The sequence below is a fragment of the Gossypium hirsutum genome, chromosome A07 (genome assembly GCF_007990345.1).
Source record: "Gossypium hirsutum isolate 1008001.06 chromosome A07, Gossypium_hirsutum_v2.1, whole genome shotgun sequence".
Lineage (NCBI taxonomy): Eukaryota > Viridiplantae > Streptophyta > Magnoliopsida > Malvales > Malvaceae > Gossypium > Gossypium hirsutum.
In genome coordinates, this window is record NC_053430.1 from 17,713,242 (window position 1) to 17,827,017 (window position 113,776).

General features: G+C 31.0%; 9 protein-coding genes across 17 annotated transcripts; 3 read left to right on the plus strand and 6 right to left on the minus strand.

Moving 5' to 3' along the window:
* Positions 1 to 4,332: 4,332 nt before the first annotated feature.
* On the minus strand, positions 4,333 to 4,875 carry LOC107961494 (transcriptional regulator TAC1). The gene has a single exon (XM_016897610.1). The coding sequence runs from the start codon at positions 4,873 to 4,875 to the stop codon at positions 4,333 to 4,335; it is 543 nt and encodes a 180-aa protein (XP_016753099.1).
* A 3,669-nt stretch (positions 4,876 to 8,544) lies between these two features.
* Positions 8,545 to 12,266, minus strand: LOC107961495 (uncharacterized). 2 transcript variants are annotated; one of them, XM_016897612.2, is made up of 2 exons: positions 12,038 to 12,266; positions 8,545 to 8,882 (listed from the first exon to the last, which is right to left on the minus strand). In XM_016897612.2, exons 1-2 carry the CDS (start codon positions 12,198 to 12,200, stop codon positions 8,809 to 8,811), a joined length of 237 nt encoding a protein of 78 aa, XP_016753101.2. In that variant the 5' UTR covers positions 12,201 to 12,266; the 3' UTR covers positions 8,545 to 8,808. The 2 variants fall into 2 exon arrangements, with proteins under 2 accessions (XP_016753101.2, XP_016753100.1); XM_016897611.2 differs by having other exon boundaries at positions 12,012 to 12,251.
* A 14,925-nt stretch (positions 12,267 to 27,191) lies between these two features.
* Positions 27,192 to 34,363, minus strand: LOC107960017 (uncharacterized). 4 transcript variants are annotated; one of them, XM_016896217.2, is made up of 6 exons: positions 34,284 to 34,363; positions 34,035 to 34,189; positions 28,826 to 28,892; positions 28,649 to 28,707; positions 28,524 to 28,583; positions 27,192 to 27,429 (listed from the first exon to the last, which is right to left on the minus strand). In XM_016896217.2, exons 1-6 carry the CDS (start codon positions 34,320 to 34,322, stop codon positions 27,408 to 27,410), a joined length of 402 nt encoding a protein of 133 aa, XP_016751706.2. In that variant the 5' UTR covers positions 34,323 to 34,363; the 3' UTR covers positions 27,192 to 27,407. The 4 variants fall into 4 exon arrangements, with proteins under 4 accessions (XP_016751706.2, XP_016751704.2, XP_016751707.2 ...); XM_016896215.2 differs by having other exon boundaries at positions 28,524 to 28,707; positions 34,284 to 34,362; XM_016896218.2 differs by lacking the exon at positions 28,524 to 28,583 and having other exon boundaries at positions 34,284 to 34,361.
* A 14,817-nt stretch (positions 34,364 to 49,180) lies between these two features.
* Positions 49,181 to 53,326, minus strand: LOC107960018 (serine/threonine-protein phosphatase PP1). Its single transcript, XM_016896219.2, has 4 exons — positions 52,704 to 53,326; positions 50,617 to 51,176; positions 50,323 to 50,541; positions 49,181 to 49,431 (listed from the first exon to the last, which is right to left on the minus strand). Exons 1-3 carry the CDS (start codon positions 52,894 to 52,896, stop codon positions 50,368 to 50,370), a joined length of 927 nt encoding a protein of 308 aa, XP_016751708.1. The 5' UTR covers positions 52,897 to 53,326; the 3' UTR covers positions 49,181 to 49,431; positions 50,323 to 50,367.
* A 6,310-nt stretch (positions 53,327 to 59,636) lies between these two features.
* LOC107961020 (metal tolerance protein B) lies at positions 59,637 to 66,211 on the plus strand. Its single transcript, XM_041074092.1, has 3 exons — positions 59,637 to 59,794; positions 60,058 to 60,083; positions 65,418 to 66,211. Exons 1-3 carry the CDS (start codon positions 59,637 to 59,639, stop codon positions 66,044 to 66,046), a joined length of 813 nt encoding a protein of 270 aa, XP_040930026.1. The 3' UTR covers positions 66,047 to 66,211.
* Positions 66,212 to 66,350: 139 nt separating this feature from the next.
* On the minus strand, positions 66,351 to 69,181 carry LOC107960019 (ras-related protein Rab11C). Of its 2 annotated transcripts, none has more exons than XM_016896220.2 (3): positions 68,958 to 69,181; positions 68,661 to 68,877; positions 66,351 to 67,046 (listed from the first exon to the last, which is right to left on the minus strand). In XM_016896220.2, the coding sequence occupies exons 2-3, from the start codon at positions 68,823 to 68,825 to the stop codon at positions 66,561 to 66,563; spliced, it is 651 nt and encodes a 216-aa protein (XP_016751709.2). In that variant the 5' UTR covers positions 68,826 to 68,877; positions 68,958 to 69,181; the 3' UTR covers positions 66,351 to 66,560. The 2 variants fall into 2 exon arrangements, with proteins under 2 accessions (XP_016751709.2, XP_016751710.2); XM_016896221.2 differs by having other exon boundaries at positions 69,087 to 69,124.
* Positions 69,182 to 93,071: 23,890 nt separating this feature from the next.
* LOC107960020 (preprotein translocase subunit SCY2, chloroplastic) lies at positions 93,072 to 95,601 on the plus strand. 4 transcript variants are annotated; one of them, XM_016896226.2, is made up of 5 exons: positions 93,131 to 93,719; positions 93,807 to 93,916; positions 94,224 to 94,335; positions 95,125 to 95,222; positions 95,403 to 95,601. In XM_016896226.2, the coding sequence occupies exons 2-5, from the start codon at positions 93,910 to 93,912 to the stop codon at positions 95,414 to 95,416; spliced, it is 231 nt and encodes a 76-aa protein (XP_016751715.1). In that variant the 5' UTR covers positions 93,131 to 93,719; positions 93,807 to 93,909; the 3' UTR covers positions 95,417 to 95,601. The 4 variants fall into 4 exon arrangements, with proteins under 4 accessions (XP_016751711.1, XP_016751715.1, XP_040973622.1 ...); XM_041117688.1 differs by having other exon boundaries at positions 94,224 to 94,312; XM_016896225.2 differs by lacking the exon at positions 94,224 to 94,335 and having other exon boundaries at positions 93,143 to 93,517; positions 93,589 to 93,719.
* A 3,453-nt stretch (positions 95,602 to 99,054) lies between these two features.
* On the minus strand, positions 99,055 to 103,529 carry LOC107961496 (uncharacterized protein At2g29880-like). The gene is made up of 4 exons (XM_016897613.2): positions 103,359 to 103,529; positions 103,166 to 103,211; positions 99,757 to 100,124; positions 99,055 to 99,681 (listed from the first exon to the last, which is right to left on the minus strand). The coding sequence occupies exons 3-4, from the start codon at positions 100,120 to 100,122 to the stop codon at positions 99,238 to 99,240; spliced, it is 810 nt and encodes a 269-aa protein (XP_016753102.2). The 5' UTR covers positions 100,123 to 100,124; positions 103,166 to 103,211; positions 103,359 to 103,529; the 3' UTR covers positions 99,055 to 99,237.
* A 3,771-nt stretch (positions 103,530 to 107,300) lies between these two features.
* Positions 107,301 to 110,237, plus strand: LOC107960024 (UDP-glucose iridoid glucosyltransferase). The gene is made up of 2 exons (XM_016896227.2): positions 107,301 to 107,936; positions 109,110 to 110,237. The coding sequence occupies exons 1-2, from the start codon at positions 107,486 to 107,488 to the stop codon at positions 109,994 to 109,996; spliced, it is 1,338 nt and encodes a 445-aa protein (XP_016751716.2). The 5' UTR covers positions 107,301 to 107,485; the 3' UTR covers positions 109,997 to 110,237.
* Positions 110,238 to 113,776: the final 3,539 nt, after the last annotated feature.

Below are 113,776 nucleotides of genomic sequence, written 5' to 3' on the forward strand. Positions count from 1 at the left end.
CTGGCAAACAAACGTAATCTAATAGTTAGTAAAAAAAAATGGTCCTGAAAGTATAAAAAGCCAATACCACAATTAACAAATTAGATAATAAAAAATCCAATACTAAAATTTCAATTCGATACTATTAATTTGTTTGAAAAACAAATGAAAAACTATTAATTTATTAGAATTTCAAAAACATACTAAAAAAAAGGAGAGAGAGAGATTTACAAGAAAGCAAGAACCACCATTTCTTGTTTTTTTATTTATGTTTTATAATGTTTTACAAAATTTTAATACTTTGTATAATTTTATATATTCAAAATGAATTTAGATAAATGGAAGTCCAAATTGAAATTAACCTCAATGTCCATTCACCTGCATTGTATTAATTTTAGGCTTGAATTTTTATTTTTTATAATTTTTATAAATATTTACAAAGTTTTAATAATTTTTAAAAAATTTATAATTAACAATAATGTTTAGAATGAATCTAGATAAACTGTTGTCCAGATTTAAAGGAACTTGGACATCAATTTATCCAAATTCATTTTGGACATGAATTTTTAATTTTTTTTGAAATTCTTTTTACTAGTTTGTATCATCACAGTTGGCATCATGATGGCTGACTCAGCGACAGTTAATGACCACATCAGTAAAATAATGATCAATGGCGAAAGTTGTTGATCGAAAGACTTAATTGATGAATTTTTAATGTTTGAGGCTTAATTGAATGTGTTTTTCACAGAAGAACTTAATTGATTTTTCAAAAAAGTACATGAGTTTTTTTACTACTTAAACCTAGCTATAATAAGAAGTATAAGTTTTTTTATAAAAAAAATATAATTATAATTGCAATCAATATAGTTTGAATAGCTACAATCGTAATTTATGATGAAAAATCAAACTAAACATCAAAATATATCTAAAGAGAGCTCACACAATATAAGATTCAAATATAAAACTTTAAAATTCACATGTTTCTTTTACCACTAAACAAAGATTTTATTAACAATAAATAAAAATATAAGGTCCTATACTTAAAAAGAAAAAAAAAAGGTAAAATTCAAAATTTATAAGGTAAACTATACAATTGGTCGCTCAATTTTCATAAGTTTTCATTTTGGGCATTGAAAATAAAAGAAAGTGCAAATTGGGCACTGTCGTTAACAATCATTTTCATTTTAATCACTCAACTTTAATAAGTTTTCATTTTGTGCACTCATTTTATCTTTTCTTTTTTAAAATTAGAATTAATTTTGTTGTTTTTCTAGTAAAAGGGAAAAGGCTATAAGGAATTACTTGGGGTTTTATAAGAAAAAATTAGATTTTTACGAAGAAAAATTATTTTATCATTTTAATTTATCTTTTTTTTGAATTAATTTAATTTTTTCAGTAAAAAGGAAAACATGGTATTTACATTAAATTATTTGGTTTTTATAGAAAAAATAATTTATTTTTTTCCTTTTTAAGAATTAAATTTCGTTTTCTCCCAATAAAAGGGAAAAACCTGAAGTTTTACTTCGGTTTTTATAAGGACAACTCATTTTATCTTTTTAATTTAATTTAATTTTCTTTTTTTTTATAATTAATTTTTAGTTTTAATTCAATAAAAAGGGTTGTGTTTCTTTAGGGAAAAAACTGGATTTTAAGAAAGAAAAAAATGATTTTTTACTAAGAATTGAGTTACACAAAATAGCTTGGGTTTTATCTCCGTACTGATTAATTCAATTTTTTTTTAAATTCAAGTTTTTTTAAAAAGATAATTTTTATTTTTTAAAAATAAATAAGTTGTTAAAATTTGGTGACTAAAATAAAAACAATTTACTTTAAATAAATTATAAATATATATATATGAATATATCTTTCTACCCCTCTCTTTCCTTCCATCCGTTAGTGTGCTTTTGCCTCCTTAAGAAATGAGAATGTACGTTTGAATTTCTAGAAGCACACTTCAAGATAGTAAAAACTTGTCTAAAGAGAACAATTTCAAATTATGCTCTCCCAACATGGTACAAAGGACCGTGCATGACTAAAAAAAAAATGTATTTTATGTCATGACTTGACTTAGCTTATTGGATGACTCGTGTGAAGACATAAATTAAAATTTTCTTTAGACATCCATTGGTCTCACAAGATTTTGTCACCCTCAAGTATACATGCACATATTTGAATCTACATTCTCAAATACAAAAGAGCTCCATCTTTGGAGTGCGCTCTATAGAACAAATGGTATTTATTCTATATAACGCACTCATTTGTGTTTGAAGATATGAGTTCGAATAGGTGGAAGCACTCTTTAAAGGTGACAAAATCTTGAATGACCTAATGATGTTTAAAGAAAACAATTCCATACTATGCTCTTACAACATACTGGAATTAGATTGTGACATAAGATGAATTGCAGAATAAATTTCTATATATTTGAAGATTTAAATTTAAATATCTTGGACTACACTTGAATTCTTCAAATATGTTGAGCACTTGAATTTTACAAAACTTTCAACAATATATGTCCAAATTATGGCACTAAGAAACCATTATTTCTCAACTGTACTCAATGCAATATTTTAGATGTATATATACATATGGATTCTGAATCACTTCAGTTCAATAATATCTATACTAAGCATAGAATTTAAAAAAAAAAATCCAGATATTTCGGATTATGCTCTCCCAACATGGCACAAAGGCTTGTGCCTGGTTTAAATATATAAAGTTGCATTTTATATCATATCTTGACTCAACTTATTAGATGACTTGTGAAGGTATAATCTGAAAATTTTCTTTGGGCATTCATAGCTCCCTTAAGATTTTGTCACCCACAAGTACACTTGTACATATTCAAATTTACATCCTCAAATACAAAAGATCTCCATCTTTCCAAGTGCACTTTATAAATCAAATCTTATTTGTTTTATAGAGTGCATTCCTTTGTGTTTGAGAATGCAAGTTCGAATATTCGGAAACATTAATGATTTATGGGTGTTTAAAGAAAACAATTCCATATTATGCTCTTACAACATAGTCCAACATATTGGAATTAGATTGAAACATAAAATGAATTGAAGAGTACATTCATATATATTTAAAGATGTAGATTCAAATATCTTGAACAACACTTAGAAATCCTCAAATATCTTGGATGGCACTTGAATTTGACAAAACTTTCAAGAATATACGAGTATCCAAATTATGGCACTAAGAAACCGTTATTTCTAAACTATACTCAATGCAATATTTTAGATGTATATATACATATGGATTCTGAATCACTTCAGTTCAGTAATATATATTAGCTAAAATCTATACGTAGAGTAGAATTTTAAAAAAAAAATCCAAATATTCTCCAATAGAATTTCTTTTATATATTCAGTGATTATACTTTTATATCATATTGGAATATATGTTGTGCATGAATATATTTAAGGAAAATGTCAAATTGGAGAATTCAATATCATATATCAAGGCATGCAAGATTTATTAATTAGTTTCTTAATAAGGGTTCGTGCAAAAGAAGTGCATATATATATGTATGTATATATGTATATTTGCAGAAGATTCCAGTGCAAATGATTAGTACAGTATCTGAATAGCCCCTGTCTAGTACTTTCATACATAAGCTAGTAAAAAATGTCACGAACTTCATTTGAAGAAATCGAAATTCTTTTGATATGAAACATATGCATTGACATGCATGCATTGCATGCTGCACTTGGAGTACACGTTTGTTGATTAATATATCTAATGATATCAAACTAATTTAGGCTTTAAAAAACCCTGCCATTAAATCCATAATCAGTTGGTTCAAAGTTTCCGAGTCAAGTTTATGTTATGTAGTAAGGTCTCTGAAAAATCAACCAGAGACGAGTTTAATGAAAACCTGTCGTTAATCTCTGTCAGCTTTTGACAAGAATCACTTGTTTATAATCTTCTGTTTGGATTAATGTGTAAAACATTAGCTAAAAAAAATTCTCTTCTTTTAGTAATCATTAATGTTGCATATTTTCATTGTTTTCGATTTAAACCAAAGCCAAACCCTAGAAAATAACGAAAACAAGAAATATCTCTAATGTTAATTAGCATAAAATTTGAGAAATAGAAGATTATTTTATGTACCAAAACAAGAAAAAGAAGAATTGATATTTAAATCCGAACAAACTAAATGTTAATTAAATACATGAAAGAAATTGGAAAAATAAATAAATACAATCATAATTATTTTGAGGTTTGAGGCATAATAGCATTTATCATCCGACACTTTTTTTTTTTTAAATTACAATAATAAAAATAACAGGAAAGAAGAAAACGTACCATGGTATATAATATGGATTGTTGTTGTTCATGTGGAGGTTAAAAGAACTTTTTGGTGGTCTTTGGTGGCGATGAATCGTGAGGCTCAGGTCCCAATCTAAGTTCAAGATCCAGTTCAGACCCTAATGGAGGTTGGGTGGATGAAAACCCTTTCTCAAGGCCCTCTTGAACTTGGTTTCTGGGATTTTGATCTGATTTGGAAGGTTTTTCATCAAACAAAGGCAGTTGTCGGATTTGTGATCCGACAATATGGTCACTGGTTCTGTCTGTTCTGGCGTCAGCACCATCATCCTGAAGAACCCAACGCCACTTTCCATGGCTGGTTGGTGTGTGAGAATAGGAGGGGATGATCTTGGAGATGTCGAAATTAGATTGTTGGGTACTAGTAGTTTCATGAGTTGGAGAAGGTTGTTTGAGCTTGGCTTTGTCTCTACGGTGAATATTCATGTGGCCACCAAGGGCTTGTGCATTGGAGAAACCTCTCTTACAAAAAGTGCAGTCATAGGATCTTGCAGGGCTTGCACCCTGTTCATCCGAGGATGCCTTGTCTGGGTTTTCCGGTGCAGGCTGATCAGTCTCCATTCCACCACTTGGGAGAATCAAAAGAAAAGGAAAACGAGACGTGGTCAACTTGAGGATAGTGAAGGTGTTTTTGTTTATATTTATAGAGGCCTGCAAATATTATTCTAGAATACTGAAATAAAATGATCTGTAATTTCCTGGATTTGGACTCCACCAAGGAACCAACTAGTGTAAATTTTTTTATATATTTTAAGAGTTCTAAAGACTTGGTATCAAACTTAACTGTAACTTTAAATAAAAATAATAATAAAAAAAATTAACTAGGTTAAATTGTAAAGAAATTGATGTATGAAGGGGAAAAAGAGTTGTGTGAATTTAAATTAATCATGTAAAAGATCCCATATTTCTGATTCTTAAGAAGAGAATCTATGCTATGACTTAAAAACCAATGCAATGTGCGTACTTGTTTTGTTTTAATATAATCATATTCTTGTGCAATTCAAACATTTTTCTTCCCTACATTTGGCCGTCTTCGTTGCCAATGCAAAGCCTGTCTTACATTATCAGATCCAACAATGTATGAGATTGAATAACCAAAATTTTAATTTTTATTAATATATTAATCATATATGTAAAATTATTTTAGTTTCTGCATTGCGTAAGTAAATCCCTTTTCTTTAAGAATTTATTTGGTGTTAATATTTGCACAATTTATATATATACTTATTATAGAATCTCTAATTAAGTTAGTGTTACGGATTAACTGGATAGAAAAAAATTAATATATCATTTCTTTTATAATTAGACACTTTGCATTCAAGTCAATTAATCCATCAATTATAATTTTATTTATTAATTTACAAGAATTATATTTGTCATTTTAATATCAAAATTATGGATTTTACTTTCTATTCAAATTACATAAATAATTTATATTAATTACTTAAAAATATTTAAAATTAATATTTCATATATTATAAAATTACTAAATTGATTTTTTTTTTTACATTACAACCTATCTAAAATGAATGTTGTAACTTCTTATATGATTTTTTGACAGCAATATAAAACTTTAAATCTTAAGTCACACTTTTCAAAATAAATCTTTTTTTCCAAAAGTAAAGCTAAACGAAGGGAGAAAACTAAGAAATTAAGTAATTTGTATAAGAAGGCAGAAAACTAAATTTCTTTGTATCTAACTTTGTCAAGTGCTTAAAACATCATCTATTCACTGCTCCATTAGTGATTGAAAATCTTGAACCAATCTTTCCTTTAATTTCAAACCCTAAATTTTGGTATCTTTCGTAAAAACTTTATTATAATTTTTCTTTTGTTTGCAGAGAGATAAAAGTCTATAAATCTTCTTGGAACTATTGCTATATTTTGAGATTGTGAATGGAGGAACCAAATATTTTATCTCAAAACCCTAGATTAAGATGAAGTTTTAGTCGTTTACGTAAGGGATGATAGAAGAGTATTATTGGCATTTCAAATATATTATACTTTTTCAATAACTTAAACTTTATCAGGTTTAAAAAAAAAAATCTATTCACACTTTATTTCCATGTGATTGTCATATAACAGTTTATGGGGTGTATTTTATTTAAGTGTTGATAAATTATAAGCTAAATTTTTAATCCGATTTTTAACGAAAATAGAAAGAATGGGGTAATAAAATATATAACTTTTAAGTATCAATTTGATCTTAAAAAATTTAGGTATTAAATTGAAAAAATTTAACTCTATATCTAATTCTTAGAATGGCATTTTCTTAACAAATTAAATTATAATTTCATTTTTCTATTATTTTAAGGACTTGTGTCCTACGAGGTGACAAGCTAGCCTTCCGGCCAATCTCTTTAAAGGAATTAAGAGTTAAATATTTTATTACAATAACTTATTTTATATGTATATATTATGATCAAATCTTCCTTAGTTTTTAATTTTATGATTGGAGTTAAAATGAAATTAATTTAATTAATAAAAATATAAGAATATAAAAAATATTAAATTAAAAAATAATTATTTTATTTAAATTTTTTGTGATAAATTCTAGTACATGTATAAGTTGTTTATTATATACATTTATGTTACTTGAAATTAGTATGAGTGTCGAACGAAAGCATTCTTAGTAACTAGTAATTCGTGTCGCTCTAACTCAAAGTGCATGTTCGTATAGATATCAATATATCACTTGTGCCTTTGTTTGTTACAACAGGTCGATTCAAATCTAAAATCTAAATAGAAATAGTTTGAATGAAATCATAAGACTATCTATGTTTTACATTTTTCTTTATTTCCCTGGAATTGTAGTTCAATTGATTAAATTATCAGCCTGTCAAGATGGAAGTTGCGGGCTCAAGACTCATCAGTTCCGACGAATACAATTAAAAGAATACATCAATTGATCCCTCCATTTTTTGTCAAAGGGGGATACAATTTACAAAATTTCATTCCCAACTATATCTTCTTCTTTTTTTCCTTTCTCTTTTTTGTTGGAGTTTATTTGTAAAAGAATGAAAATGGAAAAGCAAAAGCAATCAAAGGGGTTAGCAGGGCCTGCCCCCTAAAATAGAAAATTTTCTATTTAGTCTCTTTAAAATTTTTAAAATTTTAAATTAATAAAGGTAAAATTACACTTTGCCCCCCTAAAATAATAAAAATTTGATTTAATCCTTTAAAAATTATAAAGATAAAGGTTATTAAAATGGTGAAATTGTATTTTTATTATCATAAAAATTACAATTTAATTTCGGCCCAAAAAAAAATTCTAACTTCGCCCCTGAATCAGATGATACATCATTAGATGATTGTATAAGGAAGATGGTAAATTATCGAAAAGAAAGAGTGGAAATGAATTATTTTGATTGGGTCAGGCATCACTTTATGTATTTGGCATGGATAAAAGATCTTCTTGTGTTTTACAAAAATATGTTTAATATTTTAGATTTTTTTTATATATTTGACGAATTGTTTTAATAGTTTACATTTAAAGAGGCATAACATATGATATGATATTTTTATAAAATAAAAACTCAAAAATATACAACTCAGAAACAATTCTTGTCTTCCATTTTATTGAAGTCATCATAAATATTATACAGATGTAAACAACCAATTAAACATTAATAAATATACCGAATATCAATATGGTAATTTAAAATCTTTCTTTTTCGCGAAAATTTCATGTCTTTACAATTGTAAGCATTAGAAAAGACATCAAGTAAAGTCCAAAATTGCTCCACCTCTTTTGAATGATCAAGAGGTTATTTTAAGGACAAGGTAGCTATCAAGTTGACTTACTGTAAATTTTGTCCAAAAAAAACTCCCAAAGACATAATTTTATAAGAAGAGACAAGTTCCTTTTTGCTGGTATCCCTGTTATATGCATATGTTTATATGATGAATGGGTTAGAAGAAAACAAGATTTTGTATATGCGATTTCCATGTAAAGAAAGTGAAGTTTATACATGACGGGAAATCTTCATTGGTTGTTTTTATGCAGATAGAGAGTATATATGTTGATGTTTAACAACTTCTCCAATGATAAGTTTTTAGTTGTTATAAATATTTCTTTGAGAAAGCTGAAATCCAACATCAGCTTGGAGTCGGAAAGAATGAAGTACTTGATGTGCAAGCTCCACTCTATTTTTGAAATCTCAAGCAAAGAGTTGAATGATAATAATATGGGGAAAAATATTAAACAATGAAAACTAGAAACATTCTGGATTTCGGAGAACAAAAAGGGTCTTTTCTTGAAACACATTGAAGGTGTAAGGACTCAAATTTGCCCGGGCATGAAGAAAAACCAAAATTAAAATAAATAATAAAGCTAAAAAAATCCAAATAATAAAACAGTCTAAGTCCATTTACACATCAAAAAAAGGGCCCAAATTAACCCAATTATAACCTAAGCATTAGCCCAGAAATACAAGGCCCAAAATCAAAACACCAACAGGAAACCCTAGGGTTTCCACCTTTGCGCCGCAACCTTCAGCCGCCATACATTCCCAAGGCCTCTGCGTACCTCCATATGTAGCACCGCACGCCAGCTGGCCTTCTCCGTACTTGCAAAAATGGACAGCAACAACAACAAAAAAGAACAAAAACAATTGTATTTTTCTTAGTTTTATTTTATTTATTTATTTTGGCTATATAGAAGCCTTAGGGGATCATTGTAAAAGGGGGGCTCGCACAATATGTAACAACCCGGTTTTGACCCTAATCGGAACAGTGGTTTCGGGACCACAAATCCGAGTCTGAAAAAAAAATATTTTTATATTATTTTCTGTGTTTATTATGTGTGAATTTAATAGTGTAAAAATTTCGTGCTTTAATTTCGCCGTTTGAGTGTCCGATTAAATAAAAAGGATTAAATCGCGTAAAATAAAAATTTATTGGTTATTTTTAAAAAGGGGCTGAGTAGTGGTTGTTCTTTTAATATGGAGGTTTAGTTTTGCAATTTAACCATTAAAAAGAATAGTGGGCCGCATTATGTGTATAATATATATAGTTTTTATATTAATTACAAATGTTATAATATATAGTATATTATAATATTATAATTTAAACAAATAAAGACCACCATCATCTTTTATTTCCTTACCATCTATTCGAAACTAAGAAAAGAAAATAAAAGAAGAACAACCAAGCTATTCGGCCAACTTTGATGCTTGATTTAAGGTATGTTTGGTTTCGGTTTTTGATGATTTTTACGTTTTTGAGATCGTTGCTTTGAATACTACCTGACCCATGCTTGAATTTCTGATTTTGATGAATATCTTGAGTTATGCCATTGATGAATGTTTGTGTTTTGTGATGTTTGATGATGAATAATGAAAGATATGTCTTAGATTAACATGTTTTGTCTTGGGATTTTTGATGAATTTGAGTATTTAGGGCTAGATTGTGAAAATAAATTTTTGAGGGACTAAAATGTGAAATAAATGAAATGTATGGACTTGTATGAATACAAGGAAGATTCGGCCTAACTATAGTGTTGTGAGATTTTGTGTATTTTGTGTTTTATGCAATAGGGACTAAATTGCAAAAAGTGTAAAATGTCTGGGGCAAAATGGTAATTTGCCCATTTAAGTGTTTTTGGATAAAATTGAATGATTTGATGAATAAAAGGGTTAAATTTGACTATGTTTAGATCAAGGAACGAAGAAAACGAATTTGGATCGGGGGAAATCGAAGGTAATCGAATAGTCGATCGTGTTTGCTGATATCCGAGGTAAGTCTATTAGCAACTAAAAGTTATTTAGTTAATATTTATACATGCATACTAATTTTATCTTATGATTGAGCTATAATTTAAAGTATAATAGTTGAATAAACTTTGGACTATAGATATTGTATATAACATGTTCGAATATACAAGTATGATCTTGTATAAATTATTGGATTAATCAAAGGTATGTATAAGATATAGGTATATATATACATATATGGTTTGAATGATTATATAAGTATGTATATATATATATATATAAAGTCGAATAAGCATGCAAATATACATGCATGTGTTGTGTATTGAATTTAATTATGTCATTATAAGTATGCGAGGATTGATTGTGCATTTATATATGTACAAGTTTTTGTTTTGAAATTGAGTATGAAATTATACATTCATATGGTAGATTCGAATATGTATAAATGCACATGTATAAATTCTTGAATCGAAATTTGGTATGGAATTATATATGTATGTGAAAGTTTCGATTTTGTATGTATATTCACGTAAAAGTTTTTGAATGGTAGTGAAGATATGAAATTGTTAGTTTGAATTATTATAAAGTGATTGAATGTAATACAGACGTTACGTCTAGCAGGCTTAATGCCGGTGAAGTAATTCAGACTTTAAGTCTAGCAGGCTTAATGCCGGTGATACATTTCAGACTTTAAGTCTAGCAGGCTTAATGCCGGTGATACATTTCAGACTATATGTCTAGCAGGCTTAATGCCGGTGATACATTTCAGACTATATGTCTAGCAGGCTAAGTGCCGGTGTACTGAATCAGGCTTTAAGCCTAGCAGGCAAAATGCAGGTGAATCTGTTTAAATTGTGTTAGAATATGCAATGGATATATCTATGATTTGTGATTATATGAAATCGATGAATACATATGTACATTAGATATATGTGATTGCTGAATTTATAAATGCATATGGTGATATGTGGTAGTTAAACATATATATGTTGAGCCTATGTGTTTGATAATTAATCATGTATGCATTTGAGATATATATATATGTGTATTTCGAATGTATGTGTTACCTAGGTATTCAGGTATAAATTCGTAATGAGTATATTTATATACAAACAAATATAAGATGTGATTGATGTATATATATTTGTGTTAGATTTGAATTGATTTAGACCTTACCATGAGTGTACATATACAATCGGTTTGATATGTATATAATATGTATATATATGCTCGGTGGTATACATTCAATTGTAATGTTGTTTTGTATAATATATATATTAAACTGAATTCATCCGACAGGTATACATATCTGACTATAAATGAAATGGTCTGAGTAGAATAATGTATGAATGTTAGTTGGTTGTGTTAGTTGAAATTTCAGTAGAATAGATTAAAAAGGTTATAATAATTATGTGTTTATAATTATACATTTAGTTATGCTGGAGACTTACTAAGCTATAAAAGCTTACTTCGTTTGCTTTCGTTCATTCGTTTTTATAGATTTGGAGACGCGTTACGAGCTCGGGGATCATCAGCACAGTCCATCACACTATCGACTTCTTTTGGTATTTTGTTAAATAATTGAACTCGATCTTATGGCATGTATAGGCTCGATAATGTTTTGGATAATTTTGAATCCTATTGTGTAAATAGCAATGCGAAAAGAGTTTAACTTCCATGCTTGAATTTGATTATATATGTTCATGAATTGGACTTGCATTTGGAATTAGACATTAAAGTTATGTTTATGTGAGCTTGGTTTCGTAATGCCTCGTAACCCTGATTCGGCGACGGAGACGGGTTAGGGGTGTTACACAATACACGCATAATATACAAAAAAAAAGAAGAGCAATCGAATACAAAAAAGAATTAAGGTGTTCCTTTCTATTCTGTTTTCTCATTTCCTTTGCAAGTCCAGTTTTGAATATAACACACACACACACACACATATATATATTCAAAAAGAGAGCGAAAAAAAGTTACCTTTTGAGATCGGGGAAGGAACCTACCTTCGGTTTCGGCCATCGGAGACCCTTTCTCCGTAGATTCGGACCGAGGGACGCATCTTGCTTCCTTTATTCCCGAGCCTTGAACCGTGACGGGGAGGAGGTGTGTTTGGCGCTGATGAATCCTTGGAGACGACCAGGCAGAGAAGAGTGGGAGAGCTCTCATTTTTTTTAGATCTAGGGTTCAAATGAGGGTAAAAAATTTTAGGCATTTATGGTAACCAGGAAACGACGTCGTTTCGTTCAGTTCCATAATGCCTCAAAACGGCACCGTTTGGTGTGTGACCCGATGACCCGACCCGGATTCTCCTAGGATTAGCGCGTTTCTGCAAAGGGGGGATTTTTGCGCGTTGGTCCTTCCCCTTTCGCGTTAGTGTTCAATTAGGCCCCACTCATATTTTCTTTATTTTTAAATTTTTCCTAGAATTCGCGTAGCATTTCAATTTAACCCAAGCCTAAACGCAGTGTTTTGGAATCTGGTATATTGCCAGTATTGGTCCCCGCGCGTCTGCGCGCATTGCGCTTTAGTCCTCCCTTTAATTTCAACAGTGCATTTTATTTATTAAATATCCTTTTAGTTTAATTTCATTTTAATTGAGTCCATTTGATTTGTATAGTTTGTTATTTTTTAAATCAACTTAATATTTATTTTATATATATATGTATATACATACCTTTTTTGAATTATCATGATAATATTACCCCCTTTTTTATATAAAGTCTTTATTTTAAAGTTTTTTTATCATATTGTTTTAAAAATTTTGTATATTACTTCATTTAAATATTCATATATAATATTATGCATATATAGTCCATGGCCAAATTAGTTTTTATTCTATATATTATTAATTCCATGGTTACTTTTACACACATAATTCCTTTTAAACCTATATATATATATTTGTGTATGTGTTTTTAGCCCATTATGTATATAATTCACATCTCAAGAATATATCCTGTTATATATATATATATATTTTAGGACCTTTCATATTTTACATATTATTTAAATTATATCTTTCACTATATGTACATATTTAAGTTCTAGCCACTTTTTCATATTAATTTAAAATTTGTCGTGCCCTTTACTTTTAAATTGTTTCATTATTGACCTAAGGCTTCCATACATTATTTTAAATATGTTATTTATTTTATACGGTTACACATATGTATATATGTTTTTTGTTAAATCTATTCAGGTATATAATGTACTCCTTTTGAGGTCCTATTTCAATGCATGTTTTTTATCCTTTAAACATTCATCTAGTATTATTTATATATAAATTTGTTTATTTCAAACACTTCCAAATATTTTTCTTATAGAGTAAATTATTTGTATCTTATGTATACTATCTATCTAGATTAACATATTGATATATATATAGTATTTTGTATATTACTTATTTCTTTGTTTGCGTAATGTTCATAAAAAAATTTTAATCTATATGTTACTATGTTATATACAATTTTATGTGGTTCTTATTTTGTGATTTATTTTAAGATCAAATTATTTTAAATATTTTGTTTTAAGTTCTACTTATTCATTCATAAGTGCTTTAACATTATTTTCACACTTATACATATATATATATATCCAAATATCTTCCATATCATTCGTTTTAAATTGTTGTATATCGATTGATTCTTAGAACTACTCTCTCACATTGATTGTTTTAAATTTATGCATAATTATTCAGATTCTATTTACTTTTTTTTTATATATTTTGCCTTACGTTTATTTTCTATTATAGATTATAAATATGTTGTTGATATCCCTTAAAATTTGTATAAATGTTAGAATAGTATACAATTATTTGTTTTGCTGGTCGCATTGTAAATTCATTACCTTTATATTGTTCATATCCACTACAAGAAAAAAAGACTTTTAGCGGCGCTTTTTTTACCTTTAGCGGCGCTTTTAAGTGCCGCTAAAACTATTTGCGGCGCTTTTACAAACGCCGCTATAGATGACGCCTCTAAAGTTTGCGGCGTTTATTTAAAAAAAACGCCGCTAAAGGTCATGACCTTTAGCGGCGCTTTTTCCACAAACACCATTAAATGTCATGACCTTTGTAGAAGCCCAAATTTGCCGGGCCCATACCAACAAAATAACCCAAACAACTACCCCAGCCCATTAACCTAAGCTCAGCAAACCTAATCCCACTAACCCTAGCCACCTACCCCCCACTTGCCCACTTGCCCACTTGCGCCGAACACCACCATGCCACTGTCGGCCATGGCCACCTGCAAGAAGCCAAGTAGAAATAAACAAATAGAAAATAAACATTTGTAATCGGTTATAAAAACCGAAAATCTCACCATTATAGAGGAGGGGGAATTTTTTTATTTTTTGCTATGAAAACAAAAGATTTTCTTTCAATATTAACAGATTCAATACTAGAACCATTCGAAAATATATATACAATCAGGGGCTCTAACACCAAATCGGAGAATCAAATCTAAAACCTGAGGTGACTCTTTCTTTTTTTTCTTTACTGTTTTGAGTTTATTTTTACATAAAAATACTAAAAAAATATTAAAACATAAAAACATATGCATTATTAAGCAAAAAGAAAAAAGAAAAAAAGAAAAAAAATATTTTTTACCTTTTCGCGGTGGCCGGCGCCGGCGCCGGCGAGCCTCCGGTGGCCGTCCGGTGACCGGCCCCCCTAGCCGGATTCCCCTTCCCCCCTCCCTTCTCTCTCCCTTCTCTCTTCCCTCTCTCTCTTCTTTTTTTTCTTTCCCTCTCCCCAAATGATTTTTTTTGGCTATTTTAGGCCTTTATATAGCCCTCCAAAACGACGTCGTTTTGGGGGCTACACTTAAGCCTCAAAACGACGTCGTTTTGACCATTGCCCGACCCATCCGACCCGACCCGCTAGAGGATCCACGTGTTTTCGTTTGAATGGGATATTTATGCGCGCAGTCCTTCCACTTTTTCAGGATTTTGCAATTAAGTCATTTTTCTTGTTTCCAATTTGGCCCCATAATTTCTCGCGCTTTTCGATTTAGTCCCCGCTAATGTGCTGCGTTTTAATGGAATGGAATAATTGTTGTTTCGGTCCCCCTATGTTTGGTGCGCGCTCAAATAAGCCCATTTCTCTTCATTTCCTTTCACATTTGCCCCAGAACTTTGTTTTTAATTCAATTTTAGTCCTTTTTTCGTTTATTTTTATATCTTTATTAAATATCCTTGTTATTTTTATATTATTTGTAACACCCCTAACCCGTCTCCGTCGCCGAATCAGGGTTACGAGGCATTACGAAACCAAGCTCACATAAACATAACTTTAATATCTAATACCAAATGCAAGTCCAATTCATGAACATATATAATCAAATTCAAGCATGGAAGTTAAACTCTTTTCGCATTGCTATTTACACAATAGGATTCAAAATTATCCAAAACATTATCAAGCCTATACAGGCCATAAGATCGAGTTCAAATATTTAACAAAATACCAAAAGAAGTCGATAGTGTGATGGGCGGTGCTGATGATCCCCGAGCTCGTAACGCGTCTCCAAAAAAAATCTATAAAAACGAATGAACAAAAGCAAACAAAGTAAGCTTTTATAGCTTAGTAAGTCTACAGCATATCTAAAATACATATAAAAGAATCATATAATTCTTTAAGTAAATTTATTGAAATTACAATCATCAAATATGATTACTAATCAAACACTACTTTATTGAGTCATTTTGTTTAAGTCTAAAAGGATGTATATTTATCTAATACACATAAACGGACAAATGTATATACATTATATGCATATAATCAAGTTACTAGCATAATCCTTAACAGCATATACTGATTTCTAGAGTACTTATTGTTCGCACTTCATCGAATCCATTTAATTACAACTATTCAACTACATATATCAAAAGCCAAATTTTTATGCTTATCATCCATAAATGCCGAATGCACATATGCACCTATACCCATCTATGCCGAATGCATAGATACATACACTTATTTTCACCTATGCGGAATGCATACACATAAATATATCCACCTATGCTGAATGCAACATATATATATATACATATCTATCAATTGCTTAGACCAAATATTTGTATATATATATGCCCATCAAGTTAATATGACTAAAATCATGTGATTGAACATTTATGTATACATCGATTTCATATAATCAAAATCATAGAGGTATCAATTGTATATTATCACATGCTTTAAACGGATTCACCGGCATTTAGCCTGCTAGGTTTTAAAACCTGATTCAATACACCGGCTCTTAGCCTGCTAGACTTATAGTCCGAAATGTGTCACCGGCATTAAGCCTGCTAGACTTATAGTCTGAAATGTGTCACCGGCATTAAGCCTGCTAGACTTATAGTCTGAAATGTGTCACCGGCATTAAGCCTGCTAGACTTATAGTCTGAATAATTTCACCGGCATTAAGCCTGCTAGACGTAAAGTCTGAATTATGTCACTAACGATAAACCGAATGATACTGAGCTTTAACAAAAGAATCTCAATTCATAGGAGTTGTATATCATAATGGTATATAGAATTCACATAAAAATTCAGCTCAATAATTTATAAACTATATCCTTAACCCACATCGGTATAAAAAGTTCAGTCATCAAATTCAACTCAATATCTAAATTATACATCCGAATATATATATATATAACTTAACACATTGAAGCATACTATTAATATCGTACTTTCGAACACATTAAGATAATCCAAACTAATAATTTCATCTCTTCAACCCCGTTCAAGAACCTTTACAAGAACATACATACCTAATCGAATCTCCCTCTTTCATATATAAGTTTCATACTTAAATTTATCACAAGAACATATACATGCATAGTTGCATAGTCGAACCCCTTATAAACTTGTATAAATGGCATACCTAAGTTCAATACGAGAACATATAGATGTAGATTTGCATAATATATATATAATTCACTCATACTTTTAATTATTTCAACTATCATATTTTTAATTATAATTCATCCAAAAACAGCTCATATACTTATTTATATACTGATTTTATGACATTAAATAGCTAATAGACTTACCTCGGATATCAGCAAACACGATCGACTATTCGATTACCTTCGACTTCCCCCGATCCAAATTCGTTTTCTTCGTTCCTTGATCTAAACATAGTCAAATTTAACCTTTTTATTCATCAAAACATTCATTTGAGTCCAACAATACATAAATGGGAAAATTACCATTTTGCCCCTAATATTTTACACTTTTTGCAATTTAGTCCTTTTTGCACAAAACACAAAATACACAAAATTTGTCCATACCACATAAGGGCCGAATATTCATGGTTCTCATACAAGTCTACACATTGCATTTATTTCACATTTTAGTCCCTCAAAAATTTATTTTCACAATTTAGCCCTAAATACTCAAATTCATCAAAAATCCCAAGACAAAACATGTTAATCTAAGACATATCTTCCATTATTCATCATCAAACATCACAAAACACAAATATTCATCAATGGCATAACTCAAAATATTCATTAAAATTAGAAATTCAAGCATGGGTCGGGTAGTATTCAAAGCAACGATCTCAAAAACGTAAAAATTATCAAAAACCGAAACCAAAGCATACCTTAATTTTGCTATGAAAGTGCCGAAACTTAAGAAACCATGGATGGTTTCTTCCTTTCCAATATTCGGCTAACAAAGATGAATATATTCATCTTTTTATGACTTATTTTAGTTATAATATTATAATTTACTTAATGACTAAATTAACCTTAATTAAATAAATTATAAATTACATAACTTAAGGGCAATGTTGGCATATACCACCCACTAACTAAATCTTGGTCTAATTACATCTTTAGACCTCCCACTTAAAAAGACAACTATAAATAGGTGCTTTTAAATTTTAACCTTTAACTTTTATTTTACGCGATTAAACCCTTTTATTAAATCGGACACTTAAACGACGAAATTAAAACACGAAAATTTCACACCATCGAATGCACACAAAATAAACACACAAAATAATATTAAAATATTTTTCTGATTCAGATTTGTGGTCCCGAAACCACTATTCTGATTAGGGTCAAAACCGGGTTGTTACAACTCTCCCCCCCTTAGGGATTTTCGTCCCCGAAAATCTTACCGGTGAATAGGTTTGGATAACGCTCCTTTATTGTATCCTCTGACTCCCAAGTTGCTTCTTCAACTCCGTGTTTGTGCCACAATACTTTAACTAACGGAATTTTCTTATTTCGTAATTCCTTGATCTCACGAGCCAAAATGCTAATCGGTTCTTCTTCATATGACATATCAGGGTTAATTTCAATCTCCGTCAGACAAATCACATGTGAAGGATCAGATCGGTATCTACGGAGCATCGAACCATGAAATACATTGTGAATCTTTTCTAACTCAGGTGGTAACATCAATCTATAAGCAACCGGTCCGACACGTTCTATAATCTCATACGGTCCAATGAATCTTGGACTCAATTTGCCTTTACGACCGAATCTGAGTACTTTCTTCCACGGTGAGACTTTCAAAAACACTTTATCGCCGATCTGAAATTCTATATCTTTTCTTCTCAAATCCGCATAAGATTTCTGACGATCTGATGCTGATTTCAGGCTGTCCCGAATCACTTTCACTTTCTGTTCGGTCTCTTTAATCAAATCAACCCCGTGTATCCTATTTTCACTGAGCTCGGTCCAATACAGTGGTGTACGACATTTACGACCGTACAAAGCCTCATAAGGTGCCATTTTAATACTAGATTGAAAGCTGTTATTATAAGCAAATTCAATCAAAGGTAAATATCGTTCCCACGTACCTTCAAACTCGAGAATGCAACATCTCAACATGTCCTCAAGTATCTGTATAATTCGCTCCGATTGACCATCTGTTTGCGGATGGAAAGCTGTGCTAAAATGTAGTTTCGTACCTAAAGCATCTTGTAATTTCTTCCAAAATCGCGATGTAAATCTCGGGTCTCTGTCCGAAATAATAGAAATAGGCATTCCGTGCAATTTTACAATCTGAGAAATGTACAATTCAGCAAGTTTATCAAGCGAATAATCCATACGAACCGGAATAAAGTGAGCCGATTTTGTCAATCTATCAACAACAACCCAAATTGCATCTTTCTTGCTGGGTGTTAACGGTAAACCGGATACAAAATCCATCGTAACTCTGTCCCATTTCCATTCAGGTATCATGATCGGTTGCAGCAATCCAGAAGGTACCTGATGCTCGGCTTTTACTTGCTGACATATTAAACATTTCGAAACAAAGTCAGAAATGTCTCGTTTCATTCCATGCCACCAATAGTGTTGTTTCAGATCATTATACATTTTCGTGCTACCCGGATGAACAGAAAATCGACAATTATGGGCTTCATTCAAAATCATCTGAATTAACTCTGGATTTTTCGGAACACATAATCGGTTTCTGAATCTCAAACAATCCTCAGTATCAACTAGAAACTCTGAATCAACATTTAAGTCACACTGAGTTCGTTTTGCAATTAAATCATCATCGGCTTTTTGAGCTTCACAAATCTGTTGAACAAATAACAGTTTTGCTTTCAACTCAGCTACTATCGCACCATCATCAGACATAACCATATGTGCATTCATTGCACGCAAAGCAAACAGTGATTTTCGACTTAGGGCATCAGCAACAACATTAGCCTTTCCCGGATGATAGTCAATCACGAGCTCGTAATCTTTCAACAATTCTAACCATCGACGCTGTCTCAAATTCAGATCTTTCTGAGTCATCAAATATTTCAAGCTTTTATGATCGGAATAAACATGACATCTTTCGCCAAACAGATAGTGACGCCATATTTTTAACGCAAATACAATAGCGGCCAATTCCAGATCATGCGTCGGATAGTTCTTTTCATGCGGCTTTAACTGTCTCGAGGCATAGGCTACAACTTTGCCTTCCTGCATCAATACACAGCCCAAACCATTTAAAGATGCATCACTATAGATAACAAACTCTTTACTCGATTCGGGTTGAACTAGGACTGGAGCTTTGGTTAAAAGAGCTTTCAACTGATCAAACAAATCATCAATCCGTGGTAACGGATCCTTATTCTTTATAGTCACTTTATTGAGTTGCCGGTAATCAATGCACATTCTCATCGTTCCGTCTTTCTTTCTCACAAATAGAACTGGTGCACCCCAAGGAGAGAAACTCGGTCGTGCAAAACCTTTATCAGTCAGCTCTTGCAACTGTACTTTCAATTCTTTTAATTCGGTCGGTGCCATACGGTACGGAGCTATCGATATGGGAGTCGTCCCTGGTACTAACTCAATACCAAACTCTACCTCTCGAATAGGTGGCAAACCCGGTAATTCTTCGGGAAACACGTCTGAATACTCACACACTACTGGTACAGATTCAATCTTCTTTTCGGTCACTTTACTATCAAGAACAAATGCAAGGTAAGCTTCACAACCCCTTCTCACATACTTCTGAGCCGACATCGAGGATATTATTGCTGATAAACCATTCAAATCATTAGATTCGATCCGAATAATCTCATCATTCTGACACCGTAGATCAATAGTTTTCCGTTTGCAGTTTACAATAGCATCATGCAGAGTTAACCAATCCATACCCAGAATTATATCGAACTCGTCAAATGGTAACAACATCAAATCAGCTGGAAAACATAAATCTCGAATCATCAACGGACAATTCTTGCACACTTTGTCAACCAAAACACACCGGCCCAGGGGGTTCGATACTTTAATTACAAACTCAGTAGACTCAACAGGCAAAGTCTTACTGAATACTAAAGTCTCACACACATAAGAATGAGTCGAACCAGGATCAATCAATGCAATAACATTAGTATCATAAAGAGTGAAAGCACCAGTAATAACATCTGGAGAAGAAGCCTCCTCTCGAGCACGGATGGCATAAGCTCTGGCAGGTGCACGGGCCTCAGATCGAATTGCTGTGTCCCTGGTTCCTCTCTGACTACCACTTACATTACTCAATTGTCTCGGCGGTCTACCTCGGACTGGCACATTACTCGGTCTGGTATCCTGCACAGTGTTTTGCTCAGCTACCATCGGACACTCTCGAATGAAATGATCTTTTGAACCACACTTGAAGCAAGACCGATCATGGAATCTGCAATCCCCAGGATGCCATTTCCCACAATGCTTGCACTCTGATCTATTTTGTCGAACACTACCAACGCTAGCAACTGAAGTAGCTCGTGAACTCACAGGGGGTCGATCTCGATCATACTTAGGAAACCCCGCAGTAGCTTTAGATTGGCTATGATCCGCTCTGAATTTCCTTGAGGTCGACTGAAATGATTTACTGAATGATCTTTTACGAGAATCTCGAGCTTCATAGTCAGCTTTCCTCTTCTCTTTCCCGAGCTCCTCAGCTTTACAAGCTCGTTCAACAAGTACTACGAAACCTTTTATCTCAAGTATATCAACTAACAGTTTAATATCTTTATTCAGCCCATCTTCAAATCTTCTACACATGATAGCTTCAGTTGAAACACACTCTCGAGCATATCTACTAAGTCTCACAAATTTCCGTTCATATTCTGTCACTGTCATACGACCCTGTTTCAGTTCAAGAAATTTCTTACGTTTCTGATCAATAAATCTCTGGCTGATGTATTTCTTACGAAACTCAGTCTGAAAGAATTCCCAGGTCACTCGCTCTTTCGAAACCACCGATACTAGTGTATTCCACCAGTGATATGCAGTGTCCCGTAGCAAGGATATGGCACATTTCAAGCACTCATCAGGGGTGCAAGACAACTCATCAAACACTCGAATAGTATTATCAAGCCAGAATTCAGCTCGCTCAGCATCATCATCATCAGTAGCTCTGAACTCTTTGGCCCCGTGTTTTTGAATTTTGTCAACCGGAGGCTTAAGTAATCTCATCGGATCACTTACTTGGGGTATAACAGGAATCGAAGATGGATTAGTCGGGGGTGGAGGTTGTTGTGTAACCGGATTAGTTCGGACATAATGAGTAAACCAGTCATTCATCATTTGGTAGAAGGCTTGTTTAGCCTCTCCCTCCTGGTTACTCGAGATTGGTCGAGAATCTACTGGCTCTGTCCCTTGCGCGGGAGCAGGCGCTATACTCTCAACATCATCAGCTACGGCTCGTTCGGGATCCATTACAATACGAAAACACATTTTTAGACGTCAGCAGTCATCACACTATCTCGATATAAAAATATGGCATGTATAGCTAGACTCATACACGCTACGCTAGTTCCGAGAATCGACTAAACCGTAGCTCTGATACCAATAAAATGTAACACCCCTAACCCGTCTCCGTCGCCGAATCAGGGTTACGAGGCATTACGAAACCAAGCTCACATAAACATAACTTTAATATCTAATTCCAAATGCAAGTCCAATTCATGAACATATATAATCAAATTCAAGCATGGAAGTTAAACTCTTTTCGCATTGCTATTTACACAATAGGATTCAAAATTATCCAAAACATTATCAAGCCTATACATGCCATAAGATCGAGTTCAAATATTTAACAAAATACCAAAAGAAGTCGATAGTGTGATGGGCGGTGCTGATGATCCCCGAGCTCGTAACGCGTCTCCAAAAAAAATCTATAAAAACGAATGAACAAAAGCAAACAAAGTAAGCTTTTATAGCTTAGTAAGTCTACAGCATATCTAAAATACATATAAAAGAATCATATAATTCTTTAAGTAAATTTATTGAAATTACAATCATCAAATATGATTACTAATCAAACACTACTTTATTGAGTCATTTTGTTTAAGTCTAAAAGGATGTATATTTATCTAATACACATAAACGGACAAATGTATATACATTATATGCATATAATCAAGTTACTAGCATAATCCTTAACAGCATATACTGATTTCTAGAGTACTTATTGTTCGCACTTCATCGAATCCATTTAATTACAACTATTCAACTACATATATCAAAAGCCAAATTTTATGCTTATCATCCATAAATGCCGAATGCACATATGCACCTATACCCATCTATGCCGAATGCATAGATACATACACTTATTTTCACCTATGCGGAATGCATACACATAAATATATCCACCTATGCCGAATGCAACATATATATATACATATCTATCAATTGCTTAGACCAAATATTTGTATATATATATGCTCATCAAGTTAATATGACTAAAATCATGTGATTGAACATTTATGTATACATCGATTTCATATAATCAAAATCATAGAGGTATCAATTGTATATTATCACATGCTTTAAACGGATTCACCGGCATTTAGCCTGCTAGGTTTTAAAACCTGATTCAATACACCGGCTCTTAGCCTGCTAGACTTATAGTCCGAAATGTGTCACCGGCATTAAGCCTGCTAGACTTATAGTCTGAAATGTGTCACCGGCATTAAGCCTGCTAGACTTATAGTCTGAAATGTGTCACCGGCATTAAGCCTGCTAGACTTATAGTCTGAATAATTTCACCGGCATTAAGCCTGCTAGACGTAAAGTCTGAATTATGTCACTAACGATAAACCGAATGATACTGAGCTTTAACAAAAGAATCTCAATTCATAGGAGTTGTATATCATAATGGTATATAGAATTCACATAAAAATTCAGCTCAATAATTTATAAACTATATCCTTAACCCACATCGGTATAAAAAGTTCAGTCATCAAATTCAACTCAATATCTAAATTATACATCCGAATATATATATATATAACTTAACACATTGAAGCATACTATTAATATCGTACTTTCGAACACATTAAGATAATCCAAACTAATAATTTCATCTCTTCAACCCCGTTCAAGAACCTTTACAAGAACATACATACCTAATCGAATCTCCCTCTTTCATATATAAGTTTCATACTTAAATTTATCACAAGAACATATACATGCATAGTTGCATAGTCGAACCCCTTATAAACTTGTATAAATGGCATACCTAAGTTCAATACGAGAACATATAGATGTAGATTTGCATAATATATATATAATTCACTCATACTTTTAATTATTTCAACTATCATATTTTTAATTATAATTCATCCAAAAACAGCTCATATACTTATTTATATACTGATTTTATGACATTAAATAGCTAATAGACTTACCTCGGATATCAGCAAACACGATCGACTATTCGATTACCTTCGACTTCCCCCGATCCAAATTCGTTTTCTTCGTTCCTTGATCTAAACATAGTCAAATTTAACCTTTTTATTCATCAAAACATTCATTTGAGTCCAACAATACATAAATGGGAAAATTACCATTTTGCCCCTAATATTTTACACTTTTTGCAATTTAGTCCTTTTTGCACAAAACACAAAATACACAAAATTTGTCCATACCACATAAGGGCCGAATATTCATGGTTCTCATACAAGTCTACACATTGCATTTATTTCACATTTTAGTCCCTCAAAAATTTATTTTCACAATTTAGCCCTAAATACTCAAATTCATCAAAAATCCCAAGACAAAACATGTTAATCTAAGACATATCTTCCATTATTCATCATCAAACATCACAAAACACAAATATTCATCAATGGCATAACTCAAAATATTCATTAAAATTAGAAATTCAAGCATGGGTCGGGTAGTATTCAAAGCAACGATCTCAAAAACGTAAAAATTATCAAAAACCGAAACCAAAGCATACCTTAATTTTGCTATGAAAGTGCCGAAACTTAAGAAACCATGGATGGTTTCTTCCTTTCCAATATTCGGCTAACAAAGATGAATATATTCATCTTTTTATGACTTATTTTAGTTATAATATTATAATTTACTTAATGACTAAATTAACCTTAATTAAATAAATTATAAATTACATAACTTAAGGGCAATGTTGGCATATACCACCCACTAACTAAATCTTGGTCTAATTACATCTTTAGACCTCCCACTTAAAAAGACAACTATAAATAGGTGCTTTTAAATTTTAACCTTTAACTTTTATTTTACGCGATTAAACCCTTTTATTAAATCGGACACTTAAACGACGAAATTAAAACACGAAAATTTCACACCATCGAATGCACACAAAATAAACACACAAAATAATATTAAAATATTTTTCTGATTCAGATTTGTGGTCCCGAAACCACTATTCTGATTAGGGTCAAAACCGGGTTGTTACATTATTAGTATTATTAGTATTACTATTATTATTATTATGTATTAGTATATGTTTTTATTATGTACGCGTATACATGTATATATATTTTCATATTTAATATTTTTATTTCATTTTTTCTAATATTTTATTATAATTTATATATATATACATATACATATTCTTTATTTATTTTAAGTATATATTTTTTATATTTCATATTTTCTACAGGCATATATATACTTATATATTTACATATTTTAATTCATATACTTATAAATGTATGTACATACTTACGTTATTTTATTTTTATAATATACATATTTATATTTTTTGTCTTTATGTAATATATATACATACATGCGCATGTTATTTATATATATGTAATTATGTTTTCATATTTTATAATTCTTGTACATACACATATATATATGTATAGACATACATATTTTCATTATATATATATACCTACATAGTTTTTTTTTTGTATTTTAAATCTTTTAAAATTCATACATGCATTTTTAAAACTTTTATAATTTTATTCATTTCTTTATTATTATTATTGTTTTACTTTATGTTTATCTATTTATTTATGTGTCCATTATTATTTTTTTTAAAAATGTTTTAGTTTTTTTTATTTTGTTTATTTACTTGTTATTGTATATAATTGATTTTTATATATTTATTTTTGTTATCTTCGCTCGTATTATTTTTACTCGCATTATCGTAATTGTTATTCCGTCACATCAATTTTTACCCGAATTCGTAAAAAAGGAAAATTTTGGAAACAAAAGCAATACTCGATACTTGGGATCTTCGAGAGAATTGGGCCCTAACGTGCTGGGTTCTAATTTTCTGTTGAATCTAAATGCTCGAGAATGCTCTTTAATAAAAAACATAAATAAAAACTCATTATCGGGATTTCAATATGTTGTGTCCTAACGCATTGGATATGACACGTGGTTTTCTCGATACGAGGATTTTTCGAAAGTAAAGGCAATATTCCGTATTTAGAAAATTCGAGAAAATCGTGCCCTAACTTACTGAGATTCGATTTTTCTCGTTGATTTTAAGTAATCGAATATCCTTTTAAAATTAAAATAAATGAGGTTTAAATAAAAAATAAAAGGAAAGCTTACTCTCAAAAAATACAATGTGTCGTGTCCTAACTTACTGGATGTGACATCTTGTTAATTCGAGATAAGAAGGCATTTTTCATTTTGACTTGTCCAAGTAATTTTTAAAAAAAAAAATAACGCAATATAAAGAAGGATCTTATTTTTAAATTCTTTTCGAGTTTTTAATTTTCGACATAAAGACATTAAATAATCAACTAAGGTACCAATTTTGGGCGTGTCGAGGGTGCTAATCCTTCCTCGTGCGTAACCGACTCCCGAACCTTTTTTTCTGAATTTCGTAGATCAAAATCGTTGTTTTCATAAAATTAAATCATTTATTAAAAACAACCACTTTTTGAGGTGACCCGATCACACCTCATCAAAAAAAGGATTGGTGGCGACTCCCGTTTTCATTCTTTTTTTTCAAAATCCAAGTCGACCCCGTTTTCATCAAAAAAATGGTGTCAACAACCTTTAGCGGCGCTTTTCCCACAAACGCCGTTAAATGTCATGACCTTTAGCGGCATTTTTCCCACAAACGCCGCTAATGGTCATGACCTTTAGCGGCGCTAATCCCACAAACGCCGCTAAAGGTCATAAAATTTTAAAAAAATTATTATAAAATATTATAAAGTTCATAAAAAATTAAAATTTATTATCAAAATATTGAGAAGAATAATATCCATGATATAAATATAAAAATTTTCTATTAAAATTCATTATCAAATTAAATTTTCTATGAAAAATTTAACTTTAAAACTAAATATAAAAATTGATTAATTCAAATTTAGAATTTAAAATAATAAATTAATAACACAATTAAAATCCAAAAGTTAGAACTTAAGTTATTAAATATTAAAATAAAAATAAAATATAGAATCTAAACTAAAATAAATAATAAAAATTAGATTAAATATAAAGATATAAGTAAAATACAACAAGTCTTTTACTAACAGCAAGTCCAAATACAACATCTTATTTGCAAATCTAAACAACACTAAAAATGCAAAGGTCTTTTATAAAAGACAAATTGCTAAGTTTTGAACTAGGAATTCTAATACCTCGGAGGACAATGCAAAGTTTAAAGCTTGATAAACTACACTCTCATCAGGAGAAGATGCCAATGAACCTACAAACAGATGCCAATTTACAACATTTAAGCACTTCAATTTACAGCATTTAAACACTTCAATTTGCAGCACTTTAACATCTCAATTAACAACATTTATACAACTCAATTACAGCAATAAAACATCTCAATTTTCAGCAACTAAACACTTCAATTTACAACATTTAAACACTTCAATTTACAGCATTTAAACACTTCAATTTGCAGCATTTAAACAACAGCATCCATCAATTAAATAAAATGAATTTTAAACATTTAATAGTCTCCATTATAATCGACAACAAATTATCCACCATTTAATTAGCTTAGTTTCAGCATTAATTCGGTAATGAGCAACAATATACAGCAGCATTCAATCCACCATACAAAGATATTTCCAACATCAATTTTCTCACAATAGCAGCAATTTAACAGATTTCTTTCATACAGTTCTTCGAACCCGAAACAGCAAGATTAAACAACCAAGGATTGATCTTACCTAAACCTGATAAACCATGTTATTAGGATGTTGAAATTTGAAAACTAAGATCATTGCTAGTGCTAATTAATAAAAACAACAAAACATCTAAACGTTGCAAGACAATAAGTCAGGAAAAATAGGGCATGGTTTCAATACATATAGGCTAGCTCAAAATGTTCCTAAGTTGCCAAACGGACTACTAGAGCACTGAAATTTAGTAGGGACTTGAGACAGCTAGAGTTCCTTTCTTTCTACCTTTTTCATTTCATTTTGTCCTCCATATAAATTAATTAGAGCTATAATTTCTATTGCAAAATAAAAATAAATACCAGCTGCGATCATAAACATTTAAATACTTGTGCACATAACGAGATGAATTATTTCAAGGAGCAATTAGTATAAAAAACTAAGGAGTTGTTTCAAGGAACAAAATAATAGATACAGAGCATGTTCTGGTAAAAAAATTAACTTTGGAACAAAACTAACAACAGTTTTAAGCTCAAACTTATACATTTATTCTATTATATAATTAAAACAACAATCTTATATAAAAATAATAATATAATATTTAATAAATATTCATAAAAAATGAATAAAATATGTAATTACATATTAAATTAAATGAAATAAGCACCTTGGTAAAAACAGTTTGAGTACATATGATGGTAAAAACAAATAAGCACATTGGTCATACCTGCCAAAGTATCACAAAGTTCATCAGGGAATAAACTGTACAAAGATAGGACCTTGAGTACATACCCTGTCCAGTTTTGTGGAGGCAGTAACATCGACATATAAGGAATAACCATGTGCTTAGCCTGCTTGCACAAGCGATATTAGTATATCCACATGCTTTCAAGTAGAAAAATTTATTCAAGGGGGTTACTGTTTATGAATGGAATGCTTGTTAAGTGCCATCTATTAAAGACTACTTACAGTTTTCTCAAGTCCTTTGCGAACTAGTGGATCACATTCAATAACATCATATCTTCTATTGCCTTTGCTGGTAAAGGATAAACACAAAAAAAAAAATCTATTGTGAGTTATAAGTTATGCACTAAGGCACAAATAATGAAATATAAGCATTATTTAAAGAATAAATAATTTAACAAGTCCATCAGCCATGGTTCTTGAAGAACTCCATGACTCAAGATTCACTCTTTATTCAAAAAATCCAAATAAAGCTAATATTATTGAGCATGCAAGCATACAAGTACTATATCCACGTCTAATTCATTTTCAAAGGATAAAATAGGTATTATATGACCCCCCCAAAAAAAAAAAAAGAATGAGCATTCCTGCACAAAGGTATGTAAGCTATCTATTTTTTGAGAATAGAATCTCGTGTGCAAAATAAATTGAATAAAAGACAATATTGCACTGTTTGGTAGTAAAAATTAAACATTCCCCTTTTTTCTAAAATTTCAAAAATTTCAACAAGAATAAGAAAATTAATTAACCTATTTCTATCATGAAGACTCCTACCTAAAGAAAATGTGGATGGGAAAAGCAAAAGCTTGGGATAGCATTTTACTTGCTGAAGTAATAAGAGGTTCCACGTTAATAACCCAACCTATTTTTAGTAAATATATTATATTAACTTAATTGATAATAGCTGATAGTGCTGCTCATAAGTTATTATTTCAATTGCTTGAGTAGATGGAGGAATTAAAGGGTTGGAACAAGAAATATGTTTTAAATGCACTCAAAGTGGTGCTTAATTATCCAAAACAGAATTGCCATAAAATTGGTTAGATAATATTTAGATAAATAATATAAGCATAAATACTTTCAAACAAAAGGCAAAAGAAATTTGAACAAATCTTATAGAGAAAGGCTAAGATATGCCACAGTTGTGCAGAAGCTAAAAGGCTAAGCCAAAGCATTAAGAAAATAGTTCATTATTCGATTTTGTCGACCCTCATTTACCAGGCAATGGTAAAGAATCAACCCCTAAAGAAATTGTCTACACATGAGTGCATATTTTCACCATTTTCCTGGACACAACAAAATGTTTTCTAAGTACCTACACGACAACAAAAATTCCAAGCAGAACAATTTCCAAGCACCAACTCTAATCAAGTTGTACTTAGATTATTAGATCTATAAAAAGAAAAGAAAAGAAAATCCTAGTACGTACCTTGGGTCCTCTTTCAATATTTACCAACAAATTATAAAATTATATTAATTGTGAAGTAGCATGTAAATATAGAAATTCATGGATGGAGGGTGAGAATAAGAGCAAACAATAAGTACAATTTACCCAAGAACCAAAGCTCCTTTCAAATTGCAGATTAGGTAAATAAAGGATTTTAGCAGGTCTTAGAATCAGACAAAAAAGCAAAGTTTATATGATATTCACACCCAGATTTAGTTCATACAATTTAATCAATTGAAGATCAGATTTGCATCAAAGAACCAACATGCAAAAGTAAAGATATGGAATATAGGATAATATTAAATCCTACACACAAAATAATACATGGATACTGACCTCTTACAAAAATAATTGTCAATTCAAGTACCGATAACAAAAACTCCCCTTATAACATTTTAAAAAAATGAACAAAAACAATAAATAAACAAAGATTAAGAAAGGAAATCTTTCATGGAAAAGCAGATCAATTAATTTCAAACATAAATGATCAGTATAAGAGATAGAATAAAAAGCCTGTATATTGCATTGATAATGATAAATCTAAAATCATATACTTATCAATGCATGAATGTAACACCCCAAACCCGGCCCAGAAGTTATGGCCGGATCCGGCATGCCACATCAAAAACGTAAAAAAAATTCCATTCTAAGTCCAGAAAATTGTACTTGATGTTCAAAAGATTAATTCATTAAAGGTTAAAATGAATGGAAGTTGTGCACCAGGTAGGAAACCGGAAAAGAGGTGGTGAGTCCATCGGACTGCTTAAGTACCAAGCTCCCTTCGGATCCAATCCTAGACATGCATACCGTCATTACCACACCTTAACGTCATGGATATTTCTAGGAAACCGATTTGATTAAGTCATTTTCAGGAAAAAGTGATTAATTTTGGAAAATACTTTCATTACGGAAGCTTTGCTTGTTGTCGTGTTATTTTGAAATCAACTGTTGTTTTTGAAAACGCGCCCTAAAGCTATCCAATTTCATCAGTTAAAATAAGTATTTCCTATCTTAGTAATACATATTAAAAACCATCAAAAATAAATAAGCGGCCTTATTACATTTAAAAAACCCAAAACTTCAAACGTAAATAAAAGGATGTCCAGTTCACCAGAAGAAAATCAAACTTTCAGAAACAGGTGGCCACTCCGAATTCCCTCACAGCTCCAAGCCCACTATGGTTGGGGATTACCTGCGTGGATGAAAATAAAAGGGGTGAGTTTGGGGAAACTCAGTGTGTAAATTAACCCAACCATAGCCTATATCAGCTTAAACCACAGAAATAGAATAAGTTGGCCTTAGCCCAGAACAGAATTCAAAATAAAGCCCATAGGCCCATAACAGAACAGAACAGATATTACATGTTTATGCAGAAACCCAACCATATCCAATTGTATACACCCCCGTACCAACCTTACACCGTGTGGGGAGACAACTCGACTCACCCAACCGCTACACACCACAGAATTTGCAGCATGGCTGCCAGAACAGATAATGTGACAGAGTTACCAGATACAGATAATCGTGGCAGGGCCACCAGAATAGATATATGTGGCAGAGCCACCAGATCAGATATTTGTGGTAGAGCCACCAGATCAGATATTTGTGGCATAGCCACCCGAACGCTTCCTCCATAATATAACCCATGTCCCCATGCAACAGATATATAATCATGGCATACATCATACAGAATCAGATCGTCATGCTTTTCAGTCAAAATTAACCCTAGGGGTATAACGGTAATTTTACACCTAGGGGTATAACAGTAATTTTCCATACATAGGGGTATTATAGTAATTTAGCTACTTTTAGGGTTTTCATGCATATCCTAACTATTTACGTACTATCAGAACACTTATTGCACATACTTACTGAATTGGGCCCGTTGGCCCATGAACCCGATCTTTGGCCCATTAAGCCCAAATTATCAAAATGTACGAAATCGCGCGTACTGCAGTTTATTACTTTAGATTACCAAATATACAAACCCAACTATCTTACGAGCATTCGCACACTCGCAAATTCCCAAAATACCGACTTTTCGGCATTTCGGCTTTTCGGCTTTTGCCAATCTAGTCTATGAGAGGGTGTCAGTTACACACCTGTTTGAGACGATATGCTAACGAGATCCACACACAAACCGCCTACAATTGGATTACTAACACGTTAATCTAACTATTCAAATACAAACTACGTATTAACCCCTTACAATATTCGGCCAACCACACCTACAGATCATAGTAAGCTTATAAGAAATCAATAAGCAACTCATTAACAAATTTTTGTCAATGTTTACCACATAATCATAATTTCACTGCAAGCTGTCTTCCTGAGCAACAGTCACTAAATTATTTATAACTGGAGCTACGAAACTCAAAATCAAGTGCCGTTAATTTTTCCTGAAAATAGACTCATATATCTTTTATCCATAAAATTTTCAGAATTTTTGGTATGGTCAATCAATACCAGATTTTTCTTAAAGTTTCCCATGTTTCACTGTTTGACTAATCTGACCACTCTTCATTACGAATCAAATTTCTCATTGTACAGAATTCAAAATATGTTCTTGTTTATTTCATTAGAAACTAGACTCAATAAGCTTTAATTACATAATTTATTCAGCTTCTAATTCATCTCCCACAATTTATGGTGATTTTCCAAAGTCACGTTACTGCTGCTGTCCCAAGCAGATTTATTACCAAATCACTCTTTCACACATACCTTGCATGCATGTTATTTAAACATGTATATCACCAATCAATCATCACATATCTATGATTTTACTTAAGTATAATCTCCATTTCATCATTTTAAAGCACAACATGTTAGCTGATTTTTCCCTTTAACATCTAAGGCACATGCATGCTCATTTGTTTGGCTCAACTTTACCTATCTTCCATTTTTCATCAAAAGAACATGAAACAACAACCATTTCCTTCATTTTAATTCATGACTAAATGCTCACAACACAACTAAAAATCAAAATATACTTCAAGAGTTAAGTAGAATCAAGAAGAACTCATGAACCTCAAAATAGAAGCAAGGTACCAAGAACTTACCTTCAATTTTCCTCCTCCTAATGATCAAATACTCAAGAGCTTTCTCCTCTCCTTTCTCTTCTCTAACTTTCAGCTATGATGAACAAAGATGAACAAAACTTTGTTCTTTTCACCCCTTTTCTTTTAATAAAACTTCATATTTCATCCATTTAATTCTTTAATACAAAAGACATGAAATTCTTATCATGAAATATTTACCTAACCCATTATCATGAAACATTTACCTAACCCATTATCATGGAACATTTACCTAACCTATTATCATTGAACATTTACCTAACCTATTATCAATTTGTATCAATTTGTACCATAAATTATGGATATCAAGTGTACATTTTGTCTACAACAACATGATGGCTGGCCACTTCATGTAAAATGGGAGGTTTGTCATGCAAATCCTCCTATTTTGCACTCCTATTTATTTGGCCACTTCAATTTAGCCTATAGCATTTTCAAACATTTTCACATAGGTCCTATTTCATAATTTCACCCAAAATTTTCTTATGGAACAAAAATTAACTAAAATTGTCGGGTTCTATCTTAAGTTTGGGCTTTCTAGAGGCCCACTAACATAATTAAACCTATGCCAACATTCACAGAATTCCCGAAAATTGGGGCGTTACAATGAACATGGTAATATTTCCTTCTATATTTTGCCTGTAAACGTAGTGTAATTGTACAACCATCAAAAGAAGATTCGAAGAATTGAACATTGTACTAAACACGCGTGGTACATTATGAACAGATTGAGGGGTATTGTTATCTACTTAAATAGATCATTGCCACCAAAACAACCTCAAGAACTGCAATGGTCAATCAGAAACTTCATGCATGTCAAAAAAAAACCCTCTTCCGATTATAGATAAACAAAATAGAAACAAAGACATCAAATAAGACCCGAACAAAGCAACAAGTTAAACGACAGAACCTTCGTTTGGCATTGAGAGAAGCGAGGACAGTGTTGTACTCAGAGACATTGTTAGCATAGTTTCGTTTGGCTTTTGTTCCAGTTAAATCCGAAAAATGGCGATGACCCAGTGAACGAAGCAGAGTCTTGTTGGGACCTGTTTTTGACATTGCTTGCTTTCAAGTAAAAACAACAGCATCGCTTAAAAATAACAGATATCTTAGATTCTATTTTCCATGAAAATTGAATCTAATAGAAATTTGGGTTTACCAAAATTGCTACCAACAATGCAATGCCAAGTAGGTCCATATTTCTTGTCAAATTCTTTCTCAATGTACTCTGCTACATCTTTCTTTACATTGTTCTTCTCGAACGCCTACTCAAAACCCCCAGAAGGAAAAACCACTCCAAGTCAGCAAATTTACAGTATTTACTAACAAATCAAGATCAAATGAAAAAAACCCAGAAAATAATTCCAATAAAAAAGCCATAAAAATTAGGAATCTTGTAAGGTAGATAAAAAGAGCTAACGGAGATGGCGATATTGACAGCCTCTTTTTGCATGTCGTCTTTCATGTCGGCGCTTTTGATGATAACTTTCTTGGGTTCTGCAGTAAGCGCCGGAGAAGGCTTCAATTCATCGATTTTCCGTTGTTTCACCGTTAGAGCTCCGGTGGTGCTTCTCTTAACTGTTTCAGTACTCATCCTGTTTTTTTCTTTTTCGTTTTTCAAATTCCAGAGCCAAAAGAAGAGAAAAAGAAAAGGGAGAGACTCAGTTTCCACAAAATTCCAGTTTGCAACAATGGGGTTTTTGTTTTAGAAGAAAATGAAAAATGGAAAATTGGAAACGATTCTGTCAGGTGCTATACTTTGGTGAATAAAATTGAAGTCTCTTAACTGTTGAGAAAAAGAGAAAGCAACGAGCGGGCAACCAAAAGTTATTTTAGGGGATTGAGCGGGATTTTAATTTCACCTTTTGCGGCGTTTTAAAAAACAACGCCACTATAGTTTAGTTTTTTGCGGCGTTTTTGATAAAAACGCCACTATAGCTTAATTTTTTGTGGCATTTTTCCTAAAAACGCCATTATTGCTTAATTTTAATTTTTTTGTTATTTTTAATATTTTTTATTTTTTCTTTCAAAATTTTGTGATAAGATTATCATTTTTTAGAATTTTTTAATTTTAAATATTTAACTTTTTAACTAAAATATAGACTAAAATATTAAATATTATTTTTTAGTTTTTTAGTTTTTAATTTTTAATTTTTAATTTTTAATTTTTTTGAGCATTTTTATAATTTTTAAATTATCATATAAAATAAAAAAGGAAACTTTAACAGAAATAAAATGAAATCGATGAATTAAAAAAATACAAAATGACACAACAATACAAGCATTATTCTTTTAAGTATGGTCTGCATTAGTTGCTTAGATTTTATATAAATGACATTTAATTATATGTATACACCTAAATTTTGATAGAGATACATCTCAGAATTATATATGAATTTCAGTTTAATATGTAATTGTAGACGGTTAAATTCTAATTATGGTTTAAATGTATTGTTGAAACTTTAATTTTGATTTAAATCATACACGTTTTAAAAATAAATACATCAATAATATATTTTTATATTGGATAAATATAAATATTTATGTATGCAATATATAAATATAAAATGATGTTATATCAATAATTGTGTTAATAATTTACAGGAACTGGATCAAATTAAAGTTCATATATACAATTGCACACTAAACCATTGTTAGAAAAAGAAACATTTACCGGGGATAATCATAAACATAATCTCTAAACCTTAAAAATATAACACTTAACCCCAAACCCATAAGCCTTAAACCCCAACCCTTAAACCATAAACCATAATCCGTAAACCTTAAAATAGTAACTCATACACTTTAAACCCTAAATAATATACCCTAAACTATAAACCCTAAACTATAATGATAATTAATTCAATATTTTAAAATTAATACTATCTCTTTTAAAATTATATAAGAAAATATTTATCATATAAATTAAAAAACCCTAATTAATCTAAACCCTAAACTTCTAATCATTAAATCTGAAACCCTAAATCCTAAAACATGAACCATGAACCCCCTAACCCTTAACCCCTAACGCCTAAACCTTAAACCCCAACCTTAAACTACCCTTAAACCACCCTTAAACCATGATCCCTAAACCCATAATCCATAAACCTTAAAATAGTAACTCATAGACATTAAACCCTTAACCGTATATCGTATACCGTATACCGTAAACCCTATACTATAATGATAATTAATTCAATATTTTAAAATTAATACTATCTCTTTTACAATTATATAAGAAAATATTTAACATATAAATTAAAAAACAATCAGTCATATACCAAAAATCTTTAAAATTATTTAAAAAAATAGTTTTTTCATTTTTTTCATTTTTAACAAATATTTTTCTATGTTTTTACTTTCAAATTTTTTATCTGTGACATTATTTTTTTTGAAGAATTTAAATATTTAATTAAAAATAAATTTTATTTTAATATAAATAAACCAGTTAAACTATAAGTAGACAGATGAAATGTTTTTTTTGTGGCGCTTTTTAAAAACGTCGCTAAAGATCAAGCATTAGCGGCGTTTTTTATAAAGCGCCGCTAAAGGTGTACCTATAGCGGCGTTTTTAAAAGCGCCGCTACAGCAACTAAAAGGTCAATAAAACTCTTTTGCGGCGCTTTTTAAAAAACGCCGCTAAAGGTGTACCTATAGCGGCGTTTTTAAAAAGCGCCGCTAAAGCCACAAAAAGGTCAATATAAAACGACGTCGTTTTGTAAAACTCTTTTGCGGCGCTTTTTGAAAAACGCCGCTAAAGGTGTACCTATAGCGGCGTTTTTAAAAAGCGCCGCTAAAGCCACTAAAAGGTCAATACAAAACGATGTTGTTTTGTAAAACTCTTTTGCGGCGTTTTTTGAAAAACGCCGCTAAAGGTGTACCTATAGCGGCGTTTTTAAGAAGCGCCGCTAAAGCCACTAAAAGGTCAATACAAAATGACGTTGTTTTGTAAAACTCTTTTGCGGCGCTTTTTAAAAAACACCGCTAAAAACGCCGCTAAAAACCTGTTTTGCTGTAGTGATCTGATTGTTTGTGCATTGCAACCTTATAATCCGTGAATGCTTTGGCAATATGTTTTGATAAGATAAAATGTCGTTATTTTCATACATATTTCTACTATGATTGGCTATTTAAATGTTTTAGCTCAATCAATTACCTTTTGATCATCAATTTTAAAACTATAATGAAAGGGACTCCCCCAAAACAAGGCAATACTCGATGTTTGGCAATTCAGGAATCGTGCCCTATCGTGCTGGGTTTCAATTTCTCGTTTGTTCAAAACAATCGAATATTCCTTTGAAATTTCACTCATGTCTTTAAAAACTCTTTAAAACAAAGGTAATACTCGATGTTTTGGCAATTCGAGAATCATGCCCTATCGTGCTGGGTTGCGATTTCTCATTTGTTCAAAATAATCGAATATTCCTTTATAATTTCACTCATGTTCTTTAAATTCTAAAATAAGGAAAGGTCCGATGTCTAGAAATTCAAGGAATTGTGCCCTATTGTGCTGGGTTTCGATTTTTTCGTTGGACTAAATAATTGGGTATCCTTTTATGGTTTTTCAACACATACACTTTTGGAAGTCGAAATTTATCATGTTTTCGAGGGCATAAAGGATAATGTCCTATCACGCTGGATGTGATGCTATATTCCTCTTAAGCAAGAGAATTTTGATGACCAACTCGGGTTATTCAAATGTTATTAAAAGGAACCACATTTCAAAAACATTTTTAAATCTTAGACATAAAGATAGTATCTAATCGATTTGGTACCAATTTTTGGGAGTAATGAGGGTGCTAACCCTTCCTCATGCGTAACCGACTCCCGAACACGTTTTCTCATATTTACGTAGGCCAAAATCGTTGTTTTAGTAAAAAGAAATATTTTATTAAAATAACCAAATTCTTAGGTGATCCGATCACACCTAAACAAAAATGATTGGTGGCGACTCCATTTCCGTTTTTCAAAAAGTCGATCCTCTATTTTTTTTTAAATTTTGAAAGATGGTTTTGACAGAAGGCTTTTCTATGAAATTACAATATGAACAAAGATAAGAACCAAATTTCAATTAATTCTTGGTTTAAAAAGATTTAACAATTAACAAAAATTAGATAAATTTGTGGAAAGATGAAACCCAATTTAATGAAGTAGGGTTTGATGTTTAGATTTAACACCAACAAAGGATTTCAAATAACTTCTAATCAAGCTAATTAAGCAATTTGAAGTTACGAAGAATTCTACCAACAATCCTTGAAAATTTGAGTTGAAATTTCTATCAATAAACAAATCTCGAAAGAAAACTCCCTTGAAGAGAAAATCGAAGATACATTATTGTCTATTACAAAACATATATATATACCTAAGCTACTTGGAAAACAAAAAAAACAAACTCTTTCTTTGCCTCTAAGTAATTGATTTAGTTATAACCTTATTCTTTAAGCTAAAGTAAACCTAATTATTATACATTAAATTGTTTTTCTGCATGATAAATATAATGCATAATTGAACTCATAAAATACCATAAATCATGTTGAGGCAGAGTTTTTGAGGTGGGTGGCTAATGAAAGTGGTCACTTCTATCATCACTACGACAGTTTGATTACTTGTCATATTTGAAGTTAGTAATTTATTGAAACAAAATCTTTGGGCTTTGAAAATTGTTGATATTATAGGTGTATGCAAGCCTGACTTTGAAAACCAATCCATTTGAAGCAACTTATCTTAAGGATTAGATTATATCATATCAAAGAATCTGATTTTATTAGTATTGAAGATAGCATTAAAGAACAAATCTCCAACAATCCACATTGTTTTGGTCTTTAGTAATATATTGTATTTTGCTATTTTATAGCTACTATTGATAGGGATTGGATTGTAATTGATCTATATTATGATACCAAGTCTCAAAAACTCTTATATATTGAGAGACATGTATAAATTTTATACAGATAATTGAGAGCACTTAGTTGTTCATCATGGATCGTATTTTGTGATTTCATTTGAGAAAATAAACAAATTTGTTTATTGCCTCAGTTCTTAGGGAAGTACTTAGAGGTGAGTGATTTACATCTTTGAATACAAAAGTGACATTGCTATATTGGAGAGTGATAGAACTTACATCACTTATTGCATTGGTATTAGAGATAGTGGATTTACTCACTGAGCTAGGCTTCACAAATGTAGGATGTCATTGTTTTATTTTGTATTTTTGTTTTGTTCATCGTAGTGGCAACTGAAGTGGCTATTGCAATTAAGCATTTTTCATTAAACATTTTATTCTTTAAGTAATTAGCAATTATTCGATTCAACAATTGATATTAGAGCTTCCTACTTAACATAGATAATGGTGTTTCCTGGTGTTGCTAATTGTTAGATATGGAAGGATATTTAACTACTCACCCCTTTATGTTGGATAATTACAACTATGCCTATTGAAAGACAAGAATGAAAGCCTACATCAAGTCTACTGATGAAAATGTATAGAGATTCGTACTCACTAGATGGAGGCAACCTTTGATTCAAAAAAAAGCTAGAAGAACCCCGAAGTGTATGTTGGAATAGACCACTGATGAGAAGAAACTCGCTAATGCCAACTCTAAAAATACTTTATGCTATCTTCTGTGGCATTGCTCAGCAGGAGTTTAAGAGAATTTTTATAACAACTCATTTTCAATGAAATCGGAATAGTGGTTTCGGGACCACAAATTTGAGCCAAAAATAAAATTTATTTTAATTTTATTGCATGGTCCATATTATGATAGATATATCATGTGAAAATTCTGATAAGAAAATTTTATCGATTATGTGCTAAATTACGGGAAGGTCCAAATTGCATAAAATGCAAAAGTTGAATTCTAGTAGTTAGAATGATCAAATAGCTATGGAATTCAAAACTTGAGGTCCTTATATGGTAATTAGACCATTAATAAAAATTTAGTAGATATTTTTGATGATTCATCCATGGAAATTTAGAAAATGGCAAGGACTAAATTGGAAATAGAAATAATTAAAGATGGTAAATAATTAAAATAGAATTAAAATCATTTTATATCATCTTCTTCCCCAAATATTCCATGGAGACCCTAGGAAAGAGAAAACAATCTTTCTTGGCTTAATTGGGTAAGTTTTCTTGTCCTGTTTTTAGTAATTTTGATATTTTTGAAATCGGGATAGTTTAATCTATCTATTTAGGGGATTAATTTGAAAAGCTATCAAAGTATAGAAATTATGTCAAGGATGAATATGCTGAAAATTAGAAATTTATGATAGAAAATGAAAGGTTGTTGATAGATAAACAACTTTTACAGAGTGATTTTTTATGAAAATATTATTTAGGGACTAATTTGTAAAGTTGTGAAAATTGAAGAAAAATTCTAAATTTTATAGAAAATATGTGCTGTAAATTTTATATTGAAAATTTTTTAGGCTTGGAAAAAGGAGTAAATTGCATGAATTTCATTTTTTGAGCCTAAGGACAAAATTAGAATTTATGAAAAGTTTAAGGGCAAAATGGTAATTTTTCGTAGGATGTAAATTAAGTTCAATTGAATGTGAAATGTGATAATTGATGATTAAATTCATTTATATAGATCCAGATAACTCAAATTCAAAGTTAGATCGAGGAAAGGAGAAAGTTTCGGATTAGTAAATCTATATACGCGAACAAGTGTCGAGGTAAGTTCGTGTAACTTAATTGAGCATGTAAATATGTTGAATTGGATGTTGTATTTGTATAGAATGTGATTTATTTGTATGTCAATTGTTTGGATGTTACAATATAGGAAATAAATACATGCTTGAAATTGTATGAAAAAGGTTAAGTTCCGTTCGAATATTGAATTTCGATGGATAAATGTGATTTCCCTTATTGAATGGGGTCTTACATTTGTTGCTGACGGGATTTAGCTTGGATGAGTAATCCTATTGACCTCATTACAGAAAGGATTCAACTTAGACTGGTAATCATGATATAAGCTCTCTTGAGCATATGATATAGATAGGATTTAGCTCGGATGGGTAATCCTGATTAAACTCTTATGAACATATGTTGGACACAGGATTTAGGTTGGACAAGTAATCCTGTTATATGATATGTGGCTCGAGAGTGTACTTTCGGATAAAGTGCCTTAATAGGTACTTCTGAATATGAATTGACGGGTTATTGAATTGTACACCTTAAGTGTACTATCTGAGTATTCATCGGAATTTCAATGATTTAACGGATAAAATACTTGACATGTTATGATAATTATCAGACAAAATGAATAATGTCTTGAAAGAATATAGCATGATGAGCTCATCTATGTTTACTTGATGTATATGAGAATTATGTTACTAACTTGTTTGATTGAATGCATGTGTTTAGGCAATTTTTGCCAAGTTGATGGAAACATGTTATTATATGCTTAATTTTAATAAATGAGATTGGTAAGTTTAATTCTAGTTATACGAACTTTCTAAGCATATAATGCTTACTAGGTTTTTTTTCTCTGTTTTATAGTGCTCTAAAGCTCGCAAAGGTTGGGAATTAGTTGGAGCATCATCACACTATCCACAAGCTTACTTTGATATAAATAGTAAACTTATTTTGGTACGATGGCATGTATAGGTTAACTTAACCATGGATTGCTTGAATATGTTATTTGTAATTTAACCATGGATTGCTTGAATATGTTATTTGTAATTGCTAGTAATGCTTTTGTTTTGGTACTTATAAAGCATTATGTCATGACAAATACAAATATGTTAAGTATGGATGAACAAGCTATGTTTAATGTTTAGGTTAAACTAAGGCAAGATTATAAACATAATTATATATGCAATGATATATCATATTAGATCTTATAATTTGCTTAAAATAATTGCTTGAATTGATTGGTATTTGGATGTAAGTTTTGGTGTTGGATATTGGTAAAATTTTGGGTGAGAAATGAAGCTAGAAATGGCTTTATTTTGTCCACACGGGTAGACACACGGGCGTGTGTCTAGACCCTGTGTGACACACGGCTTGGTACATAGACATGTGGTTAGGCCGTGTGGCCTCTACATCTTAAATTCGAGAAAAAGAATGCTCAGAATTGAGCACACGGGCAGAGACACGGGTATGTGTCTTAGCCGTGTGTGCTACAAAGCCTAGAAGACGAGCATCTGTCTTGGTCGTGTGAACCCTGCATCTAATTTTTGAAAATTAAATTGATCACTTGGCCTACTCACACGGACGTGTGGCTGGCTGTGTGATACAAGTTAAAGAGTTACACGGGGTTTAACACAGCCTGCAGCACGGTCGTGTCTTAGGGTCAGACGGACGTGTCCCTGGACCGCACGGGCGTGTGAGCCCTGCACCTAGGAAAATTTTAGAAATTTTGCAAAAAATTCTTGGATTTCCCGATTAAGTCCTAACTAGATTCTAATACTCGTTTCAAGGGTCGATTTAAGGGATGTTATGAATAATTTCGATAAATGAACAATAATTAACGTGAATTATTTGTAAATGTTTTGAAAGTTCCGGTAATGCTCCGTAACTCTGTTCCGGTGACAGATACGGCTTAGAGGTGTTACAATTTCAAAGTGTGCTATTGCTAAAGAGGCATGGGGCATCCTTGAAATTGCCCATGAAAGGGCTAGCAGAATTAAACATGTTGGAAAGAATTCAGTTTTAAAAACAATTTTGTTGCACAGCAGAATTTTTTTTCTGAAGCTAAGTGATTGTGACACTTATAGCAATATACCCTTTACCAAATGCGCACCTTTGTTTTGGAATAGACAATAAAGAATGTTCTCGGCTTTCGACCAACACGATCTTCTCTACTATTCTCGAAACTTGACTTGCTTAGAGTGTAGGTTCTAATCACGAACTGATGAACACTTATTAACTCCAAAAACAATCTAATGAGTTAGATTTTTTTCTATTCTCTACTATAGTTTAATCCACAAATCTAAAATATATATACACTATAACAATATGAGGTAATTCAAAAAGAGATAAATAATTCCCATATAACATAATTAAACTATCATTTGTTACAATAATAATCTGTCACGTGTAACTATTGACTATATTTAAAAAAAATTAATTCAAGGCAAATTCGACAAATTTGGGATAAAAATTCCTCATATTTTTTTAAATATCTCAAAAAATTTAGAATAAAAAATTAATTCGAGGCAAATTCTATCTAATAATATATTTCCATTAATTCAATACATTGCTTACTTAAAGGAAAACAAAACAAAAAACAATACATGTTGTTATATTTAATTAATTAATTAATTTTAAAAATATTTATATTTATTGTTCACAATATCGATGCATTTAGACTTGTTTTATTATATATTATATTTTTATTGAATAAAATTAACAAATTTTATATGAATACAAGATTATGCATATATAAATACACTTTATTTTTACATCAATATTTTTGTGTGAAATTCAACTTAAATAATACACGCTCTAAATGTGCAGGGATATATTAAATATACATTAAAAATATAAAATTAAAATAAATTATAGGAAATAAAAACACAAATATATATTAAATTTTTAAATTCAAAAAAGTATTTTTAAATACTAACTTTTTTTTTGAATAAAAATATGAGATAACTAAATTTAATTAAATGATCAAAAGCAGGCTTGACTTGACTTTCTGCTTGACTTGCCTAAGAAAGTCAATCAACTCCTTAGGTACACTTGTTATTATCTGCATATCATCTTTTCTAACAGAAGACATTTTAACTAAATGATCAACGACTTGATTTCTCTCCCTAGGGACATGCCTAATTCCTTGCACTGTTAACGTTTGTTGACTTCGTTGAAGCAAAGCCGAATTCAATGCCCTCAAAAAGCCTTCTTGAATAGCTTTGACAGCCTCCAAGCTATCTATTTGAATTAAAACATTAAGATATCCCTTTTCTTGTAACAATAGTAAACCATCCCAAATACTCCAAAATTTAGCATCAAAGACAGAACAATTACCTAAAATATGATTAAACCCGACGATCCAGTCTCTAAACTAATCTCGCACCACACCACACCACTAGCAAAGGTGGACCTTATGCTCACATTCACTGTCACATCAATATGTAAATAGACAAAATTGCCTGACAAAGATTGAACTGGAACTCCAATGTGCCTACTAAGTGTCCTATTCGCATGTACAATCGAAAATTGTCCAGCCCAACATAACGAAACTTTAATTATCTCTGGAGCGTTTCAAGACAATGGAAAATGAATAATTTTTTGTTCTTCCAAAGGCACCACGCGACTAAACCAAATAGGTAAAACCAAACAACATCCGCTGGAAGTGCCCTAAAATGTGAAGATAGGTTAGAAACTAACCAATCAAAAAAGTTGGAAGAGAAGAAAATGATACTTTGATTTAAAAGCATGAAGAAGGTCTTCAGATGCATGGTCGCAAACTAGGCAAGAAGGATTCTATCCAATTCCTCACTTAACACGTTCCACATTTGTGAGCAATTGTTGCTTTAAAGCGAGCCACATAAAGATATGAACTTGTAATGTATACAATATTAAAACTAATTTACATCAATTTGTTAAAACTTAAAATATATCTTTAAATAAAGACAAATTGATTAAAGTAAATTTACAATTTTTCAAATATCATTAATTAATTAAAACATAAACAAAATTATAAAAATATTATAATATGAATACACGAAAACAAGCAAGAACCCAAACTAGTTATACCTATTTGAGAATTGCATGCAAACAACGATTCACAATCTAAACCTTTGACATCATTGTGTTCCAATTTGATGCACTTCGCATTAATTGTTAATTTAGGTAAAACTTATATATGAAATCACTTCAAATATAAATTTTAAAAATTCATTAGAAATAAATAAACATCATCAAACCAAACATATATACCATTTGTTTTTCTTTCTCAATAGTCACTGAAACAACTGTTTAAATAGATTTTTTTTGGAAGGATTCAAGACATTTTAACATTATACCTTCCTCCTTCATAGGTATTCTTCTTAATTTAGATGAGCTCTCAAACTTCTTTTGAATGATGATAGAGAAAAGGTACAAAGATATGACATAAATTGGATTGTATATATATTTATATAAAATTTTCAAACAGAAACTTATTTATTTTTTACATTAATTATATATATTTATGTAATTTTTTTAGTGTGGGTATGTCATAATCTAGTGTATATAAAAAGTTAAAGGTTAATTTTTACTATTAGTCTCTATAGTATGTGTAAGTTGTGGATTTAGTTTTGAATTGGTCAATTTTAGTCCCTACACTTTTTGAATTTTAAAATTCAATCTTAACCTAAATTGTAACAGTTAAATTTGTTTGATTAAATTATGTTTTTAGTCTTGTATTGTGTTTTAAGTTGTAGATTTAGAGTGTATTCTACAATTGGATCATCTTTATCCCTATACTTTTTAAATTTTAAAATTTTAGTCTTAATGCAAATGACAATTATTAAATCAATTAACCAGAATTTTTTAATAATATGTAGAAATAGCAAGTTGACATTTACCATTATACATGTGATAATTCTGCATCAGATTTTGGAAGTAGCATAAGTTAATGAATTAATAGCTATCATTTCGTCATTATTAAAATTTCAAAATTCGAAAAAGTATAAAACTAAAAATGAAAAAATTGAAATATAATGACTAAATTTACAATTCAAAGTTTAAATGAAAAATTGACCCCAAAACTTTAATAAAAAAATCAATAGTGATGCCTATGATTAGGAGCGTTCAAATTTTGGTTAAAATCGAATTAATCGATCGAACTGATCTAATTCGGTTAATCGATTAATTAACCAATCTAATTCAACCAAAAATCAATTAATGACTTTTTTAGAAATTTTATTTTCGAATAATTCGATTTAAAATAAGATATTTAATCAAACTAACCAAAATAAACAATATATATAATATATAATATATATTAGTAACCCACATCCCACTTAGGCCCCAACACCTACCCCTCCTATCCCAACTCAATCCAAATAATTAATTTAATTATAAATTTAATTTATATTAAATAAATAATTTAATAAAAAACTAAAATTCCTAAAAAAACTGAAAATAACTCAGCAACTCACAAAATCCCTAATCGCATACCTTCCCTTTGTTAAAGAAGAGGTTTATTTTTTTAAAAGACATTTTCTGTCTATTTACTTCTTCTTTTTTCTGTTTCCTTAGCTTCATTCTTTGACTGGAAATGAGTGTTTGAATGTGTTTTTTAGTTACATTGATTTTCTATTTGGTTTTCGAGGAAGTAAAGGAAGTGTGTCAAGGATTTTGGTTGATAGAGTTTAATATAGCTGGGCATTTTACTTCAAACTGGAGATAAGTTTCAAAAAATGTAGAGGTTTTTTTATTTTTTTGAATTTCTAGAGTTTAATAGGGAGAACTTTAAATTTCTATTTGGTTTTCTAGATTATGCGTGAAAATGCGGTGATGCTCTAGAATGTAGGGGATGGGAGAACTTTCACTTAAAGAACCTTGCTTTTGGAAAGTGCCATATGATTGCAGAAGTGAAAATTGGCATTTAATTAGGCCATTTTGCTTTGGTTTGGTTTCTTTTTAGTTGGATGCATTGTTTAATTTGGTTGAACTTGTTCATGCTTTGTAGAAAGAGTTGATTGATTATGACTTTAATTCTGAAGATTGTTGACCATTATAAATTCTAGGTATAAATAAGTTTTGTTAAGTCTTAAGATTTCATAGTGGTAATAATCATTTTTCTAGAACTGGCAAGTGATTAACATTGTTCTGCAGTTAAATTTTCTGTTGTATGTTAATTATGTTTTGACAAGCTTTTTGAAGTTAAATTCAGTAGTTAAATGTGCTTTTCAATGGAAGTTAATTTTTTTAAATGTTTTATATTTGTTTTAACTAAAAAACAAAAATACATAAATTTCAGTTAATTCGTTAACCGATAGAATTAATAGAAATATTTCGGTTCAGTTAAACTTTTTTTTAAAAAATTTCAGTTCAACTAACTAAAAGTATCGATTAATACTAGTTTAATTTAATTATTAACCGAACTGACTTTTTGAAACCTTATCTATAATTCCATTACACTCTTAGGCTAAACATTTGCTGCATTAACAATCTCCCTTAGCCAATGAGAAATGGCAATATATATATACTTTTCTTTTTCTTCCTTCTCTCTCCCTCTTACCAGGTTTTTTTTATTATTTATCATCTTCCTCCTCTCTTCTCCACGTTTTGTTTCAATATGTTGTTTATATGAAGGTAGAAAATGAGGCGTCTTATAGTAATATCTATGGGGCCAAATAATGATTTTGTATATGAGAGTAAAATAAAATCAAATGCAATGAAGCAAGCATTCGTATATTTAAAATGTATGCGAATCATGCAACATACTTAAACTGAAGGAAACCTTGGTAGACGATGTCGTTTCTGTTTATCGTTTGATGCCTTTACTGGAACTCGATTAGGTTAACAATTGATTAACCATGTTTCTAAATTTGAACATGCTGCCATAATAATTTTTGGATTGACATTTACCTTTCCTTTTCTTGTTTCATGGTAATTTTCATATTTGTTTTAACGGTTTATATTCGAAGTTAGTAGTTGTCGCTGTTGGGAGTTGGAATCCCTGCTCTCCCATCTATCTGTATCACTTTCAGGTGTGAATCTTACAACTTATGATGATGGCTGGTGATTGGTGCAAGTAATTTCATCCATTGAGACTAATCAACGTCGCAGGTGCACCATGCTCCATCTTTTCACGGAAATAGACAGGTTGCTTCATCCAGAGGTACTAAGCCAGAGCAATCAATTATTTAAATCAGGCCATATTTTAGTTCCTTTTACTGGGGAGAGGAAGAAGAAAGAAAAACACATGGGGAGAGAGAGGAGGAAGAAAAAGGAAAAAAAATCCATCAAAATTATTTTTTTATTTTTTTATTTTAACGAAATAAATAATTAAAACAATTTATGTATATTTTTAATGTATATAAAAATTAAATGATATAATTATATAATTATTTGATATACATAATATTAAATACTTTTCTTCTAAAAATTTGATAAAGTATCAATCATAAGTTTGATTCTCTAGAATGAAATAGGATACTAATATATATTATATAATTTGAATTTATAATATTTTAATATGATATTAATAAATAAGTAAAGAATAAGTATAAGATAACATTATTATCCTCAAACTAAATAAATAGTATTTTGATTATTGTTGTATTAAATATTTATATAAAGAATTAAACATAGTTTATAAAAATATAAGAATAAATTAATAAAAACATTTTAATGAAAGTTAATAACAGTTAAATTCACAAGAACAATTAGGGGATTGACAAGTGTCCTATAATGTTATAGTAAAAAAAGTAATGTGTCAACTTTTTAAGATTTTTGTGGAATAAAAAAAAAGAGTAAACTACTAGTATATCAAATACTCACTCAAGTTAATATAGGTGGAAAGTATCGATAGATATAAATTTAAAATTATTTTAATCTCATTTGATCTTTTTCTTTTCTCTTCTAATGAAGGAATCATCTTCTATTTTCTAGTCTTCAGCATGTCACCGTCACCACCACTATCAACCTTGTCAAAACTTAAAGCATAGTCTCTCCATCCTTTGCAAAAATAATGTAGGTTGAAATTGAGAAAATGAAAGAAATGGTTGGCATTGGTATAGTTAAGAATAGGGAGCATGTGTAACACGGGCTTAAAGCCTATTTAGCCGAGCATTCAATGGCTGAATAGCCATTCCCCTCGGAATTGACCCGAAATTGGCCCCAACCAAGCATAGTGTATGATTTTTTTATTTTTTATTTTTTATTTTTTAAGTAATGAATGAACTTTTACCATTTAGTAACCGTACTTCCGGTTTAACACTTCATAATATTCAAATGGATTGAAACGACGTCATCTGACCCATTCTTAAGAACATGGTTTGCTTCGTCACTTGCTGCAAAGTGCGAGGCATCGATTAAGGGTTTCATTTGGTGACATTAAATTAAACCGAATTTGCACAATTTTTGTTCAAAATAAGCCGGGGAAAAAAAGAGACCAAAATTTTAGCTGTTATAGAATGTTGATGGCAATAGATTTCACGTCTGATAAAAGAAGGGAAAATAAAAAATCAAAGGGGCCATATGTCAATCATGTCTTGTCTTTTGATTTAATACGGTTATAAATAGTTTTAAACAGATAACCTGTACCCTTAACATGAGGGAGTAAATGGTCAGATCTTCATGGAGCTCCAACACCAACACGACCTAATCTTTCAAGTGGTTTCTTCTTAAATCACAAGTGGGACTGCAAGAAATATGTCAATATCAGCATACACAAAAGGGTATAAAGTAGGTACACAAATTACAAAGACAATGAAAAGTTTACAAGTAATGAACTATGTTCAGACTCATGATGTGAGTATTCAACATGAGCATATTTAATTTTCTCCCGAATTTTTTTTCACGCATTTAGAGGGATCATATCTTCGAAATACGTAGGTCTTTCTTGCGAGTATTATAGCCGGTGATCACAAAAGTCATTACATATGGGACAAATGAATAGTTTCAACTAAATATTCCAAGCTTGTTAAAGATATACTATATGCTGACAAACAACCTATGTATATGGTATTCCACGAGAATTCCCATAAAAACACATATATGTATAAACACAAGAAATGATAGCTGATGACAAAATCAAAATATGCCACTTGTAAGCATATTTATCTGTCACCTAGGTGATCCATGTCACTGCTAGCAAGTTCTTCTTGAGTAGAATTACATAATAATGTTAAGAAATTACCCAAAGGAACATGGAGAACTTCAGGTATGTAACTATTTACTTGCTAAAACAATAAGATGAGCAGATATAATTAGTTATAAGGACTCCAGTATGCCGATACTATATAAACTGTTTCTGAACCAAGGTACTCCTGAAAATCGTTGCATGACTGCAACAGATTGGTCCTTACAAAATAGGGGCAAAGAGATGAACATTAAGTAAAACAGAAACGAGTTATGCTACAAACAATGATATTTTCTGTACTAGGGTGAACTAAAGCTTTTCTTTACTGAGATAGAGACTCTTATGCTTCGTCACTGAATTATCTCACTTACTTCAATGTTGACTGTCGAGTTTCTTCTCATAACACTAACTAAAGTTTTAAAGAGGAAGAAAGTGATAGATTCAACTTACATCAGCAATTCTTCGTAGGAACAGAGACAGCAATCATCGTGTCCCTCAAATGAACCTGGACCTTTTATCTGCAGGCTTAAGAATTTGGAATGAACACATTAGGCTTTCATCGACACTCATCATTGCACCAGCATTGTCAAATTCACCACAATAGTTGGGAGCAGAAAATATAGTAACAAGCTGTCTGTCAGCGAAAAATTCATATCCATCTTCAACAACCTGAACAAAGTATTAGGGTCAGCTACTTAGCTTACACTCAGACGTATAAAGGAAGAAAAAGTAAATATCCCTAACCTGATGGGCACGGCAAACAAGGTCCATGTCATTTTTCATTAAGAAGTCAGAGACTCTATCTGGGCCATAGGTGAATGAGACTCCTCGATCATTCATGCCCCAGCCTTTGATATCCCTACCAGGATCTGACCAAAGTAAATCACAAAGCAAACCAGAATCGGGAACATCAGTTGGTCGGGTTATACTCCTAATTTGATCCAAATTTGTTAGATCAGGAGAAAGGCCACCATGCATGCACAATATTTTGTCATCTATTAGAGCAGCCACTGGAAGACAGTTAAAACAATCAGTAAAGGTTTTCCAAAGTCTCACATTGAACCTTCGTTTGCATTCATCATAAAATCCATAAATCCGATTAATAGAAGCACATTCATGATTCCCTCTCAAAAGAAAGAAGTTCTCAGGATATTTAATCTTATAGGCTAGCAAAAGGCATATTGTTTCTAGACTCTGCTTGCCACGATCAACATAGTCCCCAAGGAATAAATAATTAGCTTTGGGAGGAAAACCCCCATATTCAAAAAGCCGCAGAAGATCAGCATACTGCCCATGAATGTCCCCTGAAAAAAAAAAACTGATTGTTAGAAAGCTAAAACCAACTGTCAGAATTAGGAAGAAATATTTCCAGAATTGATGTTCAAAGTAGTAGTATATCAAGCTTGTATTCTATGTTTCTTCACTTTACCATTTTGAAATGGGTGCCACCTTGACATAAATTGAAAGTGAAGTTAGTTCAACTACAACTCTAAACAGTTACAATATGAGGAACTAATAGACAGCATATTTCCAATATTTCTTTAGGCTACTTAGCCTTATCTCTTCATGATTGGAACCATCAAGTAATACAAACAAGTATTACTTCATCAGTTCGTAGTAGTATCCTTCTAAAGTTAGGATTGAAATAAAAAAGATTAGCAGTCATTTAGTCCTACATGTACTTATACCAGAATCCGTCACAACAGTATAAAGGATTCCTCACCATTGATTTTTATAAAAATCTTATTTAGCTTTCAATATATAAGAACTTTGAGGTTAGTTAATCGGGCACCCAATATCAATTTTTCTATAGAAGCCATCATAAAAGCCCCATGCGTATAACATAGAGAAATGAAATGCAACAGACCGAAGCTTTCAAGGTGGATATTCCCATTATTGCATAGACTTGACAATCTTCAAAACATAAAAATTGTAAAAAGAAAAGGTATCAAATAAGATGTTTACTTGCAAGTACTTATTTTAACTCATGTAAAGGGCATATATTAATTTATTCAGTCCTAAAAAGGACATTCAGCTCATCAATTTAATCATCTAATCAAATTGATAAAATCCACAAAATATCATGTTTTTCGAATAAATCTTTGTAACAATCTCCTCAAACCCTTCCAAGAAAAGTGATTATCAATATATATATACCGTCCATCATCAGCAATAGCTGACTTTTCTCCACCTCGGAGACTTTCCAGCCAACAGCCACGGCATCATCAAGTAAGATAAATAGAAGCAACTACCCAGTTTAAAGCATCCTTCTATCCAGATTGTAGCCCCAGCCCTAACCCCACAAGCATTAAAAAGCTATGAAAATCTAAAAGAAGCAATTAATCAAGACGGTTAGAATTTCAAATAGACCATCAATGTCAACTAATTGAGATGATATGCGTAGCAGAGTTAATCCATAGCTAATAAAGTACATATTCAACCTCATTTGCAATCCATTATAAACCACAATTTCAAACAAAAGAATCTGGATACGAAACCAACCATACCAAGAACGAAGACATAAACATAAATTTTAAATTAATGCAATTTAGGCAAAATCCTCAATGCAGCTCCTATAGCTATGGATATACATCATTCAAAAACAATCAATCCAAAAAAATTCAACTTTTCCATTATCCAATCAAATTCCTAAAAAGAAAAAAAGAAAAAAAAAGGAAAAACGATTCTTCTAAGTTTTCAAACTTTCCCTCGAACAATCAAAATTTAAACACCCAAAGCCAAAAACTAAAAATCCAAAGACCCAAGAAATGAATTTCCATCATTTTTCAAATTCAAACGAACCAGGAAAAGAAAAAGTGACAAAGTCGTACCACAGATCTTGATGGGAGCTTCAAGTTCAAGAAGATTAGGCTGTTGAAGAAAGATTTCTCTTGCAACGGTGCAAAGCTGACGGATCTCTCCTTCCATTAGCTGCACTTGCTTCCCGGGCCTCGCTTGCTTAAACTCCAATAAACGACATATTATATCATCCAAAAGAACAGGGTCAATCGAAGCAGATCCCATAATTCGAGCAAATGATAGAAATCTCTCCCCCCCAAAAAAAGGCCTAATTCTTTGCTTTTCTCTTCTGGGTTTTTTGAACTGAGTTTTCCCTTCGGGGATTCTTTGAAAAGAAAGAGGCGGAGAACAATGTGGCCTGACTTTTCTTTTCTTTTCCTTCCTTTTTAATTAATTAATATTTTTTTTGGTGTGGGGGATAAAAGTAACATTACTATATATAAAAATAAAAAATGATTAAAAATATTAAAATATTTATTTTTAAAATAAAGACGGTGGCGAGTGGTGACTGCAACTCCGATGTGGCGGAGAAACCTATATTTTTATATCTACGAATCAAATTTTCGCCGGAGTCGATAAGTCCGCTCTTTTCCATTTTCTTTATATTAAGCCTTTGAAAAAAGCATTTGTTTTGTGATAAAATTTCAAAAACGCCCTTTCTTTCTTTTTCTTAAAAGGAAGTCATTAAAATATAGATAAATTTTCGTTTTGATCACTCGATTAATAAAATTACAATTTGATCATTAAATTATTCAAAAATTTCTATTCAAATTATTGGGTTATTAAAACAATATTATAGAGATTTCACTATTCGTATTATCTAAACCACTTGAAAGCTCTTTTTCTCATTCTCTTCTATAGTTTAGATTCTTTTTCATGAATAATTTGGACGTCACAAATCAACAAATCAAAATTCAAATAACCTTTTTCTTCAACCTCCGACTTGACCGTCAGATCGACTTGAATCTAAGGTATATAATTCTACTCGTCGATAGGTATTGATCCACCGTACCAATTACCAAATTGTTGATTGGAGCTCGCTAGCGGAACGTTAAAAAAAACCTTGACATCCTAGTGACTCAAATGAAAAATTTTGAATAGTTTAGTGGTTTCAATGAAAACTCTCGAATAATTTAATAATTAAATTATAATCTTTTTTCAAGTTAAGTAACTAAAACAAAAATTTACTCGTAGTTTAATGATCAATGGATGTAGTATTTTTTTTTCTTTTCTTACTAATAGGATAAGGATTTTATTTTTGTTATTTTCTTAACTTATATAATTGTTAGATAAATTTATTTTTTAATAAATTGATAAATGTTCAAAAAGTTACTGAATTATATAATCAAATAATTCAATTATTAGTAAAACTAAAATTTTTTAAATTTATTAGTTTAAATTACTTTGATTAGATTAATTGAATCAAATAATTCAATTAAATAAGATACATATTTTTGTTATGTTTATTTATTTAATAAAAAAGCAACATCATTTCATTAATTAATGATTTCAGCATAACGATAGAGATACATAGATACATAGAAGGAATAAAAAGAGAGGAGGCAAACTAAGCAAACGCATTCATACATACATAAAGGTTGCAATTGTTGAATTACAAGAGCCAGGTTGGGATGGGAGGAGTGAGCGAAAAAGTGAAAAGAAAATAAATTTTAAGTGTGTTTAGTTGAGAAAAAAAGTAAGAGAAAAGAAAATAAAAGAGATATCATTTTCTAAATTAAAAAGATGAGAGAAGAGAAAATACGAGAAATGTGTATTTTAGTTCAAAGTTATGAATTTTTTAAATATTTTATTTTCTTTCTTTTCATAAATCAAAAGAGAATTTAGTTATTCTTTTCATTTTTTCAACTTTAAAGAAATATAATATTTTCTATCTTTTTATTTTTCCACCCCTTCACTTTTTTATCTTTCCAATTTTCTTTCCATTTTATCAGGTAAAACTTCTGGGAGATGTAGTATTTCCGCTCCTTGGATAGTGAAAATAACAAGACATCAGCAAGCAGTAAAAACGCAAAACAACCAACGAAAGATAATGTCCCCATCCTTAATTGGCTCACTGAAGGCGAAGGGTCAAAGGCTTCCCCTCCTCAATCTCCGTTGTTATTACTAGCTAAATAAACTTGCACTACACCATTTTCATCTTTCCTCGGTTTAAGGATACTCTTTTATCACTTTGTTCTTATTTAATATCATTCACTACTTTGAAATCAGATACTTGTTTGATTTGTAGAAAGATATTGAAATGCTTCTTTTTTCCGATTCACCAAAAATTATCTAGTTTTAAAACATCATACATAATTACATATATACTCTTCATCATAAAGATTCAATTTCCTAGGAAGTTCCAGACTCATAACATGTGTTTGTTTCATAGAAAATGATTTACAAAAAATATTTTCTATATTTTTCAATATTTATTTCATGAAAAATAGCTTAGTCAACGAAAAATTAAATCATTTTTTTTATTGAAAATGACTTATCCTTCACAAAGAAGAACTCATTTAAATAATTTTATTTTTATATAAAAATTAACTTTAATCAAATCTAATATTATTATATTAATAATAAGTTTTAAATTTTAATTTTAAAAATATGTAAAATATTAATATCCAAAAGAACTCATTTATAACTAATTTTATTTTTTTATATAAAAATCTAATTTAATATTATTATATTAATTATAAAATATTAATATCAAATATTATAAATTTTAATACCTTTTGAAAAGTGTAAAGCCATTTTTAAACTTCTAAACTTGTTAAGTTGTATTGAATAACTTGAAAGTGATCTCTTTTTATAGTGTGAATCAATTAAGGAGAGTAAAAGTATTATAAAATGTAACTTCTTTCATTTGAGTTATTTACAATGATTAAACACTCTTTTTTTTTATTAAAAATATTTTATATATTGTTTATCTAATATTAATTTAAAAAGTTTAAGGGTTAGAAAATCCTTATAATTTTCTTCAAAAATTCAATAAAACTCCATGAAAAAAAGTATCCAAGTAAGCTTTTAGATGTTAAAAACACATCAATTAGCCATTGCGATTTTGACTTGATTGTAAGCAGCCATTAACTCAGTCGTTGAGATGCTAAATAAAAAATAAAAAAATTATTAAAAATTAATAAGAAAACTTATAAATAAAAGGTATAAACGAATCAAAGAGAACATACAAGAAATTTTATCTTTTCTCTTAATTAACATTTTGGTTTGCATTTTGCTTAGAAGTAATAGAGTTGACCGCACTACACTGAACAACAATGACATCCAATCTTTATTTCAAATATGAGATACATATACAGATATGATGACAAGCAGTGTGTGCGGGGTATAGTATGTTAACCTCAGTAATAGTTACATTTCATAGTTTTTGTGAAATGGATGAGTCAAAATCACTCGTTACACGAAAAGCATAATTCCTTTGAAGTAGTGGCAGTGGGAAATAAGAAAACCTGAGAAGTCAATGATTCTTTATTTGCAACTTTCTGCATCATTTTCGACTTAATTTATTCTCTATACAAAATAATTCATATTATGAGCCAAAAGCTTTTGTTTTTCTTAGCTAGAAATCGAGTGGTAACAAGTTATTTTCAATAGAGTTTTTAGACTCTATAAATAAGGTTAAGGAGTTAATAAGTGTTATGATGGCATATTAAAATATTAAAATAATATATATATTAAAAAAATACATATTAATTTTTTAAGGCTATTTATGAAATAAAATATATATACAGTTAATAATAGTATTACATGTAGAGAAAGGAGGTAATACGATTCGAACTTGTGTCAAAGGGATGTGTAATAAAAATTTTAACCACCGCTCCATTTAATTTAAAACAAAATTGTAATAATATTAGTATAACCAATGTTAAGTTTTTACAATTTATTTTTAAATTAGTGTAACCAATATTTTAATTTTTTTCATTATAAATGTATTTTTAGAACACGTTTTAAAACTTTCTTTTAAAAAATGTTTTTTTAAAAAAATTATTATGTCTTCAAAAAGTTGTTTAAAATTTTCAAAATTTACAAAAATATGTTTTGAAAATTGCTTTTAAAATTTAAATATTATTTATTTATAAATATATGAGATGTATTTAACAAAAATAAATAATAACTACTAATAATATGTCTAAACTAATATAATGCATACATGCATATTAAATAAAATATAATTTAATATACAAAAATGCAAAATCGTGAATCAAATTTTAAAATTTATATGATACCTTGATAATAAGTAGAATAAATAACATATACATTAAAGTTACTTTTAAATAATAAAAAAAGTACATTATGAATTATATTAATTTGATTTATACACTAAATTGCAAGAAAAGAAAAAAGAAAATGGATTTATGAGGCATATGATCTATTAATTAGAATAGAAACAATAATTAATTATTTAATTATTTATGTAGAATATTATCCAAAGCATACTCTTTCCATACTATTTGAAACTTTCCTGAAAGTTCCAATAACATCGTAAAATTGTAAGCTGATTTATAAGAAGATGCTGAAGAAAATTAAAATTTGAGAATGTATACTATATATATTGTTTTTGGAGAGAGAAAAGAAAATGCATCGTATAGAGCACATTTTTAGGCTAACGGTAACTATTCTCCCAACAGTTACAATTCCCACGACTATAATACCCAACAACCATATTTTTTTCTATATAAACCCCTCCAAGTTTCATTCTTTTCAACTCAGTTTTCAATTCTCAATTCTTTTTTTTAATCTTTCTTTGAATCCTTAGATTCTATGTGTAACATCCCACTTGACGTAATCCTAGTGTTCGAATACTATTTGTCAAAGTATGGTGTTTTGAATAAGTTCTGAGTGGATAAGGTATTAATTGTGACTAAGTATGTAAGTTTGTGAGTACGTCTTTGGACAAAGTCTGTATTGACCAAGCTTGGTGGTTTGACGGACTCCCCTATAGAGTATATGCCGCCCCAACTATTTGACGAATGTGTTAAGCCTTTAGTTCGAAAGAACCGATCACTATATTATTACTTTATTATTTTGATTGAACAGTTTAGTTAGACAAATGAAAATTCGTTAGAATAGAACTAAGTTCCGATAAGACTTGCATTTATAATGAGAGAGAAAATTTTTAGTCACAAGAATTGAGGAGGTTAGTAGGATAATCAGATATATCCACTAAATCTAGTTTTTGTGTCTATCTGTATAAAGTTGGTATTAGCTTCTTGAGCAAGTTTTTATGTTTTCTCTTGCACTCACTTTCTTCTCAAACTTTCTTTGCACTTTTCTCTCGAAAAAGTCTAAGATCAAAGACCTGCTTGAAGATTTGGGTTCACTATACTCAACCAACTCTTTCATTATTTTATCATCTGGTAAATATCAATGAACCTTAGGTTATTTTCATGGTTATTTACGTGAACTTTGAGCTGCACGCTTTAGTGTCAATTTTGAGCGTAAAGAAGGAAACTTCTTGAATCTGGGTTTTGTAATAATGTTGCTTGCAAGTTTGTTTAGTTTTCTTGTAAACAGTCTGATAAGTGTAACTATTTATATTATAGCTCAAGACGCACTTGGAGGTTCTCGTGATAAGAGCAAGAGTCCTGCTGTTTGAACTTGTTGCATTTTTTGGTGAGTTCCTTCTCATTTCATGTGTATGTAATTTGAGTTAATTGAGTTGACGAATCTTATTTTACCATCCTAACTCGAGTGAAATGAAATTCGAGTCGAGTTGAATCAAGTGAAATTATTCGAGTTAAAATAAAAAAATTAAACATGTCAAATTAAAATATTATTACAGTATAACTAATTTCATGTTAGAGTACATAAATTTGAAACCATATATATTTGAAAACTTTTTCAAAGTAAAATAATAATGATAAGATACTTTAGTATGATAATCTTGAATAATTAATTAACTTATTTAGCTCCTAAAATTATTATTTTAAAATCATTTTTAAAATTTTAGCTTTCTTTATATATTCTTTAAAATTTAAAAAAAATTATAATTTTTAAAAAATATAAATTTTGAAATATTTATAAATATTTAAAAATTTAAAAATTATTTTGAATTTTTTTTGTAATTTTAATCAGTTTGCTCATTTTTAAAATTAACAGGGACTAAAGAGGTATTTACATCAATCTGTTACTTGCACTATTCAAATTATTTGAGTTATTTGAATTATAAAATTCAAGCCAACTCGACGAGTTAACTTGAATAATTTAAATAACTCAATTCGATTAACTCAAAATTCGATTTTTATTTTATTTTTTCGAATCAAATAAAATTTTGCTTATCCTAATTTACCTAAATCTTCCTTAAGTTAGGTATACATATTATTCGATTTTAATTTGTTATTTTAATGTGGTAACAGTTTGGTCAGCAAAATCCTTTTCAATCGCCATTTCGCGCTTGAGATGTTAAGCATTGTCGCCAAACGCAGACGTTCCAATTGTCTGGAACTGGAAACTCTTGAAATTTGGAAATTTATGTATTGTCATGAAACTCGTCAATAAAAAGAAGAAAAAAAGGGAAACTACTAAATCATAATAATTACGCTTTAAAAGTTTACCTGATCATAGCTGAGATTCTCATATTACCTTTTTATTTTCCCTTTTATAATCTTTGACCTAAACCCAATTCATAAAAAGCAAGAAGAGTCTCCATTGCGGTTCAAAGTTCTTATTTGTCTATTTTTCAGCTCTGGGTTACCTGGTAAACTCTTCATCTTCACTGCTGCTTTTTCATTTTTTTTCTTTTTCTTTTTTTTTTTGCTTTGGGTGTCTGTATGTGTCTGGGGTTCATGTATTGGATTTGTATGCTCATCTAAGTAGGAACATTTCAGTGTTGATTTTTTGTGGGCAAAGGTTTTGTGTTTGTTAATTTGGTTTAGTAGACTCCTAATTCTATGGCTTTGTTCCAAACTGATGTTTTAATTCTTGGCTTAGTGTTCACCGGGTAGATGGAAGATGGCGAAGTTTCTATTCAAAGATTAAAGGAAATTGAGATGCCAATGGTATCTGATGGAAATACTGTGATTTCCCCAGAGTTGAAATGCTGCTTTGGTTGTATCTTTTCCGGGCAACCAAACACTGCTTTGGAATCAAAGGAACGACACAAGTCAGTAACCAAACTTTCTGGCCTCATACTTTTCTATCTTATAATTATATTAGTAAAGATTATTGGTGAAGTGAAAGCCAACAGCCTTGCAGTTATGTCAGATGCAGCTCACTTGCTCACTGATGTGGCTGGATTCTCTATATCTCTATTTACAGTCTGGGCTTCCAAGTGTAAGGCAATTGTCTCGAAGTCCTTGGTGCTCTTTTGTCTATGCAACTCATATGGCTTATATCTGCTCTCTTAAAATACGAAGCACTTGATAGGATTCTCCATGAAAATGATGAGGTAAATGTTAAAAAGTCAACAAAGGTAGGAAGCAACTTGTTAAAAAGGTGAAGCAAGTTGCACCGAATGTTGAAAAGTTGAATGGGATAATTGCAATTTTGGTCCCTAATTTTTTAGGCCATTTGCAAGTTAGTCCCTGAACTTCAACTATAAATAGACCTTCTCATTTTTCATTTCAACTATCCCAACCAATCTTTCTCTCTTAGTTTTCTCTCTTCTCCCTTCTCCCATTTGAGAATTCTTAAGGAATTCTATTTGTTTGTAATATTTTGGAAATAGTAAAGTTATCATCTGGTGTTAGTGCCCGAGGACGTAGGTATAATTTACCGAACCTCGTTAAACTCTTGTGTTCTTTCATGTCCTATTTTTCTTTCAATATTTGAGGGTATAATAGTAGTATTTAATTGTGCTATTAAATTACTATAGAAGGGATATTCTGACTAAGGAAAGACTTAGTATTTAAGAGATCATTGTGATCCATCTCTCTTCCCTGGGAATTGAACTTTGTGTGATTTTTTAGTACAATAATTTACACGCTTCCGACCCTATTAGAATAACAAGTGGTATCAGAGCTGAAGGTTAATCGTAGTATGCTCTGTGGTTGCAGTTTAAACTGATCTTCCACATCAAAAAAGATTTCTTTAGGTATATTGAAAGATTATGGAGAAAACGGTCGGTGTAGGAGCTTCAACATCGTCCATGTGGACAAGACCGACAATTGCAAATGCAAGATTGGCCGTGGAGATCTTTGATGGCACGGGCCATTTTGGTATGTGGCAAAGTAAGGTTCTAGATGCCCTTTTTCAGCAAGGTCTAGACATTGCCATTGATGAAGAGAAACCAGATGATGTACAGGAGAAAGATTGGAAGGCGATCAATCGGTTGGCATGTGGCACAATTCGATCATGCCTTTCTCGAGAGCAGAGGTATGCTTTTTCAAAGGAGACTTCTGCAAATAAGTTGTGGGTGGCACTTGAAGAAAATTTTTTGAAGAAAAACAGTCAAAATAAGCTCCACTTGAAGAAAAGACTGTTTCGTTTCACTTACGTCCCAGGTACCACAATGAATGATCACATCACCAAATTTAATCAGTTAGTCACTGATTTGCTAAATACGGATGAGACATTCAAAGATGAAGATTTGGCTTTGATGTTGTTGGGGTCACTTTCTGAGGAGTTTGAGTTCCTAGAAACTACTCTACTTCATGGCAAGAGTGATATATCTTTGAGCGAAGTCTGTGCGGCCTTATACAGTTATGAACAGAGAAAGAAGAACAAACAGAAAAACTCAATTAGAGATACAGAAGCTTTAGTAGTCCAAGGTCGTTCATACACTCGGAAGAAAACTCAGAAAGGGAGATCTAAGTCAAAGTCCAGACTCGGGAAAGATGAATGTGCCTTTTGTCATGAGAAGGGCCACTGGAAGAAAAATTGTCCAAAGCTGAAGAATAAGGGAAAAGCTGCTGTAGATGCTTGTGTTGCAAAGCATGATACTAGTGACTCTAAACTATCACTGGTTGCATCATTATTATCGTTCCATTCAGATGAATGGATATTGGATTCGGGTTGTACCTATCATATGTCCCCTAACCGGGAGTGGTTCTCTGATTTAGTAGAACTAAATGGAGGAGTTATTTATATGGACAATGACAATGCCTGTAAAACTGTTAGGATAGGTTCAATCCAATTAAAGAACCAAGATGGATCAACCAGAGTTCTGACTGATGTTCGGTACATACCCAGTTTGAAGAAAAATCTCATCTCATTGGGAGCCTTGGAATCCAATGGTTCAGTTGTTACTATGAGAGATGAGATTTTGAAAGTGACATCTGGTGCACTTGTGATATTGAAGGGCATCAGGAAAAATAACTTGTATTACTACCAAGGTAGTACAGTTATTGGAGCAGTCGCTGCAGCTTCCGGTAACAAAGAATTGGACTCAATGCAGTTGTGGCATATGAAGTTGGGACATGCCAGCGAAAAATCCTTGCAAATTCTGGCAAAGCAAGGATTGTTGAAAGGTGCAAAGGCTTGCAAATTAAAATTTTGCGAGCATTGTGTTTTGGGAAAGCAAAAGAGAGTGAAATTCGGCACTGCTATCCATAATACAAAAGGTATTTTGGAATATGTTCACTCAGATGTGTGGGGGCCTTCCAAGACACCTTCATTGGGAGGAAAACACTACTTTGTTACTTTTGTTGATTACTTTTCCAGAAGAGTTTGGGTGTTTACCATGAGAACTAAGGATAAAGTGCTTAGAGTTTTTCTTAAATAGAAAACTATGATCGAAAACCAGACTGGCAAGAAAATCAAGCGGCTTAGGACGGACAATGGAGGGGAATATAAAAGTGATCCGTTCTTCGATGTGTACCAAGAGTATGGTATTGCTCGACACTTCACAGTTAGGGATACACCACAGCAGAATAGAGTGGTAGAGCGTATGAATCGAACATTGCTGGAGAAAGTTCGATGTATGTTGTCTAATGCTGGGTTGGGCAAGCAATTTTGGGCTGAGGCTGTGACATACGCTGGCCATCTTGTTAATCGTTTGCCATCATCTGCATTAGAAAGAAAAACTCCTATGGAGGTATGGTCTGGAAAATCGACTAAAGATTATGATTCCTTACATGTGTTTGGATCCACTGCATATTACCATGTGAAGGAGTCAAAGTTAGATCTGAAGGCAAAGAAAGCTCTCTTTGTGGGAATCACTTCTGGAGTGAAGGGATTTCGTCTTTAGTGCTTAGACACAAAGAAAATGATCTGTAGCAGAGATGTTAGCTTTGATGAATCTACCACGTTGAAAAAGATAGCAGATGAAGATAGTCAGACAAGCGATACTCCACAGCAGGTGGAGTGTACTCCAAAATAGGTGGAGTTTGAGCAGATGGGGATTTGCCCAGTTAATAAGTCTAATTCTCCAGCCACAATGGAGGAATTAGAGGTTGAAGAGGTTCTCACCCAAGAACCGTTAAGTACACCAGAACCAGTTGCAGTTGCAAGGCCACGGAGAGAAATTCGTAGACCTGCTCGATTTACTGATATGGTAGCCTACGCCCTTTCCATTGTTGATGATGATATTCCTATCACTTATCAAGAAGCAATGCAAAGCTTAGAAAGTGATAAATGGAAATGTGCCATGGATGAAGAAATGCAGTCTCTCCGAAAGAACAATACTTGGGAGTTGGCGCAATTACCGAAAGATAAAAGGGCAATCGGATGCAAGTGGGTATTCGCAAAGGAAGATGGATCTCCTAGCAAGAAAGATGTTCGCTACAAGGCAAGATTGGTGCAAAAGGCTACGCTCAGAAGGAGGGAATTGACTACAATGATGTATTTTCCCCTGTTGTGAAGCATTCCTCCATTAGAATTTTGTTGGCCTTAGTAGCACAGTTGAATTTGGAGCTAGCTCAACTTGATGTTAAGACGGCTTTCTTGCATGGTGAGTTAGAAGAGGAGATCTATATGACTCAACCCGAAGGATACACAAATACTGGTGGTAGAAATTGGGTTTGTAAGCTGAACAAATCGCTATATGGATTGAAGCAATCCCCAAGACAGTGGTACAAGCGATTTGATAGCTTTATGAGAAGGCAGAAGTACACAAGAAGCAAATATGACAATTGTGTATATTTGCAGAAGCTGCATGACGAATCTTTCATTTCTCTACTCTTGTATGTTGATGATATGTTAATCGCTTCGAAGAGCCAAAAAGAGATAGATAAGTTGAAGGCTCAGTTGAATCAAGAGTTCGAGATGAAAGATCTAGATGAGGCCAAGAAGATTCTCGGCATGGATATAAGTAGAGATAGACAGAGAGGCAAGCTTTGTTTAAATCAAAAGCAATATCTGAAAAAGGTATTACAATATTTTGGTGTAAATGAAAACGCAAAACATGTAAGTACCCCACTTGCTTCTCATTTGAAACTCAGTGCTCAATTATCTCCGAAGACTGAAGATGAAAGAGAATATATGGCGAAAGTCTCATATGCTAATGCAGTTGGGAGTTTGATGTATGCGATAGTGTGTACGAGGCCTGACATTTCACAAGCTGTTGGAGTTGTGAGCAGGTATATGCATGATCCTGAAAAAGGACATTGGCAAGCTGTGAAGTGGATTCTACGGTATCTTCGAAAAACCGTAGATGTTGGTTTAATTTTTGAGCAGGATGAAGCACTTGGTCAGTTTGTAGTTGGATATGTTGATTCCGACTTTGCCGGTGATTTAGATAAACATCGTTCAACTACAGGGTATCTGTTTACTCTTGCTAAAGCCCCAGTGAGTTGGAAGTCTACCTTACAGTCTATAGTAGCTGTGTCTACTACAGAGGCAGAATATATGGCAGTTACAGAAGCTGTTAAGGAGGCTTTTTGGCTTAATGGATTGTTGAAAGACTTGGGAGTTGTTCAAAGTCACATTAGTCTATATTGTGACAGTCAGAGCGCTATTCATTTAGCGAAAAATCAAGTCTATCATTCAAGAACCAAGCATATCGACGTAAGATATCATTTTGTGCGGGAAGTCTTTGAAAAAGGAAAAATTCTACTTCAGAAGATTCCGACAGCAGATAATCCCGCGATATGATGACCAACGTGGTAACAACAATCAAGTTTAATCATTGTTTGAACTTGATTAACATCCTGAGAATTTGAGCACCTTCAGGTGTATGGCGCTGGAGAGCGCATTTGTAGGTACTACAAAAGATAACTTTATCGAATTTGGGGAGTTGAAGGAAGTGTGTGAAGATGTGATTATCCTAATCAAATCTTCAAGGTGGAGATTGTTGAAAAGTCAATAAAGGTAGGAAGCAACTTGTTAAAAAGGTGAAGCAAGTTGCACCGAATGTTGAAAAGTTGAATGGGATAATTGCAATTTTAGTCCCTAATTTTTTAGGCCATTTGCAAGTTAGTCCCTGAACTTCAACTATAAATAGACCTTCTCATTTTTCATTTCAACTATCCTAACCAATCTTTCTCTCTTAGTTTTCTCTCTTCTCCCTTCTCCCATTTGAGAATTCTTAAGGAATTCTATTTGTTTGTAATATTTTAGAAATAGTAAAGTTATCATCTGGTGTTAGTGCCCGAGGACGTAGGTATAATTTACCGAACCTCGTTAAACTCTTGTGTTCTTTCTTGTCCTATTTTTCTTTCAATAGTTTAGGGTATAATAGTAGTATTTAATTGTGCTATTAAATTACTATAGAAGGGATATTCTGACTAAGGAAAGACTTGGTATTTAAGAGATCCTTGTGATCCACCTCTCTTCCCTGGGAATTGAACTTTGTGTGATTTTTTAGTACAATAATTTACACGCTTCCGACCCTATTGGAATAACAGTAAACGGGGCACTCATGTTTGCAGTTGCTGCTTTCGGATTTGTGATCAACTTGGTTATGGTCCTTTGGCTGGGTCATGACCACACTCACCATGCTTGCAGGGGAACAGATCATCATCGACACCACGACGACCATCATAGTGATTTAGCCACAGAAGAGGAGACTAGTTTGGTGCCGAGTAGTCCAAAGACAAACAAGATAATGAACATAAATCTCCAAGGAGCTTACTTGCATGTCGTGGCTGACCTAATTCAAACCGTTGGGGTGATGATCACTGGAGCTGTTATTTGGATAAAACCAAAGTGGTTGCTTGTTGATCTTCTCTACACACTCATCTTCTCTACCGTTGCTCTCAGTACCACTCTACCTATGCTGAGAGAGATTTTTAGCATATTGATGGAAAGGACACCAGGAGACATTAATATCGACATGCTGGAAAGTGGTATCAAGGCTATCGATGGAGTCCAAAACATTCACGACCTCCACGTATGGGCTATAACCGTCGGGAAACTTGTATTGTCCTGCCATGTCAAAGCTGACCCAAAAACTAGCTCGAATGAAATACTCAGTGAGATCAGTGATTACTGTGTAAAAACATACAATATTCATCGCATAACTATACAAATTGAGTAGTCTTTTGGTAGTTTCTTCGGCTTAAATGATACATCATTGAGTTAATGACTTGGAAACGCTGAGCTTGTCCAGGGCAAAGGACAGTGCGTTCAATACCAAATCACATGGCTCATTTTTTGTATTGGTCAAACAGCCGACAACATTGGGGAATAATATCACACACATATATGTGGTATAATAGAAGCTGCTGAATTCACACAGAGATCTATTATTTGGGCCATTCATTTCTTACAGCCGAAAACGTTAAATAAGCCATACATTGTCGGGGAGATTTTGTCATGTTGAAAATTATAGGGAGAGCAAGTATAAAAGGAGACACACTTTTATTACAAGTGACTTGTCAAAAAAATGAAATCAATTTCGTAAAAATAAGTAATCTAAAAGACTCTCTCAAAGCTAAACATTTGAATAGAAAAAAGAAAGGAAAAAAAACAAGGGGTTTAGAAAGAAGAATAATAAAGAAATGATAAGGCCTGCTAGCTAGCAAATATAACCTATCACCTTTTTTATTTATTTATGTAGAGCAGCATCCTTTCTTGGTGTTTCCTGATGCATCAGCAACATTAATGGTAGTTCCTTGCCCGGGAAGCTTGGTGGTAGCCGCTGCTTCCTGGGCTGCCAATGCCTTTTTACACATGATATGATAGATCTCAGTCAATACAGTTTGGAATGCCTTCTCAATGTTGGTTGCTTCCAGCGCAGACGTCTCGAGAAATGAAAGACCTTCCTTCTCGGCCAAACCATGACCATCCACCTCAGAAACAGCTCGAAGATGATTCAGGTCAGATTTATTTCCAGCCATCATGACGACAATGTTAGAATCGGCGTGTTCCCTCAATTCACGCAGCCACCTTTGAACATTATCAAAGGTTTGCCTCTTTGTTATGTCGTAGACAAGAAGTGCACCAACAGCTCCTCTGTAGTAAGCGCTAGTTATAGCTCGATATCTCTCCTGACCTGCCGTGTCCCAAATCTGTGCCTTCACAGTCTTTCCCTCCACCTATATTATCAAATAGAAAATAAATTAATCGCAAAATACAAACCAGACCAGAAGCCTACCAGACTGCATCTAATTATTTAGATTCGAATGAATGTTATATACGGTATGCTTAATTTATTTTTAAAATTTCCAAGGATCATCTTGACAATTAACCATATTCAATTACTTTAAGAAAAACCAAGAATCTAGGTGGCACAAACAATTAACAGAGAATCAAAAGAGGTTTAAAAAATCTATATGACAGGCTGACAAACACAATAGATTGTCTTTTTATCAAATGTGTAGAATAGATATTGGATTCAATTACTTTAGGAAAAACCAAGAATCTAGGTGGCATAAACAATTAACAGAGAATCGAATGCGGTTTAATAAATTTAATATGACAGGCTGACAAACACAAAAAGTTATTAAATTGTCCTCTTTATTTTTTTTCAAAATCAAATACACAGCTATGTCATGGGCCTACAAAAAACAACAATCTTTTTTGAAAGCAACAATGTACTCTCTAATATTGAAAATAGGATAAAACAGCATAAAAACAGCTTGGATTAAGTACATAATTTTTCATTTTCAAAAGGATTTTTTTTTCAGTTTAATAAAATAATATGCCAACATAGATAGAAAATGGTTTTCTCACTATCATAGAAATCTTCTACTCCTTCCAACTACTAGTAATAATAATAACAGAAATAATAGTAATAATAACCTTCCTAGGTAAAAACAACTCTCCGTTCTCTCTCAATTTTGATATTGAATAAATTGACCACCTTCAAAAAAATCAAAGCAATTTAATGCCTATCGATTTCTAAAGCAAGCAACTAAGAACAATTAATCACAACTTAAATGTTTTTCGTCAATTTAACACAAATATGACTTATATAATAATATTTTTAGCTCTTATAATTTACACATTCTATCAATTTAGTCATGATTTAACAAATTTAGCCTACAATATTTTTGTAAATGTGTAAATGTTGGGGCTAAATTTGTTATCATACCAATCAAAATTATGCACTATTGACAAAAGACATTAGCACCATGATTAATTACCCTTAATTGCTCACTTTCAAAATTGACAGGAGTAAATTGCTCCAAATTTTTTTTTGTAAGGGACTAATTTACTCAATTTTAAAATTGAGAGGGATTGGACATGTCTTTTTACCACCTTTATACTTACATACTCTCGAACATTTACCTGTAGAATTTTTGTTTCTAAATATAGAAATGGAAAAATCAACAGAAATCACCTATAAGCTTTCAACTTTCAATGTAAAATCAAATAACGCGAAAACGCCTCGATGAGCATTTTGTTTTCCTTGCATTGCTTCCAAGCTAAAATCAGAGTGCAAGAGAACGGGATCGGAATCGTCAAGTAATAATAGTGATTTTTTTTCTTTTCATATGCTAATAATTATCCAGATAATTAACAAAAGATCTCGCAGTCAACTTAATCATGCAAAAAATTCCAAATATAAATCAGATCAGAAGTATTTAAACACACGTTAAAGTATCAAAGGTAAAGAGAATTATATAAGGTAAAAATTTAGAAACTTCGATAACTATTGATTTTTCGACATGAAAAATAAACATATATGAAGATGAATCAAAGAGAACCTGGAGAGTTCTGGTAGCGAACTCGACGCCGATAGTGGATTTTGAGTCCAAACAAAACTCGTTTCTGGTGAATCTAGAGAGAATATTCGATTTTCCAACTCCAGAATCGCCGATCAACACAATCTTGAAAAGGTAATCGTACTCGTGATCTACTCTATGCGCCATTCCAAATTTCTCACTTTCTGTTTCTCTCTATCTTGTCTCTCCTTTCCCAAACCTGCAAGATCCCAAAAAAAAAATCAGCCAAAAGAGATGGAGCAAAAACAAAGAGAGAGATCTGGAACCGTTTGAACTTACTCGAAATGGATAGATCGAGAAGAGAAATTTCTCAAAGTAAAAAATTTGATAATTTTAGAGAAACTATACTGAAAATTTTCAGGGAAAAAAGATTAAACGAATGAGAGAAAAGGTTAAAAAAACTACTACCACTGGAGAAGGTGGGAAAGGGGGAGCTTTTATTTTGATTTCTGAAACGGGCAAAGATTAAATATTGAGCTAAATTGTTTGAGGGTCCCTCTATTATGTTATTTTATGAATTTAATCTCTATATATCCAAATATGTATTTTCAATTATTAAATTATTTTTTAATTCAAACAAATAATTTAACATAGTTTACTTTTGCGACACATGCTTACAGTCACATCTCCTTTGCAACGAGTGTCTAAGCCGAATATGATGTTAAAGGTGTAATTGAGTCGAGCTCAACTAGATATTTAGCTCGAGTTTGATCAAAAATTTATTTTTAAGTTTGAGCTCAAATTTAATTTAATTCGTTTATTAATTTTTATATTCAAGTTTAAACTTGAACTTAAGCTCGAGCTTGAGCTCAACTTAATTATTTAACATGACGGGTATAATCTAGACACTTTTATTATTTAATGTGTTTATGCATCCTTTTCTTATTAAAAATATATATACGTCTTGCCATTCTTTGTACCGTTGAATAAATATTAGACCATTTTTTTTCTTTTTCATCATTTTTAAAATATGAAAAGAATGTATAAATGTAAAGAAATGTAAAGATATATAATATTTCACGTTATCACAAAAAAAAACTTAAATCTTAGAATTGAATATATACATATTAAAAAATAAAAATCTAAAAATATTAAATAATAACAAAGGAACCAAATTCACAAATAATACGTAACATACAGAACTTTCATAAAATTCAAACTTAAATATTATGAATTTATATTTTAGGATAAATACTTTTTTTATCACTCAATTATAAATTTTTTAATTTGGTCATCCAATTATTTTTTTTGTCACTTAATTATTGTTATTTTTAAATTTAGTCATCCAACTAATCGAGATTGTTGTTAAATCTCTTATGAGAGAATGACATGACAGTTAAAAAATTAATATAATAACAAATTTTTAAAATTTACCTTTATATCAAGATTGTTGTTAAATCTCTTATGAGAGAAAGACATGACAGTTAAAAAATTAATATAATAATAAATTCTTAAAATTTACCTTTATCTTCCGCTTCCCCACCTCTATTTCTATCGTTGTCTCCACCACTACCTCCACCTTTCTCCAAAAGGAAGTGCTTACAACTGGTTGCTCCGTTGTACGATTAGCAATTTTGGTTTGCTGTTTGCGGCCATTTCAACATATCTCAAGCTTTTCTTGTAATGTACAGCCAACGAGGAGTAAAGCTGAGAATTTTGCAGGGATACTTTATTCTAGCTTGGTGAAAGGTAAAATTAACTTATCTAAGAGATGCAACATTGCTCAGTATGTAATTTCAAAATTTAAGAATTGAATTGAGTTTCAAAAAAAAAAAACGACATCTATTAAATTGTCCATTGTGGTTATATTTACATTTTTTCACCAGATGCCCCTGAAAAATCTATTTGTTAAGCTCTGACTTTATGTTCTTGTGGAGTATAAAGGTGGTAAATTTTAAGGATTAAATTGAGATTATTTTTAAATTTTAAAAATTAATTTTTTAAAATTATAATTAAATTAATATAATATATAATATATAAAAATTAAATTTATTATTATATTAATTTTTTAATTATCTTATCATCTTTCGGTTAGAAATTTATCGTCACTTAAATGTAAATGAACTAAAAAATAATCTCAATTAATTGAGTAATTAAATTAAAAAAATAATTAGATAACTAAATTAAAACTATAGTTAAGTCAACATTGGTGTACTTTACCCTCCATTTTATTACAATTTTCTGCATTTGTGAGGGACTGAATTTTTAAAGTTCAAACGGTGTCGTATGATGTGGCAATTTTGTGAAAAAGTCAAATTTGAAAGGTCAAAAATGTGTAAGAGCAGGCTGGCAGGGTGATTTGATTTGAGTGACAGAGGATATTCGATCCCTTTTGTTCTTTTCTGGAGCTTCAATCTGGTGCGGCGTGCACTAAAATCCTTAATGTTTTTGTAAATAATTTCATAGTCCAAGTATCGTCTGATTAAATCACGATTGGATTGATATCTCTTCATGGTATATATCTGTTAATTGAATCTTGCTATCAATGAACAAAAGAAAAAAAAAATGTCGCTATCATGTCTTCATTGTTTATTTAATTCATGTGATGAACGGCATCAAGATTCCTTTGTTATATGATTGGGATATAATGAGTTTAGTTTGTAATTTTGTTATTTAACCAAAAAAACGATATTATTTTGTTAGCAAAGATGATGTTAAGAAAAATATTTTATTGAAATAAAGATTTATGTTAAAAAGTAAAAAACTTTTATTATTAATAATTCTATATTTGTTTCTATTTAATCTTATTATTAGCTTTTTTTAATAAAAATAATTAATTATTTTGACAACGATGATTCGAACTCAAGTTACTTTTATAAATGATGAACATCGGTAAATATACTCTAACATGAGATTCAAATAATTAGATATTTTGATTCATAATTATTTATTATTTTAATTTCATTAATAATTTTCAAATTAAACATTTTTATGAATTAATATTATCAATCTTTCAACACATTTGAAGTACATGTTACAACTTTTGTCAAACACTAAGAAGACGTTTGATTTGATGGAAAGTTCTTACTTTTTAAGGAATTTAATTAGTTGGTGTTGCAAATACATTAGAAAAATAAACAGTAATGTAAAATATTGATTTAAATCACAAGATCGAACCAAAACAATATAGATATATATATATAATCTGAAAAATAGAAAATGGAAATAAAACTAGATCGAAATTGTATACCCATAGGTAGGCAGAAGTCTGACTTGTAGTTGAGGCCTATTTTCACAGCTTTCTTGAGATAGATTCGTCCTCTCCTTTGATGCTGGAGAAACGTTGATCGATTGTCTCCTAGAATACAATAACGAAATGAACACAGCTGTAGCACGGCTACAATGATCAATGAATTGTAGCCTAGCTTTCTTCTATCATCGAAGACAGGTTCGAAATATGCAGGGAAAAGATCTCGATTTTTTTCTTTGTAGGAAAAATAGAGAAAACTCAGTGTGTATTTTCTTCTGCAAATTACTTTGGTTTAAATAAAATATTCAAAAGGAAAGAACTTTTGGAAATTTTGATTAATAGAGCCATTAACGTCCGTGAATTAATGAGCCATTAAAAACCCAAATTAACGTATGAATTAAAAGAGCCATTAAACTTAATTTAATATTTGTCCTTTTAATTCCAAACAAAATTTGAACAGATAAGCTCTGCTAAGGAATAATAAAATTACATATTGGGATAAAATAATTATAGGCCTAGAAGGGCCCGACTGGTCCAGACATTTCGCGTCGCCCACGACTATACGAGTGCACACCCAACCCCAGCGAGTTTGGATTTGCCCCTTGCGCGTGAGGGAGAACATTAGCTTAGTCATTCAATAATCATTAAGTTGGTTCATATATATAAACATATTCCACACTTGATATCTAACCAATTAAGCTTTCCATTTTCCTCAACATAATTCACAAGTGGCTTACTTTGAGCATCAATTTCTCATTCATCACTCAACCATTTTGATCATATGATATACTGTTGTAAAGGTCTCATGGGGTAGAATATAAAACCATAATTTTATGATTCAAATATCCACCTATACTAATCGAGAATATGTCTCAAAACTTCCAAAAATCTATTTTTTCCAACAGTTAGAAAGAAATTTCAATGTTTGATACGAAAAAAATTAATTTACTTCCTTGGGAATGTAAATTCCATTAGAAGTTACTTTCTCACAAATAATGGAAAGTTCTTGAGCTTTCATTCCTATCTATTATTCTAGTTCTCAATGCATTTTTTCTATCTACTTTCCTATTCTAAAGCTTAAGAACTTATTATCGTAGAAAGAGAATTGAGTCAATTTCTATAAGTTTGTGGACCTTTAAAAGGTATGCAACTCATTGAGATGGTGTTCTAGAAGTCTTGGAAGGTAATTGCATCAAAATCGTATGCACTAAGTGGCATGCAAGTTCACCTTAAGGCAAATGGTTCAATCATTGATAACAACGTTAAGTTCTCGCTTCTTCAAATCTATTCTTAACAAACAAGTCTGTTATTTGCAGTAAGTTCATTATTACTATTATTATTTTATTTCGACTTCAACAAAGTTTACAGATATTGGAGTTTGATTTCTTTCTTTCTAGGTTGAGAGCTTTTCTCTTTAGTATGAAATTCATAATCTCTTCTTAGTCGTAGCTTTATCATTTGTTCTTTAGTCACAACATGATTTTTAGGGAAAATGACATGTTATCCTCGATTTTTTGAGGAAAAGCTATAACATGTTATTTTCTAATTTTGGAAAAGAACAATATTATGTTATTCCCTAATTTTTTGAGAAAAGCATAGCATGCTCTTCTAATTTATTCTTTTAGGGGAAACTAATGGCATTTTATTCTTAAACTTAAGGCAAATGCTCTTTTAATTTTTTGAGAAAAGCATAGCATGCTCTTCTAATTTATTCTTCTAAAAAGTTTTTTTTTTATAAAAAAGTAACATATGCTCTTTCCCACTTTTAGAGAAAAGTAATAACATGTTATTCCCGAAATTTTTAAAAGAAACAATGTCATGTTATTATCAACTTTTTCCTGATATCTCGATAAATATATAAGAAAAGCAACATGTTTTGACAAACACTTTGTAACATCCCTTGCCCAGTCCGATCGTCAAACTTGAGCTATAGGAGGTTACCACACAAAACTTGAATATTTTAGACATAAATGGCGAACCATGCTGCGAACTAATAAATGATGGATCGCTTTAGCATATTGATCAGCTATGCCCAATATTTCAGATGGTTAAATTGCGGATCATTCCGCGAACACAACTTTAGAAAAAGTATGGTAGACTATTCCGCGGATACCCCACACTGCGAAAAGTCTTGCAGAACTTAAAATGCGAAACGTAATAAAACTAAACTTCATATTTATTATCATATATTATGAAAACTCAAAATAATCACCTTCAAATTTTAATAAGCTTGTTTAAAAATAACCAAATGACTATATACATGCCACTTGGACCAACTCAATTGAACAAGAAGTCTATCACAATTTCTGGTATATAGTGTGTACTTCTTGTTGACCTGATCAACGCATTTTGTGTGCTCAAAATCTACAAGGTAAAGACAATCTAGGTGTAGGTATTTATAATACTTAGTAAGTTCATACAAGCTCAAAAGTTTACTTACCTCACATAATGATTATATGATAATTTAATACGCAAACATAATTTAGCTATCAGTAAGGTAAGTGTATATACTTCATCACATACAATATATCGAGTTTATAGTATGATACATTAACACTTTTCATATCCAACTCATTCTTATAACCTTTACTTTCTCTTTGTTATCTAACTTACCAATTTCACATGTTTTGTATTATTCGATGAACAGTGTAAAAGAACTCAGAACAGAGGAGCGCTTCACATTAAAGGCTCGTTCGAGCTAAACACATACAGAGGTATTAGGTTAACCATCTAGACTAAACCTTTATCGACATAATGAAAGCCTGGTTAAGGCTCTATATACATGTAAGGTTATCAGTCTAGTCTAAACCTTTAAAACAACATCAAATTATCAGTTCAGGCTAAATTTGTGCTAGATGTATCTTTAAGTCCGCATCAAATGCTAGATCTCGAAATCATTAGGAAATAACATGTAACCATGTGTTTGATTCTTTTACTAAGTTTATTGAGATGATGCCATTTTGCATTTCCATTCACATTCTTTCATAACATAATTCAATATTTCTCCTCTATATATTTAGCAACTAATCTACTTGCCAAATTTTCAATTATACCATTTAAGAACAAAAAGGAAAGAAAGTTAAATAATGTTCATATTGTATGAACTTACTTGACGAAATGGTAACACACCACAATAAAGTCTACTTAACAACTTTTCCTTTCCCACGATCTTCTATTGGCAGATTCAAGTCTTGATCTATAACATAATTTTAATTCAATTTTTCTCAACCAGTATCATTCATTAGCTTGTAAAACTTATAAGTCATTTCAGTTCTGTCGCTCAAAATTCCCTTAAGCCTAACATGTTATACAACTGAGCTCTTTAATAACATAGTTTATAGAAATTTCAAACTGGTTTCGCAATATCTAAACTTAAGCCTTGATATTTGAAACTAATAATTTTCATTTTATCAAGTGATCCCTTTTCATAGCTTCATTTCTAATTTGGTCATTTAACACTACAACTTCAAGCATTCAACAATGATAATATCATGAAATCCTTAATAGTTTTAGAAACTAACACTATCGTTAGCTAGATTGAAATACAACAATCTCAAAAACATAAAATTCATGCACAAATGATTCCATTTAACTTAACATGCAATAGCACAAAACTTGACCGACTTTCCTAGCTCAACAAAGAAGAAAAATAGTGATGGAGAGGATGAAGAAAAGAAAATGAACTGTCTCCTTCCATCCACTATAATGCGGTATATACATGTCTAATGTAATTATTAATTATGTTTAACATCATTACGGGTAAGGTAAACCAACACTAGTCCGACCACTAATTTTGAAAATGGTTGAATTGTCAATTCCATCCCTAATTGATTAACATACTACCACTAGCGAAAGAAATCCTTAACGATTAACTTTTACCACATTTACAATTGTTGGAAAATATGCCCAAATTGTAGTAAACATGTAATTGTTTTCTATGTATTTGAATGATGAATAAATAAAGTTAACTTTACATTTCACTATTATGTCTTTTGTGTTTGTGTCTTTCATGTTTTGTATGCATAGCCAAATTATAACAAGAAAATATTAACTCATTGATTGTCTAAGTTCAAACTGATTATAAGTGGTACTGTAAGAACATTTACATTGCGAGAAATACAACTTACTTCAGTAGATAATCTAAATGAGTCCGTAATTCCACAAAAGAATCAAAGTGAGTATTTGATTCAAATACTTGGAAGGATTATTATGTTATCTACAATTCCAATTAAGGAGATGGGTAGTCTTGGCTATCAAAGCAGTTGACTCCACGGGTAGAGACATAAATGTATTCATTGGAAAAATGATACATTGGATTGGACCCAAATGGAATTAATTCTGAATTCGTTTGTGAATTAATTTATTTGTGACGTTCATAATGTGGTTTACCTAAATCCTGAGTTAGTCATTAACCATGAGTATGTAACTCATGTGCTTTGATATAAGTGGAGGCTTATGCTCTAAAGATGATTGAACCTATAGCCTGTATGTTGGGTAAATGAGTTGTTTATAGCATGACTTTACTAGCAGCAATGGAATTCATAGCAGGATTAAAAAGTTAACGATATACTCTTATTGGCATTATGTGGATTAATAAATATGGAAAGTGGCCACGAGTTACTTATTCTTGAACAAGTAATTTATCACAATCATTTGTTGACATTGATCATATTAATAATTAAGAAGACACAATGGTGACAATGGGATAAATAGGATTGTATTGAGTGAACGAATTTAAATCAAAGGAATCAAGGATGTCATATGAGGGTAACACACACATGACAAGGTCACTGGACAAAGCAGTTGGATGAATTGCTTTCATAAAAAGTATGCAATAAGGAGTTTTCAATCATAGTACTTCTTTTGGACTAACTTCATGATTAAGTAAATTGCGAATTATCGTAACAGTGCTTCTAGACTTAATTGCAATGACTAGAGCCTAATTCTTTATGCCCAATTAGTCCTTTTTCTAGCTTAACAAAAGCTCGATTGGACTGTATTTGAATCAGAAGGAAATTCTGCAACTTTGGAAATAATTTAATTGAGTCGATTTTTTCGATGTGGAATTAAATTGGGCAGTTGTGAGGAATTGTTCAACTAGATAATTTGATAAAATAATTTTAAAAAAATTAATTTTGGAAAATCTCATTGATATTTGAGAAAATTAATTTTGGTTAAGCAAAATCAAATAAATCAAATTAATTAAAATAAATACAATATTTTTGGAAATTAATTTTCAAGTCTGATAATTGACCTAATAGGTAATTGAATTTGAAAATTAGACCTGAGATTGAAAATTGGGCCTAAGAACCCAAAACCGAGACCGAGGCCCAAAACTGATCGAATCAGGCTTGGCATATAAAATTGGGTTGACGATCCATTCGATAGCTGGACCAGACCAGTTGGGCTGTCACTAGGCTTGGATCTAACCGGCAATAGCCAAATCAACTCGGGGTATCGTAAGGGTGTTGCACTTGCGATTGCACCACCGGACACGATGATGCAGGCAACGCAATGATGACATTCCGGTAACCTACGAGTGGTCCTTCGGCGGTTAAGCAATGAAGGAATAACACTCCTACTAAGACTTTATCGGATAATTTGATTTCAAATTAACTATTTCAAAAATAATATTATTTTAATAAGATTTAATAGTAAATTAAATTTAATATTTACCTTATAGATAAATTTTAGATTAAATTTAATATTAAAATAATAGAATATTTATCTTGATAAGGATTATATTAATTTAATATTAAAGTGGTCAAGTTTAATCATAGTTGAACTATCTAAACTCTCCCTATATAAAGAGAGTCACGAGTCACTATTTTTCACATGCTTGAATTCAAGAGAAAGTTATAGAGAAAAAGTTATAGAGAAAAAGTTCTCTAACATAGTATCGTACTAGAACACCCCTTTCTACATGCATTTCGAACAACATCATCAATTATTATTAACAACTTAGCATGCTCATTTGTTGACAATCTTTTCCCCTTTTTGGTAAAAATAACAAAGAGGTTTCTCTTTACAAGATTTAACTTCAAAAGCAAAAGACTCCCCCAAGGAGAATGCATCGCCACCTAACATGCTTAAAAACTCCCCCATCATCTTGGGTTATAAACATGTATGCTTATTCACCAATTATTTGACCAAGTATATCTCAAATTATAAAGGATTTATAAAGCATGATCAAAGTGCATAACTAGCCAACAAGACATCAAGTTTGAAACAAATTCAAACACGTAATACCAAGATTAAAAGTTTGATTAAACTATTATGAATTAATAATATGGTGATTATTATGAATTAATGCCAAATTGTTTGATTAAATTGTTTGAAATAGTTTGAGTTTCTTTGGCAACGTAATGTGCATCACACATTCACATCTGAAGACCGGATCAGGTATGGGATGTCATAAGAAAAACTTAACAAAGCAATCGAAAGAGACACTTTAAAAAACCCTCTCAATATATGATAACCAATCCTTTTTATAGGCTACCACAATAAATCTTCAACAACATTTAGATAGGCTTGAAATACTCAATTAATGGTTGAATTTATCTCTTGAATTATCTCCAATAATTATCTCATAAAGTCATTTATATGCAACTATTCCATTAGCTTCAAATATACTTAAAAGATAAGGATATGATAAGGAAATGGTTTGCTTTCAATCAATCACTTCTATTTCTTCTCCCATTCGAAAATAAAGTCCGTCAGTCAAGTAAAAATAATTTTTCACTTTAATTTAAGAATCATTTGTTGGTAAAAATCTAACTAAGATGAACCAAGTAAATAACGCTAACAAACTTATTGTACTTTAACTGTCTAAATTTGTTGTCCTAAGTGGTGTTCAAATAATGGATGAAACAAGAATGCAATAGGTAGTTAAAGTCCCAACAATAAATGATATACTACTATGTAAAATAATAACATAGTATATAATTTTCAAGGACCCTATTTTAGCCAGTGTTAGAGATTGTGATTTCAAAGCCGGATTCCATAGAATGAGTTAATTGGATTATTAATTAAGAAGTTGTCATGTCAAGTATGAAATTATAATATTGATATATTTAGTGATTAAATATAGAAAATTGTTAATTATAGTATAAAGACTAGAATGTAAAGTGGTTGCACAAGTGAGATGTGATTAAGGTAATGCATGATGCCTCAAGTAGCAATTGAACCAAGGACCTTGATTAATGCGTGAGGCCTTAAGTGGTTGCACAATTATGTTATGTTAGACCATGGCCATTGGATTAATCTTAATTAAGGTTAATTAAGTTTATAATTATATATAACAAGTTATTGGGAGAGAGAACTAATCACCATATTCTTCCTTTAATTGTTTTTGTCCATAGCTAAGAAAGAAAATAAAAGTTTAAGTGTTTTCCTAGCCATCGTCGTCCAAAAATATACCAAGGTAAGGAAGCGTTCTTTCACAGTTTTTATGGATTCATAATATTTTAAGCTTGGCATGTTCAACCCAACCATTAGATTTTTCTATTGTGAAGTTTTGTTTAAGTTGCTATTGTTGAATTCATGGTGAAATAGAAGCTTGGAAATCATAGAATGATGTGAACTAAGCTTAGTTTATGTTAAGAGCATGTTAGAAATGTAGTGGAAAGTATTGATTTAAGCTTAATTTGAGTTTAAGTTACATGGTTATTTATGTGTAATTAGGTACCAATATGTAAAGAATGAAAGCTTTGGAAATAAATGTTATGAATTGATAGTTTGAGGTCCTTAGTGAATAAATATGAAATTAGATTTAGCTACGATTAAGTAGATTGTGAAATACAAACATTTCTAACAATAAGGTTCAAAAAAGGACATAATTGTAAAGTATGCATTCATGCTAGATTGTTGATAATGCTTTTGTTGCATGTGAACTAATACTATTTTCTAATTGGATTATTGATCGTAGCTAAAGATGAGCCAAAACTTCAAAGGTGAAAGGAAAATAGAAGGCGATAGACAAGTCCTTTTCAGTTTATTTTTTCATAATTTTCTTTCAATTCATAGCTTATTAAGTGGTAAATTGAATAAGATAATCCTAATGCTTTGTCTTATGAATGTTAATGTAACAACCCATTTTTCAGTAGTATCGAAAATGGCAGTTTTTAAACCCCATTTCCGATGTTCAAGTTCGTAAATATTAGTACTTAATATTTACAAGGTTAGTATTAAATTTTATTAAAATTTAGTCCCTTAATTTTTTCAATTTGATAGTTAATTAAGGTACAATGACTAAATTGTAAAATTTTATCGCTATAGATTTTTAATTAGCTGAAGGACCAAAGGAGCAATTAGACTATTTTTATATGGCCAATTGGTGGTGGATGTTGATTTTAATCCACTAAATTTGCAATTTAGATTAAGAATTTATTAATTAAGTTTTAATTAATTAATTAAAATTAATTAAGATAATTAAAGTATATTGTAACATCCTAAAAATCAGGTTAGTAGAATCGTGTAATAGCCTAAATTTTCAGTGGTGTTGGAACAGTGATTCGAGATCACTAAATCCGAAAAATGAGTAGAAAATATTATTAATTTAGTAAATATAAGTTAGATATGAAGTTAGGAAAATTTTTGAAGTAGCGAATAGTGGACTAAAAATAAATATTAAAATAATTATAATAAAAAACGAGGTATCGAGACTTTGAAAATTTTAAACCGAGCCATAAATATTTTTATAAATATTTATGGAGTGTAATAAGTTAGTATTAAAGTTTCGTCAAGAAATTTTAAAGTTCCGATAGTTAATTGAATAAAAAGGACTAAATTGTAACAAATGTAAAATTTTGAAAAATGATTAAATAGCTTAAATGAAAAAATAAAGAGGGTTTAAAAGGCAAATAGACCCAATATCTATTTGGGCTGGACGGCAAAGGCATGAAATCAGCAAGAAAATAAGGAGAATTAAGGGTAAAATTAGAATATTGCAAAATTTACTTAATAAAGCTAGGACTAAAGTGGAATTATCTAGATTTCTCTTTATTTTTCTACATTATCATCAGAAAAAACACCATATAAGGGTTTCCTTAAGCTTTTTTTTTCATATTTTTACTTCAAGTAAGTTCAATTATTGATTATTTTTTGAAATTTTTGTGTTTTTGTGACTTTTACAACTAGGTCCACTTGTTTAATTCATTAGTTTTTGATTATATGAAAGAAATTGAAAGTTTATATGAATATGTGCTGAAATTATATGTTGATTTAGCATGAAATTAGAGCTTTAAATTGTTTATATGCTGATTTTATTGAAAGAATTGAATAGAAAGTGAATGTTTGAGACCTAATAGTGAAAGGGTTTGAATTTAGGGTTTTATGTGGAAATTATGAATTTAAATAATTTTAAAATAACTTATAATGTCTAGGTAAAACATTAATTTGGAAAAATTAGCTTAATTGAGGGGTTAATTGAGCAAGAACTGAATTGTATGAACTGTGAAATTTGGGGTAAAAATCGAAATCAACATTTGCACTGAAATAGTTTTGGACAGCAGCAGTAGTCTAACTTTGAAAAATCACCAAAAATTTTAGAAATCGAATTAGAGAATGAATAAAATATGAAATTAAATCTTGTTGAGTCTAGTTTCTTATAGAAGAAATGGTATAAGCAACGGAATTGTAAATCATGAGATATAATAGATTTTGTGAGACAATGTCAGAATGATTTCGGGTTCCCTGTTCTGACTTTGGAAAATCGTAAAAATTGGATAAAACTAATTAGGGGCTTAAATTTATATTTTTAAAATCCTTAATGAGTCTATTTTCAATATAAACAAACATGGACATCATCCGAATTCCGTACGAGGAGATAATTAATTTTTAGTGAAGAAGGGTCAGAATTGTCAGACAGCAGAACACGGGTGACATTAAAGAATAAACTGTACTTATTGGCTAAACCAAAAATTATTAAAATTTTATGATAAGAAGATATGGGAGTCTAGTTTTAGGGAAAATTAGTGGATCCTAATTTGGAGTTTTTCAGCTCAAGATAAAAATAATTTAGTGACTATAACATGGATGGACAATATTAGAATATACATAAGTAAATAATGAAATTATAGATAATATTACTTATAAGCGGGTTATAAGCATTAAGAATGTGAAATAGAGTGAAGGTGAAGTCAATACTGATAAGTGAATGATTTTACAGTGATCGATCGAGAACCCGAAGCAAGTCGAGGAAAAGAAAAAGTAGCTGATTAGTCCCTGAACTTTCACAAATTTTTGCAAATCGACCCAAGTAAGTTCATATGGTTGAAATTTAATGATTAAATGTTAATTTTATGAATTATATAATGTATGATGAGATATATTTATTGATGAATATAGAATAAAATAACAACTCGAAAACCGAATAAATGATCAAATTGAGTGGAACGTCGGATTTGAGTGCTTCTAATCAGTGACAAGTGATAAGTGGTAGCCTCAGCTACACTTATCTGATCAGTGACAAGTGACAAGTGATAAATGTGATCAGTGTAAGACCGTGGCAGGACTATAACTTCAAAAAGTGATAAGTGATCATACGCAATACTATAGTTATACTATGGCAAAGTGGAAGTGAAGTACTCAATTCTCCGTAACCGTTCCCTAATTTGGTTAAGAATGATATGTGACAAATGGGCCCAAAAGAATTAAAGGAAATGGATAAGTGGTAGTGAGTTTATACAAGGGAACTCACCAATGACTGTGGTTGACAGGTGAACTTAATAATTGTGTATATTGTATAAGTGTATAAATATTTTGTAAGATTTATGTTTTATGCCTGTGAACTTACTAAGCTTCTATAAGCTTACTTGAGTGTATTCAATGTCTCTTGTAGATTGACCTTGGAAGTATACGGAGGATCGGATCAACACAGAGGATTACACTATCCAGATTATCTCTGGTAGCTTCTGTAAATTTCCTTTTTGATTTATATGGCATGTATAAGGTTTGATGATTATATAAATGCTAAGACTTGTTTAATGAATATGCATTAAAGTAAAGAATGATGAATATGTTAAATGGTATAGTTATAATAGAAGTATAATTTGGTATCAAATTGATTGAAATGAATTGGTTGGTTGGATTGGTCTCGGTTTTAAAATTTGCAGGGAAGGTTAGATATTTATAAAGGGGTTATATTGAGCTTATAAATAAAATAAAATTAAACTAAACAAAACTTTGGGATTTTGTGAAAAAATTCCTATGGTTTCGATTTAATTCTGGTTTGGTCCCGAAGTATGTTTTGGGCTTTGGAGGCCCATCTAAAGGACGTCATGACATGTTTTAGTAAATGAATAGTATTTAACTCGTAATAACGGAAAATTAATTTAGTAAACTCTGGTAATGTCTCATACCCTATTCCGGCGACGAATACGAGTAAGGGCTGTTACAAATCGGGTTAGTAAATGGAGAACTAGTTAACCGGAAACCAGAATTAGGTTGGGTCATTAAAAATAAATAGGAAAAAATAAAATATTAAAATAATTATAATTAAAAATTTCAAGTTAAAAAATTAAAATTAGGTGTCTGGGAATTAGTTTCCTTAAAATGGATTTTTAAAATAATGTAGAAAATGAGTTGCAATTGAAAACAATGATTGATTTGAAAGAATGAAGAAATTGGTGGTGGCCAAAACGACAATTGCTCAATATTTAAATTTTGGTTGGCTATTTAAAGACCACCTACACTATTCCCTCCCATTTCAACACCCATTAAAAAAACATTTCTAAAATCTAAATATGAGGTTTCTCTCTCAAATTGATTCATCTTTTTTTTTCTAGCCATCCAAACACAATTTCCTTATTTAATTTTAAAGAAAACTCATATTTTCTCCTTCAATTTCACCATTGTTCATATCACTTTTTAGCTAGAATTAGATTCTCAACTCATTGATTTCTCCAAATTGAATGACAAATCTATTGGAAACTTCTACAAGCAAGGACAAAGGCAAACAAAAGCTTACTTGAGCTTTTGTCATTGAAGTAAAGGTTTCAAAGGTGAGTGATCTGGTGTGCTATAATTAATGTAAAAATCAGTGAGCTAAAGGGGGAACGTAGGTTGTAACACCCCCTACCCGATTCCCAGCCTAGAATAGGGTACGAGGCATTACCGAACTTAATATGATCAATCATGTAAAAATCGGCCATAAAATTTCTTCTAAATTAAAAACTTTTATACATATGTTTAACATCCCTTATATGGGCCTACGGGGCCCAAAACATACATTCAGGGTGGTTCGGGACCAAACCGTAAACATATGAAACTTTTGTAACACTTAGAAAATTTTCACACTTTGGAGAGTCACACGCCCGTGTTTTCAATCCGTGTAACTCTCTGTTTATAAGTTCATCACCCTTGTCAGTCGTACACTTCATATAAATAACAAGAAACGTGTATGGACTCAATTCTCATTAAATTTCTCATATATATACAGAATTTCACGTTATGTAATCATACAACATATATTAGCCATATCTCTGTAATCTAAATATATTTTCATAACAACTTATCTTGATTTCATACTATTTCATATTTAAGCTTAAATAACCAAAGTATTTGAAATATCATCTTTATGCAAATAGTACACATGAGGTATATAATTCCATAATTATGAATAAACACATTTATCAAACATTTTTCATATTCATATATCAATGTCTCATGTCTCCATATATCAATAACCGTCATTTTCATGAATTTCGAGTTCAATTTCATAATTATTTGTCTCGTGTTCAATTTATTCCATGTCGGAACTTTATTCATTAAAATATTTGAATTATCAATACATATGGACAGTACATTCAAGATGAACAATTATATAATCACAAATGAATTCATTTATCAACCAAGTTCTATACTCATATCTTATCAACTCGTACTTCCTTGTATCATATAATTCCATGTAACACTTACCAAACTTTGTCAAATTAGTGAACGTCTTACGGAATTGAGTACTTCGTTTTCTCGATGCCATAGTTCAACTATGGTCTTACACATATTCACATAATGATGCCATAGCCCAGCTATGGTCTTACACATATTCATATATCGATGCCATAGCCCAGCTATGGTCTTACACGAAATCACATATCACATATCGATGCCATATCCCAGATATGGTCTTATACGGAAATCACTTGTCACTTGTAGCCGAAGCTACCACTATTCACTGATCAGGTAGCCGGAGCTGCCACTTTTCACTGATCAGGTAGCAGAAGCTACCACTTTTCACTTGTCATTTGTCCTTGATCAGATAAGTGTAGCCGAAGCTATCACTTATCACTTTCATTTGTCCTTAATCAGATAAGTGTAGCCGAAGCTATCACTTATCACTTGTTGCCATGGTCCAACCATGGTCTTTTCCTTCAATTCATCTTGTCACTGAACTGAAATGCTCAATTTGATCATTTATTCAATTTTCATGCTTTTACATTATTCACAATTTTATCATCAATACATATGAAATAACACATCATGAAATTCATAAAATTAACAAATAATCACTAAAATTTAGCCATATAAACTCACAAGTTCAATTTTTGTATTATAACGATAATCGTAATTTCATAATAAATATTCCAAATAAAACATTATATCATTTCTAATCCAACACTTATAGATTATAATCGGGCATGTGATCAATTTATACATGAGTCATTCATATATTTTTCCTCATCTTCCTCTCCATCCACATCCTTGGTATAAATAACACACTTGTAAGTAACCTTATCCATAATTTTCACTAATTACTTATGTGAATATTCAGACTATCCACCCGTGTTGTAGTCACTAAATTATTTATATCTGGAGCTACAGAACTCAAAATTAAGATCCGCTAATTTTTCCTAAAACTAGACTTACATATCTTCTTACCATAAACATTTCATAATTTTTGGTTGGGCCAATTAATACAGTTTATTCATTGAAGTCTCCCCTGTTCTGCTATCTGACAGTTCTGACCCTTCTTCACTAAAAATTAATTATCTCCTCATACAGGATTTGAATGATGTTCCCGTTTGTTTCTATTGAAAATAGACTCATTCAGGATTCTAAAAATATAAATTTAAGCCCCTAATTATTTTTATCCAATTTTTTAAGATTTTACAAAGTTAGAACAGGGGAACCTGAAATCATTCTGACCTTGTCTCACAAAATTTATCATATCTCATGATTTACAATTCCATTGCTTCCATCATTTCTTCTTTAAGAAACTAGACTCAATAAGATTTAATTTCATATTTTATTCATCCTCTAATTCCAATTCTAAAATTTTTGGTGATTTTTTAAAGTTAGACTACTGCTGCTGTTCAAAACAATTTTAGTGCAAAATGTTGATTTCCATTTTGCCCCCAATTTCACAATTCATACAATTCAGTCCTTGCTCAATTAACCCCTCAATTAAGATAATTTTCTCAATTAATATTTTTCCTAGACATTACAAGTTATTTCATAACTATTGAAATTCATAATTTCTACATAAAACTCTAACTTCAAACTCTTTTATAATTAGGTCCCAAACATTCACTTTCTATTCAATTCTTTCAATAAAATCAGCATATAAACAATTTAAAGCTCTAATTCCATGCCAAATCATCATATACTTCCAGAAAATATTCATAGAAACTTTCAATTTCTTTCATAGAATCAAAAACTAATGAATTTAACAAGTGGACCTAGTTGTAAAAGTCACAAAAACACAAAAAATTCAAGAAATAATCAAGAATTGAACTTACTTGAAGTAAAAATATGAAAAACCAGCTTAAGGGAACTATTCCATGGTGTTTTTGCTGATGAGAATGCAGAAAAATAAAGAGAAATCTAGATAATTCCACTTTAGTCCTAGTTTTATTAAGTAATTTTTTTAATTTTCCAATTTTGCCCTTAATTCTCCTTATTTTCTTGCTGATTTCATGCCATTTCCGTCCAGCCCAAAGAGACCTTGGGTCTATTTCCCTTTTAAACCCTCTTTCTTTTATCATTTAAGCTATTTAATCATTTCCCAAAATTTTGCATTTAATACAATCTAGTCCTTTTTGTTCAATTAACTATCAGAATTTTAAAATTTCTTGAAGAAACTTCAATACTGACTTATTAACACTCCATAATTATTTATAAAAATATTTATGGCTCGATTTAAAATTCTTGAGGTCTCGATACCTCGTTTTCGATTCTAATTATTTTAATATTTATTTTTAGTACACTATTCACTACTTCAAAAATTTTCCTAACTTCACTTTTAAATTATACTCACTAAATTAATAATATTTCCTACTCATTTGTCGGATTTAGTGATCTCGAATCACTGTTCCGACACCACTGAAAATTAGGCTGTTACATAGATGGCCTAATCACCTATCTTAAGTCCCAAGAGTAAGTGTTCTTATCTAAGATTGTGTTACTTTGCAAACTAAGCTTACACGAGAAGTGTTTGTATATGATGTGTTAATATGATTACACATAGCGTGAATATGTCAGAAATTAACTTGTGATTTGCTGGTTTTATGCACACATCTGATATGAAGTGTATGTGGCTCAATAAGCAAAGTGATTGCACTTGTAAGTGGATGATATGAACATGTGAAAAGTTATGTGAATGTGATATGTGTAAATATGCGTAAACCAGAAAAATGAAGGTGAAATATGGATATGTTGGACTTGTGATCTTTTAAAATCATTAGGACATGTTGGAGTGTTGGAGAGTGTTAACCTAATGCTACACTTACTTGGGACATGTTAGACTCTATGAGTCTTTGGTGTGATGGAGATCCGTGTACCTGATGTGCTGTATTTTCATACATATTTCATAATCACAAGATGCCAATGTATCAACTTGAATAAATGTTTGGTGATGATAAGTGTTTATATGCTTATTAGTCTTGCTTTTAACATTGATATTATGGTTATTTGTAGCATATTTGAGCACTCACTAAGCTTGTTTAAGCTTACACTCTCTTATGTTTACTCTTTTGCAGAGAAATAACTTGTATGAAGTGGTGAAGTGGGCAAGCTAGTGGTCCTAAGGTAAATCAACTTAATTGTGTATGTGATGTGGTTTTCTTGGATAATAAAGGGATGGCAATGTGGGTTTATTTTGAAGGACTAGACTTTAGTTTTGTTTTGGGTTGTAAATGGACATTCCATGTACTGTTTAAGGACATTTATAATTGGTTTTTGGATGCTTATAATGCTTAGATTGTTGCATAGAGGATGCTAGATGTATGGTTAGGTTATATGTTGATTAGCATGCATGTGCCTTAGTAATTTGTGGCTATAGATGCATAAATGACTTGTTAAATGCTTGCACAGATGCAAAATGACCAAATGGCAAGGTATGGACCTATAATGCCCTTTAAATTTCCTTATATGCAAATTTGGTATGATGAGTAGATTGAATTGGGACTTTAGGAAGCATGTTAGCATAACAACTTATTTGATTTGTCAAAGCAAGTTAGAATATGTTTAAATGTAATTAAGTATGATTTGATTGATCTATGTATGCCATATGACATGTTAGGATGGGGTAACAAGCATGAAAACACGAATTGGCATGTGTAATGGAATGTTAAAGGGTCATATGCAAGTTGCTATGATGTTTCTGCAATTTTTCCAGCTAACGTCGTGACAGGACTTAAATTGCGTCGTGACGAGGGATCATCTTCAGGATGCCTTTTATTGCATCGCCGAGACGAAGACCCCTTCCAAGTGACATTGTGACGTGAAAAAATCGCATCATCTGAATGTGGTTGGCTGGGTGTTTTGGGCATGTTTTGTTAACTTTGCAATTAAGTCCTAATTTTTAAGTAGTACAATTGGAAGCCTTAAACACCACGAAATGCTTTGAAAATTTACATGAAAAAATTTTAAATGTTTAATTTTAAAATTCTATCTTCAATTTAATTTAAAAAGTTTTCCTTGATATTTTGTAAAACTTACGTTTTAGTCTCAAAACTTCATTATGAAATTGAATGAGATTTAATCATCATTTTAAACTGAATTTTCCAAATATGGTTTAATATAAAATGCCCAAAGCATTTGTTATATTAATTTCGTGATTTACGAGTATTTCACATATATTATGTAAAATGGCATTTTTACCCTTGTAGTTATTTTGCTATGTTCTGCTAGACGAAGCATGTCTTAGGCTTTTGTATGTTTAAAATTACTTGATTAAGCATCTAGTTGCTTGGTGTGATTGGTGGTTTGTGGTGTGTTTGGTGGTCAGTAAGAAGAATCACGTAAGTGGCTAATGTGACGTTTCAGATTCGAGTCAGACCGTTTCGGCTGGGTTTGGGGCGCCACATATATAAAGGAAAATTTTATTGTCATCTTTTATTTCTTATATTATCCAACAAATGTTCATCAAAGAACAACCTAAGGAAGCCATTTTTAAGCTTCAAACTTTCAGCTCTTGAATGGTATGTTCCATTTAGTCATTTTATTGTATTTTTTTTATGTTTTCAAGGCCATGAGAGCTTGAGTTAGCTAGCCCATGTACAAATTTGCAAAACTATTAAAGTTTTTAAAAGTTTCCATTGATGGTTTCTTGAAGAAATTGGTATCAAATTGTTAGATTTTAAGCTTAAAAGTGAAAAAGGACCAGATTGTAAAGTTTCATCGCTAGTTTTTGAACATAGGGACTAAAATGTATAGATTTAGAATTTGATTTGAAATTTATATAATTATTGATAGTGGAAGGTCCTAAAAGGATGTAATTAAGACCAGTTTCAAAATTGAAACTCAAATTTGAAAGTTATAACAATTTTAGTTTTAGAGACTAAATTGAATAAAATGCAAAAATTTAGGGGCATTCAAAAGTGAAACTGAATTGACCCATGCATATGGTAGAATATTATAAACTGGTTGGAATTGGTAATTGAATTGAATTATCGTATAGATCAAGAATTGAACCAAACCGAGGATAATCGGGGAAAAGACAAAATTGTCGATCAGTCTTTGCGAATTCAACTTGTTTGCTAAATTGACTAGGTAAGTTCATATGTTATAAATGTGTTTAAGTTCTTGTGTATTTTATTTTTGATTATATATGTTTTTTTTTGTGAAATAGTATAAAGTTGAGATTTGGACTAAATTGTAAAGAAATGTATATATGTTATGAAAATGCCCGGATGAACTTAGTAAAGGTCTTCTACACAAGAATACAGATTGATTATTGATGATTAATGAAATTTAACATTTGTTGCAGACTCGAAGATACATGTGACATAGGTTTAACCTGAACTGGTAACTTGATGTCGTTTTAAAGGTTTAGCCCGAATGGGTAACTTGATATGCATATTTTCAACTTGGCCAAGCAATTTGATGTGTCGTTAAATTCTTAGCCTGAACTGGTAACTTGACACAAATATATTTAGCTTGGATGAGCAATTGATGTGATTTAGTACCCGTGTATCCGAGTCTATCTATTAAGTTTCATTGGGAAAAATAAGTGATATGAAATGAAAAATTAAAATGATATGGAATGAATTCAGTATTCAAATGATGAATTAGTGAATGTTGTGAGCATAAAGTTTATAGTATATGTATATATATGATCACATTACTCCCGATTAGAGTAAAAGTTAAACTTGTCACTTATAGTGACAAGTATGGCAAGATAGATACATGTTTATACTTGGTTTGATGTTGTTATAGAACTCACCTTATTGATTTTTGTGACATGTTATGTTTAGCCAAATTATGCCAACATTTTGGTAACTTATTGTATTTAATAGTTTATCAAGGTAAGTTTTTTTATTTATTACCTATGAACTTACTTTGCATTCAAAATGCTTACCCCATTATTTTCTATTTCCCTGTAGATTTCCAACTTGCGAAACGTGTCTATCAGATCATTGTGAAGCTCACACTATCTCGTTATTGATTCAGTATTCTTTCAATCGTTTTAAACCTCAGTTTTGTGGCATTTATATTGGTGCAAACACTTGTTGGATCTTGAATGATAGTTCAGTTTCAAACCTTTCCAATGCTTGATTTTAGTAATGTAAATATTTTGTTGAAAATGATGTGATTTGGTAAATGGTTTGGTATGAGTACGAAGCATTTGAAAGTGCTTTTTTGAATGTAAATTGGCATGTTTTGAGAAGCTTTGAGTTAAGTAAATGTTTGATAATTTCCAAATGGATTAGTTTGAATGCAATGGTATTGGAATGTTATGTTTAATGGTTGAATTGGTAGTATAGTTGATGTAAAGATGACTGTGGATGTTTGTACATGTTTTGGTATGTGTTTGGAATGATTTTTGTGCAGGTAAAGTTGTGCAAATATGCACCAAATGTAAAGTTTGAAAGCTAGACATGAAATAGGTACCAAATGGCCTAAATTTTACCAAAAATAGAGTCCATGTCTTGATAAGAAATCTTCCTCGCTGCGATGTGGCAAACTGTTTGGCGATGCCACAACATCGACACTAAAATTTTAAAACTTTATAATTTTGTCCTATTTCATGCTCGGGTCAACAAAAGAGCTTTCGTAAGCTCGATTAAGCCTCAAATTTGATTGTATATCATAATGTAAATGTGTTTATCATATAATTGTATGCTTGAATAATTATGTTACTGTATAATTGACTGTAGTTGCTCCAATAATAAATGTGGCATCTTGTAGCTCAAAGCCGGCGATCGAGTCAGACGTGGGGTGTTATAGGTAACTTGAACTTACGACTTGATATCTTGTTGAACTTGTGGCTTGGTGAATTGTAGAACCATTGTGTGTGTGTGTGTGTGTGTGATATGTTTGTAACATATTGAAAAAGTATGAAATAATGATAAATAAAAATGAAAGTTTCATGAAAATGCTATGCAATGAGTATGTGATACGTGAACTTATGTATATTGATGTTATGATTGCCCTATTAAATGCTTAAAGGTAGGGTTACGAGTATAGTTGGCATGCCATAGGATTCATTATATCGAAGTTATTATCATCACTAAGTGCATATCATTTTGGTAGTTCTTCATAGCACTAACTGTTCGTGAGAAGTTACCGTTAGCACTAGATGCATTTCTATTCGATCATTTTCCCCTGAGCACTAGGTGTTCGTAGGAACGTATTACTAGCTCCTAAGCATTGGGTGACCGTGAGCATATATTGGTGTGATGGTGGATAATTCGTATATCCGTCCTTTAGTCTGCATTTGGTTGATAGAGGCCACAATATAACTTATGCTTGAATTGATTATTTGAAAAGTAATACAAATGAAGTGATAGATAGCATGTGAAAAACTATGCAACATATCAGATAAAAAGCCTTGGGGGCTATACAAGACTATACAGACGAAATAGATTATTCAATATATGAAATTGAGGTATAAGTGATGATATGGAAATTTTATATGCTTGTAAGTGAGATTGAGATATGAATGGTGTTATATTTTAAATCAAATTGTTGAAACATGAGATAATAATGCAAAGCCTGTGGGTGTATCAACATGTTAAGATAAAGGGCAAGAATTGAAGTAAAATTCACGAGAAAGCACAAAAGAAATGAATTATGATATAATGATCTTTAGTATAAAATTGATTATAAATGAACTTATAGCATGTTTACTTAATTCGTATATGCATTGTTATCAAATTGTGTTAGCATCACTGAGTTTTTTTGCTTTGCATACGGGTTTGTTTGTTTCTGTGCGCAGGTAATGATTAGGTCCTATGGAGTTGAGTAGATCGTCGGCATCCAAGATTCACTTTTCAGCCCAACAGTGTTTGTATTATTTTTTGAATATTAAGTTTGAGTTGGCATGTACCAAGTGTTAATAAAATTTAGATATTTTTATAAAAAAATCATTAGATATTTTTATAATCAATTAGTACATGTACATATATGTATAACTACTAAACAAATTATTAGATATTTTTAATTTATTTAAAACTCAACATGAATGATCTACATAAATTGAACATAAAATTTAATAGTCAAATTGTTAAAATATTATTAGAGCTAGCCTACCTCGAACCAATCCAAATTCGAAATAATCTAAGCTCAAATGAGAAAAATTCTAAACTCAAAAAAATCTAAAATTCGAGTTAATCCAAATCCAAAACAAAACTACTCCTTTGCATTTTAATATGTTTTTTTTAATAATTGTTTATTTAAAAAAATTACTCGTTTCTTAAAATAAAGTCAAAATTAATTAAAAAATAATATAAATCTGGGAATTGCCTAACGTTTACTATCTTAGAGTTAGCCCAAGTAGTTATTAAATTGTCTAATTTGATGAATAGTATAAGTCCAGAAATTGTGTACCTTCCCTAAATTAAGATTAGTTTGAGAAAATAACACTATGTTTGGTTTAATGGAATGGGTATTCCATTACGACACGGTTCAAAACTCCACAGGAAAACAGTCGTTTGGTTGGTTGAATGCTTAAAAAGTCGAATGGAGATTACAGGTTTATTCTAAAAAATCGCTGAATAGCCATTCAGGGGAGGAGGTGCCGAATGGCTATTCCAATCTCTCCATCGAACGACCCTTCTTTTTCCCTCCGAAAATACCCTTTCTTAGACTGAAATTTCTCAGCCGTTTCAACTTTTTTTTCTTTAATTTGGTCATTCGACAATCTCAAGCTCAAATCAATCTAAAAAGAAGCAAATCAACTTCAAGGCCAAATCAATTGGATTTTGTTGTAAGTTCAATTCAACTAGGGTTTGTTTTGTATTTTGATTGATTTTTTTTGTTTCTGATGATTTGTCCAAGGGGAATTGAAATGGATTCTGCAACTGTTCAAGAGGTGATCTATTCATTATTCGAGTCAACTCCTTCTCTCAAAGATTCCGCTAAAATCATAGACAAATTCAATCAGTTCATGCAATTTGATTCTCCTTTAGGTACAATACCTGAAGCTAAGCGATTCTGCATACGTTTTCCCCTAGCAGATATTTGTTTGTATATGTAGACCATTTCGTATTTTTCAGGAGAAGGAAAAGGAAGGAGGGTTGAGGAGCTGCTAAAACGATGCCCAAATCTTAAAAAAATTATTATTTTTAGGGTTATTTCAAAAGCCAAGCCACACAAGGAATGCCAGGTATTGGCCAAATTCACCTCATCTATTATTCGACTCATGAGGAAATACATGCATGTAGAGGTGCAATTTGAATTAGTAAAGTTCTCTCAATTGAATTTCTAAACTCAAGTCTTGTATCAGTTGTGAAATATATGAGCAGATATGCAGGTAGATTTTATAGAATGTAAATCCGAAACATCTTCCCTTTTTATATCTTACAATTCATTGATGCTATTTTTTCAGTTTGATAGGAAAATATATGCAATCAAAAGAATAGGTTGATATCAGCCTATAACAAATGCCTGGCCTTTTATTTTTCTTTTGGTAGATGACCTGGGTGATTTTTTTGCGGAGCTTAAACTGTCCTTTTTTCAGCTTGGTATCAGCCCTCAGATAATTGCATCTATAATTATGCAAGTTTGTAACTTTTCTTTGGCCATGTATGATTTCTTTTCTTGCATGATTGTGTATACTTAAATTCCTTTTTTTTCTTTTAATTTCATGCTATGACATCTATTTGCCACCCTCATTTTTATATGTCAAAGTGGAGATGGATAGATGTTGAGGATGCTTGCTATGTTCTTGCAAGACGGAACTATTATACAAATGACCAAAAGTTATTTCCTTTAGTATGAAGCTCTTATGACAAGCCTAGTTTTCTTTGGCCCGTGTTCTAGAGTTAATGGTACATTAGGATTCTGGAGTCGCTTTTTTTTTTTAGTTGGAAAACTACTAATTTGTGATCAGATAAATGATGGGACTAGGAATTCCTTCAAATTATGCAGTGTTGCTCTATGATCTATTTAGGAATGGTTGTAAATTTTTCTTGTACGTTAGTCCTGGTAACCATCTTCTATGATCTCAATAGACATATTTGTTAACTTATCATAAAAAAGGGATAAAAAAGGGCATACTTTTCCTTGCCAAAAGAAAGATACCCCATAAAATTCTACTTTTGGCCTAAGTTTCTTTTATTTTTATGGGTTCTTTTGTTTGTTGCTTTCTCATATGCGTTCTCTTGCACTGGTTGAAAACAAGTACTCTGTCATGTTGTTCCATCCTTAGTGAAGTTGAGGAATGAGGGGTTGGATGGTCACGAGAAGATTAAGAGTTATATGTGTGTCTAGTTTTTCATCTCAAGCAGTGAGAAGAGCCCTTGCTACATGTATAGTTCTTGATAATAATAATTGGACATTTACAAAGCATGTTATTTTTTCTTTCTATTGCAGATGGTGGATTTCACTTGGCTTTGCAATAGTAGAAGCTGTTATAGTTGCTTGTTATTCTCTTCAGTATTCAATTTATGCAGCCAGTTACAAGTACTTTGGTAATGTAAACATGAAAGTAACAATTTTTGATGCTAAGAAATTTGTATGAAATGAAACATATTCAGCCTTTTCCTGGAATGAAATTACAAATCATTTTTTCTCCAGTGTCCATCCATTTCCTCCTTCTATATGCTATATTTGAGCTTTTATCTGTAAACTAAAGTCTATGGTTTTTGTAGGGCCAAGCATGTGATGGTGACTTCTTTCTTTTGGTTTGTGGTGCAATGACTATGACATGGATCTGTGATACAATATTAGAATCTGGATTTTGTATCTTTCTTATCACATTTACTCCTTATTTGTTATTCATTCCATTTGTTACAGACAAGTTTTTTTAATTTTATGATAAGAACTGACCAAATAAATATACTGCTAGTATTTTTTTCTCTAGAATTTATAGTAACTCTGGAAATAGAGCTTAAAGCAAAAACGTTTAATCGATATGGGAGACCTTACCTGGGATTGGAGGAATTGATGGGAAATATTGATAATATTCTCATGTATTCACCTTGAGATAAGGAAATATGCTGCTATCCAAGATTATAGACGTTTCTAGAAAAATGAGTGTTAGGAGTTGTAGAATACAAGAAATTCATTAAAAGTTTTAGCTTCTTATGGTCTTGAATTTAGCCTTTTGGCTTGTCCAAAGTTGAGGAAAATTATAGAAAATTGGCGTGCCTATATATCCCTGTTTTCTTACATTTTGAAAGTGATGAAATTGCATAATTTCTTTGACGTGCGAGTGTTGCTAGCCTTCTTAATCCATTGTCGTGTGTTTCAAGTCAAGGTTCATCTCTAATTATATGTGTTGGAATATTAATCGGATACACTGATACATTGTACAAGATGCATGTATGTATAGTTTGGTAAGACTTGGGAAGACCTAGATGTGCTGGAAAAACTATACAGAAAAAGTAGCTAGAATATTTGGAGTCCTAAGAATTTAGATATGAAGAAAGCTTGTTCTATTCAATAGAGTTCCATTCAATAGTGGATCACAAGCATCTAATGCTCTACAATTGGGATCCAAAACTGCTTCCAGAGGTTTAAATTCATTACTGAAGCTTCTAATGAGCAATTGTTCTTTTTATATTCTTTAACAGTTTTCATAGTGGCACGTGCATTAGAGTGTTTAACGTTGGAGTAATGAATGGATTGGAGTACCAGAAATAAAGATGGGGTTCGATCTTCAGGAAGTGAGAGCCATGAGATTGAGAATAGGGTTTTTATGTTCTAACGGACCTTTTGTTTATTTGTTTATGATCTATTATTTTGGGAAATTTTTCATTTGTTATAAGAAATGAAGAGAAGCCAAATCTTGAGCCTTTTGGGGTTATATCATTTGGTATAATTTGTTTAATCATTTCCTTTAAAGCAATCATTAATGCAAAACTTTCTGATTAACATCACCTTTTCCAATTTTATAATGTAGATAACAAACATTTTTGTTTCTTTTAGTTGAATAAAGAAAAATAAAAAAATGCTATTTTTCTTTTGGGTGCTTTGTAACTTTTTATGTTTTTTTTTGTAATAAAAATTTTGTGTTTAATACAATCAATTAATTTTTGATTATAACACAGGTAAAAAGTTTTATATAAAAATTATGTAAATAACAAATGAAACTTTAGTTGAAATCATAAAATTGAGATAACTTTTGAAGCAATGTATTCAAATAATAGTGTACTATTTTAAAATATATTAAATAATTTTTTTAAATATTTTAATATAATTAAATAAAAATAATTTTTTATATAATTTAATATAAAAATAATTATATTAAGAATGTTATTAATATATTTAATAATAATTATATTAAAATATGATTAAATTATTTATTTTTATTTTTATTAAATTATATTTAATAATAATCTTATTAAAATTTAATAACCATCCTGTTAAGGGTATTATGGTCATTTTAGTTTTTTTTCTTTATGCTATTACATATCTATTCCATTCAACCAAACACAATAATGCTATTACAGTTCTATTCCATTACATTCAACCAAACAATTGAATTACTGATTACAGCTCTATTCCATTACAGTTTTATTCAATTACAGCTCTATTCCATTTCAGTGAACCAAACGTGATTCCTCCTCTTTCTTAAGCTTTGTTTATAGAAAATAATTTATTTTTTTTGGAAAAGTTAATATTTGTTGATGTTTAGATGAATATGTGTAAAATATTTTCGGTTGTTTGGTAGATTTCTTAAAAATATTTCATAAATGTTGTTTTCAATTAAACAAACATGCATTTGAGATTTTTCTTATTTTTTCATTGTTTAATTGAATTTATTTTTATCTATAATTTTATATTTTACAATGTTTTTGCATATATTAAAAATATTATATTAAATTCAGATTCATTACAACGTCATTTTTAATTACATGACTACTAAGTGACTATTTTTTATTTAAAAATGTGACATCAACAAAATTGATAAAAAAATTTAACGATGTCGACAATTGGACTTGATTTTTAAATTTGAAAAGTAAATGAACTAAATTCTTGAAAATAAAAGTACAAAGACTAAATTACAAATTTGTGAAATATACATAGACTTATGACATATTTTAACCTTTATACTACAAAGCATTAATTATTAATATATTTATAATTGTAATAAATATTATTATTAAAATATTAATATTGAACATTTTCAATACTATGTGAATAATATTATTTAAAATTATTATTTTTAAAATTTATTATTAAAATAAATTTGAAATATTAAACAATTTATTAAAATAATAAATTATATTTATTATATTATTAATTTATTATATGACTAAATATAAATAATTAAATATGTATGTTCAATAATATTAAAAAAATAATATTTTAAATATTTTAAAAATAAAAATAAAATTTATTGTCAATATAATAATATTAAGCTTGATTTAAGTTAATTTTTATATAAAAATAAAATTATCTATAGATAAGCTCTTTTTCGGAAAATTCAAAAGTATAAGTCATTTTACAGGAAAAAAGACTTATTTTACCTTAACCTGTAAATCATTTTCCATTCACTAACATTACGTTTGGTTGGCTGTAATGGAATAGGGCTGTAATGAAATAGGACTGTAATTGAATAGAGCTGTAATGGAATAGAGCTGTAATGGAATAAAGTTGTAATAAGTAATTCAACTGTTTGGTTGAATGAAATGGAATAGAACTGTAATAATATTCTTGTGTTTGGTTGAATGGAATGATGTTGTAATAGTATAAGGAAAAAAACTAAAATGACCAGAATACCCTTAGCATAAATTTTTTTAAGGTAGATGATTATTGTTATTGTTATTAAATTTTAATAAGATTATTATTAAAAATAATTTAATAAAAATAATAAATAGTTTAACCATATTTTAACATAATTATTATTAATTATAATTTAATAAAAAAATATAATTTAATAACATTCTTAATATAATTATTATTATATGAATTAAAAAATCAAAATATATAATACTATAAAAATATATATAATCTACTTTATTATTTTTAAACTGCAATACATATTTAATGTGTTAAAATATCATTACTGAAACAAATAATTTAATTATTCTACAATAAAAAATAATTAAATATTAGAAGTAATAAATAACTCATTGCTAAAAAAATAATAAATAACTTGAGAATTATATTTTACATCCAAGCATAAAATTCATATATAAACAAAAAGTTACATAATTTCATTAGTTTATATGTCATAATCCATATGCTTTAAAATTTTACAACATCAAAAAGTTACATCATTGTAATGACATTCTATCATGTCATTATACCATTCAAATATTACAAACACAAAAAGTTACCAAAATATCAACACAACCATGATTTTTAATGGTAAACAAGAAATCTTCTGACCCATTCCAATCGCACAGCAGAAGGTAAACTAAAGAAAATGAGCATTTGCATTGGATGATCTGGAATTTTGCTTAATGCTCGATAGCGTTCATCCTCAGTTAAACCTTCCACTTCACATAATGTTGGATATAATTTCAGAGCACTTTTTTAAATGGTCATTTCTGACTTTTGTTGAATTATCACTTCGGATACAATACTCTTACTGATTTCAAGGCCAATGGTCCGTATATTTTCCGCCAATAAAGCGGCAGTATCATTAAATGAAGTAGAAAAATCACTTGCATCAGAAATCTTTTTTTTCTTCTTTGAAAATGCAGAATCACCTTGGTTTCTAGCTGGTTGCGGTTCTGGTTGCGGTTGTGTAGCTGAAAGATCCATGTCATCCAAAGAAACATCAACTTCGGATCCATGAAAATCGTTTTTTTCTTCATGAGTATTTGTAGCAACTACATCCTCAGCATTTATTTCTTCAATAATATCAGCAGCTGTTTGAGCATCTTTTTCAGTGGCTCGATCTTTTGCGTAGATGGCAGTAAGTTGTTCATAATAAGGTAAACTCCGATATCTGAATTGAGCTGCTTCTTTATGACTCTATAAAAATGAGAAATTCATATTAGATATAAATTTTGTCAAAATAAGATAATAAAGACTTGAAATAATTCTTACATTTATATATGAGTACCACACCGCATCTTCAGCAACAACAAGCTGCCTATGCTCATCCCAACCAAAGCCGCTATTGTTTTTTCCACTAAGCATGTCATAAACTATTGACCAATCCCTTTTCAATGTCTTAATCATCGATTCAAGATTAGGTTTAGCCTTCAACATGGCATTGGGTAAAACTTTTTCTAACATTTTTGCTAACTCATTTAAATAGCCAGCTTTGAATCCCGTATCCGTATTAAAGGTTCCAGCATTGTGCAAGTCGACCATACAAGCAACCAACACAGCATTTTCTTCTGGAACCCATTTCCTTTTGGTTCCTCGAGAACTCTGGGAAGAAACACTTGATTGGGAAAAACCTGACATAACTATCTTAAGAAAAAACACAAATGAAAATTAAGTTCAATATTATGCATCAAAAGGTCAACACTTTATAAAATTATAACACATGATGAATCAAAAGAAAATAAATTATCATTCAACAAGTCTAGTACAATAAAAAAAAATTCAAAATGTATTAAAACCATTAAAAATAAAAATTGTTTAAGAAAAACTAAAATGTATTAAAACCATTAAAAATAAAAATTACAAAAAAGTATTAAAACCATCAGAAAATAGAAAGTCAAGTCAAAATCATGATTATGCTACAAGGATATATACAAAAAGAGAATAGCACAGAACATTGCCAAGAAGCTAAATACTGTCACACAAGTACAAGAGAATAATCTACTATACTCAACAAAGATAAAGTGAAGGAGAAACTATCCAAGAATTACATGAAAATAGACCCAACTGATCAATCGGAAGACAAACTACATGAATAACCTATCATTTAGCATTTGATTCAGTAAATTTTAGCAACCACTCCAATGCAGAACCAAGTAAACCTCGAGGAACAAGAAAAGGAACTCCCATCTTTTTCTATAATAATATATATAATCACAAATGTGAATAATCTTCTGAACTAACAAAAATACTCTTATTATATTACTAAATTGACATTAGAATAATATTTTATTTTAGTATATTACTTATTAGAAGATATGCAAAATTATATATATCCCCCTTGTCAAGTTGAATTACACTTCTTTTCTATGTTGAATCGCACTTTCACTATGATTTCAAAATGTAGCGGTGTGCATAACCCACAGGCCTCAACCATGTCTTGTTCTTGTGATTAGGGCTTTAAACACCACCAAATTTGGATTTAAGGAGCTGATTACCATTACAAAAGCGTATCAAATAAACTGCATTGTGCATATTATACAGCCAACCCGTATATGCCATATTAAAATTATTCCTAAATTGAAAATCAATACATTGGGTACTCTGTCAAATTTGCCATCTAAATCTGATTATCGTATAAGAATTACATGAGGCTGCAGAATTGAAGATGTCTTACCTCACAATTTGATATACTTCCATAGAAAATGACATCCCCCAACAAGAAAAATTGTATAGAATTGTTGAGGCAAGTCTTTATATTAATATGAACCAGAAAGAGCAGAGGAATCTGTTCATCTAATAGGTGCAGTTAAAGCTTAGCTTAAATAGCTTTCGAAACCTTCGAAATTCAGACTTTTTTTAGGTATATTCTTCGAAATTGGTTACCTATAATCCTTATCCTAATCCTAACATTAGTTTCGGAATATCCCTAAGAAAACAAAGAATACCTAAGGCATCTTACAGCTCTTATTCACATTATCCCTAAGAAAACAAAGCCCAGAATACTCAACTATTACTAATTCATTCATCCTTTCTAAGGAAAAAGTCAAACTCAAATAAATAGAGATGATTATGAAGAGCGATTGAATTGATGAAATCTGCTTGGAGTTGAAGATAACACGAAACTATTAGAATAAACTAACACATTTACACAGACAAAAACGACAAAATTAAGAATCTGAGAAACAAAGAAATCAAAACTACAATCTTTAAACTATCATCCATATTATTCTTTGTAATGCTTTTCAAATGGAATGCTTTTTATCTAGTTTTTTTTTCTTTTCAAAAATTGTATGATCTTAGATTTAATTATATTTTTTTTTCAAGGCAAAAGGTTAATCAAGCTTGAGTATGGAAATTTAGTAAACAAGCCCAATCAAGTCAAGCTCAAGTAGTTCAAATTTATCTCGAGCTGAGCTCGAGCTTAGCAAATGATACTTGATAAAACCGATTATCAAGCCACAAGTTCCAAATCAAGCTCAAGCTTACCACTATTCATGCCCAGTTTAACTATATTACAGCGCCACTTAGAACTGTCAAAGTAAACGTAATAAATAGTAACAAGCATACTAAATACGACTTTCTGCTAGATGAATGCTGGTCCATTTATTTAATTATCTACAGAAGTAAGGCTAAATGTATCCTATAAGAAAAACCTACAAAATATATACAATTTTGCTCAGAATAAAAAGTATTCCTTTAGCATAGGAATAGCTAACCCATAGCAGTAAAAATTATGAATACAAGAAGCTACTGTTTACTTTATACATTTTACCATTAAATTTTGAGAATGTAAAATGAAAGATCTAGAAGGATAACACTGAATTGTAGTAGTAAGGCTTTTGTGCACAATGAGTCAAAGTAAATGAAAAAATAAAAACCAAAAATAAAAAATGCAGCAAAATTGCTGAAAGCGAATCAATTTCACACAATGTTAAAACACAGTTGCAAAGAAAGGGGAGCAAAATACAAACCCTAATATAATACCTGAACTAGAGACCTTGGATGCAATACAATTTTATCTGTGGCTGTATCAACTTTGAATCAGTCAATAGCTATTAGTTTGAGAAGGGGATCTTAACCCATTATCTGTGAAAAAGGTTTACACCATTAATTGATTCTCAATAGAATAACCAGTATCTCAGCAGGAACAAGGAATGATAGGCCAATATCACATATATACTAAAACCAAAGCAAGAGGACTGTCCCTCTGTCAGATGTGAAACAAAAAGATTTTTTTTCCATCATAAGAAAAGCCATAATTTCTTATTTGCATTTAAAGTTTCACATTATTTCATAAAGAATTCATTACGCCAAGATAACAACAGTTTCAAAGCAATCAAAGAACTCATACAATAAGAAAGCTAAAATTAAGAAATGAATCAAAATGTGATAATAGTTCAAACAAAGCATGTGAAACGACTGAACTAAACCAGAGGGCCTCATATTTTAAACCAAACAAAGACTACAACAATGAGACAACAAATACCACTAGCACATACACATGTAAAGCCAATTTCAGTTCAGAATTTAAAGGAAACTAAATCACACTGGTGACCAATCATAAACAGAATTAATGACAACTGGCAAGTAAAGCAAACTTATCAACTCAGGAGAACAGACAGAATGTATAGCACTTCAGTCAAGTAGACACTGACTGTCATTAATTTGAAATAATACCTACCCTCTACTAGCAATAGGGCGAAGCTTGAAACCTTCTTCCAAGGGATCTGAAATACTGCCGCAAAAGAAGAATTAGAATCGGAGACAAGAAATCTAAAAAAAGGTCTCAACTTTGAAACGTAAACAAGAAATCTGGAGCGGTTATAAGGAAGGAGAAATAGAATCGGAGCTTGAAGTAAAAAAAGAAAACGTACTTTTGAGGAGATGAAGATGAAGGGCGGATGGATGGATGCTTGATTTGGGGAAAAAGGTTGGAAGAAATCTGGAGCAGATTTTTGGGGAGAAGAAAGCAGGCTATTGTGGTCCCAAAATCTGAAAATGTATTCGGCGTGTGTGTTGAATAGCAATTCAGAGCCCTCACCGCTGAATAGCTATTACAGGACGTGAAGGAATGTGGTTGTAACAGCTAAGCTGCAGAATCACTTAAACGGTGAACCAAACATATGAATCACTGTAGTGCGCGGAATAAGGCAGCAATGGAATAGCAATTCCATCCAACCAAACATGATGTAAATTATTTTTTGTAAAACAAATATAAAAAAATGCAAAATTCGGTAAAATCTTTTACACCTAAATAAATGACCTCTTTAATACTAGCATTCTCTCTCGTATCAAAGCTTCTGTTAATCTTTGTTTTGTAGTTGTAAGAGAAAGGGCGATGATCTCAATTTTCTTCAGCAACCGAAGAAGCAGTGTCTTCGATCCCTTCTCTCTGAATTTTCGGGATCCATTCAAGGACTTCCCTTTCCCTTCTTCTCTCACCACACGAACATCTAATTCCTTTGCTTTTGTCAACGCTCGAATCTATGAAGCACCGACACGGGGAAAATCCCCTCGTACCAGTGTCGTACTGGTGTTCGACACGGACACGCCACCGAACTGCCAGATACGTACCGGACACACCTCGTCGCATGTCAAAAAAGGCATACTGCTGGACTTTCTTTTGTCTAAATTAGAAACGGAAAAAAACCCATATACAAGAATAGAACTTTAGAAAACAGATAAAAAGAAGAACTTTAACATTTAATAGTGATAATTTATGGGATTTTTGACATATTTGTCTTCTTTAGAGTCGATTCGCTTATATGAAGTGAAGATGATGATATTGAAAGTTTTGTAGATGAATGTTTTGCAAAGAAGAAATATAGAGGCAAAGGTAAAAGCAGTAAATGAGGAGGGAAAAAAAGGGGTAAATGGGGAAGAAAATAAGGGGTATATGAGTGTATAGCTGTCTGCAGTGAAGGATGAGGGAAAAAAAGGGGTAAATGAGGAGGAAAAAAAAGGGTAAATAGGAAAAACAGGGGCTGTCTATGCAAGAAAGAAAGAAAAAAAACTAATGTATTATATAGTTATAACGGGGTAAGAAAGTCAAAAACAAATTATAGTAGTTTAAAAATAGCAAAAATATCAATATTTTTATTTATATTGAGTATTTTAATATAAAAATATATATAAATAATAAAAATATGTTTTTATTGCCATATCCTTTTGTATCTGTCCTCATTTTTTTAAAAATTACTGTGTCGTTGTATCCGTATCGTGTCGTACTCGTATTTCGTGTCCGTGTCCATGCTTCATAGGCCCGAATCTACTGGAAGGAGACCCTAGAAGCTCACGTCTTCAAGGCTGATCTTCCGAATTGAAAGTTGAGATTAAAGATGACAGGGTCCTCCAAATCAACGGACAGAGGAATGTTGAGTAGGAAGACAAGAATAATACCTGGCATGGGGTGGAACGTAGCAGCGAGCAGTTCATGAGGAAGTTTAGGCTGCCAGAGAATGTGAAAATGGATCAAGTTAAAAGCTTCCATGGAAAATGGAGTTCTTACCGTCACTGCTCCTAAGGGAGAAAAGCAAAAAGAGCTGATGTCAAAGCCATTGACATTTCTGGTTAAATTCTCGTGTTTGCAGGTTTTGTTAGTTAATATCTTAAAGCTGTTAATATTATCCGTCTAGTCTTGCTTAGAGTGATTTTATTTTTTATTTTTAATTATATTAACTCTCTTGTAAAAGTTTATGAAACTTTATAAAAAAAATAAATGTCTAAAATCATAAATATCAATTTACAATATATTACAATAGAAAGATCAAATATAAATACTTCCGGCTATTATCTCAACTAAAATCCGAATATTTTAACATCATTGTTGAGCACGTCAAATCACCGACGAGATTGTCAAAATTGATTATACGAAAAATTAAAAACTGTCAAAGTCTTTTAAGTATCAAAAAACTTTACTAGATAAAATATTTTTTAAAAAAATATTTTTAGTGCTTAAGAACTTTAAGCTAATTAAATAGTGGTGATTCCCGTCGAAAATCATCAATCTTACTATTACCCATACACCCACTAGCACATAAACAAAGTAGTGGACAGCAAGAGTGATTTTATTTTATATTTTTAATTATTCTTGTAAAAGTATATGAAACTTTATAAAAAAAATAAATGCCAACATATCAAAGTGTCCCTATATATTAGTAAAATTTCATTAAGGAAGGATAGGTTGGAGTCTTTTTAGTTATATGAAAATCTATTAAAAAATGAAAAGATGAATGAAAGAATATATATATATATATATATGAATGATATTTTGAATGTTAAATTAAACAATTTTTTTAAAAAAAGAATGTAAATTATACATATGATTAATACATGTTCTTTTATATTAAGAATAAATTAAAAATAATAATAAATATGCGACCATAATGTTGTAAGGTTTAGTATAATTTCAAATTATGTAATTATACAAACTAATAAGTTTTGTTGTTATTAATCTTAAAGGATTAAAGTGATTGGCTTCTTTATGACTTGGATTGAAGTTATGGAAATAGATTGGTTGAAAATTATATTAATGAGAATTAAAATTTTAGCCACAATTGATGCCAATTAGTTCCTAGAAAAAGGAAATGAAGTCTAAAAACATGTTCTAAAATAGAAGTTTGGACATGTTAGCGATTCGATCTCTAAAGCTAATGAATGTGATAACAAATAATTTTGTTTGATTAGTAGTACTACAATTAGAATAAGTTTTAATCCTATTATTAGACATCGATAATATGAACCCGACTTTTAATTAGTAACCTCCAATTTTAAAGTTTTATAAGTAAAAATAAGTTATTATTATGTGTCTGTGATGCACTAATAAAACTCATTCTAAAAAAGGTTTAATGGAAACTAGCGCAATCCATTCTCTTAATGCACAAATTAATGTCTAAAGCAATGTAGACAATAAATGAACTCAACTTATATAAATATAAGAACTGTTGTCGCTTCAACAAGTAGAGTTAGGGTGTCTCCTATAAATGTTTATTATGAATAAGATAAACATATGACTATAATAGTGCTAAAACTGAACAACCATTGACAAAAATAAATGAATATTATATGTGGTGTATTTCGAGTTTAATATTAGGAGTTGTGGTTTAATATTTGGACATCAACGATTTTATTAGAACTCTGAAATACATTTGTTAATTGTTAGTTCAAATCGAGAAATATCATATTGTTAGTATAATAATTGTTTGTGTGAAAAATTATAAAATAAGTTACTAACATTTTAAACTAGGGAAATTGTTAATAGTTTATAATAGTGGTAGGTAATATTATTTTATTATTAAAAAAGTCTTAATAAATTATAATAGATGAGTTGTAAAAATATAACTTTTATATGTAAAATTATTTTCTTATAAGTTGTCTTCTAATTTGAAACGTGTAAAATACTTTCTTTTAAGGTTTTTATGTTTTTTATTTTTATTTTTGGTATAAGTTATCTTATAATTTTAAAACTTTTCCACGTTTGAAAACGGTTATATTTTAGTATCCTTATTTTATTTTCTTGTTTCAACATAAAAATGCTGGTATCAATATAATCGATCATTCATTTTTTTTCCCGCTTTTCTACTTTTGGATTCAAATTGTCTTCTTTATTCAATTTCAATCATATTGATGTTGATTATATACGAAAGCTATAGATCCAACCAACATAGAAATTATACTACACTATTTTTATATGTTAAGTGGTGGTTCTAGAAGGTCAGTAGACAATGATGGGGTTACACAGTTTGTGGCAGCAGGCATTGACTAAAGCAAAATTAGATACTTACAAGGCCACAGCCCAGAAATTGCATGTTTTCGGCAAAGAAAGTTAAATTTGATGTGCGTCATGCGAGTTGACATGTTTTACAGTAGCAAACTTTTGGAGAAAAAAAACTATTTTTAATAGCCAATGATTTCATCTACTCTCTTTTTAAATATGGAGGCTTGGGCTTCATGATTCAAATAACTTGCCACACCAGAACATCCAAAGAAACAGGGAAAAAAAATGGAGAAACAACACAAATCCAGTCATTTGGTGCTTGTTATGCTACCCTTTCAAGGACACATGACTCCCATGCTCCAGCTAGCTAGTATATTGCACTCAAAGGGCTTCTCAATCACTATAGTTCACCCTGAATTGAACTCTCCTAACCCTTCAAACCACCCCGAATTCACCTTCGTATCCATACCAGATAAGCTCACGGAATCTCAACTCTCTGATAAAAATGTTACAGGTCTTGTGTGGAGTCTGAACAAAAACTGTGCAGTACCGTTACGGCAATGCCTCGAAAAGATCTTGCACTCTCATAACAATATTGCCGCACTCATCTATGATACACAAATGTATTGTGCTCAAACTATCGCCAACGATCTGGGGCTACCGGCGATAACTTTGCGTACAAGTGCTGCTACAACAATGCTATTATATCCCGTCTTTTCTCAACTTGATGAGGAAGGTAAATCTTTTTAACGTCCGGTTATAACAAGTTCTATAGCAGGATATCTATACCTAATATTATAGTTGTCCCCAAAATTTTCTCCAGCTGGATTTTGGGAAATTGATGCATGGTTTTATGACAGCAAAGCAATGCCCTTTAGGAATTTATCTAGGTTATTTTAGATATTTAGTTAGATATGTAGTAAATGATGGCACCTTTAGAATCATGGGTATCTTCTTTTGGTTAATTGAACTAAAAGTTTATCAATAAAATTTTAAATTAGTCTCTAAAATTTAATATATTTTAATTGAGTCACCACGTTTTCTATCAATTAAATGTCCATTTAAATATAATCTAGAGCATATTTAAAATATGCACTTTTGAGTTAATTGTAAAAATTTTAAGATACTCTAATTGAGTCATTAGGTAGTTTCGTCGGTTTAGACATCATGATATTAAATGTCAGTTTGAATTTGACATGAAACATAGTTAAAATATGCTAATCAAATTGTAAGCATCTGTGTACCTATTATTTGAACAAATTGGATATTAAAAATAAGCAATATTAGTAAAATTTAGGAGGGTTATTTTTTTCCCCTATGCATACATAAATTCAAGTTATTCATGTAATAATAAGATACATGTTTCCAATTTGATCCATGTATTTTAAATATACTCCACATCATATTTGAGTTGATATTTAACACCTAAATTAGTTGACAAAAAGACGCACTGATGCAATATTGACATTTTAAAATCCAAGTTATACATATTATTGGGTTATTTTGTGTTTGTTGTAATAATATATGCTAACTATTTGATTTATATAAATTGATGCGTGTTCCTTAAATGTGTTATATTCATGTTGATTTTCGTTTAGTTTTGCATATTGCATTGCTTGTTTTCTTTATTCAATTTAAAAATAATCCAGATTTTAATACATAGTATAGTTTTTATTGTGTTTATTTTAGTTTTGTCGTTATCAAGATTTTTTTTTATGTACTAAATATCTCATATTTTACACCGTTGGTTGCAATGGTTTATTTTAAAATTAAAGCAACCCTTCTAGTTGCCTTAAAAGCAATTGATGCATAAAATTTTTCTGTTTTTCATAACAATTTCTAATGTTATAACAATCCACTAATTCCAAGTGACAGTCACTACCCTAACCTATTTAAATTTGTGTTATAGATTTTATGTCTGAAATTAAATCGCCAGAGCTTCAAGCTCTTCATCTTCAACGCCTTCGGGCATTATTATCACAAAATCCAGCCAAAGAGATGATGGAAATTAGAGTTGAACTCATAAAAGCGCTGAAGAGCTCATTAGCTATAATTGTGAACTCGATGGAATTTCTTGAACTAGAAGCACTGTCAAAGGTCAAACAATACTTCCCTGCTCCGATTATCACTATAGGACCTTTACATAAATTAGCTCCAGCCATTTGCAGCTCATTATTTACTGAAGAAGATAAATGCATCTCTTGGCTTAACAAACAAGCTCCCAAATCTGTCATCTATGTGAGCCTTGGTAGCATGGCCAGCATTGATAGGAAAGAACTAATTGAGATGGCTTGGGGACTATTCAATAGTAAACAACCCTTCCTGTGGGTGGTTAGGCGTGGTATGGTTCGTGGCTCAGAATGGATTGAATCATTGCCAAATGGGTTTGAGGAGAGTGTGGGAGAAAGAGGTTGCATTGTGAAATGGGCACCTCAAACGGAAGTGCTGGCTCACGCTGCAGTGGGTGGATTTTGGAGCCACTGTGGATGGAATTCAACCATTGAGAGTATTTGTGAAGGGGTACCAATGCTATGCAAACCTTTCTTTGGAGACCAACACTTGAACACAAGCTACATCTGTAATGTTTGGAAAATAGGATTGGAATTGCAGAATCTGGAAAGAGGGAATATAGAAAGAACAATAAAAAGACTAATGGTGGATATGGAAGGAAACGATATCCGAAAGAGAGCTATGGATTTGAAGGAGAAAGCAGCTTTTTGTCTTGTGGATGAGGGTTCTACAAGTTGTTCTTTCAATGGGTTAACAAAGCATATATCATCAGCTTCAGAGACATGAAATTAAGCATCCTTGTAGTTTTACTTTCAGTTTATGAAATTAAGCATCCTTGTAGTTTTACTTTCAGATTATAGTATGGGGCTGTGATTAGTGTAACTCATTAATAAGTTGGCATCTAGAAACAGCACAAACATATGCAGAATAAATATGGTTGTATTATAATTTTTTATAACAATGGCTGTAACCGTTTTTTACAATTTGAGATTAATTCGATTCACATTGGAAATGATATTTAAGTAAAGTCTTTGCAATAATAATGACTTCAAAATTAAAATTTAGGTTCCATTTGTTTGCAGGAAAACATTTTTCGGAAAATGTTTTCTTGCTTTTCTAGTGTTTGTTTGACTGAAAACATTTTCCATTTGGAAAACGTTTTCCAAGACACGGGTAAAATGCCTTATGTTTTTGGGAAAATGTCTTACGGATTTCATTTCTGTAAGACATTTTTTAGTTCCTCCTTCGTCCAGGTAAAAGTCTGCTTCTTCCATTCTTCATTCATTTTCCTTCTTCCGTTCTTCATCTTCTACTCCATCACATATATTCTCTTCTCAGGTTGCTATTTCATTTCTTCTCTTTCTCTCTTTCTCAGGCAAATCTCGTTCTTCTTCGCTGGGTTTTGGCTAAGGTATCGCATAAAACTCTTTTTTTCTTCTTGTTTTTTACTTGCCCACATTTTTACCGATTTTATGCCTGGAATTTTATGCCTTTCTTTGTTTCTTTATTTTTAATTTTTTTCTTGGTTTGGGTAAAATCGATAGGTAAATTCTATCGATTTAGGGTTTTGCATGTGCTTCTATATTAAGGAAAAATGGAGCTCCATATTCCTTTTTCTTCTGAAATTATACTTGTGCTATTACTGCTTTCAACCTTCGTTGCTAAAATGAAACATCAAACATTGATATTGTGTTATACTAGGACTTTGACTATCCAACTGGCCCTTTGTTTACAATGATTAGACAGCCAGACAAGGTTGATAGTGTTAACAAAAAGCAAAAACCTGAATATCAATTTATGAAATCTCAAATAACCAACATGGACACCAAAATTGAAGCAATGTTTTGTTTTGGCTTCCTGACGAACTCGACCTCCCTTCACCTTTATGATTCAATGGTTGCAATTTCCCTTTGGCTTAAAAAAAGCCAAGCCAATTCCTGCAATTTGCATTTTGTCACAGATCTTAGTAGATGTACACTTTTTTGATGTTATTTTATTCTATGCATAAAAATTTGCATCTTTCTCCTTTGCTTAATACCCAATTAATTCCCAGTTTTGTGCTAAAAGATTGAATTTTTCTTTTGATGGAGTTTTATGTTTCAAAGTGTACAAATTTCAAGAATCCCATCAGTTTTGTCTCTAAAATGTTTGTAATTTTTCATTTTTGATTGATCTGCTCTCAATCTTTTATACTATTTGGATAAATTTTGAGTTTTAGTTAAGCTGTTTTAAGGCCATTTATTTCTGGTTATGATGTTTTTAAGCAGTATGTTTTTGTTTATATATATATATGGTAGATATGTTTTTGTTTATTTCCTTTGTGGTGTGATTTAAGCAGCTGCAACTGTGCTAGTTTGAATAGAGTAACCTTGAGCTTCATTCGGAGATGTAGACTCCTTTTGGTCCTTCTTTCTCATAGCTTTCACTGAGGAAGAAAGGTTCATGTTCTTTTCTTTAGCTTCATCTGTAACGCCCTAATTTTCGGGAATTCTGTGAATGTTGGCATAGGTTTAATTATGTTAGTGGGCCTCTAGAAGGCCCAAGCTTAAGATAGAACCCGGCAATTTTAGTTAATTTTTATTCCATAAGAAAAATGGGGTGAACTTATAAAATAGAACCTATGTGAAAATGTTTGAAAATGCTATAGACTAAATTGAAGTGGCCAAATAAATAGGAGTGCAAAATAGGAGGATTTGCATGACAAACCTCCCATTTTACATGAAGTGGCCAGCCATCATGTTGTTGTAGACAATATGAGCACTTGATATCCATAATTCATGGTACAAATTGATAATGGGTTAGGTAAATGTTCCATGATAATGGTTTAGGTAAATGTTCCATGATGGGCATTTCATGTCTTTTGTATTAAAGAATTAAATGGATGAAATATGAAATTTTATTAAAAGAAAAAGGGGTGAAAAGAACAAAGTTTTGTCCATCTTTGTTCATCATAACCGAAAGTTAGAGAAGAGAAAGGAGAGGAGAAAGCTCTTGAATGTTTGGTCACTTGGGGAAGAAAATTGAAGGTAAGTTCATGGTAGTTTGCTTCTATCTTGATGTTCATGAGTTCTTCTTGATTCTACCTTAACTCTTGAAGCCTATTTTGGTTTTTAGTTGTGTTGTGAGCATTTAGTAATGAATTAAAATGAAGGAAATGGTTGTTGTTTCATGTTCTTTTGATGAAAAATGGGAGATAAGTGAAGTTGAGCCAAACAAATGAGCATGTATGTGCCTTAGATGCTAAGGGGAAAAATCGGCTAACATGTTGTGCTTTAAAATGATGAAATAGAGATTATACTTAAGTAAAATCATAGATATGTGATGATTGATTGGTGATATACATGTTTAAATAACAAGCATGCAAGTTAGGTGTGAAAGAGTGATTTGGTAATAAATCTGCTTGGGACAGCAGCAGTAACGTGACTTTGGAAAATCACCATAAATTGTGGGAGATGAGTTAGAAGCTGAATAAATTATGTAATTAAAGCTTAATGAGTCTAGTTTCAAATGGAATAAACGAGAACATATTTTGGATTCTATACAATGAGAAATTTGATTCGTAATGAAGAGTGGTCAGATTAGTCAAACAGTGAAACATGGGAAACTTTAAGAAAAATCTGGTATTGATTGGCCATACCAAAAATTCTTAAAATTTTATGGATAGAATATATATGAGTCTATTTTCAGGGAAAATTAACGGCACTTGATTTGGAGCTTCATAGCTCCAGTTATAAATAATTTAGTGACTGTTGCTCAGGAAGACAGCTTGCAGTGAAATTATGATTATGTGGTAAACATTGGCAAAAATTTGTTAATGAGTTGCTTATTGTTTTCTTATAAGCTTACTATGATTTGTAGGTGTGGTTGGTCGAATATTGTAAGGGGTTAATACGTAGTTTGTATTTGAATAGTTAGATTAACGTGTTAGTAATCCAATTGTAGGTGGTTCGTGTGTGGATCTCGTCAGCATATCGTCGCAAACAGGTGTGAAACTGACACCCTCTCATAGACTAGATTGGCAAAAGCCGAAAAGCCGAAATGCCGAAAAGTCGGTATTTTGAGAATTTTCGAGTGTGCGAATGCTCGTAAGATAGTTGGGTTTGTATATTTGGTAATCTAAAGTAATAAACTGCAGTACGCGCGATTTCATACATTTTGATAATTTGGGCTTAATGGGCCAAAGATCGGGTTCATGGGCCAACGGGCCAAATTCGGTAAGTATGCGCGGTAAGTGTTCTGATAGTACGTAAAAGTTAGGATATGCATGAAAACCCTAAAAGCAGCTAAATTACTATAATACCCCTATGTATGGAAAATTACTGTTATACCCCTAGGTGCAAAATTACCGTTATACCCCTAGGGTTAATTTTGACTGAAAAGCATGACGATCTGATTCTGTATGATGTATGCCATGATTATATATCTGTTGCATGGGGACATGGGTTATATTATGGAGGAAGCGTCCTGGTGGCTATGCCACAATTATCTGATCTGGTGGCTCTGCTACATATATCTGTCCTGGTGGCTATGCCACAATTATCTGATCTGGTGGCTTTGCCACATATA

What these genes read in the sequence shown, in the direction of transcription:
- LOC107961494 (XM_016897610.1), bottom strand. Translation starts at nt 4,875, where the DNA reads ATGGAGACTGATCAGCCTGCACCGGAAAACCCAGACAAGGCATCCTCG.
- LOC107961495 (XM_016897611.2), bottom strand. Translation starts at nt 12,200, where the DNA reads ATGAGAGCTCTCCCACTCTTCTCTGCCTGGTCGTCTCCAAGGATTCAT. An exon ending in TCCTTCCCCGATCTCAAAAG is followed by an intron (nt 8,883 to 12,011) that starts GTAACTTTTTTT and finishes CATTTTTGCAAG; the next exon opens with TACGGAGAAGGCCAGCTGGC.
- LOC107960017 (XM_016896215.2), bottom strand. Translation starts at nt 34,322, where the DNA reads ATGGACCTACTTGGCATTGCATTGTTGGTAGCAATTTTG. An exon ending in GCAAAGGACTTGAGAAAACT is followed by an intron (nt 28,708 to 28,825) that starts GTAAGTAGTCTT and finishes TTGTGCAAGCAG; the next exon opens with GCTAAGCACATGGTTATTCC. An exon ending in CTCAAACTGTTTTTACCAAG is followed by an intron (nt 27,430 to 28,523) that starts GTGCTTATTTCA and finishes ATCTGTTTGTAG; the next exon opens with GTTCATTGGCATCTTCTCCT.
- LOC107960018 (XM_016896219.2), bottom strand. Translation starts at nt 52,896, where the DNA reads ATGGGATCTGCTTCGATTGACCCTGTTCTTTTGGATGATATAATATGT. An exon ending in AGCTCCCATCAAGATCTGTG is followed by an intron (nt 51,177 to 52,703) that starts GTACGACTTTGT and finishes TTTTTTTTTCAG; the next exon opens with GGGACATTCATGGGCAGTAT. An exon ending in TTGTTTGCCGTGCCCATCAG is followed by an intron (nt 50,542 to 50,616) that starts GTTAGGGATATT and finishes TACTTTGTTCAG; the next exon opens with GTTGTTGAAGATGGATATGA.
- LOC107961020 (XM_041074092.1), top strand. Translation starts at nt 59,637, where the DNA reads ATGGAAGATGGCGAAGTTTCTATTCAAAGATTAAAGGAAATTGAGATG. An exon ending in GAATCAAAGGAACGACACAA is followed by an intron (nt 59,795 to 60,057) that starts GTCAGTAACCAA and finishes AGCACTTGATAG; the next exon opens with GATTCTCCATGAAAATGATG. An exon ending in CCATGAAAATGATGAGGTAA is followed by an intron (nt 60,084 to 65,417) that starts ATGTTAAAAAGT and finishes GAATAACAGTAA; the next exon opens with ACGGGGCACTCATGTTTGCA.
- LOC107960019 (XM_016896220.2), bottom strand. Translation starts at nt 68,825, where the DNA reads ATGGCGCATAGAGTAGATCACGAGTACGATTACCTTTTCAAGATTGTG. An exon ending in TCGCTACCAGAACTCTCCAG is followed by an intron (nt 67,047 to 68,660) that starts GTTCTCTTTGAT and finishes TTGATAATATAG; the next exon opens with GTGGAGGGAAAGACTGTGAA.
- LOC107960020 (XM_016896222.2), top strand. Translation starts at nt 93,575, where the DNA reads ATGATTTGTCCAAGGGGAATTGAAATGGATTCTGCAACTGTTCAAGAG. An exon ending in GCAATTTGATTCTCCTTTAG is followed by an intron (nt 93,720 to 93,806) that starts GTACAATACCTG and finishes CGTATTTTTCAG; the next exon opens with GAGAAGGAAAAGGAAGGAGG. An exon ending in AGCCAGTTACAAGTACTTTG is followed by an intron (nt 95,223 to 95,402) that starts GTAATGTAAACA and finishes TGGTTTTTGTAG; the next exon opens with GGCCAAGCATGTGATGGTGA.
- LOC107961496 (XM_016897613.2), bottom strand. Translation starts at nt 100,122, where the DNA reads ATGTCAGGTTTTTCCCAATCAAGTGTTTCTTCCCAGAGTTCTCGAGGA. An exon ending in TGTGGTACTCATATATAAAT is followed by an intron (nt 99,682 to 99,756) that starts GTAAGAATTATT and finishes TCATTTTTATAG; the next exon opens with AGTCATAAAGAAGCAGCTCA.
- LOC107960024 (XM_016896227.2), top strand. Translation starts at nt 107,486, where the DNA reads ATGGAGAAACAACACAAATCCAGTCATTTGGTGCTTGTTATGCTACCC. An exon ending in TTCTCAACTTGATGAGGAAG is followed by an intron (nt 107,937 to 109,109) that starts GTAAATCTTTTT and finishes TTTGTGTTATAG; the next exon opens with ATTTTATGTCTGAAATTAAA.